This window comes from Dipodomys spectabilis, unplaced genomic scaffold, assembly GCF_019054845.1.
Source record: "Dipodomys spectabilis isolate Male_0828 unplaced genomic scaffold, ASM1905484v1 ptg000098l, whole genome shotgun sequence".
In the NCBI taxonomy this organism is placed as follows: domain Eukaryota; kingdom Metazoa; phylum Chordata; class Mammalia; order Rodentia; family Heteromyidae; genus Dipodomys; species Dipodomys spectabilis.
The window spans coordinates 6,272,389-6,405,798 of record NW_024870775.1 but is presented as its reverse complement, the minus strand read 5'-3'; the positions used below and the strand labels follow the sequence as shown (position 1 = coordinate 6,405,798).

At 52.0% G+C, this 133,410-nt stretch overlaps 5 protein-coding genes across 6 annotated transcripts; 3 read left to right on the top strand and 2 right to left on the bottom strand.

Annotated features, from left to right (window-relative positions):
• Positions 1–1,812: 1,812 nt before the first annotated feature.
• Gigyf1 (GRB10 interacting GYF protein 1) lies at positions 1,813–14,898 on the bottom strand. 2 transcript variants are annotated; one of them, XM_042686638.1, is made up of 26 exons: positions 14,762–14,897; positions 10,044–10,281; positions 9,386–9,526; positions 9,048–9,148; positions 8,808–8,943; positions 8,634–8,729; positions 8,442–8,553; positions 8,238–8,346; positions 7,962–8,002; positions 7,645–7,815; positions 7,223–7,470; positions 7,012–7,120; positions 5,103–5,240; positions 4,906–4,997; positions 4,604–4,775; positions 4,327–4,493; positions 4,119–4,219; positions 3,924–4,040; positions 3,735–3,835; positions 3,566–3,648; positions 3,341–3,481; positions 3,030–3,254; positions 2,673–2,863; positions 2,254–2,584; positions 2,057–2,186; positions 1,813–1,962 (listed from the first exon to the last, which is right to left on the bottom strand). In XM_042686638.1, the coding sequence occupies exons 4-26, from the start codon at positions 9,080–9,082 to the stop codon at positions 1,910–1,912; spliced, it is 3,099 nt and encodes a 1,032-aa protein (XP_042542572.1). In that variant the 5' UTR covers positions 9,083–9,148; positions 9,386–9,526; positions 10,044–10,281; positions 14,762–14,897; the 3' UTR covers positions 1,813–1,909. The 2 variants fall into 2 exon arrangements, with proteins under 2 accessions (XP_042542572.1, XP_042542573.1); XM_042686639.1 differs by lacking the exon at positions 1,813–1,962 and having other exon boundaries at positions 2,116–2,189; positions 14,762–14,898.
• Positions 14,899–21,482: 6,584 nt separating this feature from the next.
• Positions 21,483–22,575, top strand: Pop7 (POP7 homolog, ribonuclease P/MRP subunit). The gene is made up of 2 exons (XM_042686698.1): positions 21,483–21,737; positions 21,906–22,575. Exon 2 carries the CDS (start codon positions 21,914–21,916, stop codon positions 22,334–22,336), a length of 423 nt encoding a protein of 140 aa, XP_042542632.1. The 5' UTR covers positions 21,483–21,737; positions 21,906–21,913; the 3' UTR covers positions 22,337–22,575.
• Positions 22,576–39,126: 16,551 nt separating this feature from the next.
• Positions 39,127–41,883, top strand: Epo (erythropoietin). The gene is made up of 5 exons (XM_042686722.1): positions 39,127–39,139; positions 39,680–39,822; positions 40,296–40,382; positions 41,086–41,265; positions 41,728–41,883. Exons 1-5 carry the CDS (start codon positions 39,127–39,129, stop codon positions 41,881–41,883), a joined length of 579 nt encoding a protein of 192 aa, XP_042542656.1.
• Positions 41,884–54,429: 12,546 nt separating this feature from the next.
• Positions 54,430–99,812, top strand: Zan (zonadhesin). Its single transcript, XM_042686721.1, is given in 45 exon segments — positions 54,430–54,520; positions 55,809–55,955; positions 56,116–56,387; positions 56,682–56,769; positions 57,521–57,673; positions 60,298–60,462; positions 61,001–61,092; positions 61,210–61,288; positions 61,383–61,526; positions 62,928–63,199; positions 64,045–64,129; positions 66,942–67,676; positions 68,903–69,087; positions 70,865–71,006; positions 71,274–71,393; positions 72,911–73,035; positions 73,507–73,652; positions 73,856–73,999; positions 74,389–74,511; positions 74,605–74,774; positions 76,280–76,482; positions 77,348–77,489; positions 78,611–78,858; positions 80,134–80,314; positions 80,559–80,670; positions 81,535–81,629; positions 82,021–82,197; positions 84,231–84,436; positions 84,750–84,894; positions 86,209–86,459; positions 86,523–86,687; positions 87,377–87,501; positions 88,399–88,706; positions 89,328–89,539; positions 91,566–91,707; positions 92,293–92,537; positions 93,921–94,050; positions 94,208–94,379; positions 94,493–94,666; positions 95,557–95,696; positions 96,141–96,340; positions 96,445–96,583; positions 97,101–97,241; positions 99,413–99,536; positions 99,647–99,812. Coding segments are annotated over 45 exon segments (7,821 nt in total).
• A 2,124-nt stretch (positions 99,813–101,936) lies between these two features.
• Positions 101,937–124,364, bottom strand: Ephb4 (EPH receptor B4). The gene is made up of 17 exons (XM_042686830.1): positions 124,097–124,364; positions 121,389–121,459; positions 120,228–120,515; positions 118,862–119,258; positions 116,555–116,710; positions 116,114–116,446; positions 114,656–114,780; positions 114,152–114,317; positions 112,793–112,895; positions 112,297–112,361; positions 112,079–112,192; positions 111,723–111,970; positions 107,003–107,218; positions 106,597–106,746; positions 105,289–105,482; positions 104,922–105,077; positions 101,937–102,884 (listed from the first exon to the last, which is right to left on the bottom strand). The coding sequence occupies exons 1-17, from the start codon at positions 124,146–124,148 to the stop codon at positions 102,755–102,757; spliced, it is 2,964 nt and encodes a 987-aa protein (XP_042542764.1). The 5' UTR covers positions 124,149–124,364; the 3' UTR covers positions 101,937–102,754.
• Positions 124,365–133,410: the final 9,046 nt, after the last annotated feature.

The following is a 133,410-nucleotide window of genomic DNA, read 5'->3' as shown; positions in this document are numbered from 1 at the left end:
CCCCCTATACTTCCTCACGGGGGGGTTAAGGCCTCTCCAGGCTCATGGGCCCCCCAAGTTCAAAGTCTCTCTAGCTGGGGGAAAGGGCCAGGAAGAGACGGGAAGTTCCTCCCTCCCCTGCATTGGCTGCGGCAGGGGCAGGGTGGTTACATTCAGTCACAACAGGCATCTCCCCCACCCCGCTCATGCCACCACACTGGCAAGAGGGGAGGAAGAGCTGGGGGCCAGCAGCAGCAAGACCTTTCCCCCGGCCCATCACCCCCTTATTGCTTTAGAGAGAACATTGTCTTTTCCCAGTCGCTAACACTGTCGAAACAGGAGGAGCAGGTGGACGCCTTCCACCTGGGAGCCAGCTTTACCCCCAACACTGACCCAGTTGCCACTTTGGTGCCAAAAACAAATCAAAAAAATGAACAAAACTCAAAGCCATCTCTCCAGGGACAATGGGGAAAAAAACTAGGGCCCCTCCCCTCCCCTCCCCGGGGCAGGAGGAAATACATTCATGGAGGCGGCAGTGGCGGCTTTGCGCTAATACTGCACTCTAGCAATGAGGTCGATGGAGAAGCTCAATGAGAAACCCAAGGTGGGGGGAGGACTTTAAAAAAAAAACAACCGAGAATGGATGGAGCCCAGCACAGGCAGGGGACAGCGTGAGGCAGGGCAGACAAGGCGCCTCTCTCCATTCCTCCCTGCTAAAAACCGAGGGGAGAGAGGGCCACCTCCCCAATTTGGTCAGCAGAGGGGTCAGACACGGGGCCCAGAGGGTCCACACCCCACAGGCTGGCTGCAGACTGTGGGAGTCCCTTCGGATAGCCCCCTGCACTGCAGTCCTCAGCCCCTAGCCACCCATTTCCGGCCTTCAACACCTTCCTACCTCCCAGGAGCAAGGACTTGGCGAGACACAGCGCCCCCTAGCTCCTGAAGGAACAGCCCACTCCTCAGAGGGGCTGGGGCAGGGCTTGAGGGCCAGAAGATACATTCATGTGGCAAGGCAGGGAGCTGGGGCTCTCAGTGTCACCCAGGCTGTCCCCCGAAATGGCAGCAGTGTGTATGTGGGGGGGAGGGGTGTCCCTCAGCAGGCCTGAGTCTTTCCGCCTGACAGAAGGCTGGCACCGAAAGGCCCTTTCGTCTCCCCGTCAGCGGGCGCAGAATGGCAGCTGGGGGCAGGGGGCTGGAAGCAGCTTGTCCGATTTGTGCAACTTTCCCCCAAAGCAGCGACGCCAAGGGGCAACTTTGGCCCCCGTTCCGGACACCTCTGCACAGTCACAGCAACGGGAGGGGGGCTGTTCACAGCGGGTCGGCAGGCAGGGCTCCGAGGGGCCGTGCTGTGCAAACTGCTGGCCCCAGCTTCCAGTTACCCCAGTGGCCCACGTTCAGGGGCAGGAGGGTAAGTGCAGCCTCGGGGCTGGGCAGGACAGGTCCGGGAGCCTGTGTCCCCACAGCCCCAGTAACAGTGTGTTTTCTCTTTCAGCCTTTTTTTTTTCTCATTATTTTTCATCTTTTCTTAAAAAAAAAAACAAACAAACAAAAACGAAACGACTGCTGTGGGCCTTCCACGGTGTAGCACTCTCCCCGAGCGGGAGGGTGCTAGAGTCTAGTTCTTAAAGGATACTTGTCTCTCCTAATGTTTTCTTCAGTCACTTAAAAAAAAGAAAAGGAAATCTCCTTCCCCCCAATCCGTAAAGTGCCTCGTGGTGGGTGAGTTAAGGTGCATCGTGTGGTTTGTAACAAGTGCTGGGGACCCTGCCCCTGCTTCCTCCTCTGCTCCCAACAGGGAGCCTGCAGGCTGGGGACCCAAGGATCCACGCTGCTGCTGCTGCTGCCGCCGCTGCTGTTGCTGCTGCTGCCGCCGCCACCACCGCTACCACCCTCGGCCTTCACCCAGGCAGGGGCTGGTGGGACTGGCTGGTCAGTAGTCATCCACGCTCTCGATCTCACCAGAAGGGCCATGCAGGGCGTAGCCTGCAGGAGGGGAGAAGCATGTTCCAGCTCCCCCAGAGCCTATGTAGCCTGCGTGGGAAGCCCAGCTCCGCTCCTGCCCAGCCTCATGACTCACCCAAGATGCTGGGGTCCGAGTGCAGCATCAGTGCCCGCCTCTTGGCCTTGCTGCCCTCCCCAGGGCCGAGTTTGGTGCTGTGGTTGGCCTGAAAGGCTGTCTGCAGGGAGGCGCTGCTCAGCCATGCTTCCTAAGAGAGGAGAGTGCATCAAGAGGGCCCAGGGCCCTTTTCCCCTCCTCTGGGCGCCAGACCTCACCTGCTGCTGTTGCTGCTGCCGCTGCTGGCTGGCTTTCTGCTTGGCTCTCCGCTCCAGGAATTGTTTGGCAAATTCTTTGGCTTCCAGCGTGTCCCCCAGGCAGGAACGGATATAATCGTGGACATCATAGGGGGATTCTACTTCCTTGAGGATGGCCACAGCCATGGGCACGTCCAGGCTGCCCGCAGCACTCAGGGTGTGCAACATCTGCTCACACCACTGGGTGAAGCCGTCCTGGGGCCTGGGGATCCCCTGCAGCAGCTTCAGCAGCTTCTCCTCGTCCTCTGTCTTTTTGCGGACAGGCCTACCCGACAAGTGGCTGTAGGAGTCACTGAGGGTGGCACAGGAGCCAGAGATAAGCGGGAGTGCTCCGCACTCCCCCATTCCCCCGCCCTACAACCCCGCAGGCAGGCACCCACCCAAGAGATGGGCTGCTCCGGCTGTTCTTCAGGCCCAGGCTGCGGGCCAGGTTCCCGCTGCTCTTCAGAGTGTCCTCCCAGAGCCCCAGCCCGCTACCGCTGCTGCCCCCACTCTTGTCAGGCCCGCCCCACAGTGGTCCGGACTCAGATACCCACTGGTTCAGGGGGTTTGTACCCAGGCCCCCAAGTTGCTGTAAAAGGTGGGAGAGTGAGTCAGAGGGCTCCAACAAAAGACCCAAAAGAGCCAGGTAAGGCATAGAGAGGAAGGGAGCCAGACGAGCATGCAGTGTTGGCTTAGGGGCAATCCAGAAGTTTCCCAGGAGTTCCCCAGGGCCAGGGGAGTCGTGTCCAGCTTACCACTCGGTGGTTGGAGGCCTGGGCCCGCAGTGACTCACGGGCCATGGGCTGTTTGTGCAGCTGCCGCTCACCCTCCAGCTGAAGCTCCAGCAGCGTCTTCATGGACAGGCCCTGCTTGGACAGGCTGGCCCAGGGCGGAGGTGGGGAGCCGGGCGCTGCAGGCACAGGGGCCGTTGCCGCCTGTTGCTGCTGCAGCAGCTTCAACAGCAGCTCCTGCTGCCGCACCTGGGCCAAGAGACAGTGAGTGAGGGGGGCTGCTGGTCCCTGGTGTGGGCCTAACTCCAGGAGAGCGAGAGAGCGGGGACACCAGCCTGCTTGCGCCGGAAGAGCTCTTCCTCCTCCTGCCTCCGCTTCTGCTCCTCCTGCTGCTGCTGGCGCCGCTTCTCCTCTCGCCGCTTGCGCTCCTCCTCCTCCCGCTTGGCCCTGAGCTCCGCTTCTCTGCGTTCCTGGAACTGCAAGCGCCAGGGGCTTGGCGCCAGGCCCCACTGCCTGCACCCAGCCCCCTGCCCGTGCCGGGGCCCTGGCCTCACACTTACTTTATGCTGCAGCTGGAGTTGTTCTAGAATTGGACCCTGAGTCGAAGAGTTAATTGGTATGTCCCAAAGACTGGTCTCACCACCTGTGTGCGGCAGAGGCAGCTGCAGAGGGCACTGAGGCCTGCAGCTCTCACCCTGTGTGGGGAGGGGGTGGGGGGGGTCCACTCACCCGAGGGTGATGAGACTGAGGTATGTAAATCCCAGAGGGGGCCGGAATCTGGCACCGACAAGGAGCGGCTCATGGTCGGGAGTAGGTTCTGGTCTCCACCTCTGAGGAGCAAAGGCTGACTCAGGCCACTGCAGCCTGGACCCTTCACTTCTCATCTCCACCCCCTCCCCCTAGAGACCACCCGCAGACCTGGGGGATTTGAGAGCCTGGAGCTGCTGCAGGAAGGCGGTGAGCTGCTGCTGCTGCGGCGGCGTCAGGTCTCCCATAGCTGCCTTTTCTCGAGGTGCACACTGTGGGAGCTGGCGGCTGTGGGCACAGGGGGCATGGGCAGCACCTGCACTACCTTACCACCAGCCCTGTACCCGAGGCCTGTAGCCTGCATACCTGCCGACAAGCTGAAGCAAGTGCTGGTGCTGCAGCTGCTGGTACAAGGTGGCCGCAGCCAGCTCCTGCTGCTTCTTCAGCCGTTCCTGGTCCATGCTCCCCTGGGCAGACACGAGCGCCCATGTGAGCATGCCCAGCACCCAGACGGCAAGAGGGTCAGGTCCGCTGCCACCCGCATCCCCTTGCAACCTACAGGGCCCTAGCTCACCAGCAGTGGGGGTGGCGAGGGGCCAGGGCCAAAGGGCACACGGCCCCACATCTTGATCACCTCTCCCAGAGGCTGAAAACCCTCGTCACAGCCCCGCTTCACTAGCAAGGACATGGAGAAGTAGCCAGCCTGGAACCACTCTGCCATCTCCTGGGTTGTGAAGGGGCCTGAACCAAGGCAGTAAGGGATAGAAGAAAAAAAAAACCACTGGGATCAAAGGGCCCACCACAGTCATCTGAACAGGCCCAGACCCAGTGGCCCTGGCCTCCATGGCTACCTTGGATCTCCCCCTGGGGGTCCTTGTAGAACCACTTGCGGGCAGCGCCGTGGCTGAGGGGCAGGGCAGGGGCGGCCGTGCAGTGGCGCAGGCCCTGGGTCTGCATGGCGGCTGTGAACTGCTCCTCCTCTAGGGAGCTGTCCTGCAGCGAGGCCACCAGCTTCTCCGCCTCCTGAAAGAGAGGTTCAGCTGCCTCTCAACCCCACCAGCATCAGGCCGGGGTCAAGAGAACAGAGTGCCAAGTATGGAACCTGGGGCAGGGTCAGACAGACAGGGGTGCCCTGTACCCTGAAGGAGCCCACCTGCTGCAGGTGCTTCAAGCCTTCCTCATCCTCCAGGTCTCCTGGTGGCCCAGGGGGTGAGCCCACCCCAGGACTCAGAGGAACATCATTTCCTAGGAGTGAAGACACATGAGCAGGGAGGCAAGGACAGGGCCCCTCTCACCCAAGGAGGGAGCATACAACACCACAGCAGCCACACACATGCACGACCCGTCTACCTTCACTGGCAGGGAGCTCTTTATCTACAGTTTCGTCCCCAGCTCCATTTGCTGCCCAGAGGGGGCCAAGGGTGGGCAGTGGAGATGAAGAGCTAGACTTCTCCTCTGGAGGAGGCAAAGGGGTCAACTCCTTCCCACCTGGAAGAGAAGGGTAATTTCCAAAACTCAAAACTGAAGAGGAGGAGGCTGGGCATAGTAGCTCATGCCTATAATCCTAGGTACTTAAGAGATGAAAAATAAGAGGCTCATGGTTTCATGGTTCAAGGCTACCCCAGTGTGTGTGTGTGGTGGTGGTGGTGGTGGTGGGTGATTAGTAAGAGCCTATCTCAACCAACAAGCCAGTCATGGCAGGTGATGCCTGTGATACACAGGAGGTGTAGATGGGAAGATGAAGATCCAAAGCTGGCTTAGGTACAAAAGTAAAATGCATAGTGAGTGAGGGCCTACTTGAAAAATGAACTCTGGGCTGGAGGCATGATTCAAGTGGTAGAGAACTTTCCCAGCAAGCACAAGGACCAGAGTTTAAACCTTAGTACTGCATATGAAAACAAACCAATAGTGCTTGGAATGTGGCTTAGTGGTAGAGTGCTTGCCCTGCATGCACAAAGCCCTGGGTTTGATTCCTCAGTACCACATAAGCAGAAAAAGACAGAAGGGGCGCTATGGCTCAAGTGGTAGAGTTCTTTTTTTTTTTTGGTCAGCCGTGTGGCCTGAACTCTGGGCCTGAGTGCTGTCCCTCAGCTCTTCAGCTCAAGGCTAGCACTCTACCACTTGAGCGACAGCTCAAGTGGTAGAGTTCTAAGCCTTGAGCACAGACTGGTTCAGGGACAGTGCCCAGGCCCTGAATTCAAGCCCCAGGACTGAAAAACAACAACAACAACAACAGCTAAGCACCTAACCCTAGCTAAAATCTGAGGATGGCTCACAGCCAGCTTGAGAAGAAAAGTTCCAAAGTGTTCTATCTACAATTACTAGTAGAAAAACTAGAGCAAGCACAAGTAGCTCAAATCTATAATCCTAACTACTCTGGAAGCTGAGATCTAGGAACTGTAGTTCAAAGTGAGATCTAGGAACTGTAGTTCAAAGTCAGCCCTGGCAGAAAAAGTCCATGAGACTCTTTTCTCCTATTAACAGTAAAAAGCTAGACATGGAGCTGTGGCTCAAGTGGTGGAGTGGCACTCATGAGTAAAAAAAGCCAAGCAAAAAGAGCACAAGGCGCAGACCTCCCCAAAGCTGCCACCTGAGTGCTAGCAGTGCATATTTTTTTTTTTTTTTTGGGGGGGGGGGAGGTCCCAGGGCTTGAACTCAGGGCCTGGACATTGTTCATGAACTTTTTTTTTTTTGCCAGTCCTAGGGCTTGATGAACTCAAGGCCTGGGCACTGTCTCTAAGCCTCTTTTTGCTCAAGGCTCTATCACACGAGCCACAGTGCCACTTCTGGCCTTTTCTGTTTATGTGGTGGTACTGCGGAATCGAACCCAGAGTTTCATGCATGCTAGGCAAGCACTCTACCACTAAGCCACATTCCCAGGCCTGTATCTACCCTTTTAACTGTAGCTCAAGCAATGAAGCTGAAAACTGAGTGACGCTGGCTCTCCCCCATGACGGCCCCATGCTGTGGGACATCAGTGGGTCTTGCAACATCACACAGAGCTATGTGCAGGCCAGGGGAGTGCCACCCAGGCTTCAGAGCAAGGGGGTTTCAAAGGTCATACTGATCAAGCTGGCTTCTCACCTGCTGCTCTGCTCTGCTGCTCTAGGTTCCTCCCCTCATCTAACCATGTGCTCCGCGCCATGTTTCTAAGCAGCCAAAACTTACAGGTAGGTGGGCAGCCAATACAAGCCCAGCGACACAACCCAGGGCCTCCTAGCCCCAGACTAAGGCTCTTGGGCTGGCTGTGCAGCCTTACCTGCCTCAGGTACCTCTCCATCCAGCCCTTCCGAAGGCTCTTCCTCCTCCTCCTCCAAGCCCTGGAAGTCAAGCTCCTGCTCCTCAGGAATGGACTCCTTGGGGCCCTTCTGTGTGGGAAGAGGTGGACAGCTCATGGTGGGAGGGGAACAGGGAACCCAGACGGGCTCCCACCGACCTCTGTCCAGCTCTCCCTGGGACTGCACAGATACCTTGAGAGACAGGAAGGCCCCAGAGGCATCGAAGGTGCCCATCTCCTCGTCCTCATCATCCAGGCACCACTCCGGGAGCCCATCCTTGTCATCATCAAAGCCATCAGGCCCTCGGCACCTCCGGAGGTGAGAGCTGCCTCCCCCACCCCGCCCGTCCTCTTCACCACACCCTCCTCTCTCCCCTCGCAAATCAAAATCAAACTTGCGCCGCCCATGTTCCCGCCAGCCAGCAGAGCGAGGGCCACCATCTAGAGGCAAAGTTGGGGAGGGAAAATCAGCTTCCTGTCCAGCCAGAAGCTCCCCAAGAACCACCCAGGACTTCTCTCACTCAGGCCCACCCCAGGAGCCTTCTGCCCTCTTCTTCTTATAATGGGGGGCCCATACATAGGATACTTTCTGAACCCCATTCAGCCCAATCTCACCAGGGCTGGAGGAGCGCCAGCGATCTCCATCTCTCCGGGGTCCTGCCCCAAGTCTCCAGCTGCCTTCTTCTTCCTCCTCTTGCTCTTCTCGAAGTGAACGCCAGTTCTCGCTATCCGAGCGAGCGTGCTCCTTCCTCAAGCCAGTCCCTCCCTCTTCAAAGCCAGATCGAGCTGGGGGTTGGGGGGAAGATGGACCAGATTCTTACAATGGAACCTGAGATTATGACAGAAGCCTGCTCCACGCTCCTCCTGTTTCTACCTAGGGCCACCCACCCCAGACATCCCCCCTCCAACTACCACCCTCATAGCTCTCATACCTCCATCCCTCCGTGCTGACTTCTCAAAGCGTCTCTCACCTCTGTAGGAGAAATGCATTGTTCAGACACAGGCCTCCTCCCTACTACCCTTCAGAACTGTGACCGAGGGACAGGCGGGGTAGGGGTAAAGGGTCCCAATGGGGTATACCGATCATGGGAACTCTAAGACAATCACAAGAAAATGGGCAGGCAGGGCCCAGGAAATGGCCAGGGCTTAAAGGAGGTCTCTGGTCATCTTGCACTGACCAACCTGTGCCACCTCCTTCCAAGCCCCACCTGTCATCCCAGCTCTGGCTTCGTTGGATCTCCCTGGGGTTCCGTCCAAAGGCCCCTTCACCTTCTTCAATGCTTCTTTGGTAAAAGCAACTGTCACCACGGCCACGGCCTGGAAAAGGTAGGATGCCTGGACGTGACACCTGCCAGTGTCATATCTCCCCCTTGACACCACAGGCCCAACAGTGCCCACTCCCAGTCCTCTACCTCGGCTCCGTGTACTGCCCCTGCCGCGGGGGGTGGTGGCCAGGGGGGGCCCGGACCCTTTCCCCATCAGCCTCAGCACGGCCACGCTGTTCACTGACAGGGAGAAGTTTCTCTGAGGAGGGAGCCAGGGATGGGAGTGAGGACCCCAACTTCCTGGCCTCAGCCCCCACCTCCAGTCCCTGCCTGCCCCACCTGCTCCTCCTCAGTCAGAGGCTCCAGGGCAAGGGGCTGCAGTGGCTCCTCCTGTAACACGGCAGAAAACTCCTTGTCCTGCAGCTCCTCGGGGACCTGTGGGGCAGAGGACACATGCTCAGGGCCTCTGGCTGCATAGGCATCCTCCCCAGCCCGCCCTGTGCCCCCACACACCTTGTTCTCTTTCACATAGAGAGCCAGCATCTCCTCACGTCCGTAGCGGTAGTCGGCCAGCTTGTACTTGTACTTGGGCATTGCAGGGGATGGGGGTGGGGAGGCTACACTGCCGCCACGGGAAAGGGCCCTCAGCCTAACAGAGGCAGGAGAAGAAAGGAGGGAGGGAGGGAGGGAGACCAGTTGAGGGGCTCTGCTCTTCACCTTAGCTCCTCCAGCCCAGCCAGTGCACCAACTCACCACTCAGGCCCGAAGTTGAGTGTCTCTGCAGCCATTATGGTACTAGGGGTTCTTCCCAGAGGCTGGGGTGAGGAGAGGGGAGCCCTCGACTGTCCCAACACCTGTGGACACAGGAGCAGAGGCTGACACGGCCTCTGCAGACTGGCCATCGTCCTAATCCCCCACCTCAGTGGACACTGTCACAGGGCTCATTGAGGCCAGCCACAAGGCCTCTCATACCACGGGGTAGCCGAAGCTGAGCCAAGGTAGGCAAGGGATCTGGCAGACAGAGAGGAGAAGCAGGCAAGCTCAAGCCCCTTCTCCTCCACAGGGTGCCGCTCACCTGCAGCCAGCCTCACCTGGGGCCTCACCCGGGAAGAGCGAGGGCCAGAGTCTCTTCAGGCAGGTGCTGCTGCTGGGGTAAACCTAGGGCCCAGGACACTGGCTACTGGTCCAGCCTCAGCAGCGCTGGGGAGGAACCTTCACATCTGGGGAAGATCCTTGGGGAGAAGAAGGGGGCAGTTAATCCCCGCCACTGTCCTGCACAGCCGGACAGGTCTAGAGCACTCACACCAGACACATTAGGCCAGATCTCAGGTCACCATCCTCCCAACCAAGGAAAGAGACAGGGCACATAGAATCTGGTCAGGAGGCCAACGGAGGCAGGCATGGACCTTCCTGGCATAGAAAAAGTGCTGGAGCTACCAGAGAGAAAAGGTCAGTTCTGAGGATTAGGCATAAGTCTGGGATATTTACCTAAATGACTTTCCTCAAGTAAAAACACCAGAGCCAGGCATGGTAACACACATCTGTAATTTAAGTGCTTAGGCGGCCAAAGCGGGAGAACTGTGAGCTTGAGGCCTGCCCGGGCTACACAGCAAGAACTTGTCTTAAAAACAAGCAAATCAGGGCTGGCTGGCTGCTTGGACAGCACATCCAAGGACTAGGACTGGGGAAGAAGCCAGTGAAAAATAGCAGACAGACACTCTCCCAGAAAGCATCGGAAAGCTCGCTCACCAGAAAGTAGAAAGCAAGTCAGTTGCTGGGGCCTAAAGAGGTGGTGGCAATGGCGATGGCAGTGATGGGGTCCTCTAAGGAACAAGGGAGGAGATTCTTGGGAGGAGGCTCATTCAGGTGGGAAGGACAGGAGCACAGGAGAAAGGGACAGTGTCCAGGTACTCAGGTGTCCGTCAAGGGCTGGGGGGGAGGCTGGAGCAGCACCTCTGCAGTGCCGTCCACGCCAAGACGCCTGAGTCTGGAAGGAAGGAAGAAGAGGTTTCCACCAGGGCTTAGGAAAGATGCTCTCACCTGCAACATTAGCAAATCCTGACAGGCAATGGAGCCACACCGGGGCACTAGGGTAAGGGCACCTCATCTACAAGATACTGGGGATACTCAACTGTACAGAGCACACAGCACGAGGTGCCAATGGGAAACTCACTGCTCCCTTCCCACTGCATTCACCAAGGCCTCCATGGCCACAGAACAGGGCTCATGTTCTTAAAGTAAACCTGGGATCTGACCAGTGAAGGGTGTGATGTCACAACACACACCCCAAACTACCTCTAAAGGATGCTATTTACAGAGGCAGCAAGGTGAGGTAGGGACGGGAGGTGATGCATAGGTCAAAGACAAGGAAAAACTTCTGGAAATGGAAAATAGCTGAAGCAATACATTTTATGACCATAATTTCTAAGGGATCAGAGTGGTGGGAGCACATATCTGTAATCCCAGCTACTGAGAAGACAAAAGTTCAGAAGGATCTTGGTTCCAGGCCAATCCAGGTAAAAAGTTAGCAAGGTCTCCATCCCCATCAACAAGCTAGTATGGTGATCCATGCCTGAAAGTCCAGCTTTGAGGTGAATATAGGAGGATCATAATCTAAGGCTAGCCCTGGGGAAAATCCCAAGACCCTGTTGAAAAAACAACTGAAGCAAAAAAAGGGGTGATTGCAAGCACCAGGCTCTGAGTGCAAACTCAGTGGAGCTCTGGACTCCATACACCCTCAACAGACATGCTCACAGGAGGAAGGTATTTGGGGAGAAGCACTTCATACCTCAACTCTTCCCACCCTAAACACTGCAAAGGCCCTTTCTTCCATTACAAGACTTTGTGACAGCCGTTTAGGTCTCCTCTGCTCACTTGGTGGGACATACTAGACCTGCAGGCATGGGAGGCTGCTTGGGTGAAAGGGGTGGGAATGGAAGGGGTGACACTCCCTCCTCTCCCTCAACGAGGAAGAAACAAGCAGAGGAGCAGGGACATGGCAGAGGCAGGGGATAGGCACCAGGAGAGAAGGCAGAAAAGCCCAGGCTCCCCTCTTCTTGGGGAGACAACATGAAATAAAGTTCTGGACTCAGCCACAGATGTTCTGGGGACAGGAGCTAGGGGTCGCCTAGCCTCTTCCTCAGACTGAAGGGACCAGGCAAGCCCTGTTGACAGGGGTGCCCTGGTCCACATACCACTTCAAAGCCAGGAGCTGTTAAAAGGGAGAGGTGATCCTGTTCCCAAGGGGCATTTTGACAATAGCTGTTTACAACTGGGCAGAGAACTGCCACTGGTAGATGTCCATAGCACCAAGACCAAGATCCATCCTTTCTCCACAAGCCCATGTAACACAAACCCTCTTCAGCATTTATCAGAGAGCAAGAGAAACCAACACACACTTCTTTTCCAATTACACCATCCCAGGAGAGTCTGCTGTCCTGCCAGAGGGAAATCCCTGAGAAAACAGATTAAAAACCAAAAACTCACAACCCACAATAGCAATGGTCTGACGTTCATGCATCAAGTACCCTCAAGGCCTGGCATTTGGTCACCCTGCAATGAAGACAAGCCAGGACTAAGGATGGTGTCCTTTCCTCTCACCTCCTGTCTGCCAGGGCCACCCAGCTTGTCTCCTAGCTCTGCCTCAGCTTGGCCCCCTCACCTCTGCCCCCCTCCCCTTGCACCAGAACTATTAAAAGACTGCCCCCTGCCGGAGACAAGGGGAGCAGGAATAGCTGGTCCAGCAAGGTCCCAAATGGCTTGAGGGATAATCATAAGGGACAGGGAGCCTGTTAGCTGGATTCAGAAACTGTCTGAAGGGAAACATATAAAATAAGTGGTCCAACACTAAGTTCAGAGCATGAATTCCTGACTCTACACCCCTAAAATTGGTCCCCATCTGGAGCAATGTTAACAGAGGCAGAGTCCAAAATGACCCAAGATTTGGGACAAGTGCGGAGAGGTGATTTGACCCTGTCCCAGTATGGAAAGACAGGAGGATTGTGAGGCTTGATCAGAAGAGCTATAGGCATGCCAGGTGCCAGTGGTTCATGGTTGTAATCCTACCTACTCAGGAGGCTGAGATCTAAGGATTGCTCTTTGAAGCCAGCCCGGGCAGGAAAGTCCCTGAGACTCTTTAATTCCAATCAACTGCCACAAAAGCCAGACGTGGAGCTGTTGCTCAAAGTGGTAGAGTGTTAGTCTTGAGCACAAAAAAGCTCAGGGACAGCCGGGCACCGGTGGCTCACGCCTGTAATCCTAACTACTCAGGAGACTGAGATCTGAGGATCATGGTTCAAAGCCAGCCCAGACAAGGAAAGCCCATGAGACGCTTATCTCCAATAAACCACCAAAAAACCAAAAGTAGTGCTGTAGCTCAAGTGGTAGAGCTCTCACCTTGAGCTTAAGAGCACAGGGACAGCGCCCAGGCCCAGAGTTCAAGCCCCACGACCGACCAAAAAAAAAAAAAAAAAAAAAAAAGCTCAGGGGCAATACCCAGGATTCCTTCACACACACACACACCCCAGTTCAAGCCCTACAACACCAAAAAAAAAAAAAAAAAAAGCTGCAGGTTCTGAGGTTCCCCCAACATCTCCTCCCCCCTGCACTGCCTCGAGGACGAACACCACCCACCTCTTGGTGACTGTGGACTAGTCCAGTCTTCAAAGCACTTTCAGACTTTATTTCATTTGATCCCTTGCACTCATGTACCCAGCCTGGGCTCTAGTGAAGGAAAACTAGAAAGGCAGACTGAAGCTCCCCACAAGAGTCCCTGTGCCAACACTAAGCCTGGAGAAGATTCTGTATGAATTAGAAGACCCCTATTTTAACTTAAGACTTGTTCAGTCTTTCACGTAGTTGCCTCTTCTCTAAAGTGGGAGCTACCATCCCAAACTCCAACCAGAGTCCATGCAAGAACAAACAGGGGGATCCTAGTGCATCAAATGACAATACAAATGTGTCCCCAGGCTGACAAAAGCAGTCCAGCAATCGAGCACACAAACCACCTGACTGTAATTACCATCTGGGACCCACCAGACTCAGACTCTGCTAGGCAATGACAGAAAAACCAAATCCAGAGCAGCCTGGAGCCCTTCCCAACAAGAGGACCAAGACCGAATTCCTACACTATAGAAAGTAAAATGTGGAACCATGCTGGGGTGCTGGTGGCTCATACCTAAATCCTTACTACTCAGAAAGCTAAGGATTTCAGTTTGAAACCAGTCTGTGCACAAAAGTCCAAGAGACTCTTACCAATAAGCACCAAAAAGCCAAGAAGTGGAGTTGTGGGTCAAGTGATAGCGCACCAGCCTTTGACTGAAAAATCTAAAGGACAGCACCCGGGTCTTGAGTTCAGGCCCCAGTACCTGTAGCTATGTGTGCACGCATATGCAAACACGCAAACACACACACACACACACACACACACACACACACACGCACGGTAGAACTATGGATATCCTGGAGTTGCATAGTTGCATTAGATGGAGAGGTAGGTAAGGTGGGTGGCTGAGGCCCAACTCTACAAATTGTAATCATTTTACTGGGTTCAGGTAGGGGTTGGGGAGGTGGAGCTGAATGGAAGCTGGCATAAGGAGGCTGTGTGGTGGTGTACGAAAAGCAAGAAGTGAACTTGAGACTGGCCTGCGTGGAAAGAACCAGCCAAGAAGAATTTATTTAGCGTCTCCCAGTGCTGGGCACTGGGAAGAAACAGATGTGGAAGTTGACTGGGAACTCTAGTAAGGACTTGGTGAAAGAAGAAAGGTAAATACAGCTCTCTTTCAAGTTTCTTGCAAAATAACATTACAGAAACGCAATGAAGTGTACGGGGGGCCAGGGGTGCATCAGGGGGCCGGAGGTGGGAAGGGCCTGGGGCATGCTGACAGACGGGGCAACAGCCCGTGTAAGGCAAGTGTTTCGCGCAGCTGGACAACCGGCAGAGGAGGGGAAAAGAAGGGGGGACCTCCCCCCCCCCCATGACCAAGCACTAAGGTGATCGCGTGTAAGGCAGGAGACGCAGATGCACAGTCCAGGCGGGGTGCACGGGGACCCAGGGGCAGCTTCCATGTTGGTCCAAGAGCTGGTGCGATTTGCAAGGCCCAACTCGTTCCGCTTCGGACGCGGCGGCACGTTGAGGGGGGGGGGGACCCCATTGGGGGTCCTGGGGGGGAGGAGCGCGCGGGGCGCGCACGCACGGCGCGAGGGGGGACCCCAGCCCCGAAGCGTGCGGGGCGGGGAGGGCGCCGGGGTCGAGGGTGCCCGGCGGGCGTGGAAGGGACCCCCCCCCAAAGGGGCGACCGTTGGGGCTCGGGGGTGGAGGGCGCGGGCCGGAGGACGGCGCGCCCTTCAGGGGGCGCCAGGTGCGCGGGGCGGGGGCGCCGGGGCCGCGAGGCCCGGCCGGCGGGGAGGCGGGGGCCGCGCCGCGGGGCCGGGCCCGCTCCGGGGCGGGGTGCGGGGGCAGCGCTTACCGCGGGGGGGACGGCGCGAGGGTCCGGTCCCGGGCGTTGGTGGTGGTGGCTGTGGTGGCGGTGGCAGCGGCGAGCGGCGCGCGGCGGGCCAGGAGAGAGGAGGGAGAGGAGGAGGAGGAGGAGGAGGAGGAGGAGGAGGAGGAGGAAGGCGAGGAGGAGGAGGAGGAGGAGGGGGAGCGGCGGCGGCGGCGGCGGCGGCGGCGGCGGCGGCGGGGGGAGGGGAGGGGGCGCTGGCGCTCCCGCGGCGGCCGCTCCTCTGTGTTTGTGTTTGTAGCAAGATGGCTGCCCGCCTTGTACCACGTGACGCGGACGCGGGGCCGCCCCCTCCAACGCCGCCGCCGCCGCCGCGCTCCGGCCGCACGCCCGGCCAGGCGCGTGCCCGAGAGGCTCGGCCTCCCCGCCCCGCCCCCTCCAGCCGGCACCACGTGACCTCGGCGGACACGTGACGCCCCGCGCCCTAGCGGTGTCCGGGACTTCCAGGGGAGGCGTGGAGGGAGCCGGGGCGGGGGAGGAGGGGGGGGGAGGACCTGCGCGCGCCGGCCGCGGCCCTGGCCGAGCTCCCCGCGGGCCCTGCCCGCCAGCCCGCCGCCTCCCGGGAGTCCGCCCAGGTTGCCGGAGACAAAACTTCCCAACTGGAAACCGAGCGCCATGAGCTCACTCCCAACTGGGCTGAGGAGGCTGCGATCCCGGCTCGGAGCCAGCCCGGGAAGTAAAAGTCTAGGAGACCCTTGTCTCCGGTGAACCAGCCAAAAGCCGTAAGTGGAGCTGTGGTTCAAGGGGTTAGAGCCTCAGCCTCGAGAGGAAAAACGGACAGAGCAAGGCCTTGAGGTCAGGCTCCAATAATTGCACACACAGAGAAAAATGCATCGGAGACTAGGGTGTAACTGCAGCTTCCGCTGCTGGCCTAGGACCAGTGAGACCCTGAATTCAACTCCCAGCACCACTTAAGTCAGTAAAATTGAAGTTTTAGTCACATAACACTTCTAGAATAGTCTATAAGCTCATGACAGCTTCTTTTCCTGACTCAAAAGCTTTTGTTGCTCACGCCTGTAATCGTAGCTACTCAGGAGGCTGAGACCTGAGGATCGAGGTTCAAAGCCAGCCCGGGCAGGAAAGGCTATTAGACCCTTTATCTCTAACCACCAGAAAACCAGAAGTGGTGCTGTGGTTCAAGTGGTAGAGCACTGGCCTTGAGCTGAAGAACTCAGGGATAGCTCCCAGGCCCAGAGTTCAAGCCCCCCTACTGACAAAGGGGAAAAAAAGCTATTTATTTTGGGGGGTTTACTGGGGTTCTTAGTTCATTTAACTTTTTTTTCCAGTGGTACTGGAGTTTGAACTCAGATTTTTTTGCCCTTGGTAGCCTGGTGCTCTACCACTTGAGCCACATCTCTAGTCCAGCTGCTTTTGCTGGTTCGTTGGAGTCTTGCAGACTTTTCTGCATTCCCCCAATACCCCCCTCCCCCAGCGTTAAATCTCCCCATCCTCCAGGTCTCAATCTCCAGAGTAGCTAGTATTACAGGGGTGATTCTAGTGTCCTGTTCCCCACCCCTTTTTTTTTTAATCTTTTACTGGTTTTGTGGTTAAAACTCTGGCCTTGCACTACCACTTGAGCCACACCCTCAGTTTCTCTCCCCCCCCCCCCCCCACTTTAATGTCAGGTTCTGCTAGTTGTTTTTTAAGTCAAGAGATAAGACTATCTTAAACTCAATTGTTCAGTAATGAGCCTTTATCAAATAACTAAGTGTCAAAACTTATGTATTTGCATAACTAAGTTTTTATGGCTGGGGTGTAGCTTACTGAAGTGGTTGAGTGCTTGCCAAACAAGCCCCAGGCCATAACTTCAAACTCCAGAATTCTTTTTTTTTTGGGGGGGGGGTCCAGTCGTGGGGCCTGAACTCTGGGCCTGGGCGCTGTCCCTCAGCTCTTCAGCTCAAGGCTATCGCTATACCTCTTGAGCCACAACACCACTTCCGGCCTTTTTCTTTTTGCTTATGTGGTGCTGAGGAATCAAACCCAGGGCCTCATGCATGCAAGGCAAGCACTCTACCACTGAGCCACCTTCCCAGCCCCCAAACTCCAGAATTTTAAGAAAGAAAAGTTTGACAAATTTTTTTTTTTTTAATGCCATGTCGTGGGGCTTGAATTCTGGGCCTGGGCGCTGTCCCTCAGCTATTCAGCTCAAGACTAGCGCTCTACTACTGGAGCTACAGGGCCACTTCCAGTTTATTGGTGGTTTATTAGAGATAAGAGTCTCATGGAAGCCGGGCGCTGGTGGCTCACGCCTGTAATCCTAGCTACTTAGGAGGCTGAGATCTGAGGATCATGGTTCAAAGCCAGCCCTGGCAGGAGAGACTGTGAGACTCCTATCTCCAATAAACCACCAGAAAACTGCAAGTGGCACTGTAGCTCAAGTGGTAGAGCGCTCGCCTTGAACTGAAGAGCTGAAGGACAGCGCCCAGGCCCAGAGTTCAATCCCCACAACCGACAAAAAAAAAAAAAAAAAAAGAGTCTCATGGACTTTCTTGCTCAGGCTGGCTTTGAACCTCAATCCTCAGATCTCAACCTCCTGAGTAGCTAGCATTACAGGTGTGAGCCACCAGCGCCTGGCTGCAAAACATCTTCATAAGATGCTTTAGACACATTTTACTCACAATCTAACTTGCTGAATTGTACAACTACTTAAATTTAAAAATAAATAAAACATCCTTGTGGTCATGGCTCACACCTGTAATCTTAACTACTCAGGAGGCTGAGATCTAAGGATCAAGGTTCAAAGCCAGCATGGGCAGGAAAGTCCGTGAGACTCTTATCTCCAGTTAACCACCAGAAAACCAGAAGTGGCGCTGTGGCTCAAGTGGAAGAGCACTTGCCTTGAGCTGAAGAGGTCAGGGACAGCACTCAGGCCCAGAGTTCAAGTCCCACAACTAACAAAAAAATCACTGAAAAACTGGTAGAGGAGCTGTGGTTCAAGCAGTGGAGCACAGTCCTATCCATGAGCAAAAAAATCTCAGGGATAGCATCCAGGCCCTGAGTTCAAGCTCCAGGACCTACACCAAAAAACCCCAAACAACAAAAAGTTCTTTACCTATAAACATACACACATACACACTCTCAGTAGTGAAAATTCATAATCTGTGTGTTGTTAATAATCAGACATTAAAATTAATTACATTCCACTAGCAGTGTCACCAATGAGCAATGAACAAGTCAGATATAACCTACCTAGTAGGATTTGGTCTAGCTGGGACAAAATGCACCTGCCTTGCAGGAGGCAGTGTTGCTTGGGGTTTGCTCACATCTAAGCCTCCTGATTAGCTATGATTACAGGCCTAAGCCACCAACACCTGGCTCATCTTCATGTCTTATGGTTCCAGATTTTAGATTCATATCTACCATACGCTTGTATTATTCAGCTTCAGTTCTTGTTCTACTTAAAGTGTTATTTCAAACCAGGAGCCAGTGGCTCACACCCGTAATCCTAGCTACTCAGGAGGCTGAGATCTGAGGATCACTGTTCAAAGCCAGCCCAGACAGGAAAGTCCATGAGATTCTTCTCTCTACTAACCTACCAGAAAGTATTGCTATGGTTCAAGTGTTAGAGTGCTCACCATGAGCTGAAGAGCTGATATACAACACCCAGGCTGAGAGTTCAAGCCCCACGACCTACAACAACAACGACAAAAAATCATCATGAGCCAGGTAACTATGCTAACATCTATAAGTCTAGCTATTCAAGAGGCTGAGATCTGAGGATCAATAGTTTGCAGCCAGCCAGGGTGGGAAAGTCTGTGAGACTCTTATCTCCAATTAATCTCCAAAAAGCATCTCGTTGGAAGTATAGTTGTGGCTTAAGTGGTAGTGCACTATCCTAGAGCAAAAAAGCTTCAGGATAGTGCCAAGGGTCTGAGTTCAAGCCCAGGACTGGCTAGCCCAGCACTTGTGGCTTACACCTGTAATTCTAGCTACACAAGAGGCTGACAGATCTGAGGATTGAGAGTTGAGACCAGCTTACCAGCTCAGGTAGTCTAGAAGTGTCTAGAAGTATCTATACTTTTTTTTTTTTTTTGGTTATAGGGCCTGAGCGCTGTCCCTTAGCTCTTCAGCTCAAGACAAGCGCTCTACCACTTGAGCTACAGCGCCACTTCCGGTTTTCTGGTGGTTTATTGGAGATAAGAGTTTCACGGACTTTCATGCCCGGGGTGGCTTTGAACTGTGATCCTCAGATCTCAGCCTCCTGAGTAGCTAGGATTACAGGTGTGAGCTACAGGCGCCCAGCTATCTAGAAGTATCTAGAAGACACTTATCTCCAATTAACCAGCAAAAAGCCAGAGTGGAGCAGTGGCTCAAGTGGTAGAGTGCCAGCCAGTTTTAAGTGAAAAAGCCAAGGATGGTGCTTAGGCCCTGAGTTCAAGCCCTAGTATTGGCACAAAAGGAAAATAAGTTTATTGTGCTTGTGTTTCTGGGCTGTGTACTTTACCTGTCTCTGCCAATAATATACTTTTTTTTTCTTTTGTCAGTCATGGGGCTTGAATTCAGGGCCTGGGTACTGTACCTGAGCTCTTTCACTTAAGGCTAGCTTCCAGTTTTCTGGTGGTTAATAGGAGATAGTGTCACAGACTTTCCTGCCTGGGCTAGCTTTGAACTGAAATCCTCAGATCTCAGCCTCCTGAGTAACTAGGATTATAGGTGTGAGCACCACCAGAACCTGGCTCCAATAAAGCCCTTTTGGGGGGCTGTACTGGGATTTCATCACAAAGGCCCAAGATTACTTAGTTAGCTGGCTATCACTTGATCTGTACTTCTAGCCTTATTTATTTTTTTTTACTTATTAATTTTTTGTCAGTCGTGGGGCTTGAATTCTGGGCCTGGACACTGTCCCTGAGCTTTTTTGCTCAAGGCAAGCGCTCTACCACGAGCCACAGCACCACTTCCAGTTTTCTGGTATATAATTGAAGATTAAGAGTCTCAGACACTTTCCTGCTCTGGCTGGTTTTGAACTGCAAATCTTCAGATCTCAGCCTCCTGAGTAGCTAGGATTACAGGCGTGAGCCACCAGCACCCAGCTTACCCTTACTTTTTTGCTAGTTATTTTGGAGATGGAGGCTCAGACTTTTCTACATGGGCTGGTTTTGAAACTGGATCCTTCAGATCTCCAGTTTCCAGAGTCGCTGGGATTATAGAAATAAACCAGTGATACTCATTTTATACTTTGCCGATTTTTATATTTTGATGGTCCTGTGGTCAAGCACTCAGTCACTTGAGCCACTTTTCAAACCTATTTTGTTTTTAGGGTTTTTTTTGGGTCGTTGGTGGGGCTTGAACTCTGGGCCTGGGTGCTGTCCAACTCTTCAGCTCAAGGAGAACACTGTACGCTTGAGCCACAGTGCCACTTCCGGTTTTCTAGTGGTTTATTGGAGATAAGAGTCTCTCAGACTTCCCTGCCTGGGCTGGCTTTGCACCGTGGTCTTCAGATCTCAGCCTCCTGAGTAGCTAGGATTACAGGTGTGAGCCACCAGCACCTAGCTCTTTTAGGTTATTTTTTAGATAGGATATCTTAATTTTGCTGTGGCTGACTTCAGACTGGAATTTCACATCTCTTATCTCTCTCTCTCCTGTAGCCAATATTAGTGAACCAATGCATCTGGGCCCTAATTATTACATATATAGTTCCCCCACACACACACCTCCAGTGTATGGATACTGGGGCTTCTACTCAGGATTTCTCACTTTGAGGCTGGTGCTCTATCACTTGAGCCATACCTCCACTTCATACATTTAAAAGTCAGGTAGTTGCCCTAAAACCGACAACTATTTTAAAATCGTTTTAGCTTTTGCCTTTCCATAATAAATTTGAGGATGAATTTGTGCATACTTTTCCAAAAGAATCCCCTTAAGCCTGTGGACCGATACCCCTATTATGTCGAATTGTTCCATCTCATCTCAAAAGAACCCCCCCTAAAAAAGAACCCCCAAAGTTGTCAATAAGAATCTGAAGTGAAGGAAGAGGAAACTAAAGGATGAAGGCGGTGCTGAGAGTGAAGTTCTATTTCCAACCTTTGGTCAAGTTAGACATTCACAGCTCCGTGGCAGGATGGGAGTGTTAAGATGGAATGCATGTGCCACTCCGGGTCCCAAAGGCCAATACAACGGCCCCTTGCGAGTGAGGCCTCAGCCTTCCCCGCAGGGGACACATGTCCCTGGTCCAGGGGTTGTCCCGGGGGTGGGTTCCCCTGAACTAAGTGCCTCTTAGAGTACTCCTTAGTCCTAGGTGGGGATCTGGCCTTCATCTGGATGGTCCCACTCAGTTCTTGGGCTACTGCAATCTTGGGCTGGAAGTCAGCCCTGTCCAGGCAGCTGCAGTAGGCTCAGAGATCTGACCTCCTTTTAAGGGTCCCCAGCACGATCGCTATATCACCCTACTCCACTTCCACAGTCCTCCAAGTCCCCTCAAAATTAGCTTCCCGCCTGGTCCCTCCCTTCCGCAACCGTTCCCGCGCTGAGCTTGGATTGGCCCAGCTGCATAGGCCCCTCCCTCCAACGACCACGCCCATTCCGCTTCATTCATCCACGCCCACATCACTTAGCCCCGCCCTCCTTGCCATGTAGCCACACCCCCTAGAGGCGTGCACGTGTCGATCACGTCACCGCCGGAACCCTCGCGGCGCTAACTTCGCCTTGGCTTGCGCAAATCTCGCGAGCACCTAAGAAAGCGACGGACGAACGGAAGCCCGGAAGGCGATAGCCGGACCGCGGTGGCCTGAATGCGCTGCGCAGCGGCCGGGCGCGCGTGCGCACTGCGCTGCCGGGGTTGCAGCCGTGGTCCGGGGGGTGCCTGCGGCGGAACCCCTCTTCTCCCCACCTTCGAGGCCCGGCCGAGGACCGCAGCCTTCGCTTGGGCGGCTCGGCCCCGGCCGTGAGGGGCCTGGCGGAGACGGCTGCGTGCGCACGGAGCCCAGGCACGGCGCACCGGAGAGGGTGGGTGCTGGGTAGCCGGGGAAAGGGGCGGTGGAGGGACAGGGAGGGGCGAATGAGCGAGAGCTGGGGGTGAGGAAGGAGGACGATGGCGGCGGGGGTGGGAGGGAGCCCAGAGGAGGCCCAGCCGCCAGGCTGCCCCCTTGAGTCTCGTCCCTTTTCGGTGCCAGGCCCCACGGCATGGCGGAAAACCGAGAGCCCCGCGGGCCCGCGGAGGCCGAGCTGGACCCGGTGGAATACACCCTGAGGAAACGCCTTCCTCACCGCCTGCCCCGTCGGCCCAACGACATATACGTCAACATGAAGACTGACTTTAAGGCCCAGCTGGCCCGCTGTCAGAAACTGCTGGACGGAGGGGCGCGGGGCCCGAACGCGTGCACGGAAATCTACATCCACGGGCTGGGCCTGGCCATCAACCGTGCCATCAACATCGCCCTGCAGCTGCAGGCCGGCAGCTTCGGGTCCTTGCAGGTGGCCGCCAATACCTCCACCGTGGAACTCGTGGATGAGCTGGAACCGGAGTCTGATGCGCGAGAGCCGCTGACCCGGATCCGCAACAACTCGGCTATCCACATCCGGGTCTTCAGGGTCACACCCAAGTGATGCAGGCCAAACTGGGTCCCCTTCTCCACCGACTCCCCTCAAGACTAAGCCAGGCCCCCCGTGGTGCACTTGCGGGATGGCAGTTCTTATTCTGGGTTCTGGCCTGGAGGTGCCCTCCCCCCCCTCACATCCATGTAAGAAAAGCCCATAGGACTCTGGATTGAGGACAGAGAAATTGCCTCTTCTTGGTCCCCAGGGGAGGATGTTCCTCCTGCTATACAATAAAAAATACCGCCCCCACCACCTCTCCCTGTGTAATTCTGTGTCTACCTGACTAGGGAGAGTAGGAAACAAAACAAGGTTTTTTGGCTGTTTTTATTCTGTCCCATTCCTGGGGCTTGAACTCTGGGCCTGGGCGCTGTCACTAAGCTTTTTTTTTTTTTCCCCTCAAGGCTAGCACTCTTACCACTGGAGCCACAGCGCCACTTCTAGCTTTTTCTGAGCAGTTTATTGAAGATGAGTCTCTAGGACCTTCTTGCCAAAGCTAGTTTCCAGCTGTGATAATCAGATCTCCTTCTCCCGAGTAGCTAGGATTACAGGTGTGAGTCACTGGGTACCCTGCTTGTTTGGGTTTTGTTGTTATTGTTTTGTTCTGGGACTTGAACTCAGAGCCTGGGCGCTGTCCCTGAGTGTTTTTGTTCAAGGCTAATGCTCTACACTTTGAGCCACTGTCCTACTTCTGGTTTTCAGGGGGTTAGTTAGAGATAAGAGTCTCATTGAGGGCTGGGAAGGTGGCTCAGTGGTAGAGTGCTTGCCTTGCATGCATGAGGCCCTGGGTTGGATTCCTCAGCACTACATAAGCAAAAAAGAAAAAAGCCAGAAGTGGCGCTGTGGCTCAAGTGATAGAGCACTAGCCTTGAGCAGAAGAGCTAAAGGACAACGCTCAGGCCCAGAGTTCAGGCCCCACAACGGACACACACATACACACAAAATTCATGTTCAGCCTGGGGCAGCAGCTCAAGCCTGTAATAGCTATTCTGGTGGCAGAGAGCAAGAGGATCTCAGTTCTAAGCCAGACTGAGCAAAAAGTTAGCAAGACCCCCCCTCCTGGACCTCCCCCCCCCAAATCTCACACCCAAGCCAGGTGTGGCTCATCTGTTTGCTGCTATGCATGAGGCAGTAGGTTGGAGTATCTAGGCCTGAGGCTGGCCCCAGGCAAAAAACATGGGACCAAGTGGAGTGCTGGTGGCTTACACCTATAATCCTAGCTACTTCCAGGGCTGAGAGCTGAGATCACAGATTGAAGCCATCCAGAGAAGGAAAGTTTGTGACTTATCTCCAATTAAGCACCAAAAAAACAAAACAAAAACCAACCTGGAAGTGGAGCTGTGGCACAAGTGGTAGAGTGCTAGTTTGGGGCAATAAAGCTCTGGGTCAGTGTCCAAGTCCTGAGTTTAAGACCTAGAACCAGCACACACACACACAAAATACATGAAAACTTGTGTGCAAAATAACAAAGTTAAAATGGGCACAACAGTGCACCTAGCAAGTGGGAGGTCCAGTGTTCAAACCCTAGTTTATATTATTTATATAAAATATATAAAGTGGTGCTATGGCTCAAAGTGGTAGAGCAACTAGCCTTGAGCAAAAAGAGCTTCAGGACAGCACCTAGGCCCTGAGTTCAAGCCCTACAACCAACAATAAATAAAATGTAAAGTAGAAAATGATATGTATGGGCTGGGAAGGTGGCTCTGGTAGAGTGCATGCCTTGCATGCATGAGGAATGGTCCTCAGCACTACATAAGCAGAAAAAGCTGGAAATGGCACTGTGGCTCAAGTGGTAGAGCGCTCGCCTTGAGCAGAAGAGCTGAGGGAGCGCGCCCAGGCCCAGAGTTCAGACCCCACAACTGACAAAAAGGAAAAAAAAAAGTATATGTATATAGTTTTCATAAACTGTACCCTTGCCTGCTAAGTGAGGTGAGCTGAGATCACTGGACCCTCTCAATGTGCCAGTTCCTCTCTGAGGGTTTCCAGGCAGAGGAAAGGTGAGAGGTTTCTTTTTTAATTTTTTTTTGTCGGTCGTGGGGCTTGAACTCGGCCTGGGTGCCGTCCCTCAGCTCTTCAGCTCAAGGTGAACATGCTACCACATGAGCCACCCCGCCACTTCACTTTTTTTTTTTTTCAGTTGTGGGGCTTGAACTCTGGGCCTGAGCACTGTCCCTCAGCTCTTCAGCTCAAGGCAAGCACTCTACCATCTGAGCCAAAGTGCCACTTCCACTCTTCTGGTGGTTATTGGAGATAAGAGTCTCACGGACATTTCCTGCACAGGCTGGCTTTGAACTGTGATCCTGAGATCTCAGCCTCCTGAGTAGCTAGGATTAACAGGCATCAGCCACCGGCGCCTGACTGCGAGTTCTTTTTCCTTTTTCTTTTCCCTTTTCTTCTTTCTTTCAATACTGAGGCTTGAACTGAAGGCCTGAGCTCTGTCCCTTAGCTTTCTCAGCTCAAGGCTTGTTAGTTCTTTACCATTTGAGTCACAGCTCCACTTCTGGCCTTTTTTTCTGGTTAATTGGAGAGTTTCACAGACTTTCCTGTCAGGGCTGGCTTTGAATCTTAATCTTCAGATCTCAGACTCCTAAGTAGGATTACAGGCATGAGTCACCAACTGTTGACTTTTTTAAAAAAACCTGTTAAGTAGTATAAAGAGGTTACAGGTTGAATACAATGCTTTTTGTTTTTTAATACAATGCTTTTTTTTTTTGTCGGTTGTGGAGCCTGAACTCTGGTTCTGGGCACTGTCCCTCAGCTCTTCAGCTGAAGGCTAGTGCTCTATCACTTAAGCCACAGCACCACTTCTGGATTTTCCTGCTTATGTGCTGCTGAGGAATCAAACTCAGCCTCATGCATGCAAGGCAAGCACTCTACCATTGAGCCACTCTACCACCTTCCCAGCCCTACAGTGCTTCGTAATGAATGTTGCCCCTTCGTTCTCTCCCATATTTCCTGCCTGTCTCTACCCTCAAGTTACATAGTTTTTCAGGGTTTTTGTTTTGTTTTTCAATTGGTCATGAGGCTTGAATTTAGGACCTGGGCACTGTCCCTGAGCATTTTCACTCAAGGCTAGTGTTCTAACACTTTGAGCCACAGCTCTACTTCCAGTTTTCTGGTTGTTAATTGGAGATAAGAGTCTCATGGACTTTCTTGCGCAGGCTGCTTTGAACCAGTATCCTCAGATCTCAGCCTCCTCAGTAGCTAGGATTGCAAGTGTGAGCCACTGGCACCCAGCACATAGTTCATTTTTTACATAATAAACATTGAATATAATGATTACATTTATTCACCCTTCCATTTCTGTGCCCCCCTTGCCCACCCCCCCAAAACATGCTTCCACTTCCTGATACTCATTTGTCTGTGCCAGTCAGAGCACTGTCCTGAGCTTTTTCACTCAAGACTAGTGCTCTACAACTTGAGCCATAACTCCATTTCCAGCTACTGTGGTGGTAAATTAGAGATGCAGAGTGTAAGCATTACGCCCACCTTTGGTCCTCAGCTCCATCCAGACCTGAACTCCTCCCAGCTCTGGAGTTCTCGCCATACAGCGGGCCCTTCCCTCTCTCCACCCAGACCCACCTGAGCTCCTACCTACCTCACTTTCTACCCCCACACCCTCCTGCTACCTGGATAGTGAAGGGTGCCATGTGCTCCCTCTCCCAGGGAAATATGACTCCTCTAATAAACCTTCTGATAATCTCTCCTGTGCATGCCTGCCTCTGCATGGTCCCCTGGGATGGATGTGAAGGATCCTTTCAAAGAGTCACACAGTTGTTCTTGCTTCTCTGGCTTTGAACCTCAATCCTCACATCTCAGCCTCCTCAGTAGCTAAGATTACAGGCATGAGCACTGGTGCCCAGCTCCTGGTATTAGTTTTGATAAATAGTACTTTAATTGTTTAGAGGCGTTACACCTTTGGATTCCTACACTAAGTCTGCCCTCCTTTAGTCAGTTTGTATGTAAATACGCTGAGACCTGTATATATTATCATTCCTGGTTGGGATTTAGATCTAGCTCCCACATATGAGAGGAAAATGTGCCATTTCTCTATCCGAGCCTGGCTTATTTCATTTAACATAATTAATTCTAGGTCCACCCATGTCCCTGCAAATGACATAAGCTTACTCTTTATAATGGAGGAGTAAAATGCCATTGTAATAGGTACCATTTTTTTTAAAGTTTGATATTTTAATAAGTTTTTTAATAAGATTTTTAATAAGTTTTCCATTGTGAAAACACTGTACAGAGGGGTTATAATCACATGAGCAAGGTAATGAGTGACCACATTTCCCACCAAGCATTGTTGCCTCCTCCTTTGTTTTTCCCCTCCCATCCCTTCCCTCCCATCTCCACAACTACATTCCCCTCCCATTCCCCCTCCCCCCCAGGTACCACTTTTTTTAACCCACTCATCTATTGTAGGGCATCTTAGGCTGTTCCATAACTTAGCTGTTGTGAATAGTGCAGCAATAAACATGGATGTGCAAGTGTCTTTTTGGTATCCTGACTTAATGTTCTGGGTAGTTGTCCAAGAGTGGTATGGCTGGGTCATAGTGTAATTCTAATTTTTTTTTTCCAGTCATGGGGCCTGAACTCAGGGCCTAGGCTCTGTTCCTGAGCCTGTGTTCAAGGCTAGCCCTGTAACACTTGAGCCACAAGGCCACTTCTGCCTTTTTCTGAGTAGTTTATTGGTGTCTCAGCCTTTCCTGCCTGGGCTGGCTTTGAAGTGCCATCCTCAGATCTCAGCCTCCTGAGTAGTTAGGAATACAGATGTGAGCCACTGGTGCCCGGCTTTAAGATTAATTTTTTTGAGAAATTTCCATGCCATCTTTCAGAGTAGTTGTACTAGTTTACATTCCCACCAACAGTGCAGTGGAGTCCCTAAAAAAAAAAAAAAAAACCTTCCTAACTTATTTATTTTTTGCCAGTCCTGGGGCTTGGACTCAGAACCTGGGTGCTGTCCCTGAGCTGCTTTTGCTCAAGGTTAGCACTCTACCACTTGAGCCACAGCACCACTTCTGGCCTTTTCTGTTTATAAGTGGTACTGAGGAATTGAACCCAGGGCTTCAAGCATACTAGGCAAGCACTGTACCACTAAGCCATATTCCCAGCCTCAGTTCTGAGCTTTTTTATTGCTCGAGTCTATGTTCTACCGCATGAGCCACAGTTCCATTTCCAGCTATTTTGGTAGTTAATTGAAGATAAAAGTCTCACAGAGTTTTCTGCCCTGGCGTGTTTGAACCATAATCCTCACATCTCAGCCTCCTGAGTAGCTAGGATTGCTGGTATGAGCTAATGGCACCATTGATTTTAAAGGTCTTGTAGAATTCAGCTGTGAATCCATTGGGACCTGGACTTTCCCCTGTGGGGAGAGTCTTTATTACTTCTTTGATTTTATTGCTTGTTATGGATCAGTATAAGTGGTTCATACCATCCAGGTTGAACTGAGGCAGCTCATATGTCTTTAGGAATTTATCCATTCTACTAGATTTTCCATCTTCTTTGTGTATAGGTTGTTTTTTTTGTTTGTTTGTTTTTGTTTTGTTTTTTAGTAAGTAATGGGGCTTGAACTCTGGGCCTGGGAGCTGTCCCTGAGCTCTTTAGCTCAAAGCTAGCACTCTACCACTTGAGCCACAGTGCCACTTCTGGTTTTCTGGTGGTTAATTGGAGATAAGAGTTTCATGGATTTTCCTGCTCAGGCTGGCTTCTGAGTAGCTAGGATTACAGGTGTGAGCTACCAGTGCCCACCTTATATATAGGTTTTGAAAGTAATCCCTTATAATCTTTTGGATAATCTTGAATGTTTTGTTTTGATCTTTCGGTTTCCATCTCTAAATTTGTTGATTTGGGTCTCTTCTCTCCATTTTTTTTTCAAATAAGCTTTTTGTCAATCTTAATTTTTTTCAGAGAACCAGCTTTTTGTTTGATTGATTCTATGTATAGTGGGTTGTTTTTGTTTTTGTTTTGGTCTTTAATTCATTGATTTCTGATTTCCCTGATCTTTACTATCTGTCTATGTCTAGTACTTTGGGTATATGGTTTGCTGCTGTTTTTCTAGAAGCTTTAGTTTCATTGTGAGGTTATTTACTTGAATGGTTTCTATTCTCTTTATGTAGACATTTAGAACTATGAATTTTCCTCTCAGTACTGCTTTTGCTGTATCTCAGAGGTACTGATATGATGTGTTTTCATTTTCATTGGATTATAGGAACTTTCTGACTTCCTCCTTTATTTCTTCAGTGACCAGATGTGTTGTTCATGTTTCATGTGTTTTCTTTCTGTAGTATCTTTTGCTATTGATATCTAGTTTAATTCCATTGGGATCAGATAGGATACAGGGAGCTATATCAATTTTAAAAATATTTGCTTAGGCTTGTTGAATTTCCTGGTATATGATTACTTGTGGAGTTTCCATGGGCTGCTGAGCAGAATGTGAATTGTGTGGTTGGGTGAATACTCTGTAGCTGTCTATTTAATTCATTTGAGTTATGATGTCATTTATTTCAGAGGCTTCTTTAGTTGTCTTTTATTTGGCTGACCTGTCCTTTGGTGAGAGTGGGGTGTTAAAAGAATCCCACTGGGGCTGGAAGGTGGCTCAGTGGTAGAGCGCATACCTTGCATGCATGAGGTCCTGGGTTCGATTCCTCAGCACTACATAAGCAGGAAAAGCCAGTCCCAGAGTTCAGGCCCCATAACTGGCAAAAAAAAAAAAAAGAATTCCACTATTATTGCAATGGAGTCTATCAATTTTTGTAAGTTTAAGAATGTTTATGGAAGCCGGGCGCCGGTGGCTCATGCTACTACTAGTACATCCTAGCTACTCAGGAGGCTAAGATCTGAGGATCACAGTTCAAAGCTAGCCTTGGGCAGGAAAGGCTGTGGGACTCTTATCTCCAGTTAACCTCCAGAAAACTGGAAGTGGCACTGTGGCTCAAGTGGTAGAGCACCCACCTTGAACTGAAGAGCTGAGGAACAGTACCCAGGCCCAGAGTTCAAGCCCCATGACCAACAACAACAACAAAAAAAAAGAATTCAACTTCTAATTGGGTGAACATGCATGTGTATGTGTGTAAATGAGTAAGATGACAGGGAGATGGGGAGATGGAAAGGGCTGTCTTCCTAGTAGGATCAACTCCTCTACCTCCAAATTTCACTTTTGACCTGGGTATTGATGGATGAATAGGAGTTTGCTAGGGAGAAAAGAGGAAGGAGGACTATCTGACTGGGAGGATCATGAATAGACAGGAAGTGCCCTGGGATGAGAGGAACACAGGTAGCTAGAAAGCAAGAGGCACTGGAGAGACAAGGTGCTGATAAATCTGTGTATACCAGTCCCAGGGATTGAACTCAGGGTCTGGGTGCTGTCCTTTAGCTTTTTTTTTTTTTTTGTCGGTCGTGGGGCTTGAACTCTGGGCCTGGGCGCTGTCCCTCAGCTCTTCAGCTCAAGGCGAACACTCTACCACTTGAGCTACAGCGCCACTTCCGGTTTTCTGGTGGTTTATTGGAGATAAGAGTCTCACGGTCTCTCCTGCCCGGGCTGGCTTTGAACCGCAATCCTCAGATCTCAGCCTCCTGAGTAGCTAGGATTACAGGCGTGAGCCACCAGCGCCCGGCTTCCTTTAGCTTTTTTGCTCAGGGTTGGCATTCTGCCACTTGAACCACATCTTCACTTTCAGATCTTTTGTTAGTTACTTGGAGGTAAGGAATGGGCTGGGAAGGTGGCTCAGTGATAGAGTGCTTGTTTGCTTAGCATGCATGAAGCCCTGGGTTTAATTCCTCAGCACTACATAAACAGAAAAAGCTGGAAGTGGCACCGTGGCTCAGATGGTAAGTGCTAGCCTTGAGCTGAAGAGCTCAGGACCACCTCCCAGGCCTTGATTTCAAGCCTCATGGCTGGCAAAAAAAAAAAAAAAAGAGTCTTAGAAACTTTTCTGCCTGGGCTGGCTTTCAACCACAATCCTCAAATCTCAGCCTCCTGAGTAGCTGGATTACAGGTGTGAGCCACTGGTGCTGGGCTAGGGGTTGATATATCTTTTTATTTATTTATTTTTTTGGGTCCGGTCGTGGGGCCTGAACTCTGGGCCTGGGCACTGTCCCTCAGCTCTTCAGCTCAAGGCTAGCGCTCTACCACTTGAGCCACAGGGCTACTTCCAGCTTTTTTCTTTTTGCTTATGTGGTGCTGAGGAATCGAATCCAGGGCCTCATGCATGCAAGGCAAGTGTTCTACCCCTGAGCCACCTTCCCAGCCCCCCCCCTTTTTTTTTAATTGGCCATAGAGCTTGAACTCAGGGACTTGGTGTTGTCCCTGAGCTCTTTTGCTCAAAGCTAGTGTTCTACCACTTTGAGCCAGAGCTCCACTTCTGGTTTTCTGGGGGTTCATTGGAGATAAGAGTCTCATAGACTTTCCTGATGGTTTTGAACCACGATCCTCATCTCAACCTCCCTAATAGCTAGGATTACAGGCGTACGCCACTGGCACCCAGCTTGATATATCTTTAGAAATGCTCACCTCTATCAACCTTCACTTTGAGGTTCTGTTGCGCTGGGGGGGGGGGGGGGGGGGATGGCAGGGAGTTGGGTGGCCTATGTGTTTTTCTGCACGTATGTGTCATGTGTCTATGCTCCTGGCCTGCACCCAGCTGAGGCCGTGGCAGGCAGCCCTTCTGTGTTCGGTTTGTTTTGGCAGCTCCAATTCTAGCTTATTTGTTGTTTCTACTCCATGTCTACTTGCTGCTAGCCAGCAGGATTTCCCTCAGTGGCAACTGTGCAGAAATGGCCCTTATATGTTGCTACTGAAGGAACATAGGGTCTGGGGGTGCATCATTAGTGAGAGCGGGCAAAGTGGGGTGTGAGCCAGACTTCTGCCTCTTGGGGTCCAGGTGGGAGGAATCAGGCCAGGGAACCCTGTGTCCTCGTCTCTTTGGTAGGTACCTTAGCAGAGAGCCCAGCTCCAATGTCCTCACAGCCTAGCTAAATACAGAAGTGATAGAGGCAGAAGCTGTGTCCAGCAGGCATCAGTGGCTCATGCCTGTAATCCCAGCTACTCAGGAGGCTAAGACCTGAGGATAGGGGAGTGGGAATGTGGCTTAGTGGTAGAGTGCTTGCCTAACACACTTAAGCCCCTAGGTTCAATTCCTCAGTATCACATATACAGAAAAAGCCAGAAGTAGTGATGTGGTTCAAGTGGTAGAGTACTAGCCTTGAGCAAAAGAAACTCAGGGACAGTGCTCAGGCTCTGAGTTCAAGCTCCAGAACTGAAAAAAAAAAACTGAGGATGGTGATTCAAAGCCAGCCTGGGCAGGAAAGTCTGTGAGACTCTTATCTAAAATGAACCAGCAAGGGCTGGGAAGGTGGCTCAGTGGTAGAGCGCTTGCCTTGCATGCATGAGGCCCTGGGTTCGATTCCTCAGCACCACATAAGCAAAAAAGAAAAAAGCCGGAAGTGGTGCTGTGGCTCAAGTGGTAGAGCACTAGCCTTGAGCTGAAGAGCTAAGGGACAGTGCCCAGGCCCAGAGTTCAGGCCCAAGACCAGACAAAAAAAATAAATAAAATAAAATAAAATAAAATGAACCAGCAAAAAGCCAAAGTGGAGACATGGTTCAACTAGTAGAGTTCCAGCTGTGAGAGAAATTGTCAAGAGACAGTGCAAGCCTTGATATCACCACAGAAAAAGAAGAGGAGGATGAAAGAAAAAAAACCTATATCCAAACGCAGTACCTCCTCATGAGGTGCAAAGCCCTTCATGAGTGGGAAATTCCCTCCTATTTTAGAAACAAAATCACTAGTGCCAGATTTACATCCAGCTGTTCCTCTTGTAGAAGTGTATAGACCTAGCTTGGCCATCATAGCTTGGCTTTTCTAACATTTACTAGTGTTAGGCGCCAGTCTTGCCAGAACAATTATAAATTCTTATAAACTTATAAAGTCTAATAGAAAGCATGACTGATAGTTGATTTTTTTTTTTAAATGGGACAATGTCTTGTTATGAATGTAACCCAGGCTGGCTTCAAATTTGCAATCCTCCTGTCTTCACTTCCTGAGTCTGTGATTACAGGCATGCACCACCATACCAGACAAGACAGATAGATTGTGTGTGTGTGTGTGTGTGTGTGTGTGTGTGTGTGTGTGTGTGTGTGTGTGTGTGTGTGTGCTGGGGCTTAAACTCAAGGCCTGGGAGCTGTCCCTAGTTCAAGGCTAGTGCTCTACCACTTGAACGACAATGCCACTTCCAGCTTTTTCTCCAATTCTGAGGTAAGAGTCTCATGGAGGGGGAGGGCAGGGATAGTAGGAGAAAAACAAAGGAGGGGGTAACAATGCTTGACAATAAATGTACTCATTACCTTACTCATGTAACTGCAACCCCTCTGTATAGGATCTTTACAATGAAATGAAAGAAGGAAAGAAAGAAAGAGAAAGAGTCTCATGGACTTTTCTGCCTGGGCTGGGTTTGAATTGTGATCCTCAGATCTCAGCCTCCTGAGTAGCTGGGATTCCAGGCATGAGTCACCCACACCCAGCTCATGTGCTTTATTCTACAGGTTGGTGTTCATGGGCCTCATTACTGGGTTTATGCATATCATGGCCTCTGAGCTTCCCACACACCTGCCTGGATCCTGCCAGCTGTGCAGGGAGGACATCGTTGAGTATGCAAAGGGAATAAAGGATAGAAATGCATTTGAATAGGACATCCATCTCTGGCAGAGCGTATTACCTTGCATTCACCTGCACAAACACAGATGGCTTTCAGAACTGTTTGTCTTCATCTGAGATCACGTGGGAACTCATCCACTTTCGCCTTCTTCCACCCCAGGTAGCACCAGGTAAGGCAGTGACCCTACGGGGGTGCCAGGATCTCCTGTGACATGCCAAAGAAAAAAGAGGTGCTTTTCAAAATGTTTTGTTTTTTTGAGACAGGGTCTCAGTATGCAGCCCAATCTGGGTTAGAACTCTTCTTGATCCTCTTACTTCAACCTCCCATGTGCTGGGATTACAGGTATGCTCCACCATACTACCCATTCTGCTATTTTAAAAAAAATTTTTTATTGTCAGTCATGGGGCTTGAACTCTGGGCCTGGGCACTGTCCTAGAGCTCTTCAGCTCAAGGCAAGCACTTTATCACTTGAGCCACAACGCTACTTCTGGTTTTCTGGTGGTTAATTGGAGTCTCATAGACGTTCCTGCCCAGGCTGGCTTTGAACCGCAATCCTCAGATCTCAGCCTCCTGAGTAGCTAGGATGACAGGTGTGAGCCAACGGCTCATGAAGTCATGAGGCTTCAGCTCAGTGCCTGGGCATTGTCCCTGAGCTTTTTTGCTTAAGGCTAGGACTCTATCACTTTGAGTCACAGTGCCACTTCTGGTTTTCAGGTAGTTCATTGAAGATAAGAGTCTCTCACAGGCTTTCCTGCCTGGGCTGGCTTTGAACAGTGATCCTGATTTCAGTCTTCTGAGTAGGTAGGATAACAGCATGAGCCACCACGGCCTGGCTCACTTCACTATTTTGATGACCTTTTTTCAGTGTGTTGCATGCTCATGACAACTATATTACCAGAGATAAGGGACCATAAATCTGTCCCTAGCTCCCAAAAGGGAAGAGCAGCGGATGCTGAAGGAAGAGTCGAAGAATACGAAGGAAATACAAATGGGAAAGAAGTATAATATTCATAGTTAGTGTTTACTAGCCAGAGTCAGGTGCTGGGGGCTCACACCTGCAATTCCATCTACTCAGGAGGCTGAGATCTGAGGACTGTAGTTCAATGCTATCCTGGACACAAAAATCCATGAGACTCTTATCTCCAATGAAAGAGCAAAATGTCAGGCTGGAGGTGTGGCTCAGATGGTCACATGCCAGCTGTAAGCAATCTGGCACACACAAACAATTAAGTGTTTACGGGTAGTGTTGGAAAGAAATTTCCATCTTTTTGGGGGGGAGGAGTTGCTTAGGGCCTCATACTCTTGCTTGACTTTTTCACTCAAAGCTGGTACTTTATCGCTTGAGTCACAGCTCCACTTCTGGCTTTTTGCTTGTTAATTGGAAATAAGAGTCTCATTGACTTTCCTGCCCTGGCTGGCTTCAAACCTTGATCCTCTGATCTCAGCCTCCTGAGCAGCTGGGATGACAAGTGTGAGCCATGGGCACTTGGCCCCCCACCCCACTCCCACCCAGCCTCCCCATCCAGCTCCCTCCCCAGCACAGATCTTCTGGGCTGAACTCCCCATCTGAGAAGCCACTTTCAGAAAGGAGACAAGTTCTGGCTGGGGGACTCCAGAAAGACTTCATGGAGGAGGAAATACATGGGTTGGGGGAGATAGGGAGGGTGAGCCAGCTGGAAGGGCATCTAACTGAGGATGGGTGGAGGGAGGATCAGGCAGGAGTAAGCTGGGAGAATGGCCATCCTGGAGGGGGCACATGGAAGGTCTCAGTTCTGAAGCCAGCTTCTCCCAGGGGGCCCTGACAGAGGACGCATCTGAAGGGCTGCGTTCGTTGTACAATGACTGCAAGTGTCCGGGATGGGGTCAGCTCCATGCCAGAGGCAGGTGAGGGGAGACACTGGCGATCCCCAGGGAGCCCCCGAGTCTCCTCTCCCTCCCACCAATGCCAGATGAATGGAGCCTGCTGGGCAGAATTCAGAGCATGTGAGCTTAAATCAGGCTGCACCCCAGGTCTGCAGCATTAGAACTGTGGGGTGGCCCGGGAGCCTCCATCCCACCCCATCCAAGCTGTAATCTAAAGACCCCAGGGGATTAGCTTCCCCATCCAGGAGACTCCAGTACTCAGACTGGGAATCCTGGCCATCTCTCTTTCCCCTCTGCTGGGCAGGGGACTGAGGTTCTCCAACAGCCTCAGAGAGGTGGGGGAGGGTGGACCCACTGCTCAAAAGGCTCCTCCCCCAGCTCAATCTGTGTCCTCCCCGACCTCATCTGCCCCTGTCCCCTCCACTCCCCCCCACTAGGTCAAAACAGTGACGCAGGAGTCAGGGGCCCTGGACAGTACAGCCAGGGGAGTGGGCAGGTCAGCACGCACGTGCAGAAAAGCGTGGACTGTGGACGTGTGGACATGTGTGTGTCCCACAGCCGGCCCCTGAGAAGAGAGCAGAGCCTGGCCCTGGATGCCCTGGATGCCGAGTCAGGGGAACAGGCTCAGGGAAGGCCTGGCCCAAGCAGGGTCAGGGGGAAGCGAAAAACCAGGGAGTGAGGTCAGAGGGTCAGGCCTGGATTGCTTCCAGATTCTGTCCCCCACCTCTGGTGCACTCTTTCCGCTCTCCACACTCTTCCTGGCTCATCTGTCCTCCCTCTACCCCTTACAGCTCTCTCTTCAGCACCTGGAATGGTCAGGGCAGCCTCCTGGGCCTTCTTTCCTTATTAGTTCTATTGTCTTATTCTGTTTTGGTTCTGTGCTGATCCTGGAGCTTCAACTCAGAGTCTGGGCCCTGTGCCTGAGCTTTTGTGCTATGGCTAGTGCTCTACTACTTGAGCCACAGCTTTACTTCAGGTTTTTTTTGGTATTTAACTGGAGATAAAGAGTCTCATGGATTTTCCTATCTGAGCTGGCTTTGAACCATCCTCCTCAGATCTCAGTCTCCAGAGTAGCTGAACTACAGGCATGAGCTACCAGCGCTTGGTTCCTTAGTTCTTTTGTTGGTGGTGGTGGTCATCATGGGGCTTGAACTCTGGGCCTGGGAGCTGTCCCTGAGCTCTTCAGCACAAGGCAAGCGCTCTACCACTTGAGCCACAACGCCACTTCTGGTTTTCTTGTGTTAATGGGAGATAAGAGTCTCACAGACTTTCTTGCCCCATCTGGCTTTGAACCTCAATCCTCAGATTGCAGCCTCCTGAGTAGCTAGGATTACAGGTGTGAGCCACGGCACCCAGCTTCCTTAGATTTTTTTGTATTTATTTTGTATCAGTCATGAGGCACAGACTCAGGGCCTGTGCACTGTCTCTGAGCTTGTTTGTTCAAGGCTACTGCTCTACCACTGAAGAGCTACAGCTCCACTTCCAGTTTTCTGGTGGTTCATTAGAGATAAGAGTCTCATGGACTTTCCTGCCCAGGCTGGCTTTGAATCATGACCCTCAGATCTCAGCCTCCTGAGTAGCTAGGATGACAGGCACCAGTCCCCAGCTGCTTTTGAGTTCTTAATGTCATTTGAGACCTGCCACCTGCTTTCCATTCCTTGGTTTCTGCAGTGTTGGGAATTGAATCCAGGGCCTCACACATGCTAGAGTGTTCCACCACTGAGTCACACTCCCCAGCGCTTTCATTGGTGTGTTCATTGTCTGTCTTCCTGTTAGAATTCAGGGCAAGCAGGGTCAGCATCTTTCTTTGTGTCATTCACATCGTGATTCTTAGGTCCCTGGCCAAATATGTACTCCTTCCCCTTCCCACTCCCTTTCCCTCTCTTAATCTCTTCCTCTCAGCCCCAGTCCATAGGGTCTCACCATGCAGCCAAGCTGGGACTTGAATTTATCATACAGCTGGCCTCAAAGTTGTGATCCTCCGGCCTTCTGCATCCAGAGCACTGGGATTACAGGCAGGTACCGCCAAGCCTGACTTTCCACGAACATTTTTTAAATGAATGAAGAAAAAAATGAACAAGTGAATTTTTATCCAAAGTCTTTAAAGTGGAATTCAAGAACTTTCACAAACTGATTCTGCCTCCCCCCCACCCCCAGCATTCTGGCCTAACCTTTCCACTCCCTTCTCCCCTGCCCCTCAAATCAACCAGTGTTCCTCCCCCACCCCTTATTTCTCTTCCCAGGGAGGCCCACTACTCTTCAAGACTGAGCTCAAGGTCACCTCTGCTACTCAATCTACCTTCCCCTCCTCCAAGGACTTGAGTTTTCGGCATAGATATGCATGCTTCAGGGTGTGTGTGTGTGTGTGTGTGTGTGTGTGTGTGTGTGTGTGTGTGTGTGTGTGTGTGTGTGTGTGTGTGTGTGTGTGTGTGTGTGTGTGTGTGTGTGTGTGTCCTGGGACTTGAACTCAGGGCTAGGGCACTGTCCCCAAGCTTTTTGGCTCAAGGCCAAGTGTTTTACCACTGAGCCACAGCTCCATTTCTGGCTTTTTGGTGATTAATTGGAGATAAGAGTCACCTTGACATTTCTGTCCAGGTTGGCTTCAAACTGTGATCCTCAGATCTCAGAGTCCTGATTAGCTGGGATGACAGGCGTGAGCCACCACCATCATACTTTGCTATGCTTCAGTCTTTCCATAGGGCCCCGTGTACCCAGCACTTGCTCCACACAACTGTTGGAAGAGTAGGGGCCAGAAGTCAATATCTTTGTTGTTGTTGTTGGTCGTGGGGCTTGAACTCTGGGCCTGGGCACTGTCCCTCAGCTTTTTAGCTCAAGGTGAGCACTCTACCGCTTGAGCCACAGCACCACTTCTCATTTTCTAGTGGTTTATTGGAGATAAGAGTCTCTCAGACTTTCCTACCCGGGCTGGCTTTGAATCACGATCCTCAGATATCAGCCTCCTGAGTAGCTAGGATTACAGGCCTGAGCCACCAGCGCCCGGTGTCAGTATCTTTTTGTCCTGTGGTTTACAGAGTTACCTGTCACCTCACTTGTCTCCAGCAGGTGCTGGAGGGGTGGAGTTCCGTGTAAAGCACTTTCCCTGCTTGCATGAGGCCCTGGCTTCCACCTCCAGCACTACAAAAAATTAATAACAGCAACAACCACAAAGCCCCACAAAAATCCACAAAATGAGCACTTAACGCAGGCATAAGATATCTCTAATATCCAGCCAAGCACTGATGGCTCCTCACTAGCTACTCAGGAGGCTGAGATCTGAGGATCTTAGTTCAAAGCCAGCTAGGACAGGAAAGCCACTGTGCAACTCTTACCTGCAATTGAACAGCAAAAAGGTGGATGTGGAGTTGTGCTTTAAATGGTAGAGTGCCAGCCTTGATTGAAAAAGGCAAAGGATAGCACCAGGCCCTGAGTTCAAGTCCCAGGACTGGCACAAATAAGAACAACAAAAATGCCTCTGATGTCAAAGTTCATGCATCTCCTCAATGGGGGACTCTGTACCCAGCATTCTGGAAGTTACCTTTCTACCTTTTCAGGTTCCTAGAAAGTAAGGTAAAGGGGTTTAGGCTGCGACCATCCAGTTTTCTAACAGGGATACCAATGGCTTTGACCACGAGTTCTGGGATTGCAGGAGGAAACTTACCCAGATGTTTCCAGACTCTAGACCCCAAGAAAGCCACGGCTCACAGCTCTGTCCAAGACTGGGCCACCTTCCCCCCCCCAGGGAACGAGGTATGTATGGGGGGGGTGCAGTCTGCCCCTAGCATTCTACCCCATCTGGCTTTGTGCACACCTCAGTTTCACACTGGACTCCACACACTTTGCGGGTGGGGGACTCCCCCCACCCCAACCCCGCAGCCTCTAGCAGCCGTGATCCCGCCCTAGAGAGCTCCAGGCCTCCTGCCCCCTGCTCTGACCCCGGGTGGCTCCCACCCCCCTGGCGACCCCTCACGCACACAGCCTCACCCCCACCCCCACCCGCGCACGCACACAGACTGATAACAGCCCCGACCCCCGGCGGGAGCCACAGTGTCCCCAGCCCAACCCCGGGGACAACTCATTACATCCCGCTGTCCTCCCGGACCCTGGCCAGGGCCACCGAGAGCTCTGACGCTCCTCCAAGCCCCGGCTCAGCCACCCCCCACTCCTGGACAGTGATCCCCCTCTTCTGAGTCCTTGGAGTGATCCTATCCCCACCATACTTCCAAGGATGAGGGCTCCTGGAGGAGCCCCTAGTCGCTGAGGGTCCCCAGCTGCTGCCAGGCTCGGAGATGGGGGTCTGTGGTGAGTAAATCTTGTTTGAAGAAGGATTTAGCTCTGGGGACAATTGGCCAGGAGGTGGCTGGGTTCAAGGACCTGTGACTGGCCAAGGATCAGGGAAGGGAGAGGGGGGTGGGGCAGCGTCCACGTGCCAAGCAGACTTTGGGGACCTCTCTTCTTCCTTTGAGTGGTAAGCTAAGGCCAATGTTCGGGGGGATGGGTGGGAGGGAGAGGTGCTGCGTGGCGAGGTGGAGAGAAAGTTGCTAAGAGAAAAACTTACCTGATGCCACACAAGGGGGAAAATCTCTGCCGCACAGGGATTGAAGTTTGGCCGGAGGAGTGGATGCCGGCCACTGGGGGGTGGGGTGTGCACGCGCAGCCCGATTGAATGAAAGAGGAGATGGGGGCTGAGCCTGAACACACCCAGCCTTGAGATCGGCAGGCAGGCAGGCAGGCACAAGCCAGGGACAGAGGCCCCGAGGATGAGCTGAGCGCCAGGAGCAAACTCCAAACCCAGCCCCTCTTTTTCTCCGGGACTCACATTTGGCCTGGCTTCTTTTTCAGAAAATCCTGTGCTGTCTGTCCTGCTGTCTTTGCTGCTGCTTCCTCTGGGCCTCCTAATCCTGGCGGCTCCCCAGCGCCTCATCTGTGATCGCCGCGTGGTGGAGAGGTATATTCTGGAGGCCAAGGAGGCAGAGAATGTCACGGTGAGCCCCTCTACCCTGCCCCCACGGCACACTTCATATAGATCCTAGCACTTGGGTCAGGGTTGGGGTGTGAGCCAGACGCTCCTTATTTGCTCCATAAGAAAAATAAACTGAGCCAGGCGCCAGTGGCTCACATCTGTAATCCTAGCTAATTAAGAGGCTGAGGTCTGAAGATCATAGTTTGAAACCAGCCACGGCAGAAAAGTCAGGAAGATTCTTATCTTCAATTAACCACCCAAAGCTGCAACTAGAGCTGTGACTCAAGTGGTAGAGCACCAGTTTTAAGAGGAAAAAAAAAAGCTAAGGGACAGTGCCCAGACCCTGAGTTCAAGTCCCAGTACCAGCATGAAAAAAAAAAAAAGGATACCCCCTCCCCGCCCTGCAAAACATTCCTAGGGTACAGGGAAGGGGTAAAGTTAATGCATCCTGAAGCCTGGGAGCTAGGCTTACCCCTGAAGCGCTGTGCATTCTAGATGGCTTCTGTAGAAGACTGTGGCCCGATCGAGAACATCACTGTCCCTGACACCAAAGTCAACTTCTATATCTGGAAGAGGATGGAAGTGAGTCCATTTTACTCCCTTTCTTGTGTGTGTGTATGATTTCTGATAGGTTGGAAGAGAAAACAATGGGGGGGGGGATAGAATAGCACAGAGATATATAAAGTGTGTTCACAGGCTGGGAATGTGGTTTAGTAGCTTGCCTAGCATGCATGAAGCCCTGGGTTTGATTCCTCAATACCACATACTCAGAAAAAGAGGGAAGCGGCGCTGTAGCTCAAGTGGTAGAGTGCTAGCCTTGAGCAAAAGCAGCTCGGGGATAGTGCCCAGGCTCTGAATTCAAGCCCCAGGACTGGCAAAATAAAAAATAAAGTGTGCTCACAGGTGTCAGTGGCTCATGCCTGTCACCCTTGCTACTCAGGAGGCTGGGATTTGAGGATCACAGTTTGAAACCAGCCCCAGGCAGGAAAGTCATTAAATTCTTATCTCCAATGAGCTACCAAAAAGTTGGAAATGAAGCTGTGACTCAAGAGGTAGAACATTGGCCTTGAGTCAAAAAAGCTAAGAGGGAGTGCCCAAGCACTAAGTTCAAGCCCCAGGACTGGAACACACAAAAAAGGGCATTCCTTCATTCATTTATTCATTCAGCAGACCTTATTCAGCATGCCTTCTGTTTGAGCAGATTGGGGCATGGGGCTGTTGAGATGGAGGAGGAAGGAAGGAGGGTGAATCAAACTAGCTGACTCTACCAGTTTGCTTCATCTAGGTTGGACAGCAGGCTGTAGAAGTCTGGCAAGGCCTGGCCTTGCTCTCGGATGCCATCCTGCGTAGCCAGGCTCTGCTGATCAATTCTTCCCAGCCATTGGAGACCCTGAAGCTGCATGTGGACAAGGCTGTTAGTGGCCTACGCAGCCTCACCTCCCTGCTCCGGGCACTGGGAGCCCAGGTGAGTAGAGGTGGATGTGCCCTGTCTGTTAAGATGGGAGAGCTGACCAGGTGCTGGTGGCTTATACCTGAAACCCTAGCTATTCAGGAGGCTGCTATCTGAGGATCATGACTCAAGGCTGCTGGGGCAGGAAAGTTCGTGAGACTCTTTATCTCTAGTCAAAAAGCAAAAAAGCTGGAAATTGAGCTGTGGCCCAAGTGGTAGAGCATCAACATTGAGTGAAAAAACCAAGCAAGAGCTCAAGTCTTTGAGTTCAAACCCCAATACTGGCACACAAAAAAATAAAAAAAAGGTGGAAGAAAGGATCCTAGATGAGGACTCTCGGGGCTCTCCTTGCCCTCCTTATTAGATCCCTGACTTCCAAGGCACCACTTGACCACAACTCCAGCCTTCCCTGATCATTTCCATCCGGGTCCTGCGCACATCCGGGTCCTGAACTTCCGGTCCTTTCTTTCCTGGCAGAAGGAAGCCATCTTGCCCTCAGACGGCCCCTCGCCTGCCCCACGCCGGACGTTCACCGTGGATACTTTCTGCAAACTCTTCCGAATCTACTCCAATTTCCTCCGGGGAAAGCTGAAGCTGTACACGGGGGAGGCCTGCAGGCTCGGGGACAGGTGACGCGAGGCCCCGCTCGCCAGCCCGCTCGCCCCGCCGCCGTACCCGAGCCCCAGCCCCCGGCGGGGCCGGCACCGCCGGGCTGCTGCCCTGGCCTCAGGACACTCCAGTGCCAGCGGTCGCACGTCGCTCAGAGACCCCGGGAGCTGTCCCCACATGCGCGGCTCTGAGGTCTGAAGATGGCCCAAGGGGCTAGCCTGCGACCCCAGCCGTAGGAAGTCAGAGACCAGCTCCAAACTCAGGGGCCGAGCTACGCCAGGGCCACACGGGCACCCTGGGGGGACAGGGACTCCAGGACACGAGTTGGGGGGGGGACAACCCTACCAAGCAGAGTCAAGACTCCCCTGCAGGATTTAGGGGGGGTGGGCAAGATCAATTCTCCAGATCTCATGGGACTCCTGTGACAGCCAGTGCCCCCCCCTCCATGGGGGATGCTGAGCCAAGGAGATATCCTGGCTCTCCCCGGGGGGGAAGGGGGAGAGGGCCTACGGTTGTGTGTATGTGTGTGTGAGTGAGTGTGTGTGTGTGTATTTTTAAAATCTCACTGGCAAGAGCTGAAACCACTAATATGGCTTCTCTGATTATTTGTTTTTCCTGGGAACCCCCACTTCCCCCCTTCTCCCCACCCCCACCCCTGTCCTCATCCTGTTAGTGAGGCGTCAGATCTGGGAAAGCAAAGGTACCAAAGGTGGAGGGGGTTGGGCCCTACGTGCTGCCTCACATGGCCTGTCTCACCTTTTGACCCCAGTGGGCCTGAAACCACAGACTCTGCCCACGCTGGTCAATACGGAGGCTCCATTCAAGGCTGTCTCTCAAGGGACAGCTGCCAGCCAGCCAGAACAAACCCATTGTGAGCAGAGATCTAGCTAACCAGGAGGAACCGGGTGCCATGGCTTACACTGTAATCCCAGCTACTCAGAAAGCTGAGATCTGAGAATCCTAGTTAGAAGCCAAGCCCCAGGAAGACAAATCTGAGACTCTTATTTCCAATTAACCAGTAAAAAGTCAGAGGTGGAGCTGTGGCTCAAGTGATAGAGCATCAGCCTTGAGTAGAAAAGCTCAGGAACGACGCTCAGGCCCTAAGTTCAAGCTTGAGGACCAGCACCACCTCCCCCCCCCAAAAAAAATATCCAGGAGAAAGAGCTGATGGCAGCACCAGCCTTGACTATTACACCTTAATTGTTTCCCATCATTAATGGCCTGTTTAGATCATGCCACATCACTCTCCTCTGAATCCAGCACCCTCTGCTCTATCCTCAGACTATGTGGGATATCCTGTATCTCCTCTAATGCTGGGTGGCTCCCTGGGTTTCTTCTTAGTAAAGCTTTACCTAGAAAGGCCCACCAAGGGAGACCTATGCAGCCAGCAAAGATGCCAGAAAAGTTGGGCGGGGGGGGACAGTTGGGAATGTGGCTTAGTGGTAGAGTGCTTGCCTAGCATGCATGAAACCCTGGGTTCAATTCCTCCATTCCACATAAACAGAAAAAGCTAGAAGTGGCGCTGTGGCTCAAGTGGTAGAGTGCTAGCTTTGAACACAGGCTCAGGGACAGAGCCCAGACCCTGAGTTCAAGGCCCAGGACTGTCAGAGAGAGAGGGCAGGGGTGGGAGGGGTGGAGTAGGGAGAGATTGGGAGAGGGTAAGGGAGAGGGAGAGAGGAGATAGAAAAGTGTCCATCTATAGTAGCCCATCTTTCTACTCAAAAACAAACTGTAGCCCCGTGCCAGGCTCTTATGCCTGTTATCCTAGCTACCAAGGATGCTAAGATCTGAGGATCTGGGTTCAAAGGCAGCATTGAAAAGATAGTCTGTGAGACCCTTATCTCCAGTTAGCCAGTAAAAAAGTCAGAAGGGAGCTGTAGCTTAAGTGGTAGAGCACCAGGCTCACATGAAAAAGCTTAGAGACAGTGCCCAAGCCCCTGAGTTCAAGCCTCAGGACACTCTCTCTCTGTCTCTGTCTCTGTCTCTCTCTCTCTCACACACACACACACACACACACACACACATACACACAGAAGCCAGCCTGCACCCTGACACAAAGGTTTTGTATTTTGCAATCTACAGCAGGTTGGAGAGAGAGGCTGGAGGTGTATGCATGTTATGTGTACAGTTCAAAAAAACTTTGTGGCCAACCTAAGTCCTGGGCTACAGCGCCCTCGTCAGGTGCCATTGGGAACCGTTCCACACCTCTATGAACAATAGATGGGTTTTGCACGTGACTTAGGATTCTTCAGTGGGATGAATTAGCAAAGGAGCTCTCTCTAATAGGTGTGTTCTATTTTTGCCCTTTTTTTTCAGTTCTCAGTTTGTTTTCTCATTTGAACCATGCCTCTAGCCTGTTTTATGTTTGTTTGTTGGTTAATTGGAGATGGAGTCTTTGGGGACTTTTCTGCTGGGCTGGCTTTGAACCTTAATCTTCTGGATCTCAGCCTCTGGAGTAGCTAGGATTTCAAACCTGAGCCACCAGAAGAAGCTAACTCTACCCAACTCTTAAAAGTACTGAGAGGGGGCTGGGAAGGTGGCTCAGTAGAGCGCTTACCTGGCATGCATGAGGCTCTGGGTTTGATTCCTCAGCACCACATAAGCAAAAATTAAAAAAAAACCCGGAAGTGGCTCTGTGGCTCAAGTGGTAGAGCGCTAGCCTTGAGCTGAAGAGCTGAGGGACAGTGACCAGGCCCAGAATTCAGGCGCCCCCACGACCGGACCAAATAAACAAAGTACTGAGAGGAAGCTGGGTGCCAGTGGCTCATGCCTGTAATCCTAGCTACTCAGGAGGCTGAGATTTGAGGATCACAGTTCAAAGCCAGGCTGGGCAGGAAAGTCCATGAGACTCATCTCCAATAAACCACTAGAAAACTGAAAGTGGCGTTGTGGCCCAGGCATCAGAGTGCTTAACTTGAGCTGAAGAGCACAGGGATGGCGCCCAGGCCCAGAGTTCCAAGCCCCATGACTGACCAAAAAAAAAAAAAAGTACTGAGAGGAGAGATGAGGAACAGAGGCCAAGCTCCATAACACCAGGGTCTATCTTCGGGACTCAACAGGAGAGTGGGGGTAGAGAGACCAATTGGTTACAGTCAGTAAGGCATTAGACTGGAGCATCTTTCATTCCCACTCTTGTCTTGGCTCCCACTTCCCCCTGGAGAGGCAGAGATGCCTGCTGCCCTCCCACCCATTGCAGCCTCACACATCCATCTCTACCTGCATCCTCTCTAGCCCAAATCTGTTCTGGATCTTGGACATCAGGATGGCCTCATGCACCCTCAGGGTCCCAGTTCCTAGGCACCATACCATGTACTCATCTCCCTGCAGTGGACCATCACTGCTGGACTTGAGTTAGTTCAATGGAACCTTGTAGACATGGCCATCTAACTCAACACAATGATAAGAATTCAAGAAAGCAAGGCTGCCAGGCGACAGTCGCTTATGCTTGAATCTTACTCAGGAGGCTGAGATCTGATGATCACAAGTTGAAGCTATCCCTGGGAAGGAAAGTCCATGAGATTCTTTATCACCAATTAAATACCTAAAAGCTGGAATTGGAGCTGTGGCTCACATGGCAGAGTGCTACCCAGATCCTGACTGGAACACACCAAAAAGGGGAGGATGAGGAAGAGGAGGAAGAGAAGGAGGAAAACAAGGCTAATTCTACTGAAATTCCTTCATAGATCATCAGCAACAGAAAAAAAAAAAAACCCACAACAACCCAGAATTACACATTCCTAATTTAGGGGAGTTGTTCCTAAATGTCTCTACATTCCCTTCCTTAATAATCAAGTTTTGAAAATTGTGTTGGAAGGCTGAGGCAGAAGGGAGACTGACAAACAGGCAGGCAGACATACAGGAGGGAAGGAAGGAAGGAAGGGAGGAGGGAAAGAGGGAGGGAGGAGGGAAAGAGGGAGGGAGAAGGAAGAGAGGGAGGGAAGGGAGGAAAAGAGAAGGGAAGAGGGAGGAAGGGAGGAGAAGGAAAGTGAGAGAAGGGAGGGAAGGGAGGAAGGGAAGAAAGAAAAAAGGGCTGGGAATGTGACTTAGTGGTAGAGTGCTTGCCTAGCCTGCATGAAGCCCTGGGTTTGATTCCACATAAAAAGAAAAAGCCAGGAGTGGTGCTGTGACTCAAGTGGTAGAGTGCTAGCCTTGAGCAAAAGAAGCTCAGGGACAATGCCCAGGCCCTGAGTTGAAGCAAAAGAAGAAGAAGGAGGAGGTGGAGGAGGAGGAGAGAAAAATAAAAAAAAAAAAGAGCTGGGCACCAGTGGTTCACACCTGTAATCTTAGCTACTCAGGAGGCTGAGATCTGAGAATTGAGGTTCAAAGACAGACCAGGCTGTCTTTTTTTTTTTTTTTTTTAAATTAAGTTTTATGTTGTGAGACTACTGTACAGAGGAGGGGTTACAGTTACATGAGCAAGGTAATGAGTACATTTCTTTTTTTTTTTTTTTTTTGTCGGTCATGGGGCTTGAACTCTGGGCCTGAGCACTGTCCCTCAACTCTTCAGCTCAAGGCTAGTGCTCTACCACTTGAGTTACAGCGCCACTTTCTGGTGGTTTATTGGAGATAAGAGTTTCATGGACTTTCCTGCCAGGCTGGCTTTGAACCGAGATCCTCAGCCTTCTGAGTAGCTAGAATTATGGGCGTGAGCCACCGGCACTTGGCTTGAGTACATTTCTTAGCCAGCATTGTTGCCTCCTCCTTTGTTTTTCCCCTACCATCCCTTCCCTCCCACTTCCTTAGCAACACTCCCCAAGACCTTTTCTTTTCTTTTCTTTTCTTTTCTTTTTACGGTTATGGGACCTGAAGTCTGGGCTTGGGCGCTGTCCCCCAGCTCTTTAGCTCAAGGCTAGCTCTCTACCACTTGAACCATAGTGCCACTTCCAGCTTTTTTCTGCTTATGTGGTGCTGAGGAATCAAACCCAGGGTCTCATGCATGTGAGGCAAGCGCTCTACCACTGAGCCAACTTCCCAGCCCCTATTAAGGCCTCCCTGAGACTCATCTCCAATAAGCCACCAAAACACCAGAAGTGGCACTGTGGCTCAAGTGGTAGAGCACTCGCCTGGAGCTGAGGAGCTCAGGGACAGTGCCCAGTGTTCAAGCCCCACAACTGCCAAAAATAAAAGAAAAAAAGAAGAAAGGAAGGAGGAGGACAGGGGTGAGAGAAAGACAAAAAGAAAGGTGAGAGAAAAGGAAGGAGGGAGAAAAGGAGGGAAAGGGGGAAAGAAGGGAAGAAGGATGAAAGAAGGAAGAAAGGAAGGGGGAGGGAAGGAGGAAGGAAATTACATGGTGCTCACACAGATTTCTAGCTTTTAAAATGCTCAAGCCCAGAGAGGTCAGCAGGATTTCCAAGGGCACACAGGAACTCAGCACTGGCCTTTTGCTCTCTGTGGCAATTTCTGGGGTTCCTTTCCATCTCAGGGTCTCTTGAGTTGTGTTTCCTGCTGCTGCCCAGCTCATCAAATTTGGCAGTCTTTGGAGCCTTGCCCATTTCTGGTTCCTCAAATGCAGGACTTGGCAGGTCCTCCTCCCATCTTCCTGTCTTGCCTGGAGCCCCCACCCCCAACTTCCAGGCACTCGGCTGGACTTGGTGGGGCCAAAGGAGGTCAGCAAAAGCAGCATCAGAGGCCTATTGCCCAGTCCAGAGGGGCTGTGGGTCAGTGACTACCCGCTGTCTCCCCTGGTTTAACCATTTCCTGCCACTGGCCGTGTCTGTCCTCATTCGCAATGGACTCTGGGCCTTCTGTGAACAGGGCATGGGAGCTGGTGGAGAGCTTCGCATTGTTGTTATGTTCACTCTCTCCCCGACCACCCCCCCCCCCCCCCGCCCCCTGGCCCTGGGCTCTAAGGAGGCCATTGGACCCCTGCATCCTGGGGGTACTTCAGAGCCTGGTGCTTCCTCCTCCTGGGGAGGGGTGTGTGTGAAAGGGTTTAAAACACTTAAAAAAAAACAAAACACTACTGGAGTTTGCGGGGTAGGAGGGGAGCAGTACTGGTTTGATCTTAGGGCCTTGACTTTGCTAGGCAGGTTCTCTACCACGTGAGCCACACACACACACACCGCTCTCCCCCTCCCCCCTAGCCCTGTTGTCTTTGGTTATTTTTGAGAAGGGGATCTTGTGTGTGTTTGTTTGTTTTGCCTAGATCAGCCTGGATCATGACCCTTCTTGTTATGCTTTCTCAGTTAGATGGGGCAACAGCTGGGCACCACAATGCCTGGTTTATTGGTTGAGATGGTGTCTTTGTGAACCTTTTGCCTGGGTTGGCCTTGCCCTGCAGTCCTCCCAATCTCCTAGAAGCCAGAAGTCACCTAGAACTAGGTGACTGTCTTCTTCTAGAGGCACCTGTCAAGTAAAAGTTAGGATGAATGGAAAATAGAATTTGTGTTTCCATTTAGGATTTGGGCAGAGTTAGGGTTAAATTGAGGGTTGGGGCCCCATTTAGTTTTCCGGTTAGGGTTATAGAAAGGGTTAGGGTCACTGAGATCTGTCATCCTAGCTACTCAAGGAGGCTGAGATCTGAAGATCACGATTCAAACTATCCTGGGCAGCAAAGTCCGTGAGACTCTTACCTCCAATTAACTAGAAAACCGGAAGTGGAGCTGTAGCTCAAAGTGGTAGAGCACCAGCCTTGAGTAAAACAGCTCAAAGATGCTGGGAGCTGGTGGCTCATGCCTATAATCCTAGCTACTCAGGAGGCTGAGATCTGAGGATCGCAGTTCAAAGCCAGCCTGGGCAGGAAAGTCTGTGAAACTCTTAACTCCTATAAAAAACAAAACAAAACAAAACCACCAGGAAACCGGAAGTGGCACTGTAGCTCAAGTGGTAGAGCACTAGCTTTGAGCTGAAGAGTTGAGGGACAGCGCTCAGGCCCAGAGTTCGAGCCCCAAAACCGACAAAAAAAAAAAAAAAAGGCTGGGAAGGTGGCTCAGTGGTAGAGTGATTGCCTTGCATGCATGAGGTCTTGGGTTCGATCTCTCAGCACCATATAAGCAGAAAAAGCCAGAAGTGGGGCTGTGGCTCAAGTGGTAGAGCGCTAGCCTTGAGCTGAAGAGTGCAGGGACAGTGCCCAGGCCCAGAGTTCAGGCCCCATGACCGACAAGAAAAAAAATAAAAAGAGCCCAAGGACAAGTGCTCAAGCCCTTAGTTCAAGCCCTATGACCAATAACAGCAACAAAAAAAATTGCATAAAAAATGAAAAAAAAAAAGGGGTTAAGATTAGAGTTAAGATTAGGGCTAGGGTTAAGTAGAGTTAGGGTAAAATGAAAACAGATTTTAGGTTGGAGGTGTGGCTCCAGGTGGTAGAGCATCAGCCAATGAGCAAAAACATCAGATCAAGAGTTCAAATCCTAGGGGCTGGGAAGGTGGCTCAGTGGTAGAGCGCTTGCCTTGCATGCATGAGGCCTTGGGTTCGATTCCTCAGTACCACATAAACAAAAAAAAAAGAAAAAAAGCTGGAAGTGGTGCTGTGGCTCAAGTGGTAGAGCGCTAGCCTTGAGCTGAAGAGCTGAGGGACAGCGCACAGGCCCAGAGTTCAGGCCCCACGACCGGACCCCCCCCCCCTCCAAAAAAAAAAAAAAAAAAAGAGTTCAAATCCTGGTCTTGGACAAAAAAAAGTTACAAGGCAATTATAGTTAGGATGAATGCAACTGAGAATATGTGTATTACTTCTTAGTTCAGGTATAGTTAGGGCTAGGGTTAGAGTTAGGAGAATGCCTGGCCGCATCATCACTTTTTTCTAAGCTGTGGGCCATGCATCCAGTAACAGATTGGATTTCAGGCTGCATCTTATTGGTTGAGGTGAGGTTTTCTTCCTGTCCTTCCTTCCTTGTTTCCCTTTCCCCCCTCTTCTCTCAATCCCCCCTCCTCCCTCTGGCTCTTCCTCCTTTCCTTCTTCTGTGTTTCCTTTGTTTTAGAAGCAGGGTCTTGCTATGTAGCCGAGGCTCATCTTGGACTATTGCTCTTCAGGCCTCAGCCTATGCAATGCTGGAATTACAGGCATGTGCCACCATGCTAATTGTTACAGGAAATTTTTGACTCACTCGTGGCTCCATGAATGGTTGTTGTCTGTGTGCAGGGCATCCCAGCTCTGGCCAGCAGCTATGGGATTCATACTCTACCTGGCCAGCATGCTGCAGAGCTCATTCTTTTTTCTTCTTTCTTTCTTTCTTTTTTTTTTTTTTGGTCTGTCATGAGGCTTGAATTCTGGGCTTGGGTGCTATCCCTCAGCTCTTCAGCTCAAGACTAGCACTCTACCACTTGAGCCACAGTGCCACTTCTGGTTTTCTAGTGGTTTATTGGAGATAAGAGTCTCACAGAGTTTCCTGCCCAGGCTGGCTTTGAACCATGATCCTCAGATCTCAGCCTCCTGAGTAGCTAGGATTACAGGCTTGAGCCACTCAGCTGCAGAGCTCATTCTTAAAATGAAGGTGTGATCAAGTCACTCGATTGCTTACAACTCTTCAGTGGTTCAGCTGGACGTGATGGTGCACCCCTGTAATCCCAGCACTTAGGCTGAGGCAGGAAGATCTGGTTCAAGGCTAGCCTGTACAACGTGGCAAGACTCTGTCTCAAAAAATATGTTTTTTCCTCTTAATAGCTCCTCAAACATACAGCATTCAGGTACAGTCCTGATTTTAAGCACACCATACACACATATACACACACACAAAATATTATATAGTAAAAGCATAAACCCTTCCATAAACATTTATTACCAAGTATTATGTATCATCGATAAGGATATCTTACTCATACAGAGGGCAGAGCTGTGGGTCTGTTTACAGGAGCCTCCTGTATGTTATCCTAAGACGTTAGGAGGGCCAGGTGCTGGTGATTACACCTGTAATCCTAGCTACTCAGGAGGCTAAGATCAGAGGATTGAAGTTCGAAGCCAGCTGGGGCAAAAAAGAGACTTTTTGTATGTTATGTGTGTGGTTGTGGGGCTTGAACTCAGGACCTGGACATTGTCTCTGAGCCTCTTTGTCCTCAAGGCTAGTGCTCTACCCCTTGAGCTCCATCCACTTCAGGCTTTTTTTGGGGGGGCGGGGGAGAGGGAAGTTATTAGAGGTAAGAGTTTCATGGACTTTTCTGCCAAAGCTGACTTCAAACCAAGATCCTCGGATCTCAGCCATCTTAAAGCTAGGATGACAGGTGTGAGCTGCTGGTGCTCTGGTCTTCTTCTGTTCTTTGCCAGTCATTTCCAGTCCGCCCTTCACTCCATCCTCCATGTCTTTACTACTGTTGCTAGTTGTAGAATTTTTAGGTTTGAAATGATTTGCTGTTGGAATTCTGCACACAATATTCCGATGTCTTTTAGAACCCATGGTTGCTACTGGAAAGCCCTGATGTCTTCTGATCCTTGATCCTTTCTGGGTGACCTGAACTACTGATCCCTGATCCTTACTACATCACTTCATCTGCTGATCCCTGATCCTTACTGTGTGACCTTGTCTACTGAACTTTAGTATGTGACCTGTTCCTCTCTATCAGAATGTGTTTGGGAGGTTTTTCTTCACTCCTGAAAGCAGAAAATTTTATGACACATCTTCCATTTTTTTGATTTGGGTATTTTCTATTCTACAGACTTGAGTATTTCAGATCTGGGGTATTTACCTGTGTGTCTTTTTCTTTTCTAAAATTTCCCTTCTTTCTCTCTTTTTGAACTCTTCCTTCCTTCCTTCCTTCCTTCCTTCCTTCCTTCCTTCCTTCCTTCCTTCCTTCTCTTTCTTTCCTTTTTTTTTTTTTTTGCCAGTCCTGGGCCCTGAACTGAGAACCTGGGAACTGTCTTGGAGCTTTTTTTTTTTTGGATCCGGTCGTGGGGCCTGAACTCTGGGCCTGGGCACTGTCCCTCAGCTCTTCAGCTCAAGGCTAGCACTCTACCACTTGAGCCACAGCGCCACTTCCAGCTTTTTTATTTTTTCTGCTTATGTGGTGCTGAGGAATCGAACCTAGGGCCTTATGCATGCAAGGCAAGTGCTCTACCACTGAGCCACCTTCCCAGCCCTCTTGGAGCTTTTTTGCTCCAGGCTAGCACTCTGCTACTTGAGCCACAGCACCACTTCTGGCTTTTTCTGTTTATGTGGTACTGAGGAATTAAACCCAGGGCTTCATGCATGCTAGGCAAGCACTCAACCACTAAGCCATATTCCCGGCCCTGAACTATTTCTTTTTAATATTAGATTTCCTGGGTCGATCTTCCAAGTCTTTCTTCACTCTTAATATATTTCTCTTGATTTTTAATCATGAACTCATGTATTAGATGTTCAATTGAATTTTCTTCTGATTGTTTTTCATGACCTCTTCAAAAGGATGCCAAGGACCGAGGCCCAGAGGTATAGAAGAGAGGCCCAGATTCTGTCCTGTCCCCTCTCCCTGCACCCAGGGGTCACCTCTGAGGTCCCCTCATGGAGTATGCAGTTTGGACTCTGGTGCTAATAATGGGGGCCACCTGGATTCACATGTCTGTCCTGTCCTGGTAAGCAGGGACCTTTGTTGGGGAGGGGGAGATGGAACAGGGGCAGTTGGGTGGACAAAGCAGGCAGGCCAAAGACAAAGACAGCATGCTGGGGTGGCAGGCAGGCAGCCCAGTGGGATGGAGATAGGTTGACCCACAAACTACAAATTTGGGGGGAGTTGGAATTAAGAAGAAATAAGGGGGGGTGTAATTAAGAAGAAATAGGAGGGCTGGGAAGGTGGCTCAGTGGTAGAGTGCTTGCCTTGCATGCCTGAGGCCTTGGGTTCGATTCCTCAGCACCACATAAGCAGAAAAAGCCAGAAGCGGCGATATAGCTCAAGTGGTAGAGCGCTAGCTTTGAGCTGAAGAGCTGAGGGACAGCGCCCAGGCCCAGAGTTCAGGACCCATGACCAGACCCCCAAAAAAAGAAGAAGAAGAAGAAATAGGAGGTAGGGAGTTGGGGAGCCAGATGATGATGGATGACAGAGAAATTAGGCCCTCTGAAAACAGAAAAAAACAAAGTAGGCACAGATTTTGGGTAGCAGCAGCAAGAAATGATGGAAACTAGGTGCCCCTTGCTCACATCTATAATCCTGGCTACTCAGGAGGCTGAGATCTGAGGATCAAGCTTTGAAGCCAGCCTGGGCAGGAAAGTCTGTGAGACTCTTTTTTTTTTTTTTTAATGCCAGTCCTGGGGCTTGAACTCAGGGCCTGAGCGCTGTCCCTGAGCTGCTATTGCTCAAGGCTGGTGCTCTACTACTTGAGCTACAGCGCCACTTCCAGCTTTTTCTGTGTATGTGGTGCTGAGGAATCGAACCCAAGGCTTCATGCATGCGAGGCAAGCACTCTACCACTGAGCCACCTTCCTAGCCCTAGTCTGTGAGACTCCTATCTCCCATAAACCAGCAAGAAGCTGGAGGGGGAGCTGGGGCTCAAGTGGTAGAGCACCAGCCTTGAGTGAAAAACAAAACAAAAACAAGTAAGAACACAAGACCCTGAGCTCAAGCCCCACGACAGGCGCCAAAGCAAGCAAGAAAGTTAGTTCCTGGAGCTTGGGAGGAGGATTTGACCAAGGACTTGAAGAAAATGAAAGGCCTTAGCCTGGCACTGGTGGCTCACGCCTGTAATCCTGGCTACTCAGGAGGCTGAGATCTGAGGATCACCATTCAAAGCCAGTCGGGGAAAGAAAGTCCGTGAGACTCTTATCTCCAATTAACCACCAGAAAACTGGAAGTGGCACTGTGGCTCAAGCGGTAGAGCGTTAGCCTTGAGCTGAAGAGCTGAGGGACAGCACCCAATCCCAGAGTTCAAGCCCCACGACCGACCAAAAAAAGAAGAAGAAGAAAAGAAAATGAAAGGCCATGTTCTTGGCCCAACATGCCTAGGGAGGGGGGACAGGTCTCTGAGGGTGATAGGTGGGCAGGGGTGGCCCCTAGGGGTCACCCCTGGCTTCTATATTGAGTTGGGTATAGGTGAAGAAACCCCATCTCATCACCCACCGGGCACCTGGGATCCATTCAGCCCCTACATCGGCAATAGTGAAAAACTCCTCCTCCTGTCCTCCTCCCCTGCACAAAGAGACGCCCCCGGGGGAGAATGGAGATGCTACGGAGGAATTCTCATATGGGGCATGACCTCTGCCCAGTTCATCTGCGCACAACCGCTGCGTAGATGTAGAATGGGAGAGGCTGGAGGAGGAACATTTTTTAGGAGACTGGCTGAAGAGGCTGTGGGTGACTTTCCTTGAAATCCTTTTTTTTTTTTTAAATCGTGAGGCTTGAACTCAGAGCCTGGGCACTATCCCCAAGCTCTTTTGCTTAAGACTAGCACTCTACCACTTTAAGTCATGGTGTCACTTCTGGGTTTCTGGTGGCTCATTGGAGATTCGAATCTCTCGGACTTGCCTGCCCAGGTTGGCTTTGAATGGTGATCCTCAGATCTCAGCCTCCTGAGTAGCTACGATTGCAGGCATGAGCCACTGGAGCCCAGCTTTTTTTTTTTTTTTTTTTTTTAAATCTTAAAGAAGACAGGTCAATGTAGGGAGAGAGGAAGAAGCATCTAAAAATCAGCTCTCAGAATACACACTATCTTAGAGTCTTATAATTCTTGATTTAATGACAAAGGCGGCATTTTTGCTTTCTCCAACACCAAGGACACAGAACCCTCTGGACTGGGAGGTGTTTGTTCGTCGCTCTGTGGACAACTGTAAGTTGGGCCTCCTCTCCCTTCTTAGGACCCAGGATCTGGCAATGAAAGCCAATCCTCAGCCCAGGGGTGGCCATCTTAGGTGTCCTTAGGACATGGCAGTGATGTGACACGGAATACTGGTGCTCAGAGCAGAGTGGTGGGGACATAAGGCAAGTCCAGCCCTGAAGAGGAGATTTCTCTACTTAGGCCAGTCACTGATGGATGGCCTGTAATCCTAGCTACTTGGGAGGTTCAGATTGGGAGGATCTTGGTTCCAAGCACAAAAATTCATGAGAATCCATCTCAAGGGTAGGAAGCTAGGTGCTCTGGCACATGCCTGCCATCTTAGCTGCCTCAGGGAGCCTTAACTAGACAGAGTGCAGTCCAGTCTTGTGTTTGAGCAGGAAGTAAGATCCCATCTCAGCCTGTGCAAATAAAAAGCTAGAGGCATGACTCATTTGTAGAGGGCCTGTATAGCAGGGACAAGGTCCTGAGTTCAAAGCCCAGAACCGATAAAAAGGAAGGAAGGACAGAAGGTAAGAGGAGGAGGAGGAGGGAGGGAGGGAGGAAGGGAGGGAGGGAGGGAGGGAAGCTCTACATTCAAATAAACTAACAACAATCAGGAGTGGTATTACATACCTATAACCCCAGCCTTCGGAGGCAGAGGCAGGAGGATCTTGGATTTAAGGCCAGCCTGGATTACATAGCAGGACCCTGTCTCACAAAACACAAAACAAAAATAAAACAACAATAAAAATAATACAGCAAAACAGTTCACGGCCCTTGACCCTGCCATTCTGCCCACCCTCTTCCCAGCCCTGAGTGTTTCCTAAAGTACTGTCTCCCAGACCTCTGATCCCATCCCAAACGGCAGTGTTGCCTCCCTCTAAGCTCAGTGACCCTCCTCACCTCATTTCCCAGGGTGGCTCTGTGGTCTGGCCATACCCTCCTTTGCCCTTTCCCTCTGCCCTAAGGCCTCACTGGCTCCTTTCCTTTTCTTTTTTTCCCCCTCCTTCCCTCCCTCCCTCCTTCCCTTTTTCCTTCCTTCCTTCCTTCCTTCCTTCCTTCCTTCCTTCCTTCCTTCCTTCCTTCCTTCCTTCCCTCTCTCTCCTTCCTTTCTTTCTCTTTTTCTTTCTTTCTTTCTTTCTTTCTTTCTTTCTTTCTTTCTTTCTTTCTTTCTTTCTTTCTTTCTTTCTTTCTTTCTTTCCTTCCTTTTTCTTCCTGCTCTCTCTCCCTCTCCCTCCCTCCTCTCCTTCCCTCCTTCTCTCCTTCCCTCCTTCTCTCTTCTCCCTCTCTCTCTCTCTAGCTATTATCACTAAGTGTGATTTTGAAGATGACAGCAAACCCCTCTGTGACTGGTCCCAAGTGTCTGCAGATGACGGGGACTGGATTCGAACCAGCGGGCCCTCCCCGACTGGCATCTCTGGGCCCCCCGGCGGGTACCCCACTGGAGGTGAGGGGCCTCTGGGAACTCCTGAGAGCGGATGGCAGGCAGTGGGCAGGAGGAGGACGGAAGCAGACACTGGGCTTAGAGCAGGGTGGGCTGGGGTGATGTTTGGGCACAGCCCTTGGGGACAGCAGGACCTCAGCATCGTTGGCTCTGCCTCCTCCAGAGGGCTACTACCTGCACATGGATTCTAGAACCTTCCGGACGGGTGGAGTGGCCCGCCTGCGTAGCCCGGATATTTGGGAGCATGGCCCGCTCTGCCTGTATTTCGCCTACCACATGTTTGGCTTGTCCTGGGGTGCCCAGCTCAGACTCCTCCTGCTCATGGGGACACAGGACAACCGCCCCAAGGTGCTCTGGAAACACGTGAACACCCAGAGCCCCTCCTGGATGCCCACCACTGTCACACTGCCCGCTGAGTTGATCCTGCCAAGCCGGGTGAGGCCTGGGGCACACTTAGGGGCCCCACGGGGAGGCTGGGAGTGGGGGTGGGTGCTGGGCTGGGAAAAGAAGGGGACCTGGTGGGGGGCAGGCCATCCGAGGAAAAAGGGGCAGGAGGATGGGGGATGAGGCTCCAGTAGCAGAGCACTTGTGTAGTGAGGGGAAAGTCCTGAGTTCAAACCCCAGCACTGCTCCTCAGAAAAATACAGGGGGAAAAAAAAAGAGGGAGTCAGGGAGCCAGGCCAAGTGGCTCACAAGGCTCGGGGTCTCTGTGTGCCCCCCATCCTACAGCTGATATTCGAGGGAATGAGGGGCAATACCCCCTTCCTGGACATCTCCCTGGACGCCCTGTCCATCCATCGAGGTACCTGCAATCGGGGTGAGTCTTGTCTCCCTCCCCCCCCCCCCCCCGTCAGTTTCTCTCTGATCCCTGGCAAATTTCCCCTGTGGGGTGCCTCAGAACCCAGGGTCTGACCCTGAAAGTAGCCATGCATCAAGAGGGGTCCTCCTTCAATACAGAGTTGTGACCCAGCTGGACATAGTAGTTCATGCCTGTAATCCTAGCTGCTCAGGAGGCTGAGGATTGAGGTTTGAAGGCAGCCCAGATGGGAAAGTCTGTAAGAGCCTGATCACTAGTTAACCAGCAAAAATCTGGGAGTGGGACTATGGCTCAAGTGGTAGCGTGCTGTCCATGCAATAGTTTAGAGATGAGGAAATTGAGATTGAGCAAACTAATTGAGAATTGTCTCCAATTAACCAGCCAAGAGGCTGGGCTGGAGGTGTGGCTTAAGTGGTAAAATGCCAGGTGTGAGCAAGAATGCCAAGGGGAGAGCAAGAGCAGGAAGTCCCCAGTTTGAGTTCAAGCCTTAGTGTGCACTAAGCTCCCTCCTTCTTCTTAATTTTTGTGCCACTATTGGGGCTTGAATTCAGGGCCTGGACACCATCCCTGGCACTCTACCACTTGAGCCACAGCTCCACTTCCATCCTTTTACTGGTTAATTGGAGAGAAGAGTCTCATGGACTTTCCTGCTCAAGATGGCTTCATGATCCTCAGATCTCAGCTTCCTGAGTAGTGGGATTACAGGCATGAATCATGGTGTGTGGCTAGCCCTTCCTCTCTTCTCTCTCAGTATGCATGATGAAAATGTGCACTTTTGACACTCTCAATGATCTCTGTGGTTGGAGCTGGATCCCCACTCCCACGGGGGCCAAGTGGGTTCAGAAGAATGGGTCATCAGGAAAGACAGGTGTGGGACCTGAAGATGACTTCTCTAGTCCTGGCCGTGAGTACTGAGCCTGCGTTGTCCTGTGACTTTCTAGGCTCCAATGACCTCCACACTTTGTAATACCTGCCTTGGGCCTAGCTAGGGGAGTTCTAGCAGCCTCAAGCTTCAGTTCAGCTTTGATGGCAGTACCACCAGCTTCCTTCACTGCTGGCTCCTGATCACCTTACCCTGGGACCCTTCACTATTCCTTCCTTCCTTCCTTCCTTCCTTCCTCCCTCCCTCCCTTCCTTCCTTCCTTCCTTCCCTACTGAGCACCTATAATGTGGTAGGCTGTATCTTGTGCACTCTTGAACCAATACACACCACAGACAAAGGGGAGGTGAAGAGATAGTTTCCCAAACAAAGAAATAAATTACAGCTGGGTGCTGGTGGCTCATGCCTGTAATCCTAGCTACTCAGGAGATCTGATATTTGAGGATTGAGGTTCAAAGCCTGACCAGGAAGAACAATCCAGGTGACTCTTATCTCCAATTAACTGTCAAAATGCAAAAAGTGGTGCTGGGACTCAAATAATAAAATGCCAGCCTCAAGTGGAAAATCTAAAGAACAGGCCCAGGCCCTGAGTTCAAGCCCCAGAGCTGGTACAAACAAACAACTACAAAACAAACAAAAGCCCACCCTGAATTACACAGTTAGGAGAAGGTGAACATTGCTATGGGGAAATTAAGGGAAGGACTGTGGATTTTAAATAGAGTGGCTAGGGCTGGGAAGTTGGCTCAGTGGTAGAGTGCTTGCCTTGCATGCATGAGGTCCTGGGTTCGGTTCCTCAGCACCACATAAGCAGAAAAAAAAAACTGGAAGTGGTGCTGTGGCTCAAGTGGTAGAGTGCTAGCCTGGAGCTAAAGAGCTGAGGGACAGCGCCCAGGCCCAGAGTTCAGGCCCCACGACTGGACCCCCCCCCCCCAAAAAAAATAAATAGAGTGGCCAGGGTAGATTTCCCCTTAGGCCACACAAACCTGAAAGAGTTGATGGAATAAAGCACAAAAAAATATTGGGAATAGGGCAGAATGTTCCAGAAAGAGGGGCCAGCTGTGCAAAGGTGAGAGAGGTTTCAGGTTCAACAAAGACTGTGATGTCAGTATCTTCACAGGGCTGGGACCCAGAGCTTAAATGCCACTGTCAGGACTGTCATTTTTATTCTCTAGCAAGGATTTGGGTCACATTTACAACGTAATCTGCCTGATTTTATTTAAGTAATTAAATTTTGGGGGTGCTGATAACAGAATCCAGGGCCTCAATGTAGCCCAGGCTGGCCTGGAATCCGCCTAATCAGTGCTGAGATTACAGCAAGCACGCCTGATTCCTTAAAAAAATATGTTTTATTTTGTTTTTTGTCAGTCGTGGGGCCTGAACTCTGGGCCTGGGCGCTGTCCCTCAGCTCTTCAGCTCCAGGCTAGCGCTCTACCACTTGAGCCACAGCGCCACTTCCGGCTTTTTTTTCTTTTTGCGTATGTGGTGCTGAGGAATCGAACCCAGGGCCTCATGCATGCAAAGCAAGCGCTCTACCACTGAGCCACCTTCCCAGTCCCGTCTGATTATTATTTTTAATCTATTAATTCTTTTTAATTTCTCATAAATCGCCCCAGGAGAAAACAAGAGGAAGAGAAATGCCACCATTTTCCCATTTCCTTTCCTTCCACTTGCCTTTTCATTTCCGGCTCTCCCGCTCCCGCCACTTCCCTCCCTAACAGATTCCCTGCATCCCCAGTCAAACCCATACGCCTCAGCCAGCACGGCGGCGGGCGTGTGCGTGCACGCGTCCGTCCGGACCACACGCATGCGTGCGCGTTCCTGACAAGTCAGCAGCCTCCTTCCTTTCCCACCTAGTTACTAATTCCGTCACTGAGCAAGGTGCAAGCTAATTGGCTGTTTGGTTGGCGTCGGGGATGCGCGGGTACGCGGCTCTTTCTCCTCACGAATTTGTGTAACTAGGACAATGTCCAGTAAGTCGAAGGGGGAAAAAAAAAAAAAAAGCCGAGCTTGGCGCCAGTGCTCACGTCTAGCCACTCAGGAGGCTGAGATCTGAGGATCACGGTTCGAAGCCAGGAAAGTCTGTGAGACTTTTATTTTTGGTTGTGGGGCCTGAACTCTGGGCCTGGGCGCTGTCCCTCAGCTCTTCAGCTCAAGGCTAGTGGCCTACTACTTGAGCCACAGCGCCACTTTTTTTTCTTTTTCTGTTTATGTGGTGCTGAGGAATCAAACCCAGGGCCTCATGCATGCAAGGCAAGCGCTCTACCACTGAGCCACCTTCCCAGCCCTCTGTAAGACTATCTCCAGTTAGCCACCAAGAAGCTGTAAGTGGAGCTGTGGCTCAAGTGGTAGAGCACGAGCCTTGAGTGAAAAACAAAAAACTGAGAGTGCCCAGGCCCTGAGTTCAAGCCCCAGGACTGGCACAAAGAAGAAAAGAAAGAAGCTATGTTTAGGGAAGACTCAACCTTGTGAGGACAAGGTTCTGTCCTTGGCTCCCACCAGATCCTCGCCCATGCCCTTGGGTGGGCTGCAGGCTGCGACCAGGGGCAAAGTGAGGCCCTACCTCGGCCCTCCTGCCTCAAGGCAGCAGTTGGGGCTGAAACCCCCCTCGCTTGCAGCCACCAACCCTGACTGGCTTTTTCCTTCCACAGATGGCTTCTATATGCTCCTGGACCCCAAAAACGCAAAGCCTGGGCAGAAATCTGTTCTCCTCAGCCCCCTGAGTCAGTCTGATGGCTGCCTGACCCTTTCCTTCAATTACATCCTGTGGGGACATTCTCTTGACGCAGCTCTTCTCGTCTATGCCTCCCTGTTAGGTTAGAAGAGAGGGTTCCCCCTCTGTTTGTAGTGCCTGGACTGCATCTCCAAAGGGATGGGTACTTCAATGTCTGGGGAAATCTGGGGGGGGGGGGGGAGGGTGAATGTGAGATCATTCCATTAAGTGGATACAGGGAGGGCAGTGGATTCGGGGCAAGTAAAGTACCTTGGTCAGGTGCTAGCGGCTTGGCTCAATGCCTGTCATCCTTGCTATTCAGGAGGAGGCTGATATCTGGAGGATCTTAGGTTAAAGCCAGCCTGGACAGAAAGACCTCAACACTCTATATCTCCAATAAAAAGCTGGAGGTGGAGTTGTGGCTCCAGTGATAGAGTGCTAACCTTGAGTAAAAAAGCTTAAGGACAGTGCCCAGGCCCTAAATTCAAACCTCAGTACCAGCGCACGTGTGCATACACCAGGAGTAGGAAAGACAGAGATTGCTTGAAGTTGAGAGATACTGGTCAGTGGTTCCCTTGACAACTGATTCGTCAATTCTCAGCCCCCTGAGGCTCACATGTCTGGTATTTTGTCCATCCTAGGCAGTATCCGGAAACACACGATCTTCTCAGGACAACCAGGACCCACCTGGAAGCCTGTGTCTGTCAACTACACAGGGCAGGGACAGATTCAGGTATCGAAGAATTACAGAGTAAGGGGTAAAGGTCAGGTCATCCCCATGTGCGCATGAGTTGAGGATGGGAGGGGGCAGGCTTTCCACCCACCCAGCCCTCCCCTCACTTCTCTCTAGTTCACCGTGGTGGGCGTCTTTGGAATCATCCCAGAGCCGGCGGTCGCCGTGGATGCCATAAGCATTGCTCCCTGTGGGGGTGAGTGGGAGTTGGGCCCTTCCCCAGAATGGGAGTGGGGGAAATAGGAAGCATAGCTCAAGTTCCTCACACCCCTCTCTCTTGAACCTGCTAGAGAGCGTCCCTCACTGTGACTTTGAAGACAGTGCCCATCCGTTCTGCGACTGGAGCCATGTATTCAGTGATGGTGGACACTGGGCCTGGGGAAGCAAAAACCTCCCCACCATTGTGGGAGGCTCCAAAGATTCCACATATGGAGGTAAGGAGCTTTTTCTTTACCTTTTTTGTACCAGTCCTGGGGCTTGAACTCAGGGCCTGGGCACTGTCCTTGAGCTTCTTTGATCAAGGCTAGTGCTCTACCACTGGAGCCACAGCTCCACTTCTGGTTTTTGGTAGCTCATTGGAGAGAAGAGTCTCATGGACTTTCCTGCTTGAGCTGGCTTCGAACCGTGATGACCCTCAGATCTCAGGCTCCTGAGTAGCTGGTGTTGTAGGCATCAGCTGCCAGTTCCAGGTGAGGATGCCTCAAGCCAGTGAGCCGCTGCCTTTGCTCTCAGCTAGGCCTGGCTCTGGCCATGGCTGGAGGAAGCTCAGCTCCATATTTATAGGGGTCCTTGCATGGGCCCGAGCTGAGGACAGGGCAGGCTCAATTGAGAATCTTCTAGGTTGTAGGATAACTATGATCCCCAAGAAAATGCACAGTTCCCATTTGAGTAAGCCCAAGGCTTCACAAGACTGTCTTACCAGGTGCTGGTGGCTCAAACTTAAAATCCTAGCTACTCAAGAGGCTCAGGTTAGCCTGGGCAGAAAAGTCCATGACACTCCATCTCCAAAATAACTATAAAAAAATGTAGGGCTGGAGCCATGATTCAAGTGATAGAGTACCAGCCAAGAAAGCCCTGCGTTTAAACCCCAGTATTGCAAAACAAAACAAAACAAAACACACACACACACACACACACACACACACACACACACACACACACAACCCCAAAACCCTGTAGGCTTAGCTCTGTGGTAGAGCAATCCCCAAGTATGCATAAGGCTCTGAGTTCAGTCCTTAGCACTGCAAACAATTAAAAAAAATGAAAATAAAAACAAAACCACCAGCCACAACTGATGATTTCTGGGTATTTCTGACTGGGTGGCAGATTTGATATTTTACTGTCTTTCCTGACTTCTTTAGTAAGAAGTCCAAAATGACCAAAGAAAAATGTAATAATGTGGGCTTTTCATGTCTACTTGGAAAGTCAAACATCAGCTGGGTGCCAGTGGCTCATGCCTGTAATCTTAGCTACTAAGGAGGCTGAGATCTGAGGATCATGGTTCAAAGCCAGCACGGACAGGAAAATCCATGAGACTCTTATTTCCAATTAATGACCAGAACACTGGAAGTGAAGGTATGGCTCAAGTGGTAGAGTGTCAGTCTTGAGGACAAAAGCTCAGGGACAGCACCCAGGCCCTGAGTTCAAGCCCAGGATTGAAAAAAAGAAAAAGAGAAAAAAAAAAAGAAAGAAAAAGAAAAGAAAAGCCAGACATGACCACAGCAGCATGTCCTGTATATATGTGTGTGTGTGTGTGTGTGTGTGTGTGTGTGTGTTTTGTATGTGTATGTTTGTTTCAGGGTGTCTCACCTTGCTGGTTCCCCTCTTTTATCCAGGAGAACACTACATTTACTTTGAGGCAGACAAGTTCTCCCGGGCAGGGCAGTCCGTCCGGCTGGGGAGCCGACCCTTCTGCGCTCCAGGGGACATCTGTGTGGAGTTTGCCTACCACATGAATGGCCTTGGAAAAGGTTCCATGCTTAAGCTGCTGTTGGGGAGTCCTGCAGGTAGTTCCCCCATTACTCTGTGGCACCGTGTTGGGGCTCAGGGCCCTGGATGGCTGAACAGCTCTGTCACTGTTCCCTCGGGATATCAACAGCCCATGCAGGTAAGATGGTGACTGGACCCTGTATATGTCTACATAGGGCATAGAGAAGGGATCCAGGGCTTCTAGCCATTGCGGTGCATACCTATAATCCCCACTCCTTAGGAGGTAGAGATAGGATTGCAGCTTGAAGCCAGCCTGAGCAAAAGCATTAACAAAGGCCATATCTCAAAACCAAGGCAGATGTGGTGTCATACCATATGACCATAACCTGGCTAACTGAGAAGTGGAGGTAGGAGGATCTCAGTCCAAAATTGACTTGGAGCTGGGCACTGGTGGCTCATGCCTAAAATCCTACCTACTCAGGAGGCTGAGATCTGAGGATCATGGTTCAAAGCCAGCCTGGGCAGGAAAGTCTGTGAAACTCTTATATATGATTAATCAAAAAAAACAGAAATGGAGCTGTGCCTCAAGTGGTAGAGTGCTAACTTTGAGCACAAAAGCTCAGGAACAGTGCCTACACCCTAAATTCAAGCCCCTGGATATCACACACACACACACACATATATATAAATAACATAGATAAATTCTGGCCAAAAATGCACATACAAGACTGTATATTTGAAACACAGTAGAAAAGCAGCATAGCTCAGTGGGTAGAACAATTGCTTAGCAAGAGTCAGGCCCTGAGTTCAATCCTCAATATGACGAAAAAGAATGTGGATGTGGAGGTGTGTCCAATGCTGGGTTCTGTAAAGGTAGCAGAGAGGAGGTAGATTTAGGGTTCAGGTGGCATAGGCTGTTCAGGCTATTGGGGCACAGGTGGCAGGTTGGCAGGGAATGTGCCCAGACAGAGGTACTGAGTTGCCAGCATTTCCTTCCTTCTTTTCCTCTTTCCTTTCATTCAGCTGTTTTTTGAGGCAACCCGGGGTAGCAACTCTGCCTTCCTCGTTGCCGTGCGTTTTATTAAGATCAGCCACAGACTCTGTGGAGGTAAGATGGCCACTCAAGGCCTTTTCCATGACCCACATTCACTGCAAGGCCACTGTGCCCAACATGGGTTCTGGGGTTCTGTTACCTCTATCTTTCCTGGAACATGAGTTCCTGGGACTCCATTCACAACCTGAAAATGCATGACCCACTGTCTTGCTTGTATTTGAGCTTCCTGAACCCAACGTAGTATTGCATACACAGGTGAGGACCTCTGTTGAATGTTTAAGGGAGTAAAGATTAGAGATCAGAGGTGACTTTGAGCCCACTTATTCCAGTTAGGGGTAGTAAAAGAAGGCTGTGTATGATTGCAACTGAACTCCAAGCTTTTGTTTTGTTTTGTTTTTCTCAGTGGTCACTACCACAGCACCACCCACATTGACAATGGTTTCTACCGGACCTATAGTTCCGCCACATGAGCCTTCTACAACGATGATTCCCTCAGGAGAACCCACTGTCCCGGCAGAAGAGCCAGTTGTCTTGACAGAAAAGCCCACTTTCTCCACTGAAAAACCCACTCTCCCCATTGAGAAACCCTTAGTGTCCACAGAAAATCCCACCATTTCCACAGAAGGAGCCATGGTCCCAGCTCAAATGACTACCATATCCCCAGCTGAAGCAGCGCCAGCCCCAGCTGAAGTGACCACGGAGGCAGCCACATTTCCAGTCGAATCAACCACAGAACCAGCCACAGTTCCAGTGGGATCGACCACACAACCAGCCTTGTTTCCAGCTGGATTCACCCCAGAAACAGCAGCCACATTTCCAGCTGGATCAGCCACAGAACCAGTCAAGTTTCCAGCTGGGTCAACCATGGAAGCAGCAATTTTTCTGACTGGATCAACCATGGAAGCAGCAGCCACATTTCCAGCTGGATCGACCATGGAACCAGCCATGTTTCCAGCTGGGCCTACCATAGCAGCAGAAGCCACGGTTCCAGCTGAATCAACCACAGAAACAGTCGTGTTTCCAACTGGATCAACAATGGAAGCAGCAGCCACATTTCCAGGTGGATCAACCACAGAAATAGTCATGTTTCCAGCTGGGCCTACCATGGTATCAGAAGCCACATTTCCAGGAGAATCAACCTTGGAAACAACCACATTTCCGGCTGGATTGACCACTGGACCAGCCATGTTTCCAGCTGGGCCTACTGTGGTAGAAACAGCCACATTTTCAGGGGGATCCTCCCCAGAAGCAGCCACATTTCCAGGTGGACCAACCACAGAACCAGCCATGTTTCCAGCTGGGCCTACTGTGGTAGAAACAGCCACATTTCCAGGGGGATCCTCCCCAGAAGCAGCCACATTTTCAGGTGGACCAACCACAGAACCAGCCATGTTTCCAGCTGGGCCTACCGTGGTAGCAGAAGCCACATTTCCAGGGGGATCAACCTTGGAAACAACCACATTTCCAGCTGGATTGACCACCGAACCAGCCATGTTCCCAGCTGGGCCTGCCGTGGTAGCAGAAGCCACATTTCCAGGGGGATCAACCTTGGAAACAACCACATTTCCAGCTGGATTGACCACTGGACCAGCCATGTTTCCAGCTGGGCCTACTGTGGTAGAAACAGCCACATTTCCAGGGGGATCCTCCCCAGAAGCAGCCACATTTCCAGGTAGACCAACCACAGAACCTGCCATGTTTCCAACTGGGCCTACTGTGGTAGCAGAAGCCACGTTTCCAGGGGGATCAACCTTAGAAACAACCACATTTCCAGCTGGATTGACCACCGAACCAGCCATGTTCCCAGCTGGGCCTACTGTGGTAGCAGAAGCCACATTTCCAGGAGGATCCACCCCAGAAGCAGCCACATTTCCAGGTGGACCAACCACAGAACCTGCCATGTTTCCAACTGGGCCTACCGTAGTACCAGAAGCCACATTTCCAGGCGGATCAACCTTGGAAACAACCACATTTCCAGCTGGACTGACCACCGAACCAGCCATGTTTCCAGCTGGGCCTACTGTGGTAGCAGAAGCCACATTTCCAGGAGGATCCACCCCAGAAGCAGCAACATTTCCAGGTGGACCGACCACAGCACCAGCCATGTTTCCAACTGGGCCTACCGTGGTAGTAGAAGCCACATTTCCAGGGGGGTCCTCCCCAGAAGCAGCCACATTTCCAGGTGGACCAACCACAGAACCTGCCATGTTTCCAGCTGGGCCAACTGTGGTAGCAGAAGCCACGTTTCCAGGTGGATCAACCTTGGAAACAACCACATTTCCAGCTGGATTGACCACTGGACCAGCCATGTTTCCAGCTGGGCCTACTGTGGTAGAAACAGCCACATTTCCAGGTGGATTCTCCCCAGAAGCAGCCACATTTCCAGGTGGATCAACCAAAGAACCAGCCATATTTCCAGCTGGGCCTACCGTAGTAGTAGAAGCCACATTTCCAGGAGGGTCCTCCCCAGAAGCAGCCACATTTCCAGGTGGACCAACCACAGAACCTGCCATGTTTCCAGCTGGGCCTACCGTGGTAGAAACCACGTATCCAGGGGGATCCTCCCCAGAAGCAGCCACAATTCCAGCTGGATCACCCATGGAAACAGCTTCTGTTTCAGTTCAATTGACCACTGAGCAAGTCCCAGCCCCAGTCCCAGCTGAAGTAGCCTCAGAAGCAACCAACATCCTGTTCGAAACGACCACAACCACAGGAACTGTCACGATCCTACTTGGAGCAACCACTGTAACAAGCACATTTCCAACACAAACAGTCACAGAGGCTGCCACGGTCCCAATGGGAGTGACCACTGGAATGACCACAGTCCCAATGGGAGCAACCACTGAAATGACTATGGTCCCAACAGAAGCAACCACTGAAACAACTACATTTCCAACACAAGCAGTCACAGAATCTACCACAGTCCCACCTGAAGTGCCCATGGTCCCAGTGGAAGCGGCCACTGAAAAACCTGCTGTCCTTACAGAGAAACCCACCCTCCCAACCCTAACACCCACGGTCCCCACAGAACAGCCCACGGTCCCCCCAGAAAAACCCACTGTACCCCCAGAAAAGCCCATGATCCCCACAGAAAAGCCTATGATCCCCACAGAAAATCCCATGGTCCCTCCAGAAAAGCCCATGATCCCCACAGAAAAGCCCATGGTCCCCACAGAAAAGCCCATGATCCCCACAGAACAGCCCATGGTCCCCACAGAAAAGCCCATGATCCCCACAGAAAAGCCCATGATCCCCGCAGAAAAGCCCATGATCCCCGCAGAAAAGCCCATGATCCCCACAGAACAGCCCATGGTCCCCACGGAAAAGCCCATGGTCCCCACAGAAAAGCCTACGGTTCCCACAGAAAAGCCCACAATCCCCACAGAAAAGCCTATGGTCCCTACCGAAAAGCCCACAGCCCCCTCTCAAAAGCCCACGATCCCCACCAAAAAGCCCACAGTCCCCACTCAAAAGCCCACGATCTCCACCAAAAAGCCCACAGTCCCTACTCAAAAGGCTACTCTCCCCACTCAGTCAACAGTATGGGCCTCAGGAACCAGCCAGGCCCCATCCACCACCAGAAATGCTACACTCACCACAGGTATGCAGGGTTGGGGCTCCAGTAGGGGGCACAGTAGGCAGGAGGAATTTGGGAAGAGGAATTTTCTTAGTAGAAATACTGCCCTGGATACAGAGATGAGTTAGTCCTGGGGAACTTTTTTTAATAAAAGAATAAAGACTGAGCCAGGCACTGGTGGCTCACGCCTGTCATCCTAACTACTTAGAAGGTTGAGCTCTAGAGAATCTCAGTTCAAAGCCAGCTCAGGCAGAAAAGTTTTGTCAGACCCTCTCTCTCTCTCCACGCTCTGTCTCTGTCTCTCTGTCTGTCTGTCTCTGTCTCTCTCTCTCTCTCTCACTCGCTCTCTTACTCTATCTCTTTCGCCAGTCCTAGTGCATGAACTCAGGGCTTGGGCTGTTCCTGAGCTTCTTTTGCACAAGGCTAACACTCTACCACTTGAGCCACAGCACCACTTCTGGCTTTCTCTGAGTAGTTTATTGGAGATAAGAGTCTCATGGACTTTCTTGCCCAAATTGGCTTCAAACCACAATCCTCAGATCTCAGCCTTCTGAGTACTCCTCCCCCTTCCTCCTCCTCCTCTTCTTCTGCCAGTACTCAAGGCCTTGCACTGTCCCTTTTCATTCAAGGCTGGCCCCTTACCAATTGAGCCACAGCACCACTTCTGGCTTTTTGCTAGTTAATTTAGAGATAAGAGTCTCAGGAACTTTTCTGCACAGGCTGGCTTCAAACCATGATCCTCAAATCTCAGCTGCCTGAGTAGCTAGGAAGGCAGGCGTGAGCCACTGGTGCCTGGTTTACATGATTTTCTCTTTGAGTAGTGTCTTTAAGGCCTCTCTGTGTTGTAATGAGAGCAGAGCTTGTGTCTTTTTTTTTTTTTTTTTTTTTGTCGGTCATGGGGCTTGAACTCTGGGCTTGGGCGCTGTCCCTCAGCTCTTCAGCTCAAGGTGTGCACTCTACCGCTTGAGCCACAATGCTACTTCCAGTTTTCTAGTGATTTGTTGGAGATAAGAGTCACAGACTTTCCTGCCTGGGCTGGCTTTGAACCATAATCCTCAGATCTCAGCCTCCTGAGTAGCTAGGATTATAGGTGTGAGCCACTGGCGCCTGGCTTAGAGCTTGTTCCTTGAGGCGGGATAAATACAGGCCTTCTTTAGAGAAGAATTTGATTTCAGGGGTGGTGGAGGGATGGGGAGGCTTTGAGGACCAGCTGTGGATTAAAGCCTTGACAGTGGCTCTTTTCTTCTCAGTGAGTTGCCCTCCAAATGCCCACTATGAACCCTGTATGTGCCCTGCATCCTGTGAGAACCCCAAACCCACTTGTGAGCCACACTGCTCACCAGGCTGTATCTGCAATCAAGGCTTTTTGTTTAGCCAGAACAACTGCATCAGTGCCTTGTCCTGTCATTGTTTCTACAGTAACAGATACTATCAGGTAAGGTTGCAGGATGCTGGGCTCCAGGAGGGAGGTTGATGGAGGCACTCCTGGGTCCCAATGGCAGCTGCTTGTCCCAAAGACTCAGCTTAAAGCCCTATGAAAGAAGGACCAACAGGTCCTTCAACATGTGAGGTTTGTTTGGTTTCAGTAGTACTGGAGCTTGAACTCAGGGCCTGTCTTGCTAGGCAAGTACTCTACCTCTTGGGCTGGCTTTGATGAAGATCCTCAGATCTCAGCCTCCTGAGTAGCTGAGATTACAGGTGTGAGCCATTAACACTGGGCTTGGATTGTTGTGGCTAGGATGACAGGCCACTAGCTTCCAGCTTTTTTTTTTTTTCTTCGCCATTCCTGGGGCTTGAACTCAGGGCCTGAGCATTGTCTTTGAGCTTTTTTTTTGTTGTTGTTGTTGTAGGGCTTGAACTCGGGCTTGAGTGCTGTCCCTCAAGGCTAGTGCTCTACCACTTGAGCCACAGTGCCACTTCTGGTTTTCTGGTGGTTTATTGGAGATAAGAGTCTCACAGACTTTTGTGCCCATGCTAGCTTTGAACCACCATCCTCATATCTCAGCCTCCTGAGTAGCTAGGATTACAGGTGTGAGCCACTAGCACCTGGCTTGTCTCTGAGCTTTGAGGGGGGTGGAGGGGAAGGGGAGAGTGGGAGAGAATTGAGGCAGAGAGAGGAGTGTTAAGGAAGCAAGGTGCTGGTAGCTCACACAAGTAATCCTAGCTACTCAAGAGGCTGAGATCTGAGGATCACGGTTCAAAGTCAGCCCAGGCAGGAAAGTCCATGATACTAATCTCCAATGAACCACCAGCAAACCAGAAGTGGAGCTGTGGCTCAAAGTGGTAGAGCCCCAGCCTTGAGCAAAAGAGCTCAGGGACAGCACCCAGGTCCTGAATTCAAGCCCTATGAGGGACAAAAAATTAAGTCTCATGGACTTTCTTGCCTGGGCTGGCTTTGAATTGCAATCCTGGGATCTCAGCCTCCTGAGTAACTAGAATTACAGGCATGAGTCACCGGTGCCCAGCAATAGATACTCATTTCATGTTTCTGAAAAGCACAAGGAAGCTGGTCATTGGTGGCTTCTAGTATCCTACCATCTGGAGAGGACTGAGGTTAGAGTTCAATCCAGGCAGAAAAATTCAGGAGACCTTTTTAATTGAGAGCAGAATGCAGTGGTACCTGCACACATCCAGGCAAAGTTCAATACTCCAGTCAGGTGTCTAACCTCTGTCATCCTAATTACTCAGGAGGTTGAGATGTAAGGATCATAGTTTGAAGCCAGCCCAATTAGGAAAGTCTGGGAAACACTTATCTCCAAGTAAGCATCAAAAAGCTGGAGGTGAAGGTGAAGATGAAGATGAAGAGGTAGAGCGCCCAGGTTTTAAGTTCAAGCCCCAGGACTGGCACGAAAGAAAGAGAGGGGGGGAGGGACAGAGGGAAGAAAGGAAGAAAGGAAAGAAGGAAAGAAAGCAAAAGCAAACCCGCAAAATTAAAATAACCCAGAGTTATGGATGTCAGGAGATCCTCACATGTTCTGAGAAAGTTACACTTAAGCTGAATTCTGCTGAATGATTTGGAACTCTGGAGATGAAGAATATTTCAGCATGGTAAACCAGCCTGTGCAAACAGCCCCGGGTAGTGGAGATATCAGGGGGAGGATTGTGGGGGGAGGGGGGAGCTTGAGCAAGTTCAAGTCTATGCCTGGTCAAGGAGGAAAAAGAGGAAGGGCCCAAGAGTGATGGCTTTGTGACTCCGGGTCCCTTGCCTCCAGCCTGGAGAAGAGTGGTTCAACTCTAACTGCTCAGAGCGCTGCCGTTGCTCATCTGGGGGCCAGATAGAGTGCCAGAAAGCTCAGTGCAAGGCTAACATGGTGTGTGAGCTGAGGGACCACAAGCATGGATGTTACCCTTTCGGTGAGTGCTGTCAGCCAGGGTGGACCCATCAGGGGAAGGGGGAGGAATGGGGCCAGGGAACTGGGCGTGTCTCCTAGGGGCCGAGCAATGGAACTGGGCGTGTCTCCCTGGGTGGCGCCAGAGAGCCAGGTGCGTTTCCAGAAGTGGGGGTGGGGGACCAGGACTACTGGGGGAGGAAGCTGGACGTGCCTCCCTGGGAGGCACAGAGCTGGGATGTAGGAAGGTTAGCAAAGCAGCTTATCTAGTCTCCATTTGTCTCCTGGGCAGGATCTGCCACTTGTGTGGTCTATGGAGCTCTTCATTATGTTACCTTTGATGAAAGGCACATTGGCTTCACTGGCAGGTGCACCTACATCTTGACACAAAGTTGTCACAACAAGACAACAGGTGGGACCTTGGGAAGGCCTGAGGCCAGAGGTGCCAGGCATGGTTGGCATGGCGGGTCTACAGGGCAGGGCTGGGATAAAAAGCCATATTGAAGCAAGCTCTTCTGCATTGCAAGGAGTAGGGCATGCAACCCATGGGTCCGCCCCTCTCAAACGGAGATTATGGGGGGAAAGGGCATTCGAGATGAGCACTATTGAGAGTCCCCTGGCATAATGATAATCATGGAAAAAGAGGCCTCAGAAGATGCAGCCTCCCAGAGGGAGTTCCTTTCCACTGGGTAGGGAAGACCTGTTCTGAGAGGCAGGCTCTTCTGGAGAAGGGCAAATGTGCCCTCCAGAATAAGCAAACAGCATGTGTAAGCTGGGCACTGGTGCTCACACCTGTAATCCTCCCTACTCAGGAGGCTGAGATCTGAGGATTGTGGTTCAAACCCAGCCCAGTCCAGAAAGCCCATGAAACTCTTTATTTTTTAATTTTTATTATTTTTAATTTTAATTTTTTTTTGTCAGTTGTGGGGCTTAAACTCGGCCTGAGTGCTGTTCCTGAGCTCTTCAGCTCAAGACTAGCACTCTACCACTGGAGCCACAATGCCACTTCTGGTTTTCTGGTGGTTAATTGGAAACAAGTCTCATGGGCTTTCCCGTTCAGGCTGGCTTTGAGTCACGATCCTCAGATCTCAGTCTCCTGAATAGTTAGGATTACTGGTGTGAGCCAGTGGTGCCCAGCTCCATGAAACTTTTTTTTTGGGGGGGGGGGGGTCCGGTTGTGGGGCCTGAACTCTGGGCCTGGGCGCTGTCCCTCAGCTCTTCACTCAAGGCTAGTGCTCTACCACTTGAGCCACAACACCACTCCCAGCTTTTTTCTTTTTGCTTATGTGGTGCTGAGGAATCGAACCCAGGGCCTCATGCATGCAAGGCAAGCACTCTACCACTGAGCCACCTTCCCAGCCCTCCATGAAATTCTTTTTTTTTTTTTTTGGGGTCCGGTCGTGGAGCCTGAACTCTGGGCCTGGTTGCTGTCCCTCAGCTCTTCAGCTCAAGGCTAGCGCTCTACCACTTGAGCCACAGCGCCACTTCCGGCTTTTTTCTTTTTGCTTATGTGGTGCTGAGGAATCGAACCCAGGGCCTCGAGCATGCAAGGCAAGCGCTCTACCACTGAGCCACCTTCCCAGCCCTCCATGAAACTCTTATCTTCAATTAACTACCAAAAATGCTGAAAGTGGAGTTGTGCCTTACCTGGTAGAATGCTAACCTTGAGCAAAGAAGCTGAGGGACAGCATCCAGACCGCTCCAAACAGGAGCCCAGCATGTGTAAATGACCTGTGGTAGGAATGTCAGGTGGATGGAGGTAAATAAGTTTAGATCTGGACTTGAGAAGAAGGACATGTCCCCTGAGTGAAGTAGAGGGCGACAAAACCCAACTAATGGAGCTGTGGAACTGTGTATATAGCTCTCAGCTCCTAAATCCTGGTTAAATGAACCCCAGGGCTCTGTTCTTCCCTCTCTCCCCCCACTCAGAACCATTCTTCAGGGTGACAGCTGAGAATGAGAAGCGAGCCTTGGAAGGTGTGTCTTGCCTGAGTAAAGTCTACGTGGCCTTATCAGCGACCTCCATTACCCTGCTCAAGGGCAGACGCATACTGGTGAGCCCCGGGCCCACCTATCTGCTATGACCACTAGGCCTGACTGTGTATGGCTCACTTCTGGCCAGTGCCACCAGGGACAGCTTTCAATTAACAATGATGGCTAAACATCTGTAGATCACACCTTTAAGCCTAGTATTCCAGTGGCTGAAATCTGAGGATCGCTGTTTGAAGCCAGCCTGGACAGGAAAGTCTGTTAGACTCTTCTCTCCAATAAACCACCAAAAATCTAGAAGTAGAGCTGTGGCTTAAGTGGTAGAGCACCAGCCTTGAGCACAAAAGCTCAGGAATAGGGTCCAGGCCCTTGAGTTCAAGCCCAGGACTGGCAGACACTAAAAAAAGATGACAAAGCTCTGAAGGCCACACAGGTCACACCTTCCAGCCATGGGGGTGGGAGGGGAGTCTTAGGGTCCTCTGTGATCCTCCCCCTCCCCCCCCCAAGGTCAGTCTCTTGTCTCCTTCCTCTGCCAGGTTGGGGATGAGCATGTGGACCTCCCAGTAATGCTTTCTAATGACACCTACATGAGTCTGAGCGGTCGGTTCATCGTACTTCAGACGCCATTTGGTTTGACTGTGCGGTGGGACGGCGACCAGCAGCTGTTTGTGACAGTGACCAGGTAAAAAAACATTGCCATTTCAAAACCTCCCTGTTTACAGGGAGACAGGAGGAAATGGGGTAACAGCAGGGAGTATACACCCAGCCTTGGGAAGATGCTAGAAAGACTGGTCCACAAGCACCACTTGTGGCTACTTGTAGGCCCCACAGCTGTCTGACCCCTTGCCTGTGGTCCCCGCTTCTCCCCACTGTCCTGCCCCATAGTACCCATGCAGGCCACCTCTGTGGTTTATGTGGAAACTACGATGGAGAAAGCGGTAATGACTACCTGAAGCCCGATGGCAGCCAGGCCCAGGATGCAGAGGAGCTGGGCCACAGCTGGCAGGTGGCCCACAACGAAAGCAAGGAGTGAGTGAGGGACCCCCCCCCCCCCCCGCAAACTGGGGACCAACTAGAGCCAGGCATGGTGGTGCACATCTGTAATCCCAGCACTCAGGAGGCTAAGACAGAAGGACCAAATGAGACCTGGGCAGGCAAGTCTATGATACTCTTATCTCCAGTTAACCAGCAAAAACTCAGAAGCGGAGCTGTGGTTCAGGTTGTAGAGTTGTCAGCCTTGAGTAGAAAAAGCTAAGGAACAGCACTCAGGCCCTGAGTTCAAGAACCAGTACTGCTGCCTTAAAAAAAAAAGGACTGACTCCACTTTCCCTTTTCCCTCTTCCTCTCTGGAGACTCCAACTTTTCTTAGTCTTTCTAACTGCTCACCTGGAAGCAAAACATGGCCATTAGTGCTTGAGCTAGGTCTCTCCTAGGTGCGAGAAGAGAAATGAAACTGTCGCCGTTTGTGCCCCTGAGGTGCTCACCACCCTATCAGGACCGGCTTTCTGTGGCCAGCTCACCCTGCCCGATGGAATCTTTGAGTATGGAGGTGGAGAGGGCAAGGGCGCAGGGGGTTGCTGGGTGCCCAGAGGTTTGGCCACTCCGACCCTCTAACCCCCCCACCCCCTCCCCAGGACATGCCTGAACCGTCTGAAGGCTACTTCCTTCTTTGACAACTGTGTGTCAGACATGTGTAGTTTCCAAGGAGTCCAAACCATGCTCTGCGCTCACATATCCACGTTGACGGCCATCTGCCAGAGCGCCGGCCTGCCCGTCCGGCCCTGGAGGGAATCCAGCTTCTGCCGTGAGTTGTGCCCACAGGCAGGGTGGAGCCTGGGTGCCCACAGACTTGGGGTGCAACCTGGTTGAACCTCACAGGTCCACACCAGGACAGGGACACGGGCAGAGGCAAAAAGACCAATCACAGTCATTTTAAGGGCTGAGCACCCAGCCCCGTAGTGGGACCCTTGCCCACCATGAAGTAGAGCGTCATTCCTAGCATGGCAAGAAAAAAGAAAATCATAGTCCTGTGAAAACTCCAAAGGGGCAGGAGTGGCGATTCATACCTGTAATCCAAGCTACCTGGAAGGTAGAGATAGGAAAATCAAGGTTGGGGGCAAAAATATCAAATATATACACGTATATATCTATGTATATGTATATGCATGTATTTATGGAGACATATGCTCATATATTGTATATGTATATAGATGTGTGTTATATATTATATATGTGTATATATGTATATATGTTACACAAATATTTCTGAATCCCTTATCTCAACAGAGAAGCCAGGCATGATGGTACAGCTGTAATCTCATTTTCTCAGGAACCATAAGTAGGAGGATCCATGGTCCAAGGCCATAGAACGCTATCTGAATGCATAGAACACTATCTGAAAAATAACAAAAGCAAGAAGGGCTGGGGGCATGGCTCAAGGTGTAGAGCACCTGTCTAGCAAACACAAGGCTTTGAGTTCAGTCCTCCCAGTACCCCCCCAAAAGAGCCTAGAGTTGGGGGCATCAGTAGAGAGGATGAACCAGGGGGGATCATGAGTTGGTTTGAGGCCAGCCTGAACTACAGAGGGAAACTCAGAGACACTGGGAGGGAGAAAGAGAGAACACTCAGCTACCGTAGGAATTTTTGGGGTTATGTGTGTGTCAGTTTGGGGACTTGAACTCAGGGTCTGGGCACTTTTTTTCACTCAAGACTGGTGACACTCTTCCATTTGAGCCACAGCACCACTTTGGGCTTTTTGGTGGTTAATTCGAGGTAAGAGTCTCATGGACTTTTCCTGCCTGGGCTGGCTTTGAACTATGATCCCCAAGTCTCAGCCTCCTGAGTAGCTGGGATGACAGGCATGAGCTCACTCCTGCTTGCCTAGCCCCCCACTTCCTGCTTCATCACAGGTATATGTGGGGTATATCCACAGTGGCATGGGTGAATCTCTTCTTGTGTGGCTCAGTCTGCTTCTGTGGAGACATCTGGGCAGTTTCTTGGCACAGGAAGCTGGCTTAGCTTCTAGAAGCTGTGCCCTGCAGGGCACTGGGGTCGGCTAGTCTTCTGTCCAGCTTCTCAAAGCTTCTCAAGACTAGCCAGAGTCTCACAAGGCCTGGAGCCTTGTGGACAAAGGTGGTTCCCTTTTCTACCCTAATTCTTTTTTGTTGTTCATGCGTAGGTTTTGGTGGGACTAAGCTTTGAACTCAAGGCCTCTTGCTTGCTAAGCAGTCCCACTCCTACTTGAGCCATTCCTCTAGTCTTCCCCTTGTCTCGGCTGTCTCCTTCTTACCCACACTTCTCCCTCTACAGCCCTGGCCTGCCCCCCCAATAGCAGGTACTCCCTGTGTGCCAAGCCATGCCCAGAGACCTGCCAGGCAAAGTTAACGCAGAAGCCCTGCCCATACCCGTGTGTGGAGGCCTGCGAGTGCAACCCCGGCTTCATCCTCAGCGGCTCCCAGTGTGTCCACCGGAACCAGTGCGGGTGCCTCACCCCATCAGGGCGGTACTTGAAGGTGAGCAGTTGGGATGAGCCTTTTCGGCCCTTCCTGTTACCAGAATGGATTGACTCCCTTCTAGGTCCTTCCACAGAGCCCAGAGCAAGAGACAGGAGATAAGAGACCAGGGAAAACCAGGGAATTTAGAGTTTCCATTAGGGAAAGTAGTTTGATTTCTCTCCCCTCCTTTCTCCTTCTTTCCTCCCCTCTCCCCTGCCCTCTGGCTTTCTGGTGGTTAGACTCCCATGGAGTACTACCCTGTCCCAGCTTTGAACTTCAATCCTCCGCTTCCAGCTTTCTGAGTAGCTAGGATTACAGGCCTGATCCCCAATCTGATGCCTCTTGCTGCCTTCTTTGTCTAGTCCTCACTTGAGGTTTGAGAATGGCCCTAGGGCCAACAAAGGACTGAGACACACAGGTAGCCTTCCATTTCTGAAGCCTCCCTCCCATGCTGGGCCCTGAATACTTGATATTTGCTGGAGCTAGGACCTTGCGCATGCTAAGCAAGCACCCTAAGGTTGAGGACCCTGTCTCTGTGGGAGCCTACCTGCCTGTCTTCCTTCCTTCCTTCCTTCCCTGCTTCTCTCTCTCTCTCTCTCTCTCTCTCTCTCTCTCTCTCTCTCTCTCTCTCTCAGATTTTTGAGGCAGTGTCTCTCTTTATAGTCTAAGCTGGTCTGGAACTTGCAACCTTGCACCTCAGCCTCCCAAGCACTGGGATCACAGGCATGCACTACTATGCCCAGCTCAGTGCCAGTTTTTTTTTTTTCTTCCCTGCAGCAAAGCATGGAGCTTCAGGTAGTCCTCTGAGTCAGCCAGCCATGGGAATTGCAGTGGGATTTGGGGAGCAAACCTGGGACCCACTGTTCTCTCTTCCTTCCACCAGCTTGGGGATGTGTGGTACAAGCCGAACTGCAAAGAGATCTGCGTATGTGGCAGCAACCACAAAATTCGCTGCCATGCCTGGAATTGTACTGCCCAGGAGACCTGCAGATGGAAAGACGGCAGCTACGGCTGCCATGCCTTAAGTGAGCAGTCAGACAGGGCGGGAGCAGAGGAAGGCCAGATGTAGCTTCCCCAGAGAGCCAAGGCCCAGCCACCATTAGTCAGCAGTTACTTGAGATAGAGCAACTTAAAGAAAAGGGGAGGGGCATTCTATTATTCACTTTAGTTTCTTTTATTTCAGGGAAATTGAGCTCAGGTAGGCGCTCTACCACTTGAGCCATGCTCCTAGCCCCCTTTTCCATTGGTATTTTCAAAGGAGAGTCTCACTTTCTGCCAGGGCTGGCCTAAGCTAGTGATCCTCCTACTTGGGCTTCCTCCTTCAGGCCCGGGTGGCTGAAGATAACAGGCACTCACCACTACACCCAGTCATTGAAAGACATGGAGTCTGGGGAACTTTTTTTTTTTTTTTTGGCGGTCATGGGGCTTAAACTCTGAGCCTGGGTGCTGTCCCTTAGCTCTTCAGGTCAAGGCAGGTGCTCTACCACTTGAGCTACAGCGCCACTTCAGGCTTTTTCTCTTTATGTGGTGCTGAGGAATTGAACCAGGGCCACATGCATTCAAGGCAAGTGTTCTACCACTGACCCACCTTTTCTAGGGAACTTCTGTACCTGGCCTTGTGAACCTTGATTCCACCCCCTGCTTTATGTCCACCTCCCAGGTAGCTGGGATTACAGATAGCCACGGCCTGGCTAGGAAAGGTTAATTTTAGCTCCTAGCTTTGGAGTTTGCAGTCCATGGAGTTGTCCTGGTCCTGTAGGAAAGCTGTACATTATGGCTGGGGAATGTTATGGCCACACCCCAGGGACCTAAAGACCTCGCATTAAATCCCGTCCCTTAATATTTCCACCACCTCCCAATAGTACCACACTGGGATGAAGGCTCTGGACCTTTGGTGGAACATTCCATATCTAAAGGCTAGAGGCTGTTAGATAATTACCTGGGCAGGAGAAGCATCATCAAGGGCTCTGAGAATGAGTCAGGGAGACCCATCCCCTTCCTCTATATCTGTGAGCCAGACACACTTCCTAGAACACCAAGTTCAAGGATGGACCATGGGTACCAGCCCAATAGAAGCCTACCAAGATTGCATGGGGCTGCCAGGGCAAGGAGACTTGGACACCTGTCTTCCCCTTCCCCTCCCCAGGTGCAGGCATCTGCCTTGTCTCTGGTGACCCTCATTACCTGACCTTCGATGGAGCCCTTCACCACTTCACAGGCACCTGTAATTATGTCCTGTCCAAGACCTGCTGGCCAGGCTTCCAGGACAACTACTTTGTGGTGAGCGCCTCCAATGAGAACCGTGGCGGGAGCCTAGAGGCATCATACATCAAAGCTGTGCACTTGGTGGTCTTCGACCTCAGGATCTCACTGTTCAAAGGCTACAGGGTCACGGTGTGTGCGCCTCCACCTCTCAGACCCCACACCAACCAGCCTGCCTGCCTACCTGCCAGGCACCTGCCTCCTTCCCTCCCTCCCTCCACTCCTTCCTTCCTTCCTTCCTTCCTTCCTTCCTTCCTTCCTTCCTCCCTCCCTCCCTCCCTCCCTCCCTCCCTCCCTCCCTCCCTTCCTTCCTTCCTTCTTTCCTTCCTTCCTTATTTTTTCCTCCTTCCTTCCTTATTTTCCTTCTTTATCCCTCTTTCCTTCCCTCCTCTCTCTCTTTCTTTCTTTCATTCTCTCTCCTTCCTTCCTTCCTTCCTTCCTTCCTTTCCTTCCTTCCTTCCTTTCCTTCCTTCCTTCCTCCCTTCCTTTCCTTCCTTCCTTTCCTTCCTTCCTTCCTTCCTTCCTTCCTTCCTTCCTCCCTCCCTCCCTCCCTCCCTTCCTCCCTCCCTTCCTTCCTTCCTTCCTTCCTTTCCTTCTTTCTTTCTCTCCTTCCTTCCTTCCTTCCTTCCTTCCTTCCTTCCTTTCTTTCTTTCTTTCTTTCTTTCTTTCTTTCTTTCTTTCTTTCTTTCTTTCTTTCTTTCTTTCTTTCTTTCTTTCTTTCTTTCTTTCCCTAGGGCTTGAACTCAGGCTTTGGCACTGTCCCTGAGGTTATTTTTTTTTTTTGGTTGGTTTTGGGGCTTGAAGTCTGAGCCTGGGTGCTGTCTCTCAGCTCTTCAGCTCAAGGCAAGCACTCTACCACTTTGAGCCACTGCACCACTTCCAGTTTTCTAAGTGGTTTATTGGAGATAAGAGCCTCACGGACTTTCCTGCCTAGGCTGGCTTTGAACCACTGATTCTCAGATCTCAGCCTCCTGAGTAGCTAGGATTACAGGTGTGAGCCACCAGTGCCCCAGCTTTGTCCGAGTTTTTTGTGCTCAAAACTAGGGCTGCAAGTCACCGGTAGAGTGCTTGCCTTGAACTGAAGAGCAGAGGGACAACACCCAGGCCCAGAGTTCAAGCCCCACGACCTACAAAAAAAAAGCGGGGGGCTAGTACTCTACCACTTGAGCCAGAGCTCTGGGTCCAGCTTTTTGGTGGTTCATTGGAGATAAGCATCTCAAGGACCTTCCAGCCCACTCTGGCTTTGAACCAAGGTCCTCAGTTCTCAGCCCCCTGAATAGCTAGGATGACAGGCATGAGCCACCAGCCTCCATCCTTCCAACCTCTCCTCCTCCTGGCAAGCCACCCGTGGTCCCTCTCCAGATGTCGCCCCATGCCCAGTTCCTGACTATCCAACTTCCTATGCAGGTGGAGGGCCGCCAGGTGGCCCTGCCTGTGTGGCTCTTTCAGGACCGGGTGACCATTCGGTTCAGCGGCTCCTTCATCCTGTTCTACACTGACTTCGGGCTGCAGGTCCGCTACGACGGGAACCACCTGGTTATGGTGTCCGTGCCCTCCTCCTATGCAGGCCGGCTGTGTGGGATGTGCGGTGAGCTCCCAGGGCACCCTGGGGGGCCCTCCTGGCTCCATGAGGAGCCCCAAGGACTTATTTCTCTGCTGATGACTGGGATTGAGGATATATACTGGACATGAAGCATAGAGTGAGAGAGGGCAGAGGAGAAGGAAGGGGGGATCATGGGAACAGACCTGGTCTAATGGGGCAGAGGTGGCCCCCCAATTGGCGTCTGTCCCCAGCCTCTCTTACATCTCTTGTCATTTCCCCACTCCCGTAGGAAACTACAACAACAATAGCTTGGATGACAACCTAAAGCCTGACAAAAGGCCAGCCAGCAACTCCTCTCAGCTAGGGGCTAGTTGGAGAATAGCGGAGTCCTCTGACCCCGGGTAAGCTGGGAATAGGGTGGAAAAATGCTTCAGGGAACAGCCTGCAAGTATCCCTCTGTTCAAAAATAGCATAAAACCCGCCAAATCTCTTCTTCATTCTCTCTAAGATGGGAATTCGTTCTTTCTTTCTTTCCTTCCTTCCTTCCTTGCTTCCTTCCTTCTTTCTTTTTTGTCAGCTGCGGGGCTTGAACTCTGGGCCTGGGTGCTGTCACTCAGCTCTTCAGCTCAAGGCTAGTGCTCTACCACTTGAGCCACAGCACCACTTCCAGTTTTCTGGTGGTTTATTGAAGATAGGAGTCTCATGGACTTTCCCGCCTGGGCTGGCTTTGAACACAATCCTCAGATCTCAGCCTCCTGATTAGCTAGGATTATAGGCGTGAGCCACCGGCTCCCAGCTAAGATGGAAATTTTTTTTTTTTGGGGGGGGGGGTCCAGTCGTGGGGCCTGAACTCTGGGCATAGCACAGCTCAAGGCTAGCGCTCTGCCACTTGAGCCACAGCATCACTTCCGGCTTTTTTTCTTTTTGCTTATGTGGTGCTGAGGAATCGAACCCAGGGTCTCATGCATGCAAGGCAAGTGCTCTACCACTGAGCCACCTTCCCAGCCCCAAGATGGGAGTTTTTGAAAAGTTGTCTCGATGTCTTTGGCAAGCCCACCTTGGGAAGTTCCTCCTGATAGCTAGCCTTATTCCTTCTGGCTGCATCTGCTAGCCTTTCTACTTTCTACTCAGGAGGTAGAGAGATCTGAGGATTGTAGCACCATTTCCTTTTCTTCCCTTGCTCCCTGGTTGGCTCTCCACACTTCTTCAGTGGGGGGACATGTCTCCTGCCCTGAGTTTCCATCCTTCCTTCTCTTCCTCCACAGCTGCTTTGTGACAGGTAGCAGCCCCGTCAACTGCCAAGACACCAGCACTTCCACCATCTGGAATAAGAACTGTGGCATCCTCCTAAACCCCATGGGTGAGACGCATCCCTGCGGGCCCTGTCCTCCCCTGCAGACAGCACACCAGAACACAAAGGTGCCAAGGGCTCACGCCTGTCATCCCAGCTACTCAGGAGGTTGAGATCTGAGGATCATGGTTCAAAGCCAAGCCAGGCAGGAAGGTCCATGAGACTGTCTCCAATGAATCTCCAAAAAGCCAGGAGTGGAGCTATGGCTCAAGTGGTAGAACACTAGCCTTGAGCAAAAAAAGCCAAGCATGAGTTCAAGGTCCTGAGTTCAAGCCCTGGTGCACGCGCACACACACACACACACACTCAGTCACTCACATGGGCCGCGTGCACAGGGGTTGGGAGGCCGCAGCTCACTTCCTGGGCTCACGCTTGTCTCCTCCACCTGTCTCACCCCCAGGGCCTTTCTCCAGCTGTCACCTGATGGTGTCTCCTCAGCCAAGCTTTGCCAGTTGTGTGCACAGCCAGTGTGAAAGCAAGGGCAATGCCCTGTCTCTGTGCCACTCCCTGCAGGCCTACGCCAGCCTGTGCGCCCAGGCTGGCCAGGCGGTGGCCTGGCGCAACAACACCTTCTGCCGTGAGTGACTTGACCTGCACCCGCACGTTCACACGGAACTGTCTTCCCTCCCCGCCCTGCTCCCTCCAGCCCCGCTCAGCTTTTTTTCTTTGTGCCCATCAACAACTTCAACCCGGGGCTAGGTATGTGGCTGAGTGGTAGAGTGCTTGCCTAGCATGCATATAGCCCTGGGTACCATTCCTCAGTACCACATAAGCAGACAAAAGCTGGAAGTGGCACTGTGGCTCAAGTGACAGAATGCTAGCTTTGAGCACAGAGAGGCTCAGGGATAAAGCCCATGCCCTGAGTTCAAGCCCCATGACCAACAAAACAAGCAGACAAAAACTTCATCCTTGCCGGGTAATAGTGGCTCATGTCTGTAACTCTAGCTACTCAGGAGGCTGAGATCTGAGGATCAAAGTTCAAAGCCACCCTGGGCAGGAAAGACTGTGAGACTCTGACCTCCAATAAACGACCAGAAAACCAGAATTGGCACTGTAGCTCAAGTGGTACAGCTGAAGAGCTGAGGGAGAGTGCCCAGGCCCAGAGTTCAAGCCCCACGACCGACCAAAAAACAAAACAAAACAAAAAAACTTCATCTTTGTTGGGCACCAGTAGTCACACCTATAACCCTAGCTCCTCAGGAGGCTGAAATCTGAGGGTTGTGTTTTGAAGCCAGCCCAGGCAGAAAAGTCTGAGATGAGAGTCTTATCTCCAATGAGCCATCAGAAAACCAGAAGTAGAGCAGTGGCTCAAAGTGGTAGAAAGCTAGCCTGGAGCAAAAGAACTCAAGGACAGCACCCAGGCCCTGAGTTCAAGCCCCATGACCAAAACCAAACCAAACCAAAACAACAACAAAATCCTTCAACCTTTATTGAGCTCCTGCTTCTTTTACCTGGGTCAGCACTGTTCTCTCTCCCTCTTTCCCAGAAATTGTTTATTTTTGCAATTATGGTAATATGTACATAATATAAAAATTACCATTTTAAGCCAAGTGTGGTGGTTTAAGACTATAGTGCCAGTTACTTAAGAGGGAGAGATTGGGAGCTAGAGGTTTGAGGCTAGCCAGGGTATAAAGTTTCAAGAGGAGCAGCAGAAAAAAAAAAAGGAAAAAAAAAGTTTAAGAAACTTCACCTCAACAAATGGCAGGGTGTGGTGGTGTGCACATCAACAAAGGGAAACACAAATAGGAGGATCACAGCCAGGGATAGCCAGCGTAATATGAGAGACTGCTTTGAAATAATCCAAGTTACAAAGGGAACTGGGAGTATGGCTCAAGTGGTAGAGCATCTCCCTAGCAAACACAAAGCCCTGAGTTCAACCACCCCCCAAAATAAAATGCCATCTGAATGTTATAGTGGTTGGTGGGGGGTGGGGGTCTTGAACTCAGGGACTGGGTACTGTCCCTGAGCACTTTTGCTCAAGGCTAGCACTCTACCACTTTGAGCCACAGTGCCACTTCTGGTTTTCTGATGGTTCATTAGAGATAAAGGTCTCGTGGACTTCCCTACCCTGGCTGGCTTCAAACCATAATCGTTAGACCTCAGCCTCCTGGGTAGCTGGGATTACAAGCATGAGCTTGTCCAGCTCATCTATGTTAGTTATTTTCCAGAGAAGTTCTCACTTCATCCAGCCTGGACTGTGATCTTTCTATTTGTGTTTTTCTTTATCACTGGGATGACAGGCGCACAGCACCAAACCCAGCCATGGGTGGGTATGGAGTCTCAGGACTTTTCCTTTTTCTTTCTTTCTTTCTTTTTTAATTCCAGCCTGGCTTGATCTCTGTCTCCCAAGTAGCTAGGATTATAGGTTTGAGCCACTGTACCAGCTGACAGCTTTCCTTTTTAAGACTGAATATTCATCCACTGTAGGGCTGATAGTGTTGATACAGCCTGTAATCACATCAACTTAGAAGGCAGAGGTGGAAGATCAAGGTCTGAGACCAGCCCTGGGAAAAATCTAGAATCCCTTGTGTGGACACATGGTAATCTGTCCGAAGTGGCCCTCAAGAACTCTCCTCCTAACTGTCTTCCTTCCACCTATGTCCTCCTCAGCTCTGAAGTGTCTACCAAACAGCAGCTACAAGCCCTGTGCCAACCCCTGCCCAGATGCCTGCCTCTCCCTGAACTCCCCAACATACTGCCCTGTGCTACCCTGTGTAGAGGGCTGCGAATGCCAGAGAGGACACATCCTGAGCGGACATTCCTGTGTACCTCCCAGCTACTGTGGCTGCAGGGACCCGGAGGGCTTCTACCATATGGTGAGTGCCCTGACCCCCTGCAGGCTGTGTCCTGCAACTTCCTGCTCACAAGTGACAGGGGATCTGGAGAGCTCAAGGAGGGCTCAGAGACTGAGAAAGGTAGGACTGGCTATGGAAGGCCAGGGTTGGCCAAGATGGGGTGAGGACCAAGGCCTGACACATTTAAGAGGCTGATGCTGGGAAGGGAAGCCCCCTCATCTCTAGCTTCTGAGTTCCTATTGGCTCTGCTGATCCCTGTGCCCAGGGGAGGGCTTCACCCATCTCCAGCTTCTGAGTTCCTATTGGTTGAGTTCTGCTGGTCCTGGGTCTGCAGGTGGGGGAGAGCTGGTACCCAGAGAAGACCTGCCGTGTTCTCTGCAACTGCTGGATCAGCAACAACATCACTTGCGGTCCTGCAGCCTGCGAGGCCAGCCAGATGTGCTCCTCTCAGGATGGCCTGTTCCACTGCCAGACCATAGGTAGGAGGGCTGCCCCACAGCTACCAAGAACAATCCTCCCAAGGCCTCCCAGCCTCTGCCTCTCACATTCCTCTGTAGCCCGCAGGTCCAGGTTGGCACACTGGTAATACCAAAGAAGTTTTGGCAGGATAGAGGGCCTCCTGCTGCCAGGGAGGGCATTGTGGAGTTTTTCCACTCTTGTAGTTATCTTTGACTGCTATATTAGAATGCCTGAGGCTAGATGACTTATAAAGCAAGCCCTGTACTACTTGAGCAATATCCCTTCTGGAAATGTATTTGTTCCCTACATCCTCCAATGGATCTGAGCATAGACCCCAGGGTATCAAGCATGCTAGGCAAGCCAATGTGCTATTAAGCTATATCCCCAATCCAGGAAAGTGTGTGTGTGTGTGTGTATGTGTGTATACACTTATTTATTTTTGTGCTGTTCCTGGGGCTTGAATTCAGGGCCTGTCTCTTAGCTTTTTTATTTTTTGCTTAATGCTGGCACTCTACCACTTGAGCCTATCTCTACTTCCAGCTTTTTGCTAGTTAATTGGAACTAAGAATCCCGTGGACCTTCCTGTCTACGCTGGCTTCAAACTGTGATCCTCAGATCTCAGCCTCCTGAGTAGCTAAGATTATAGGCGTGAGCCACCAATGCCAGGCTTGGAAATGTATTTCTTATAGTTCATGAGGCTGGGAGGTTCTAGGAGGAGAGGCTGCATGTGACAAGGGCCTTCTTGCTGGTCTCTGACATCACTGGGTGGGTTATAAAGATGCCCAAACTGGCTTTTTTTGTTACAGGCCCAGTCCCTTAATAACTGGTTATTCATCCCTGGGTAATCCATTAGTCCATTAATCTATTCATCTGTGAACCATAGATAAAGGTAGAACGCCCATGAGCCAATCACCTTTGAAATATAATTCACCCCTAATTTAAGGGATGGAGTCCTCACTGCCTGGATTCTGAAGGTGGAATAGCAGAGCCCCATTGTCCATCCCTCTTCCCGCATTGGTCAGAAACCCCCATGTGACATTATAAATGCTGTGCTAGCCAAATTGTACCTCATCCACTCCCAGGCCTTCCTGCAGCAGACCCTGGGAGGTTGATTCTTTTCCTGGTCCGGGGTCTCCTTACCTCTTGGATATCTCTGGCCACAAACTTAAGATCTTCCTGCCTCTCTGCCTCTTGAGTGCTGGGATTACAGGCATAAACCACCACACCCTGCTTTAAAGCAGAGAGAACCCAAGCCCGTTTTCCCCTAGGGACCCTATTCTTGCCAGAGCTAGTAAGACGATCCCCCAGGCACCTGTCTCTTCTCCTAGGCACAGGAGTGTGTCACGTCTCTGAGGATGTGAGGTATGTGAGCTTTGATGGCGTTGGTCAGCCCATATTTGGAACGTGCACACATATCCTGGTGAAAGTATGCGACCCCAGCTCGAAGTTGCCATTCTTTGAGATCAGTGCCAAGAGTGAGAGTCAAGAAGGCAAGCCCTTCCACATCTTCCGTGTCTACATAACTGTCTTCAGCTACCAAATCACCTTGCAAAAGGGACACTCAGTGATGGTGAGCCCCCCACGCGTGGCCCTACGGGGAGAGAACCCAGAGCCTTCCTCCTGCTTACTGCCCTGCTCTCCTCTTCAGGTCAATAATGAGCCAGTCACCCTTCCTACCAACTCCAAGATCCACGGGGTCAAAATCACTTCCAGCGGAGACTACACCCTGGTCAACATTAAGAATGGAGTACAGGTCAAATATGGTGGCGATCATTTCTTGGAGATCAAAGTCCCAGCAGCCTATCACAAAAAGGCAAGAAATGCCTGGCTCCGCCCCATCCCACCACGCCCAAGTGGTCTCTGCAGGAAGTGGGGCTGCTGAGTATGCTGTCACAAGGACACACCAACAAAAAATGCTCTTAGAGCTGGCTGTGGTGCTTCACGCCTGTAATCCCAGTTCTCAAGAGGTTGGGGCAAAAGGATCCTGAGTTTGAGGCCAGTTTGGGTTACTTAGTGAGGCTTTGCTGAGAGAGAGAAGAGGAGGGAAGGAGGGAGAAAGAGGGAGAGAGAGAAGGAAGGGAGAAAGGAAGGAAGGAGAGAGAGAAGGAAGGAGAGGGGGATGGGAGGGGAAAAGGAAGGAACGATGAAGGGAGGAAGGAAAGAAGTAAGAAGGGAAGGAAAGAAGAAGGGGCCAGGCACTGGTGGCTCATGCCTGTAATCCTAGCTACTCAGGAGGCTGAGATCTGAGGATTGTGGTTCAAAGCCAGCTCAAGCAGGAAAGTCCATGAGACTCTTATCTCCAATAAACTACTCAGAAAAAGCCAGAAGTGGTGCTGTGGATCAAATGGTAGAGCATTAGCCTTGAGCAACACAAAGAGGCTCAGGGACAGTGCCCAGGCCCTGAGTTCAAGCCCTAAGACCACCAAAAAAAAAAAAGCAAGAAGGGAAGGAAGGAAGGAGCTATTAGGCCTGTTAACTCTCAAAGTCCATCTGTCCACCTAGCTGTGTGGTGTGTGTGGGAACTTCAACGGCCAGAAAGATGACGACCTAATGATGCCCAATAATGAATTAGCTGAGGAAGCCCACGACTTCATGGACAGCTGGCAAAACCATGACATCGACCCAACGTAAAGAGCCCTGAATACTGACCCAGTGTGTGTGTGTGTGTGTGTGTGTGTGTGTATGTGTGTGTGTGTGTGTGTGTGTGTGTGTGTGTGTGTGTGTGTGTGTGTGTTAGTTTGGGGGCTTGAATTCAGGGTCTTGAGCTGTCTTTGAGCTTTTTTTGCTCAAGGCTGGAGCTCTACCACTTCAGCCACACTACCACTTCCAGATTTGGGGTGACTTAGTGGGAGTAAGCATCTCATGGACTTTCCTGCCCAGTGCGGCTTCGAACCGTGATTCTCAAATCTCAGCCTCCTGAGTAGCTAGGATTATAGAACTGAATCACAGACACCTAGCAACTGCCCTCTCCCGCCCTCTCCCGCCCCCCCCCCCCCCCCCGCCCCTTGCATGCTTGCTTGCTTGCTTACTTGCCAGTCCTGGGGTTTGAACTTAGGGCCTGGGAACTGTCCCTAAGCCTCTCTGTGCTCAAGGCTAGCATCCTATCATTTGAGCCACAGTGCCACTTCCAGCTTTTCTGTTTATGTGGTGCTGAGGAACCCAGGGCTTCATGCATGCTAGGCAAGCACTCTACCACTAAGCCACATTCCCAACCCAACGGTCCACTTCCCTCCTCCCCACCCCTGCCAGTCAGCCTCAGCTGGGAAGGGAAGACCACACGTTCCACTGTGTGTGAGGGTAGGGGGTAAGAGAGTTCTTTGCATCCCAGAGCTTCTGGAAAAATGTGAAAGCCTTCCCTTCTTAGAAACCTGAGAGGCGATCAAGGCTGTTTGGGAGGTCCCCCTGAGCTCAGACCAGCTTCCCCATGAAGCAAGGGGGGCTGGATCCTCCAGAGTTCTCTGTGGGTGGTAGGTGGACTGAGCAGTGGCCAATCCTACACTAATGCCCAACACCTCTTGTCTCAGTTGCCAGGCCCCGGAAGAGTTCATGCAAGTGGAAGTAGAGGAGACCATGCATGAGAAATGCCGGCCAGCCGACCTGGGCAAAGCCCGGCAAGCCTGCCAGGAGGCTCTGCAGACCCCAGCCTGGGCTGAGTGTGCCACGAGGGTGGATGTCAAGCCCTACATCTTGGGCTGCATAGACAAGCTCTGTGAGTTTGGGGGGCGCTCCAGTGGCCTCGTCCACACCCTCTGTGAAACCCTCCAGGGCTTCGAGTCTGCCTGCCGCAATGAGGGACTCAAGACTCCCATCTGGAGGAATAGCAGCTTCTGCCGTGAGTGTCCCCTGTGCGCACCCCAAATTCTGCCTCTCCCAAAGAGCTCCCTCATCCTCCGCCAGGCCCCTGTCACCACTGCCCCTCCCGTCAGGACAGCGCCCTGCAGGCTGATTGTTTTGTGTGTGTGTGTGTGTGTGTGTGTGTGTGTGTGTGTGTGTGTGTGTGCGCGCGCGCGCGCATGCTCGCTCGCCAGTACTCGGATTTGAATTCAGAGCCAGGGTGTGCTGAGTTCTCAAAATTCCTTTTGATGCTCTACTACCTGAGCCACAACTCTACTTGTGGCTTTTTGGTGGTCAATTGGAGATAAAGGAGTCTCTCGGACTTTCCTGCCTAGGCTGGCTTCAAACTGCCATCCTCAGATCTCAGCCTCCTTAGTAGCTGGGATTCCTGGTGTGAGCCATCAGAGGCAGAGAGAGAGCCGTGCTTATTGCTCCTGTCCTTGGCCTGGCACACAGCGCACGCACAATCATTACTTGCCTAATGGATAATAAAGGAAGCCCCCAGCCCAAGACCTATTGATGGCTCCTCTCCCACCCTCCACCCCCTGCAGTCTGGTTTCTACAGCTCCTGCCTTCTCTTGCCTCTCCACTCACCCCCCATCTCTTGTCCATCCCACAGCTCTGGAATGCCCAGTTAACAGCCGATACTCTAACTGCCTTCCGTCCTGCACACCATCCTGCCGGGAGCTGGATTGTGAGAGCGCAGGGGTCAGAGTCCCCCTCACCTGCACGGAGGGGTGCATCTGCCAGACAGACTATGTGCTGAACGAGGGCCAGTGTGTGCCCAAGAGCTCCTGTGACTGCAGAACTGCCGAGGGGGCGGTCATCGCCGTGAGTGGGCACACAGGCCAGATTAGGGAGGGGAGGCTTTAAACATGGCATTTCCTTCTGTCCTTGCTGGGCCTGGGATTTGCTTGGCACTACAGTTGCTCCTGGGTAGATTGGAAAGAGCAGAGCCTGGGTGTAGGATGACCTCTGGGGCCTCAGTTACCTCATCTGTAAAATGGGTCTGGTACAATGGCAAGAACATTGCTTTTGAGGCACCAAGATCCAAAGGGCAGCCAGGCACTGGTGGCTCACGTCTGTGATCTCAGCTACTCAGGAGGCTGAGATCTAAGGATCACATGTTAAAGCCAGCCTGGGCAGGAAAGTCCAGGAGACTATTATCTCCAATTAACCAGCAAAAAGCCAGAAGTAGAGCTGTGGCTCAAGTGATAGAGTGCCACTCTGAGTGAAAAAGCCAAGTGAGAGGGCAGATCCTTGAGTTCAAGCCCCAGCACACAGACACAGACACACACACACACACACACACACACACACACACAGATACACAGACACATTCTTTCTGAACTGTTTTTGGCTGGAGTCAATTATATTAGACTCTAGGTGTCTATGGGGTAATGAGTTCTAGGACCTTCCAAAGATACCAAAATCCGTACTTTTCAAGCCTCATAGTAGTTGCATAAAAATTTTTTTATTTTTGGGTCCGGTAGTGGGGCCTGAACTCTGGGCCTAGGCGCTGTCCCTCAGCTCTTCAGCTCAAGGCTAGTGCTCTACCACTTGAGCCACAACGCCACTTCCGGCTTTTTTTCTTTTTGCTTATGTGGTGCTGAGGAATCGAACCCAGGGCCTCATGCATGCAAGGCAAGCACTCTACCACTGAGCCACCTTCCCAGCCCAAATTTTTGCATTCTCAAAGCAGGGTTTTTTGCCTGTAATCCTAACTATTCAGGAAGCTGAAATCTGAAGATTCTGATTTGAAGCTAGCCCATGTAGGAAAGTCTATGAGATTTTCATCTTCAGTTAACCAGCAAAAAGCAGGAAGTGGAGCTGTGGCTCAAGTAGCAGTGCCAGCCTTAAGTGGAAAAAAATTGTTTTTTGTTTTTGCCAGTCCTGGGGCTTGAACTCAGGGCGTGGGCACTGTCCCTGAGCTTCTTTTGCTCAAGGCTAGCAATCTACCACTTGAGCCATAGCACCACTTCCGGCTTTTTTTTTTCTGCTTATGTGGTGCTGAGGAATCAAACCCAGGGCCTCATGCATACAAGGCAAGCGCTCTACCACTGAGCCACTTTCTCGGCCCCACTTCCAGCTTTTTCTGTTTATGTGGTGCTGAGGAATTAAACTCAGGGCTTTGTGTATGCTAGACAAGAATTCTACCACTAAGCCACATTCCTAGACCCTGAGCGAAAAAATTTAAGAATAGTGTCCAGGCCCTAAGTTCACTTCCCAGGAGTGGCACACACACACAAAAAAAGCATTTACAGTTTTTCTTATATGGTTTAAATTATCTCTGTTTAATACAATGTAAATCTCATGCAAATAGTTGATCTGCTGTATTGTTTAGGAAACAATGACAAGAAAGAATTACTTATGTAATTCCTTCTGCTAGACATGAAACCCAAAATCTTCTGCATGCTAGGCAAGCACTCTGCCTTCAGCTCCAGATGCCATTAGTTGTATGTTTATACTGGGACTTGATTAAGGGCCTAGCTACTGTCCCATAGCTTTCTCTGCTCAAGACTGACACTCTACTGCTTGAGCTCTACTTCTGGATTGTTGGTGTTTCATTGGAAACAAGAGTCTCCTGGACTTTTCTGCCCAGGCTAGCTTTGAGCCATGATCCTCAGATCTCAGCCTCTTTAGTAGCAAGGATGACAGGTATGAGTCACCAGTGGTGCCTGGCTAATCTTTTTTTTTTTTCATGATTGTGGTTGACTCACTTAGTGTGAAACCACAAACAACTGGAGGCATCTGTAAACACTTTAGATAGGGGTGAGGGCTGAGAGAGTCTTGGCCTTTCCCTCCTCACTCTCCTCTTCCCTCCCCCCCCCCCCCCCCCCCCCCGTGGTTTCTGCAGGTGAACAAAACTTGGATCTCTAGTGGCTGTACCCAGAAGTGCATGTGTTCGGAAGGGAGGGTTCAGTGCCGTTCCTTCCAGTGCCCCTATGGGTCCCACTGCCAGCATGGGGAAAACGACAACAGTTTCTGTGCTGCTGACAGTAAGGGAGCTGTGGGGCCCAGCACATGGAGGTGGAGTGGGAAACTAAGATCTGGGAAACTTGGCTTCACATTGGGGTTTTTGCCACCACTGACCATGTGCTAGTTACTAATCCTTTCTAGAAGAGGCTGAATGGATTTTCTCTGTGTGTGTGTGTGTGTGTGTGTGTGTGTGTGTGTGTGTGTGTGTGTGTGTGTGTGTGTGTGTGTGTGTGTGTGTGTGTGTGTGTGTGTGTTGGTACCTGGGCTTGAACTCAGGGCATTGTCATTTAGCTTTTTCACTCAAGGCTGGCACTCTACCCCTTGAGCCATAGCTCCACTTTTTGGCTTTTTGCTGGCTTATTGGAGCTTTGAACTGTGATCCTCAGCTCTCAGCCACCTGCGTAGCTAGGATTACAGGTGTGAGCCATTGGCATATGATCATATGATCCAGATTAAGGTTTTAATGGGGGTAGGGGAGGAGAGAAAGAAAGCTGAAGCGCTCCAAGGCTGGTGGGCCTCACTGGAAGGCCACAGCGGGAGTCGTGGTCAGGGGAAGGATTCTGAGGGCTCAGCGCTGGGCACTGAGTGTTTGCTTTTCTTTGCAGAGTCGGATCAGTGCACAATCTTAGGAGACCCCTATTACCGCACGTTTGACCGCTTCGGGTACCATTTCCCAGGCCAAATGACCTATATCCTCGTAAAGACAGTGGAAAGCCTGCCCGAGGGCTTAGAGAGCCTGCTTGTGGAGGGGCGGAACAAGCTGACGAAGTCCTCCAGTCCCACCCTCTACGAAGTGATCATTATGGTCTATGGCTATAAAGTCCAACTCCAAACAAACCTGGAGCTTGTGGTTCGTAAGAGGGTCTGGGAAGAGAGCTGGGCCATGGAGTCACGTGGAGCCTGTGGGGCCAGGGCAGGCAGGCATCGTCATGGAAAGGGGGCCACAGGGGGTGGGCTGGAGAAGGGCAGTGGGGTTGAGCGAGAGGCAAAGGAAAGACAAGGGATAAAAGGGACATTTTGAATGGTATGTGAGAGGTTTAGTAAATCATTTTGTTATTGTTGCAGTTATTTTGCCCATATTGAGGCAATTGGCTTTTGTTGTTGTTGTTGTCGGTCGTGGGCCTTGAACTCTGGGCCTGGGCGCTGTCCCTCAGCTCTTTAGCTCAAGGCGAGCGCTCTACCCACTTGAGCTATAGCGCCACTTCCGGTTTTCTAGTGGCTTATTGGAGATAAGAGTCTCACGGACTTTCCTGCCCGGGCTGGCTTTGAACCCTGATCCTCAGATCTCAGCCTCCTGAGTAGCTAGGATGACAGGTGTGAGCCACCGGCACCCAGCTGGCTTTTTTTTTTTTTTTTTTTTTTGGGTCCGGTCGTGGGGCCTGAACTCTGGGCCTGGGCGCTGTCCCTCAGCTCTTCAGCTCAAGGCTAGTGCTCTACCACTTGAGACACAGCGCCACTTCCGGCTTTTTTCTTTTTGCTTATGTGGTGCTGAGGAATCGAACCCAGGGCCTCTGGCATGCAAGGCAAGCACTTTACCACTGAGCCACCTCCCAGCCCCTGGCTTTTTTTTTAAAGTTGATGCTCTATCATTTGAGCCACACCTCCACTTCCAACTTTTGCTGCTTAATTGCAGAGAAGAGTCTCATGAACTTTTCTGCCCTGGCTGGCTTTGAACCCTAGTCCTCAGATCTCAGCCTCTCAAGTAGCTAAGATAACAGGCATGAGCCACCAGCACCTAGAGTGCAGATCCTTGATCTCTGTGGGTCTCTAGTTTGGAGGAGGAAGCAGTTTGAACACAACTAATAACTCGGGGCTGGCAGGCATCTCTGCTTTGCCTGAGCTGTATAATACACAGATAGCGGTTATATTTTGTCTATAGTTGGTCAAAACCACATGCAAGCTGGGTACCAGTGGCTCACACCTGTCATCCTAGCAACTCAAGAGGCTGAGATCTGAGGATCCAGGTTTGCAGCCAGCCCAGGCAGACAAATCCAAGAGACTCTTCTCTAACCAGTGGGAACTCAAAAGTAGAGGTGTGGCTCAAGTAATACAGCACCAGCCTTGAGCAGGAATGCCAAGTGAGAGAGCCAGGCCCTGAGTTCAAGCCACATGCAATAAATCAGCAAATAAGGCAGGCCTACTGTCCAGATAAAGCCAGCATGGGCAGGATCAGCAGAGAATCAGCTTGATCCAGCACATCCTGCATGCACTTCCAGTCTCCCCTATATTCCAGGTCAACGATCAGAAGATGAGCATCCCCTACACGCCCACTGAGGAGCTGGAGGTCACCCTGCGAGGTACTCGGCTTTTTCTGATCACTGCATTTCAGCTGATCGTTAGCTACGATGGCAAGAACCTCGCAGGTAACCTCGCAAACGGGGAAAGTAGAGAACAGAAGGCACCTGTCTGCGTGGGGGAAGGAAAAGCCCAGCACAAACAGCCCAAGCTATGGGGGAGGGAGAGGGGTGTCCTGCCAGGAAATGGGGGTTCACTTCAGGGGGTGTGCTGGCTCCTCTGCAGTGATCAACCTGCCTAGCACCTACCAGGGGCTGGTGCGTGGCCTGTGTGGGAACTACGACAGAGACAAGACAAACGACTTCATGCTACCCAGCGGCCGGGTCACCCAGAATATCCACGTGTTCGTCAGCAGCTGGACCGTGAATCCCCAGGACTCCCTCCTCCGCTTCCCAAGGTGAGGGCTGGGGTGCGGGGGACATGAGCAGAGCTCCAGGCACACACAGACCTTGCTTCATGTCCTTGTGTCACTTGCATAGACACAGCTGGCCATGGGCTTCTCTTCTCCAGGGCCTTACCAGAGCAAGAAGAGGGAGAGGAGAAAGACGTACCTGCCATCCAGTCACAGTGCAGCCCAGAACAGCTGACTTTAATCCATGCTAGCCAGGCCTGTCGGGTATTGGTGGACCCCCAGGGTCCTTTTGCCACCTGTCACCAGATTATAGATCCAGAACCCTTCCAGGAGTGAGTTGAGGACTCAGGACTTGCAAAATCCATCCAGATAACCTACTCTGACCTTCCTTCCTTCCTTCCTTCCTTCCTTCCTTCCTTCCTTCCTTCCTTCCTTCCTTCTTTCCTTCCTTCCTTCCTCCCTCCCTCCCTCCCTTCCTTCCTTCCTTCTTTCCTTCCTGCCTTCCTGCCTTGCTTCCTTTCCCTCCCTTCCTCCCTCCCTCTTTTCTTTCTTCTCTTTCTTTCTCTTTCTCTTTCTCCCTTCCTGCCTGCCTTCCTTCCTGCCTGCCTTCCTGCCTTCTTTCTTGCCTTCCTGCCTTCCTGCCTTGCTTCCTTTCCCTCCCTTCCTCTCTCCCTCCTTTCTTTCCTTTTCTCCTTCTTTCTTTCTCTTTCTCCCTTCCTTCCTTCCTTCCTTCCTTCCTTCCTTCCTTCCTTCCTTCCTTCCTTCCTTCCTTGCTTTCTTGCTTTCTTTCTGTCCTTCTGTCTTTCTTTCTTTTTGGTTGGTCATGGGGCTTGAACTCAGTGCCTACTCGCTGTCCCTGAGCTTTTTTGCTTACCACTTGAACCACAACACCACTTCCAGTTTTCTGGTGTTTTATTGGAGATAAGTCTCACAGACTTTTCCTGCCCGGGCTGGCTTTGAACCATGATCCTCAGATCTCAGCCACCTGAGTAGCTAGGATGACACACCTGAGCCACCAGCGCCAGCTTCTACCCTGACCTTTCTAAGGATTCCACTCTGCACCCCTCCAGCTCTTCTCTGTGGCTCATTTCCTGGTGACCCTTCCTCAGCCCTATCTCGTGTCTTTCTGTGTGAATACCAAGCCCTTTTCTGCACAGCTGGGTCTCTTTGTCTCCCCCATGCTGACAGCCTCCTCTTCCCCACTCCCCCTTCCAATCCCCAGGCACTGTGTGTTTGATCTGTGTGCTGGTCAGGACCCCCAAGAACAAGAGGAGCTGCGCTGCCGGGCCCTCAGTGGGTATGCCATCATTTGTCAGGAGGCAGGTGCCAGCCTGGCCAGCTGGCGGAACCATACCCGCTGTGGTAAGACACTGCCCCTGCCCGGCAGCCGGCCCATCCCTCTGCCATTCCACCTGGCTCAGTGCTGTTCCCACTACTACTCTCCCCTTGGACTTCCTGTCTTGTTTCTTTCCCCCATCCTTCAGTGCACACTAACTTCAAGGTAGCACATGTTTCTAACCTGATCCCTTCTCTGCCCTGCTCTGGGAACCCCCTCCCTCCAGTTACCCCAGCTCTATTCCCACCCCTGAATACCTTACCCCCTGCCCATCAATTTAGTTCCTTCCACTCCATCTCAGGTCCCAGATACAAATCCAACAGAGCCAGGTCACTTGTTTTGGCTCCCATTCCCCCAGGTAGTGTGCTCTGTGGGGTGACTTTGTACCCCTTCTTCCAGCTTTGGGCCCTGTTGCTTGTTTGTGCTGGGCCTTAACCCCACCTGCTCCTGACTGTGCCTCTGTCCCTCAGCCATGGTGTGCCCGGCCAACACGGTGTACAAGAGCTGCATGACGCCCTGCCTGGCATCCTGTGCCAACCCGGCGGCCGCCAGGGGCTGTGAGGGTCCCTGCTTAGAAGGCTGTGCCAGCCTCCCCGGCCACATCTACAGTGGCACCAGGAGCCTCCCCAAGGCCCACTGCGGCTGCACTGCCGCTGGCATCTATTACCAGGTCTGGGAGGCCGGGGGGAGACCTGGGAGCCCATGTGCAGACCTTGCTAATTTGGGGGTGAAGCCAGTGCTAGTCCTTCCTGCCCTTCCCCCCCCCCCTTGCAGCTGGGTGACAGCTTTGTGACAGAGGACTGTGCCCAGCATTGTACCTGTGCCAGCTCGGGGCTCCTGCTGTGTGAGCCCTTTGGCTGCAGCGCTGGGGAGATCTGCACATTGGCCAACTTCACCCGAGGCTGCTTCCGAGGTGAGCCCTTGGCCCTGCTCTGTGCCAAAACCATGGATCACCCTCTTGCCGGATGCTAGACTAGTGCTCATGCTTATAATTCCAGCAACTCAGGAGGCTGAAATTTGAGGATCACTGTTTAAAGCCAGCCTGGGAACGAAAGTCTGTGAGACTCTTCTTTCCCATAAGAACCACTGAAACACCAAAGAATAGATAGAGCCGTGGCTCAAGCAGTAGAGCACCAACCTTGAGTGAAAATGCTAAAACACAGTGCCCAGGCCCAGAGTGTGAGCCCCAGTACTGGCCCCCGCCCAGAATCACAATAAAGGATTGTTGTTCCCTAAACATTTGAGCCCTTAATGTCCTCTGAGGGCCCGCACCCCTGGCACTGGATCCCCCTCTTACAGGCACAGCAGGTGGGAATCCAGTGGTCCACAATTTCTCAGAGCCCAGGCTAGCCCTCTGAGAGCCTAGACTGCAGGCCACCCTGCCCTGTCAGCGGCGGTCCCAGGACCCCTCACACCCTCTGTCCCTGCAGAAAGCCTGTGTCTGCGGAACCCGTGCCACAACGATGGACGCTGTCGCGAGCAGGGAGCCAGCTTCACCTGCGAGTGTGACCCCGGCTACGGGGGGCGCCTCTGCACGGAGCCCTGGGACATCCTGGTCCCCCAAAAGCCAGGTGACAGCCACGTCCCGGACTTGTCCCCCGCTGGCGACTGCCACAGGATTAGCCTGTGTATAATATTACACACACACACGACAGTACCGCGTATAGGTAGTTATTACATGTGATGGATAGACCACAGACAGGAATACTAATGTATGTATTCTGTATATATTATATGATATTTTTAAATTATATATATATATATATGCTTACATATTTACATTCTTTTATTTTTTTTTGGCCAGCCTGGAGCTTGAACTCTGGGCCTGGCCTCTGTCCCTGCTATCTTTTGCACAAGGCTAGCACTCTACCACTTGAGCCACAGCACCACTTCCAGCTTTTCCTGTGTATGTGGTACTGAGGAATCAAACCTATGCGAGGCAAGCACAATATCTCTAAGGCACATTCCTAGCCCTAGATTTATATTCTTTTAAATATATATTGTGCATGTTATATAATTTTAATGAAAATATTGCATAATTATATAATATATAGGTCATGATTATGATTAAAATAATATATAATAGATTTATCTAGCTAGGCGCCAGTGGCTCACACCTGTAATCCTAGCTACTCAGGTGGCTGAGATCTGAAGATCACGGTTCAAAGCCAGCCCAGGCAGGAAAGTCCATGAAACTCTTATCTCCAATAAACCACCAGAAAAACCGGAAGTTGCGCTGTAGCTCAGATGGTAGAGCACTAGCCTTGAGCTAAAGAGCTGAGGGACAGTGCCCAGGCCCAGAGTTCAAGCCCCACAACTGACAAAAAATAAATAAATAAAATAAAAATAAATAGATTTATCTATTAGTATATAGTATATATTTATATATTATCTATTTGCATTTATTGTATATTATGTTATATTTATATTATATATTTATATGTTGGTACATAACATATACAGTAATAGTATATATAGTAATAGTATATATTATATATACTATACATAGTATATAATAATAGTACATATATTTATATACTATATTATAAACAATATCTAATATATATTAGTATATAATACGTATTCATATATATTTATTTTGTGTTTTCATTTTTGTTTTGGTCGGTCGTGGGGCTTCAACTCTGGGCTTGGGCACTGTCCCTGTGCTCTTCAGCTCAAGGTGAGCGCTCTAACACTTGAGCCACAGCGCCACTTCTGGTTTTCTAGTGATTTATTGGACTTTTCTGCCCGGGTTGGCTTTGAACCATGATCCTCAGATCTCAGCCTCCTGAGTAGCTAGGATTACAGGCGTGAGCCACCAGTGGCCGGCTCATATATATTTGTATCAGTATATATTATATATAATAGACATAGCATATAGTAGATATTAACATATGTTAAGTATTAAGTGATGGATATAATGCACAACACATTAACATATCATAATATAATGGGATATATAGTATGAGATCTATATCACAGATACGTGCATACTATATGTAGCATGTAGTATTAAATATACTTCATGTTACATATAATTAGGTGAACTATGTCACATAATTACAATTATTTAAATCTTATTTGTATTATAATTCCATTATACAAGGTAATGCTACCTTGTACAATTACTGTATAATTATGTTATCCAACATAATTATAATGTATATTGTCACACACAATGGAGAGCATGTCACAATATGTCCTTAGGATAGCAGGACAGAGGTCTTTAATTAGCCACTTTCTGTGCCATACTCTAGAATGTTCTCTCTGAGCCCTGGCTCCCCTCCCTGCCTGTCACTCTGTGCCCCGTTATCCCCTTCCCCATCCCCCAGTGTGTAGGGCTCATGTGTAGCCTGCTCCAACGGTGGGGAGGGTAGTGTATTTCACACATACACCCCGGACTCCCCGCTAGAGATTGGGGCTCAGTAGACACAGTGTGGGGCTAGCATCTGCCTTCCCAGCAGCCAGCTTGTGCAGACTGACCAACCAGGTTTCTGGCTTGCTCCTTGAGAAATGCTGACTGTAAGATACCGGGGACTCTAGCGGCCAGCTGGCCAAATGTCCCCTGGAGTTGAGACTGGAAACAGCTTTCTGGGGTGAGGAACAGCTCTAGGAGTGACAGCCTTCTGGGCACAGAACCAGCCACAGCCAGATGTTTAGGGGATGAGGTCCCTCATGTGGCAGCCAAGGACCCCATCTTACCTTTCCTGGTTCATAGGCCTCTCTCTCTTCCCGTTTCCAGAACCATCCAGCTTTGTGGCCGTCCTGCTGGGGATGCTGGTGCCTGTGGTGGTCATTCTGCCGGTCCTGGTGGCAGTGGCCACCAGGGAGTGTGTCCACAGGATGAGGCGGCAGCCGTGGAGGAGGTGGGTCCCGAATGGGGGGGCTGAGGAAGGGAGGTGGGGTGGGTAGGGGTGGGCAGAGGCCTAGAGCACACGGAGGTGGTGGTGTTCTTCTGTGTGTGTTCCTTTACCAGGGAGAAACCGCGGAGCCCAGAAGGCTGGCTGGTGGACCGAGGTGAGAACTGCTCCCTGGGGCCCTGGGCTTGCATGGGCACGGAGTGCAGTTCCCAGCCAACAGACTTTCTGGCTTTCTCCTCAGGGAATGTTCCAGAGCCTGCCTTCAAAGCTATGCCCTTCTGAGTGCCCCTCCTCTAGGAGATAAAATGATTGCTTTTTCTATGGGAATGTCTTTATGATTTACGGGGAGGAGGAAACAGGGCTGAGTACTGGGTAAAATATTCCAGGGGGTAGGAGGAGCCTGGGTGTCAAGAGGGGAGGGGAGGGTCCCTTCGAAGAAGCCATCTGTGGGTGGCCCATTGAGCCAAAGGAGAGGAAGAGGGGAGGGAAGGAAGGAGGGACAGTGGGATGGAGCCCCAGGTCTCTGGTTCTGGGATTCAGGAGGAAAAATCTTCACTTGCCATCTTTCCGTGGGGATGTGGGATGAAAAGTCATTCTGAACAAGTTTTGTTTACTTTTTTTGTATGCCAGTATTGGGGCTCGAACTCAGGCCAGGGCACACACTCAAATTTTTTGCTCAAGGCTGGTGCTCTACCGCATGAGGCACAAGCCCCACTTCCCCTTTTATTGGTGGTTCATTGGAGATGTCTCATGGACTTTCCTGCCCTGGCTGGTTTCAAACTTTCAATCCCCTGATCTCAGCCATCTGAATAGCTAGGATTTCAGGCGTAAGCCACTGATGCCTAGCTGTGATCTTTGGGGGTAGGATCTTGCTTGCTCCCCAGGTTCACTCAGGCTTCAATCCTTCTACCTGTTCTTCCTTCTTGCTCACGGGAGCTAACAGTCAGTGGTCGAAATGGAATCTTTGAAACTTTTATGCCCAGGCTGGCCTTGAACCATGAATCCCTATCCACTCCCTAGTAGCCTGGATTACAGGCTTGAGCCACCGAGACCAGACTCATCACCGCCCAGGTCAACTGACCCACTCAGCCTAAGCCAGGACCTCTCTTGGGGGATGGGGGGGAGCTTGCCTGGGCAGGAGGGAGCAGTGGAGGGGGGTGAGGAGGGCAGGGAGGGTTGGGATCTAGAACAGGCATGACACAGGGTCCTTGGAATGCATTCACTCTTGCTTATCCTCTGACCGCCCCCCCCCCAGCCCCTCACCTGGAGAAAGCCAGACTCAGATGCATGGGGAAAGGACTTAGGATAGGAGCCACGTCCCCACCAGGCTCCCAAGGTTGTACTCTCTGGGTCCGGTGCTAGCCTAGTCTACATCTCCGCCTGTCTTCCAGCTCCTTTGACTTTCTATCTTCTCAGAGCCAGCTCTGGAAGGTCAGCCTATCTATCCTGGCGCCTCCCCCAGGGAGACCCCCTTCTCCCTCCACTGCAGTGAGCCCCTTCTACTTCAGCTCAAGGACACAAAACACGGGCATCCTGTCCCTTTAGATGGAGGTAGGAACTCAGGGCCAGGTAAGATCCCCGCCTTGGGGTCCACTGCAATGACCACCAGATGGCAACAGGGGGCAATAGAGAGGCAGAAGTAGAAAAGGCTTCCCCAGGCTGGTCGGTCCAGACCTGACCCTGCAGGTGTCCCAGTGGAAAGGGAAAGCCAGCCTGAAAGAAGGAAACAGAAAATACGAAGGAAAAGTGGGGCGGGGGGAGGGGGGGGGGAGGGAATGATCCCAGCCTCCTCTTCCTGTCTATGGGAAGTTGGGGGCAGACACCCTTCACTCCCATGGGTCCCCTCCCCACCCCAGGAGGCCTGAGAACCTGCCTGGGCAGCCTCTTGAATGGGGGAATTGTCCTCCAACCAGCCTGCCATGGGGCATGCTCACGTGGGAGCCCCTCCAGCCCCCTCCCCCACAGCCAGTGCCAGCTCTCCCATGAAACCAGGCTAATGTCAACATCTGGCCCACATCTGTCTCCATCTGACTGGACCCCTACTCACAACCCCCCCCCCACCCCCAATTAGGTTTTTTCCTCCTTTTCATGGGGTGGCAGGGCAGGGCTTGAGCTTAAAGCCTGTCCCCTTCACAGTACCCGTTAGGGCAAAGGAACCAAGGACGGGGGAGGGGCAGCCCCACCCCGGAGGTGCCCGGGGCTCTTGGCAAAGGCCAGCAGGAGCTGTTAGCAGCTGCTGTGAATGAGTCACCTCCTAAGGCCCCCACCCCAAACACACCCTGGGGGCCAGGGATGGGCATCCAGCCCCCCACAGGCCCTGAGCCATTGGACCCTCCAGACTCAGACCCTCTGCTTGGCAGAAATCTAGTCCAGAGCTGGGATGCGTCCCATTTCCTTTTATTTATAACAAAAGAAGTTTTTTTAAATATAATTTAAGAGTCCCTCCAAGCATTGCTCTGTCTCAGGTTGCCTTCCCACCCCCCCGTTCTTGCTGCACTCTTTTGTGGACACAGCTTGGGGAGGGGGGGGTCCTTGGGGGACCCAGGCATTGTTCTGGAAACAGACACATGGGTGGGTCCCTGTTCCACACTTGGGCAAAGAAGGAGACAGCAACACAGGTGCCCCCAACACAAACAGACATGAGGACAAGGACGGCAGAAAGAGAAAAAAAAAAGGGGGGCGAAGGAAAAATAAGACCAAAAACAAAACAAAACAAATATATATCTATCTATATATATATAAAATTCAGAACCTTCAATATGAAGGCAGCAGATGGGGGAGGGGCATTTACAAGGGAAATGATTGCATTGGGTGGCAGGGGCATCAAAACCCAGTGATGGATGACTCACTGAGCCTCAACACCCTCTCCTGCCTCCTGGGACCGCGCCACAGGTGAGCTGGCAGGCTGGCCACCCTCTCTTTGGTCTGCAGGGGGGCATGATCAAGGTGTGTGGGGGGGGGAGCACCCTCTGGAGAGGCTGGGAGATACTGGGCGTCTCCTCACACCCTCTGTTCATGCCCACTCTTGGGTCTGGGGTTCCCGCCTGGAATGGGCTTCTCTGCTTTCCATGGCACAAACCCCAAATCCTGTCTCTCCCCAATTGCCAACTCCCCACCCCCACGGGTTCAAAGTGCAATCCACGGGGCGCAGGGCTGAGGGTCTCTGTGCGTGCCCCTGACTGTGCCCCAGGAAAAAAGGAGCGACTGCGGCGTCCTCAGGGAGGTCAGTACTGGGGGGCTGCTCCTTCTGGCCCGCTGGGGGCTCCAGGCTTGGCTTGGGACTTCATGTGCTGGACGCTGGCCAAGATTTTCTTCTGGTGTCCTGCCAGAGTGACCCCGATTCGGAGCAGGTCCCTGCGAAAGAGCAGAGTGCTCCGTAAGCCATAGGCTCCTGGGGCTGCCAGTTTTATTCATTTTGGTCGGTTGTGGGGCTGGAACTATGGGCCTGGACACTATCCCTCAGCTCTTCAGCTCAAGGTTAGTGCTCTACCACTTAAGCCACAGCGCCACTTTCAGTTTTCTGGTGCTTTATTGGTGATAGGAGTCTCAAGACTTTCCTGCCGGGGCTGGCTTTGAACATGATCCTCAGATCTCAGCCTCCTAAGCAGTTAGGATTACAGGCATGAGCCACCAGTTCTATTTTTTGTCAGTACTGAAGCCTGAACTCAGGGCTTAGCACTGTCTCTTAGCTATTTTGTTCAAGACTGGCACTCTACCACTTGAGCCACACCTCCACTTCCAGCTAATATTTAGTGGTTAAGTGGAGACAAGAATCTCATGAACAAGCCAGGTACCAGGGGCTCACGCCTGTAATCCTAGCTACTCAGGAGGCTGAGATCTGAGGATCTTGGTTCAAAGCCAGCCCAGGCAGGAAAGTCCCTGAGACTCTTATCTCCAATTAACCACCAAAAAAACAGAAGTGGCGCTGTGGCTCAAGTGGGAGAGCACTGAAGAGCACAGGGACAGCACCCAGGCCCAGAGTTCAAGCCCCACAACCAACCAACCAAAAAAAAAAAAAAACCTCACGAACATTCCTGTCCAGGGTGGCTTTGAACCTGGATCCTGATCTCAGCCTCCCTGAATAGCTAGGCTTATAGATGTGAGCGCCACCAGCACCTCGCTAGGCTTGCCAATCTTGCTCAGTTCCAGACTACAATTGAATCAATCAGGAAGGCAAGTGGGATAGAGAAGGAATGATGTCAGTAGTCTTTGGGCAGTTTCTGGAGGATTTTGATGGGCAGGCCCTATGGGGGGGGGTGGAGCTCTGAGAGCTGCCTTCCCCTGTCCCCCCCCCAAGAGGCGAGGCAGCAGGAAGTGGGATAGAGGAAGGAAAAAGCACAAAATAATGTGGAAGGAGAAAGGAAAAGTAGGAAAGAGACAGGGGATGGGGTGGAGAGGAAGGGGAGTTCCCTGGAGTACACACAGGACGGGTCCCCCTGCCAAGAATCCCCTGCGTATAGATTTGTATCCCTTATGCTATTACTCAAACCTGGGGCAAGCAGAGGCCTTGGGAGACATGGAAAAGGCAGGAAAGAACGGTTACATGGGAGGTGATGGATCATAAAACCACTTAACACTGAAGCTAGGAAGGATCTCCAAAACTCAGGCCCAGCCTCTCCTTTTATGGGTGGGAAAACAGGACGGGAGTGGACACGTTAATGTGAGCACGCCAGGCCTGGAATGTAGATAGATGTACAAAGATAGATACAGACAAAGGGCACAGAAGGGGGGGTCACCCGAGCTGCAAAGGCCCCGGGAGCAGAGGTGGGCACTGCCATCTAGAAGGGGCCCTTGGATTCTTCACTCCAACAGCGGTTTTTATTTTCTGTATGCATACTAGGGCTTGAACTCAGGGCTTCACCCACTTGCTTGGCTTTTTTTGTTTTTGTTTTTTTGGTCGGTCGTGGGGCTTGAACTCTGGGCTTGGGCGCTGTCCTTGGGCTCTACTGCTTGAGCCACAGCGGCACTTGCGGTTTTCTAGTGGTTTCTTGGAGATAAGAGTCTCATGGACTTTCCTGCCCTGGCTGGCTTTGAACCGAGATACTCAGATCTCAGCCTGAGTAGCTAGGATTATAGACATGAGCCAACGGTGCCCAGCTGGCTTTTTTGTGCTCAAGGCCATACTACCACTTTGGACATTTTGCTTGTTAACTAGAGATGAATTGGATTTGGCCTCAAATTGCGATCCTCAGATCTCAGCTTCCTAAGTACCTAGGATTACAGGTGTGAGCCACCAGCCCCTCTCCAGCATCTGTTATTGCTTGGGAGGCTGCTCCTAGGTATGGTAATAGAGTAACTTCCTGCCACACTGCCTCATCGAGGTAATAGTTGACCTGGGAGGTTGACACCCCCAAAACCCCTTCTCACTCTCACTGCTGCTACTGTACTTACTCAGCAGAAATCTGGCTGACAAGCTCAAAGGAGCCGAATCCAGCTGCTACAAAGCTTTCTTCATATCTTCCCATCTTGATGGCTCGGAGCCACTCACCCACAGACCCAAAGGCGGAATAGTGAGGCTGTCGCTGGTCCAGGAGGGGGTGTGAGGCCCTACGGGGTGGGGGAAGGATGCTGAGTCCCAGGCCCAGTCAGGGGGCCGACAGCCTTGCAAAGACATATGCTCTCATCTACTTCCAGAGAGACTGGGAGCCTTCTTGGCCAGTGGGGGTGGATGTGCGTGTAGCCGGGGAGGGGAGGGGAGGAGATCTGGGTGGAGAGCAAGGAAGAGGGAGAGAAGGGGCTTGGTCTCTGGGACCCTCACCCGCCATTCTCCCGGGCCACGATTTTGAGGCTGGCAGGGTTGCGGATCATCTTGTCGAGGGCGCTGACCACCTGGGGGAAGCGTGGTCGGGCATTCCGGTCTTTCTGCCAGCAGTCCAGCATGAGCTGGTGGAGGGAGGTGGGGCAGTCCGGGGGCGGGGGCAGCCGGTAGTCCTGCTCAATGGCGTTGATCACCTGGAACCACAGGCAAGAGCCAGATGAGGCTATGAAGGGGCAGGGGGGATGGGAAGCTAAAGGGTCCCACGCTGATAGTGGGATGGGGGAGTCACAGCGCCCCAGAATCACAGATCTCAACAGAGTCCTTTCTGTGCTGATACTGGGGCTTGAACTCAGGGCCTGGGTGCAGTTCCTGAACTTTTGTGTTCAAGGCTAGTGCTTGGCCAATGCAACCACAGCTCCACTTCCAGCTTCTGTTGGTTAGTTGGAGAGATCAGTCTCATAGAACTCTCCTGCTTAGGCTGGCTTTGAACTGCAATCCTCAGATCACTGCCTCCTGAGTAGCTAGGATTACAGGTGTGAACTGCTGTGCCTGGCTTGGGAGTCCTTTTAATTGTGCCAAAGGCTAGATACCCCAGGCACAGTCTGGAATGTAACATCCTGTGACCTCCATCCTCCATCCCCTTCCATCTTAACTACGCTGTATCAGATGCTCTCATGTGAGGATGGCCTCTGCTTTTCAGCAAGGGACCAGAGGCTCACACTTGTGATCCTAGCTACTCAGAGGGGATGAGATCTGAGAACCCTAGTTCCAAGAAGCCAAGCAGAGGCAAAAAGTCCATGAGGCTCTTAATGTCCAATACACCAGCACAAAGCTGGAAATGGAAGTATGGCTCAAGTTAGCAGTGCACCAGCTTTGAGTGAAAAAGCCAAAAGCAATACAGAGGTCCTGAATTCAGGCCTCAGTACTGGCACACACACATGCGTGCACACACACACACACACACACACACACACACACACACACACACTTTTTTTTTTTTTTTTGCCAGTCTTGGGGCTTGAACTCAGAGCCTGGGCACTGTCCCTGAGCTGCTTCTGCTCAAGGCTAGCACTCTACCACTTGAGCCACAGCAACACTTCCAGCTTTTTGTGTGTATGTGGTACTGAGGAATCAAACCCAGGGCATGCTAGGCAAGCAGTCTCCCACTAAGCCACATTCCCAGCCCATGATCCCCCCCTTCTTCATGACATGCTTGACCAGACCAAGGACCTGGGAAGTGCCCACCCCCCCACCCTGTACTGCAGGTAAGAGAAGCCCCCAGGAAACACAGGGCCGGGACACACTTACATCCTGATTGCTCATGTCCCAATATGGCCGCTCCCCAAAAGACATCACTTCCCACATCACAATCCCGTAGCTCCAGGCATCACTGGCGGATGTGAACTTCCGGAAGGCGATGGCCTCGGGGGCTGTCCATCGGATAGGGATCTTTCCTCCCTGCGTGGAGAGGAGAGGGGGAAATGGACCCCAACACTGTAGCCCTCGCTGGAGACTTTGGCCTTTTCTCCCTAACTGGTGTTTCCTTTCTTTCTGGGACTTGAGCTCTCCCTTCCCCAACTCTTGTTCTTTTCCAACATGCCGGCAGTCGGGTTTCAATCAGCCTGAACCTGTTTCTTCTCCCTGGGCCAGGCTTCCTGGTCACCCCTCAGCCTCCTTCCCTCCTCCACCTGCTTTGCATGGGGCCCAGCCTCACCAGAGAGCTGGTATAGGTGGGATCGGAAGAGTTCTCCTCCAGGAACCGTGAGAGTCCGAAGTCAGACACCTTGCAGACCAGGTTGCTATTGACCAGGATGTTCCGGGCCGCCAGGTCTCGGTGGACATAGCTCATCTCGGCCAGGTAGCGCATGCCCGAGGCGATGCCCCGAAGCATGCCCACCAGCTGGATGACCGTGAACTGCCCGTCGTTCAGCTGCAGAGGACAGGGAGAAGGACCCGCTCGGGACTGACCACCCACTCACCGTGGCCCTGCCCATGCTTGTGTGGGAGTATGTGCGCATGTACAATGCTTTCCAGTACTAAGACTTGAACTCAGGGCCTCAATGGTTTGCGGTTTTGCTGTGCCTGTCCTGGGGCTTGAACTCAGGACCTGGGTGTTGTTCCTGAGCCTCTTTGTGATCAAGGCTAGCACTCTTACCACTTGAGCCACAGCACTGCTTTCCTGCAGATAAAAGTCTGGTTTTACTGGAGATAAAAGTCTCATGGACTTTTCTGCCTGAGCTGGCTTTAAACTCGAGCCTCAGATCTCAGCCTCCTGGGTAAGCTAGGATTACAGGTGTGAGCCACCACTGTGCCTGGCTTTGTTCCTGAGCTCTTTTGCTCAAAGCTAGTGCTCTACCACTTTGGATCTACACATCCATCTCTGGCTTTTTGGTACATAATTGGAGATAAAAGTCTCCACTTGAGCCACAGCTCTACAGAAGGGAGACAGGAAGGAAGGAAGGAGGGAGGGAGGGAGGGAGGGAGGGAGGGAAAGGAGGAAGGAAGAAAGGAAGAAAGGAAGAGAGGAAAAGAGGAAGGCAGAAAGGAAGGAAGGGAGGGGAAAGGGAGAGAGAGAAGAAGGAAAAGGAAGGAAGGAAGGAAGGAGGAAGAAAGGAAGGAAGGAAGGAAGGAAGGAAGGAAGGAAGGAAGGAAGGAAGGAAGGAAGGATGGATCTGAACTATTAACTCACTCATTCACTCACCACTCTTGGAGCAACTGTGTTTAATTTTGGAAAACAACAATGGGAAACTGAGGGGGACAGTACCAAAGCTGCCAGCTACAGCTCAACCTTGACATCGCCAGACTTTGCTCTCCTAGCTATGCCAGGCAGGCCACACGAACTCCTGATCACATCTTCCAGGTTCGTCCAGGACACTGGGGTCCAAACACCCGGTTCCATCTTGGCTTGCCATGGCCAGCTGTGGAACCCTCAGGTGGCTAATGGGTAGCTGGAGACCCCATGGCCGCCTCTGGTTCCTCCCTGTCAGCAATCCTGGCCCTGTTTTCAAAACATGTCCCCAACGCCTGCACCCACTTTCTCTGTGGCTCCCTAGCATCCAGCCAGACATCAAGACATCATCTTTAGTCTCATGCTCTTGCCAAAATCCCTCCCCCAAATCCACCACCATAGCCAGGCTCAGTGGCTATAATCCCAGCTACTTGGGAAGCTGAGCCCAGGCATAAAAGGTTAAGAGACTATATCTCACCCAATGGCTGGGTGCAGTGGCTGAGCAAAGCAGGAAAAGTATAAAATAGGAAGATTGCAGACTAGGCTAGTTGGGCATAAAGTAAGACTCTCAATTTAACAACACAAACAGGGCTGGCTCAAGTGGTGGAATGTTAGCCTCCCAAGTGTGAGGTCCTGAGTTCAAAACTCAGTCATGCCAAAGAAATAATAAAACCTACCACCTATTATGCTTGGTTTTTTAATTAGTTCTGGTACTGGGGATGGAACCCAGGGAATCACACATGAACTCCAGCTCTCCTGTTGCTTTTTTTTTTTTTTTTTGCCAGTCATGGGGCCTGAACGCTGGGCCTGGGCGCTGTATCTCAGCTCTTCAGCTCAACGCTAGCGCTCTACCACTTGAGCCACAGCGCCACTTCAGGCTTCTTTCTTTTTTGCTTATGTGGTGCTGAGGAATCGAACTCAGGGCCTCATGCATGCAAGGCAAGCGCTCTACCACTGAGCCACCTTCCCAGCCCAATGAGTACATTCCTTATCAAGCATTGTAGCCTCCTCCTTAGTTTCCCCTTCCTATCCCTCCCCTTGTCCCCCCCACAATCATCCTCCTCCCCCACCCACCAAAGTTGTAAAGTTCATTTTCGACATAACGACTTGTACATCTCATTGTTGCAATGGGTCCACCTGTATCCCTATTTCAACAATTTGTTTTTTCCCTTCCCCTCCACAAATTATACCAACATCAAATACAGTGAAAGCAGGGGTTATACCGTGGGGGAGGGACATACAAAGCAACAAAGAAATAATCTTATGTGTTAGAAACAATCGTATGAAAGAAAAAAAACATTTGAATACATATCTTAGGGTTTATTTCCCTAACATTATCTTATCTGACCTTTTCTGCTTGACTCAGACATATATTAATTATTGCAAATAAGGGAAACCATGGGACCTATGTTTCTTTGGGCCTGGCTTACTTCACTTAATATAATTTTTTCCAAGTCTTTCCATTTCTTAATAAGTGGGGCAATGTCATTCTTTCTGATGGAGGCATAGAATTCCATTGTGTATCTATTTCTTTTTAAGCTAGGGTCTTGGTGACTTTTTTCTGTCTAGTCTCAACCTCCCCAAGTAGCTGGGATTCTAGATGGCCGCCACTATATGCAGCTGGCCTGTTTTCCTCTAGTTCTATCTACTCCCCATCCCATGGCTGGTTCTTCCTCATCTATACATCCTCCTCCTCTCCCTGCACCAGGACCTTTGCATGGCCACAATACAGTCACAATACAGACTGGTGGGTCCACAGGGAGGGGTCAGGCTGTCCTCTGGGGTTGATGGTGGAAGCCAGAATGGGTCTCTCCTGAGGGAACCACATAAACTCCCCAGCACCCCCATATACCCTGTCAAGCTCTTCACACACACCTGACCCTACTTCTCAGAGTACCAAGAAGAGCGTAGATGACAGCAAACACAGAACAGTGGAGCTGAGCCACACGTCTAGACGGCAGGAGCCATCTAAGACACAAGGGTCCACTTTTCACCACAGCAATGTCACAAGAACTCTCCAGGATTTAACCCGGGCATCTGTGGCTCATGGGTGGCTGCCATCCCAGCTACTCGGGAGGCTGAGAGCTGAGGCGCAAGGTTCAAAGCCAGCCTCAGCAGGAAAGTGTGGGAGACTCTTACCTCCAATTAACCAGGAAGAAGCCCAAAGTGGAGCTGTAGTTCAAGTAGCAGAGTGCCAGCCTTGAGTGATAAAGCTAAAGAACAGCCCCCCAGACCCTGAGTTCAAGCCAGTACCAATACAAAAAAAAAAGTCCATTTGTTGCCAGGCGCCTGTCATCCTAGCTACTCTGGAGGCTGAGATCTGAGGATCACAGTTCAAAGCCAGTCTGTGCAGGTAAGTCCGTGAGACTCTTATCTCCAATTAACCAACAAAAAAACCCAGAAGTGGTGCTGTGGCTCAAGTGGTAGGGTGCTCACCTTGAACTGAAGAGCTCAGGGACAGCGCCCAGGCCCCAAGTTCAAGCCCCACAACTGATAAAAGGGGGGGGGGGGCTGGGAAGGTGGCTCAGTGGTAGAGCGCTTGCCTTGCATGCATGAGGCCCTGGGTTCGATTCCTCAGCACCACATAAGCAAAAAGAAAAAAGCCAGAAGTGGCACTATGGCTCAAGTCGTAGAGCGCTAGCCTTGAGCTGAAGAGCTGAGGGACAGCGACCAGGCCCAGAGTTCAGGCCCACAACTGGACACCCCCCCCCCCAAAAAAAAAGTCCATTTGTGCTGGATGAAGGAAGAGCTATTGGTCTGAGTCCCCACATCACACAGATGCACAAGTCTACTTATTTTGTTAATTTCCATGAGACTAAAATTAAAATTAAAATCAAATATGCCCAGGGGCCAGTGGCTCATGCCTGTAAATCCTAGATACTCAGGAAGCTGAGATCACAAGGATCAAGGTTCAGAGCCAGCCTAAGCAGAGAAGTCCTCCAGACTATCTAATTAACCAGTAAAAAGTAAAGTTATCAGTGTGGTTTGAGCGGTAGAGCACCAGTTGTGAACAAGCAAGCTAAGCAAATGTGAGGATCCTGAGTTCAAACTCTGTAGGTGGTGGGGGAGGGTTGGGAGGGAAGAAAGAAAGGAAAGAAAAACAAATAAAGCTGTTTACTAAAGCTCTATTTCCTGGGTCCCTGAACTGGCAAGAGAGCCAGCTGGCCCCACAGAGAGGTCAAAGGAAAGTTTTATGTCAGAACCTTTCTCAAAGAAAACAAAATAAGAGTGGGAAGCCCAGAGTTACCAAGAGGAGAAGGCTGGTACAGGTGTAAACCTTAATCTGTCCATTTTTTTTTTCCTTTGCCAGTCCTAGGGCTTGAGCTCAAAGCCTGTCCTGTCCTTAAGCTTCTTTTTGCTCAAGGCTAGCACTCTACCACTTGAGTCACAGTGCCACTTCTGGCTTTTTCTGATTAGTTTACTGGAGATAAGAGAGACTTTTCTGCCTGGGCTGGCTTTGAACTGTGATCCTCAGATCTCAGCCTCCTGAGTAGCTAGGATGACAGGTGTGAGCCACCAGTGCTTGGCTTTTTCTTCCTTTTTGAGATTTGGTCTCACTATGTAGTCCAGGCTGGCCTGGAATTCAGGCTCCTCGGGCCCCAGCCTGCGGCGGCACGCTGGGATTACAGGTGTGCACTGCCAGGCCCGGCGGGACACACCTGCTGTGGAGTGTGGCTGGACTCAGACCCCGGTGGGATAAACTCACCCGCAGGAAGGAGTCCAGGGCTCCATTCTCCATGAACTCCGTGAGGATCATGACGGGCACGCTGTTGGTTACCACTCCTTCCAGGCGGATAATGTTGGGGTGCTCAAACTGGCCCATGATGGAGGCCTCGCTCAGGAACTCGCGACGCTGGCGCTCTGTGTAGCCACCCTTGAGGGTCTTGATTGCTACGCAGCTCTCCTTCTTTCCCGGGGCCTTCAGCCGCCCCCGGCACACCTCTCCAAACTCGCCTGCCCACAGAAAGATCCAGTCGAGGGTGGCTCTCCACTGCCCCAGGGTGCCCTGACTCCCAGCCTGCTGCATTCCTAGGTGCCCCCTCCCCCATCACCCAGCCTCACCTGCACCGATCACCTCCTCAATCTTGACGTAGGACACGTCGATCTCTTTGGCAAATTCCCTCACTGCCTCATTAGGGTCTTCGTAAGTGAAGGGGTCAATGTAGACCTTCGTACCTAAGGAGTCACCAGGGCCCTCATGAGCTGTGAAGAAACTTCTGGACTCCGGGTGTCCAGCCTCCACCCTGCTTCCCCATTTCCTTTAGGGTCCACCTGCCTACCATGCCCGATGAGATACTGTCCGTGCTTGTCTGAGTACTCCACCTCCCTCTCACTGCTGTGCTTTCTGCAGCCAGGGGGAAAGAAGCAAAAGAGGTTAGTAAACCCAGGGGTGGATCAGGGGGCTCACACCTGTCCTCCTAGCTACTCAGGAGGCTGAGATCTGAGGATCGCAGTTCAAAGCCAGCCTTGGGCGGGAAAATCTGTGAGACTCTTACTTTCAATTAACTACCAAAAGGCTGCAAGTAGGGCTGTGGCTCACGTGGTAGAGCACCAGCTTTGAGCAACAAAGCACACAGACAAAGCCCAGGCCCTGAGTTCAAGTTCTAAGACTGGCATACACAGATACACAAAAAGTAAACTGAGTCAAGCATCTCTAACTAGAGAAGAGGACGGTGGAAATGAAAACAGGGCAGTATGTGGACAATAGGGCTTTTCTCACAAGGCCGTCCGCATAGGGCCTCCAGGGGCCCGAGGGCTCCCCAAGTCCTTCCTTACCTGAGGCAGAGCACGGCGATCACCACCACCACCACCACCAGCACCACGCCCACGACCGCCGTGCCCACAATGAGGGCCAGCTGCTCGCGCCAGTTCTCACTCTCTGCAGGAGAAGATGCCACTGGTCAGCTGACCTTACAGCCCCTGCAGCCCGGGCCCTAACATTGGGAAATGGACTGAGTTCCTGAATACAGGCCCCGCCCACGGTGACAGGTGGCAGGAAGTGCACGTGGGTTCCAGACTGCTCTGGACTCCCCCAGCACTTTAATCTCAATGCTGCTGAACTTAGTCTCCTGTGCCAGGTACCCGTGGCTCACACCTGTCAACCTCACTACTCAGAAGGCTGAGATCTGAGGATCTGGTTTTGAAGCTAGCCCAGGCAGACAAATCAAGGAGACACTAATCTTTATTAGCAAAAAGCTAGAAGTGGAGGTGTGGCTCATGCGCTTTAAGCAAAAGGTCTGGAGTTCAATCTCCAGTACCACTAATACACACAAAGGATCCAGAATGAAAAGAATTCATTCACAGACGAATGAATGAAGAAAGAACATGTGCTAGAGTCATACAACAGATAATTACTTGTCTATAAAAAGGAATGAAGCACTGGAACAGGCTAGAACATGAACCTTGCAGACTTTATGCTCAGGGGGGGAAAATTCCACTTCTGGCCAGACGCTGACAGCTTATACTTATAATCCTAGCTACTTAGCAGGCTGTGATCCACAGCATGGAAGTTCAAAGCCAACTTAGGCAGAGAATTCAAGACTTCATCTCCAGTGAAGCAGCAAAAAAGCAGACTGAGCTGGGCACCGGTGGCTCACACCAGCAATCCTAGAGGCTGAGATTTGAGGATTGAGGCTCAGAGGCAACCTGGGCAGGAAAATCTGTGAGACTTTTTTATCTTGTCTGTCTTGGGTCTTGAACTCAGGGCCTGGATGCTGTCCCTGAACTTTTTTGCTCAAGGCTTGTGCTCTATCATTTTGAGCCACAGCTCCACTTCCAGTGTTCAGTTGAAGATGAGAGTCTTAGGGACTTTCCTGTCCAGGCTGGCTTCAAACTACAATCCTCAGATCTCAGCCTCCTGAGTAGCTAGGAGTATAGGTGTGAGCCACCAGCGCCCGGCTCTGTGAGACTTTCATCACGAATTAGCCATCAAAAAGCCCTAAGTGAAGCTGTGGCTCAAGTGGTAGAGCACCAACCTTGAGCAAAACTTGGTCAGGGACCAGCACCCAAACCTTGAGTTCAAGCCCCAGTACTGCCATCCCCTCGATAAAAGGAGAATGAGAATATGACTTTTGGGGTGCCTCACAGAAGCAGAGGTAAGGCCCCCCACCTTGCTCACCCACTGCCCACACATACCATCCAGCTGTGTCTGACTGTGGTGCTCGAGGCCAAAGGGGCCGTAGCCGGCTTCAGAGCGTGCCCGCACCTGGACCAGGTAGCTGGCTCCCCGCTTCAGCCCCCGGAGCTCCGCTCGGTTCTCTGATGTCTTCAGGAACCGCACACTGCTAGGCCCCTCCGCACCCTGTCCCAGAATAAAAAGAGGATCACTGTAAGCCAGAACCCCCTCGCCCCACACCTTGGTTTCTTGCTGCTCTTCCTGTCTCCCCCAGCCCCCCACACCGCTCCCTTGACACTGGGGGTCTCTGTGAGCTCACGTGGGTGGATATTGCATTCCTTACCACATTGGATTGCTTTATAATTATTTTACAAATGATAGCAAGGCTCAGAGAGGCTAAAGGACTGGCTCAAGGTCACACAGCGCACACATGGCCCACCTGAAATTCAAGTTCAGGTCACATGTCTGCAGTTCAGAGCCTAGGCCTCTCCCACCACCACTACTAAGTCAGGGCCTGGCCTCACCTTCTCATGGTACTTGACTTCATAATCCAACACAGCCCCGCTGGGTGCTCGGGGAACAGCCCACGAAAGGCTCAAGCTGCTGGGTGATGACCGGGTCACACGAATGTCAGATACTGCAGGTGGCACTGTAAGAAAGACATGCAGGAACTTGCCGCTCTGTCTAGTCTTCACTTTCCCCACCTCTTTTATTTTTTATTTTTTGGTTGGACCAGGGCTTGAAATCAGGGCCTTCCACTTGCTCCTGAAGCTTGACCACTTGAGCCACACTCCCAACCTAGCTTTTGACTGGTTAACTGTGAGATGGAGTATCACAGACTTTTCTGCCTGGGCTGGCTTTGAACTGTGATCCTCCATATCACAGCCTCCTCAGTAGCTAGGATGATAGGCATGAATCATCTGCGGCCCAACATCTTGGGACTCTGCCCCTAAGGCCATCCTGTCCTTTAACCAACACACTTATGTCTGTTTCTTGGCCCTCCACTCTTTCTGTGGATGGACTCCACTTCCCAGTGCTCGCCTTTTTCCTTCAAATTCTCAGTCTATCCAGACCAGAGGCTCCTTTTTTTTTTTTTTGGTCGGTCATGGGGCTTGAACTCTGGGCCTGGGCGCTGTCCCTCAGCTCTTCAGCTCAAGGCGAGCGCTCTACCGCTTGAGCTACAGCACCACTTCCGGTTTTCCAGTGGTTTATTGGAGATAAGAGTCTCACGGTCTCTCCTGCCCGGGCTAGCTGTGAACCGCGGTCCTCAGATCTCAGCCTCCTGAGTAGCTAGGATTACAGGGGTGAGCCACTGGCTCTTTTGTTTGCTCCCTTTGTAAGGGTTCACTCTGGGAAAGTGAGGCAGACTCCTCCCTTCTCTTGGCTACATCTCTGCCCAAGACCTATATCACCTAGGTAAACGGTAGTCACCTTCCCCTCCTCTGTCACATCCTGGACCCCCCCCCCCCCACGCCTCCCATCCGACCCTGGAAGGGTCCCAGGCACCTAGTGGTGCCAAACCTTCTTTACTTGACCACACGTTAAGGCTGGGCAAGACAGCCCCCCAGCCCAGGCCCCACGACCATGTGCTTCTCCACCATGGGGGGGCGGGGGGCGGAGCAGCTAGGCAATACAATAAACTTCTCTTCACGTGGTGTTCTCTGTATCAGCTACCTAATTCAACCTATCTAATTTACCTAACACCCTCTACCTCTTGGTGGATTGAGGATTGAACTCAGTAACTTGGGCTTTGCTAGGCAGCTAGTTGGGCCACGCCCCTACTGTTGGAGCTAGCCAATGGCCTATCACCAGAGCCACGCCCCCACCACCTTGGCCACGCCCCCGATGCCTTAGTCACACCCTCAGGGGTGGGGCCAAGGCCAGGATTACAGGAGCCCCGCCCCAGAACCAGCCGCAGAACTCCTCTACTGCTCCTTCTAAGGACACCCCCAGCCCCGCCTCGCCCCCACCCCCAGCCTCACCCTCGCGGTCCGTGGTGACATTGACGGCCTCAAATGGCACAGGCCCTGAGGCTAAGGAAGACACGCCGTTCAGGGCGGAGACCTCGAAGGTGTAGGTGAAATCGGGGCGCAGCCCTCGAACTGCCACCCAGGGCTCCTGGAGGTTCCGGGGGCCGGGGTCGAAGGTCAGGTCTCCCCCGCAGGGCAGGCAGGAGCCCCCAGGGCGGCACTCGTGGCAGCGCAGGGCGTAGGTGAGGTCGTCCCGGCCCCCCGACTCCAGGGGCGCGCTCCACTCCAGGCGCAGGTGGGAGCCGTTCAGGTGCGGGACCACGCTCCGGGGCGCCGAGGGCGGGGCTGCGGGAAGCGGGGGTCAGCCCGAGGGTGGGGGGCTCGGGAGGGTGAGGGCTGTGCGGGGTCCACCCCGGGAACCCCCGCTCCCAGGCTCTGGGCGCTGCCACTCACTGGTGCAGGGGGCGCTGCGCTCGTCTGCGCGGGTCCGGTAGTAGCCATTCCGGCACTGGCAGAAGGGCGATCCGATGGTGTTCGTGTGGCTGTTGGCTGGGCACGGCTGGCAGGACCCCTCTCCTGACTGGGGCTTGAAGGTGCCCTGGCCACAGGCTGAGGGAGAGGATGGGTGAGAATGTGCACGCACACTCGGGCGTCCAAACCCCAAACCACAGAAGCTGGGCAGGGCGACATAGCTCACACCTGTAACCTCAGCCACTCAGGAGGCTGAGATCGGAGGACCTGAGATCAAAGCCATGAAGCCAGCCCTGGCAGAAAAACCCTCCAGCCTCTTAACTCCAATTAACCAGCAAAAATGGCCAGAAGTAGAGCTGTGGCTCAAATGGTAGAGAGCCAGCTTTGAGAGGAAAAACCCAAGTGAATTCGTGAGGCCCTGGGTTCAAGTCCCAGCCCCAACACACGCACGCACGCGCGTGCGCGCGCGCACACACACACACACACCATCCAGGTTGCATGCAGTGGTAAGATGAAACAGAGGCTGAGATCTGAGGATCACAGTTCAAATGGCATGGAAGGATCTGAGAAACATCTATGGGCAGCTGGTGCCAGTGGTGCACACCTGTAATCCTAGCTACTCAGAAGGTCAATCTGAGGATTCACAGCCCAGAACAGAAGTCTTTGAAATTCTGTCTCCAAATTAACCAGCAACAAGTTGAGCTACAAATGTTACTTAAATGGTAGAGTGCCTGCCTAGCTAGCAAGCCAACCAATAACAGGCTCTGGGTCCAAATCTCAATACTGAAAAACAAAAACTAAGGGGGGGTGGGGAGAGAGGACAGACCCTTTAACCATGGAAGGTATTTTTTCTTTTGGTTGGTCGCGGGGCTTGAATTCTGGGCCCAGGTGCTGTCCCTGAGCTCTTCAGTTCAAAGCGAGCTCTCTACCACTTAAGCCACAACGCCACTTCTGGTTTTCTGGTGGTTTTTATTAGAGATGAGAGTCTCATGGACTTCCCTACTGGACTGGCTTTGAACTGCAATCCTCAGATCTCAGTAGCTACAGACATGAGCCACCAGCACCCCAGGGGTATTTTCTATCTGACTTTCACAGTCTAATGAAGCACCCACACTTCTGATTAGAATAATAATTTTAAATGTATACCACAAAGTATGTAGGCTTCCCAACAAAATCAAATAAATATCAACACAATTGTAAGTGTTAAAAAGAAATCTATACACTGATAATATAGCACCATGTGTGTCCCTGTAAACAGGGGCAGATACAAGCTGGGCAGAGTGGTACACTCCTATAGTCCCAGCATTCCAGAGGCTGAGAAGCCAGCTTGGGCTACGTGGTGAGACCCTGTCTGGAACAATTCAAAACCACATGATTTCAGAAGGCAACAACAAAAATATACAAGCTGGGTGGCAGTGGCTCATGCCTGTAATTCTAGCTACTCAGGAGGCTGAGATCTGAGGATCATGGTTCAAAGCCAGGAAAGTCTGTGAGACTCTTATCTCCAATAAACCACTCAGAAAAGCAGAAGTGGTGCTGTGGCTCAAGTAGATAGAGTGCTCACTTTGAGCTGAAGAGCTGAGGGACAGCGCCCAGGCCCAGAGTTCAATCCCCACGACAAAAAAAAAAAAAAGTACACACACACACACACACACACTAGGAAATGAAGTTTTTTTTCCTCCTTCTTTGCTGTTTTTTTTTTCTGTCTTGTGTGTTTATCTGTCTTTGGGAGGGTAAGTAAGAGGCACAGAAATGAGGAACAGAGTGAACCAACGCAGCCGTGGTACTCACTGGACACTGTTGAAAATGAACTATATAACTTGTGGGTGGGGATGGGAGGGAAAAACTGGGAGAGAGCAAGGGAAGGGTGACATTGTCCAAAAAGAAATGTACTCCTTACCTGACTCACATAACTGTGACCCCTCTGTATATCACCTTTATAATAGCAATAAAAAAGAAATACACCCCCCACACACATACACACCCCACACACAAAATACAGTGGCAAATCTCATCAACTCTGATAGTATTTAAGTCATAATGAAGCCAGGCACCGGTGGCTCATGCCTGTCATCCTAGCCACTCAGGAGGCTGAGATGTGAGGATCACAGTTCAAAGCCAGCCCAAGTAGGAAAGTCTGGAAGACTCATCTTCCACTTACCACTAAAAAGCAAGAAGTGGAGCTGTGGCTGTAATGGGAGAGCAGCAGTTTTGATAGAAAAACCTCAGGCCCTGAGTTTGAGTCCCGCCACCGGCACGAAACCAAAGGAAAAGAAATTAAGCCCTCACCTCTGCATTTTTTGTTCCCCTCAGTGGCCTCGAACCCAGGCACACACCAGCAGCCGGTGACGGGCTGCTCTGCCCACTGGCCATCTTCCCGGCAGTAGAGGCTGGGGCTGGGACCAGGTGCGGGGCGTGCATTGGCCACGCAGCTGCCCGCCACGGGCACCACCAGCTCGCGGGGCACAGTTTCTGGGAAGCGGGTGAGGTTCATGGTCTTCTCGGAGCACTTCTTGTAGAAGAGGTGGAGGGACAGCAGCGCCATGCAGGCGCCCTGGTCCTGGAAGGCCAGGTAGAAGCCGGCCTTGCTGAGCGGCCCGAGCCGCAGCGTCTTCACGTTCACCTTGCCGGTGGCCTCGGCCCCTGGGCGCTTCCGAGTCAGGTGCTCAGCAGCCACTGTGTCCACCTGGCAGGAGACGGGGAGAGGGCGACTCACTGGCCCTGTCCGCTTCTCTCAGGAGCAGTGGATTTTCTTTGTCCCAACTCCCCCTCTAGCAGGCTCCCTTCATTTGTTCCAGAACTTTCCACTGCATTTTACCCCCAATAACTTTCCTGCAACCTCCAAAGCTGTCCAATTAATCCTTACTGAGCACCTCCAGTACATCATCCAGCCTTCGTTCTGCTCCCCTCCCAGCCCCCTGCTCTTCTCTACACCCAGAAAATGCCAGATCCTCTTCCCAGAGTGAAGGAGAAAGACAGGGATGAGTCACAGAGTCACAAAGATGCGGGGCTGGGAAGATGGCTCAGTGGTAGAGCGCTTGCCTTGCATGCCTGAGGCCCTGGGTTCGATTCCTCAGCACCACAGAAGCAAAAAGAAAAAAAAGCCAGAAGTGGCGCTGTGGCCCAAGTGGTAGAGCGCTAGCCTTGAGCTGAAGAGCTGAGGGACAGCGCCCAGGCCCAGAGTTCAGGCCCCACGACCGGACCCAAAAAACAAAGATGTGATAAACAAGCAAGACAAGTGCTGTAGCTCACGCCTGTAATCCCAACTATGCCGGAGGCTGAGATCGGAGGATTGAAGTTGGAAATTAGCTGAGCAGGAAAGTTGGTGACTCTTATCTCCACGTGAGCACCAAATAAAAAAATTAAAAACAACAACAACAACAAAAACCCAAAACACCGAAGTGGAGCTGTGGTTTAGAGTGCTAGAGCACCAGCCTTGAGCAAAAAGCTCACAAACAGTGCCCAGGCCCTGAGTTCAAGCCCTAGGACTGGAACCAAAAAAAGAAAGGTATCAGCCAGAGGGAGACAGGAAGACAGAGAAAAATGAGGACTCAGAAAAGTGGAATCAGCCAGGGTTACCCGGGCAGCATCTGGGAGGTGGAGCTGGAAGACAAGGCACCCACCCCGGAGCGCGTCCCTGATGGGTGCTGGGTACCTTGATGTAGGGGTTCTCCATCCAGGCTGGCGTGTGTGCTGTGGCCGTGTCTGCCTCACTCTCATAGTAGAAGACGGTGAAGGTCTCCTTGCAGGACCGACCGGCCCGGGGCAGGGACAGGCACTCAAGCATGGTGAAGCGCAGCGTGGCGTAGACATGCACGGCACCGCGCCGGGGTACCCAGCCCGTGCGCAGCCAGTGCGCCTGGCCAGGGGCACGCTGCATATCACACACCTCGTAGGTGCGCACACTGTGCTGCTCCTCGTCCAGGCCGCTGAGCTCTTCCCACTGCACCGAGAGAGGGGGGCAGAGTCACACAGGTTCTGTGGCTCTCAGGCCTGTCACCCTGGCTGAGAGCTGAGATGTTCAAAAGTCTACCCGGGTAGAAAAGTCCATGAGCCTCTTATCTCTAATTAAGCAGCAGAAAGTGGAGCTGTGGGCTGGGAAGGTGGCTTGGTGGTAGAGTGCTTGCCTAGTATCCACGAGGCCCTGGGTTCAATCCCTCAGTACCATATAAACAGAGAAAGCCAGAAGTGGTGCAAGTAGTAGAATGCTAGCCTTGAGCACAGAGAGGCTCAGGGACAATGTCCAGGCCCTGAGTGCAAGCCCAGGACTGGCAAAAAAAAAAAAAAAGGAGGGCTGGGAAGGTGGCTCAGCGGTAGAGCGCTTGCCTTTCATGCCTGAGGCCCTGGGTTCGATTCCTCAGCACCACATAAGCAAAAAGAAAAAAAAGCCAGAAGTGGCGCTGTGGCTCAAGTGGTAGAGCGCTAGCCTTGAGCTGAAGAGCTAAGGGACAGTGCCCAGGCCCAGAGTTCAGGCCCCATGACTGGACCCCCCCCCCACAAAAAAAAAAAAAGGAAAAGAAAAGTGGAGCTGTGGTTCAAGTGGTAGAGCACCAATCTAAAGTCAAAAGGCTAAGAGAGAACACCCAATTCCTGAGTTCAAGCCCCAGTACTGGTACAAATGAAAGGAAGGAAGGGAGGGAGAAAGGAAGGAAAGGAGGGAGGGAGGGAGAGAGAGAGAGAGAGAGAGAGGAAGGAAGGAAGGAAGGAAGGAGGAGGGGAGGGAACTTGAGGAGGGGAGGGAGTCTGAGGAGCGATTTGGGGATACCAGGTGCTCAGGACACCCCATCCAGAGACAAAGCAGCCCCCCCACTCTTACCTGCCCTTCCACCTGAGGGAATGTCACCCACTTCAGATCTGCAGTTTCCAGTTTTGTGTTTAGCAGAGTTTCTAAGAGACAAAGAGGTGAGTGAGCCTCAACCTTCCCTGCAGGCCCAGCTCCCCGGCTGCAAGCTGGAGTCAGGGGACTGGAAGGGAGGGAGGGTGAGCCCTGCCCTCGGCACCCCCTCTCCAGCAGGCCTCTTGTGTGGAGTGCCAGCCCCACCTTCAACAGCTGGCAGGTACTGGACTGCCTCAGGTCGCCCAGACCTGGGCCTTCTAGAGCGGCTGGGCCCTGGAGGAGGAGGGGAAGGAGGGAGGGAGGGGAGCAATCTGGGAGAAAAGAGCCCCATCCTTACCCCAACCTCTGCTGCCCCACCCCCACTCCTCCTCCTCCTGGTTGCCACCCCTTCCACACCAAAGGTTCCCGTCCTTCCCACCAGAGAGATGACGGGCACCTGAGGCACAGCCCCTCCCCCTGGGGTACTGCCAGCCTGGAAGGAGGAAATGCTGGAGGCCGGGACCAGGACGCTGGGGTTCCCGCCCTGCCCCAGCAGAGAGGCCCCACATCTGGATTCGGTTATGAGGAGGAACAGGGGAAGAGATTTTAGGAGAAGGCATAGGGGAAGTGTGAACACACCTGGCTGGGCTCTAGCATCTGGGGGGGGTGGGGGGGAGAGAAGGGAGAAGAGGGGGAAGAAGGGGGAGGGGGGGACCAGGATTCTGGCAGAAAGGGATTAGGAAAAATTGCAGGAATGCCCCTTGGCAGTGGCAGAGGCCCCCCTCCAGAGGCCAGGGCACCGTGGGGAGGGGCAGGAGGCAGAGACCTGCCTGGGAGGAGGCTGGTAAGGGACCCAGCTGCACACCTGGAATCCGCTCCTCCACCCCTACCCCTCTGGGGTGGCAGAGGAGAAGCTAAGCCCCCCCCCCCCCCCCCCCCCCCGTGGGTGTGGCAGCCTCTTCCTAGGGACCGGTGCACTGGGGGATTCGGTGCAGGAAAAAAACCTAGGGGGCCCACGGTGAGGCCCAGGGTTCCCCGTGGGTGAAGCAGCCGCCCAGCACTTTGGGACAGGATGCCTGGAGTGCTGGGAAGGGGGAGAATCGAGGCTGTGGTCTCCACCCTCCATTGTTCAAGCCTGGATGGCGTTTTCCTGTCTCCAATTTACAACAGTGTCCTCCACACTCGGGGCTGGGCATGGCCTCACTCTCTCTTCCTCCAGCCTCCACCATCCCTTTGATGCGGCCGTTCACAAGCCTCCCTCACCTCTTTCTCCCCAGCTCTGTCCCACTTCCATTTGCCTTTCTGTCACTACCTCTCCCCTCCTCCGATGTACGTCTTCCAGCGCCTTCTGGAGAGTTTTGGATAAACTGAACATTTCTAAGCCTCAGCCTTCCCATCGGGAAAATGGGAGGAGGTGAGAGCGGCTGGAGGTAAAAGAATCCATAAAGCTAAGGGAGGATTAGGGCTTGGAAAGCACACAAGAATGAGCAATTTCCTCTTTACACCTTTCTCTCCCCTCCTCCTCCCCAGTACACTTTGTCCCCCAGATTTTTCTGCCCCTAGGTTTCCTCTTCCCTTGGCCCCAGGCTCCCAAAACTCCCTCCAAATACTCGGCCTTTGATCCCTAGTCCAGAGCGGCTCTGCCCAGCCAGGGAGAGAAGTCTTCCAATTGCCTTTGATTTCTCCTGGTCAGCAGCAACTCCCCCCCCTTACACACACACCAAAGCCCACTCCCCAGAGACCCCTTTGAGTCTAAGCAGTGAAGAGAACTGGGGAGTCTGGGGGGTGGGGGGAACAGCTCATTGAAAGGAGATTAGGGACCGCAAAGCAGAGTGGTTGATTGGACTCTGGGCTGCTCCTCTGGGGCATGGCGACAGAAGAAAGACTCAGAGATCTTGGAAAACAGAAAGAAGAAAAAAGAAAGAAAGAAAAAAGGAAATATAGAAACTTGGGGTGACTAAGATATGGTAGTTGTGCAAAGTTAGGGGGTGACCCGAGGACATGGATGAACACTTTGTGCAGGTTTGTCAGGAGGGAGAAAAGTCACGGATGTGGGCTGAGCTGGGGTCTAGATGGCATTTTTAAAAAGTTGGGGTACAGCCTGGGGAAACCAGGGGAGAGGCTTGCCTGCAGAAGGGGAACTGGCCTGGGGAGCCTTTCGGGGCGTGTGTTGTGGGACTGCAGGCGGGGAGGGGCATTCCGAGGGGTGCAAACCCAGGTGGGGATGCTGGGGAATTCACGGGGGGGGGGGGGGGGGGCTCGGTGATCGGGCCTAGCACGAAGTTGTGCCCGGGCTGCAGCTGCAGGTCTGTCTGGAAGCGTCCTTCCCTCCTCCCGCTTAGCCCGAAGTGAGAAGTCGGACGGAAACTTTGGGGGGTCATCTTGGACCCCCGAGGTGGGGAAGGAAGGAAAGGCTGCCACGGGCGTCCGGCACGAGAGGTTGAGAATGTGGGGTGCAGGGGTACAGGAAAGTCCCGGGTCGGGGCCCGACTCCAGCTCTTTTCCCAAACAAAAGAAAACTCCACTCCCCGGCGGCCGCCTCTCCCCGCCCCCTCCGCCTCGCACTGTTGGTGCGCGGTGTTGGGGGGTCGGGGTGCGGGGAGACAGATAAAGAACAGGTCGGATCCTCCGCTCCCAGGCTCAACTCTTTTTTAGGGGGGGAGGAGAGGGAGTTCCAGGAACGGCGGGGTGCCGCCGGGGAAACTCACCTTCTAAAGCGGCAGCCAGCGAAGCCCAGCAGAGCAGCGCCCGCAGCTCCATGGCGCCTCCTCGATCGCGTTGGATCCGATCCGAGTTTGGGGGGCCCTAGCCCCCCCAGGTCTGACCCTCCCCTGGGCGGGTGGGCGCCGACGACGCACCGGGGCGTCTCCGTCGGGGCCCTCGGTCAGCGGCGGCCCATGCGGAGGCTCCGGGCACCGGGCGGCGGCGCCCAGGTGTGGCCCCGCGTCCCCGCCGCGCGCGCGGGAGGCCGTGTGCGGGGCGCCCCGGCCGTGGCGAGAGGCGCTGGGCGGGCGCGCGAGGGGTGTGGGGTGGGGGGGAGAGAGGGAAAGAGAGAGAGAGAGTTGCGGCTGGAGTTTGGGGGTCCCGCCCAGGCTGGCCGGGGTGGGCCGTCCGCTCGCGATCTTCCCCCTACTCTCTCTACAGCGGCTCAGCTCGCGCCGCCGGGCCGGGAGCGCTCCGCGCGGGCGAGGACGGTGGGAGCCGCGCCGGCCCGGACCCGGAGGGAGGGAGGGGGCGGCGCGGGGCCGGAGAGGGAGGGGCGCGCGGGGCGGGCGGGCCGGGGAGGGAGGGGCGCGGGGCGGAGTTGGGGCAAGCCCCCCCTTCCCTCCGCCCAGCCCTGTCCTGGCAGGGGTGGGAGGGGGGAGACTCGGAGAGAAGAGGGAGCGCGAGGCGAGCACGCTGATTGGCCCGCTCCCTGATGAATAATTCACGAGGGGGCGGGGCCGCGCCGCGGTGGGAGCGCGCGGCGAAGTTGGAGAAAGTTTGGCGCAGGGGGAGGGGCGCGGAGCCCCGGGCCCGCCCCGACCTGCGCGGACGCCGCGCGTCCGGCCCCGGAACGCGCGTGTCAGGCTAGTGGCCTGGGGAACCCCTCGGGACAGCCTCGGGTCCAGCGGGCACCCCGGAAGCAGGCAGAAACATCCGACCCCGCCGAGGGCCGCCCCGCTGCGCGTGGAAACGCGCCCTGCACGCACAAAGCCCGCTCCGACCCGGCCGCGCGGACTGGAGGCCCCGATCCCGGGAGCTGCCCACCACCCCCCCGAACTGCTTCTTGGGGTTGCACTTGGGGGCGGGGAGGGGGAGCGGGAGAACGGGGGGGGGTGGAGGACGCCCCGGGGTTTGGAGGGCTGCGCGGGCAGGAGCCCCGCGGCGCACGCCCGCACGGCGTCCCACGCTTGTGAGTGTTGTTGGGGGGCCTCCGGGGCGCTCGACCTGCCGTGGACAAATGAGCGCCGAGGGTGGGGCGCTGATTTGCGAGGAAAACCCTGGGAGCACGGGTAAATCCACGGTGGGCGTGCCCCGGAGGGGTGGCGGGCCGGAGCGATGCACACGTATCTGCACTCTCGCTTTCTTGACCCCCCCCTCCCCGTGTCGTCGCCTGTAACCGTGACCCGGGGGGCGGGGGCCGGGGCTGGGACGCTGTCTTTCCTGAGGCTGTTTCCTGTCTGGCTCCTGGGGGCCCTCGGGATGGCTGGGAGGGGCCTTCCTCCGGTGGCCACCCGCCCCATCCCCATCCATCAGTGTGCGGAGAGGGTTCTGGAAACTCACCCTCCCGCCCCTCCACCCCCTTCTACTAGGACCTACGTAGTGGTGGCAGGATGGGTGGCAGGGGGTGCCCCTGTGGGGTCCCCCTGCAGACTGGAAGGAAAGGCTGGGACTCAGAAGGTTAATTAAGGAGGCTCCTGTCTGAAGGAGCCGAGCTGTCAGGACAGGGGAAGGAGATGGTGCCAATACCATAATCCCGCTCGAGTGACCACAGGCCCCTGCGTGACCTCTTGTCCCCACGCACTTATCTTCCTGCCACCAGAGGTGCTCTCCACACCCCTGTCCTTCCTCGTGGCCCCGCCTCGAGCTTGCGCTGGGGTGGTGGGTCACGGAGGGCAGGAAACAGCCGGCTGGCTGGAGCCAGGCGGACCAGCCAGGGCTGGGAGTCCCCTCCTTCTTCCCCAACGAGGCCCTGTCTCCCCTTCTCTTACTCAGTGTCACTGTTTGGCAAGAGCAAAGCCCCAAATTCAAACCCCACTATTGCCAAAAAAAAAAAGAAAACAAAAAGAAATCTCTCTCTCTCCCCTAGGGTTCTGTCCTTGACTCTCATCAAGCTCAGGATTGCTTCAATTTTCTTTCCCACTTGGTGGAAGCTTGTCTCTCGAAGACAGGAGTTAGAAGTCAGACACACCTTGGTGCTTCACACCTATAATCCCAGGTATTCAGGAGACTGAAATCTGAGGATCACACTAGTTTGAAGCCAGCCTGGGCAGAATGGTCTTCTCGACTCTATCTCCAATTAACCAGCAAAAATACTGCACTGGAGGCATGACTCAAATGGCAGAGCACCAGCAGCCCCAGACCTGACTGTAGACACAGTGTAGACAAGCCTCAGTGTAGACACATATATACACAGAAGAGTCATCAGGCACTGGTGACTCATGCCTATAACCCTAGCTACTCAGGTGGAGATCTGAAGATGGATATTCAAAGAAAACCTGGGCAGGAAAAGTCCTTGAGATTCTTTTTTTTTTTTTTGGGTCCGGTCGTGGGGCCTAAACTCTGGGCCTGGGCGCTGTCCCTCAGCTCTTCAGCTCAAGGCTAGCACTCTACCACTTGAGCCACAATGCCACTTCCGGCTTTTTTCTTATGTGGTGCTGAGGAATCGAACCCAGGGCCTTGAGCGTGCAAGGTAAGTGCTCTACCACTGAGCCAACTTCCCAGCCAGTCCTTGAGATTCTTATCTCTAATTAACCACTAAAAAGTTGGATGTGGAGCTGTGGCTGAAGTGGTGTTAGCCTTGAGCAAATGAGCTCAGAGACAATTCCCAGGCCCTGAGTTCAAGTTCCAGGACCAGCACACACACACACACACACATACACACAGATTCATAAGCCCGAATGGTGGAGAGACATCCATACACAAGGAAATGTGCTGGGTCAAGGTAAGGCAGATGAGGTAGAGTACTGGTAGAGGCCAGATAGCTTCTTTCAAGATTTGTACTGAGATAGATCTCAATTTGTAGCCTCAGACCCCAATCCTCCGGCTTTACAGCCTCCTGAGTACTGGGATTATAGGTATGTACCACCATGCTTAGCTGATGACTTGTAAAACATTATTCCTGCCCCCCCCAAAAAAAAATGTTTGGTGAGAAAAATCCCATGATTTCCTCTTTCCATAGCGGAGGCACGTGAGATTTTTTACTCTAATGTTGGTCTATCTGTCCAGTGGGTCTGAGGTCATTTCCTCCACCCTCAGACCACCCAAACCACTTTCCAGGCAAGCTTAGCATCTGTTGAATTGCTTGGCCAAATATGCATTCATGTCACTGCCTGAATATTGTTCTGGAGACCCAAAATAATCTCTGGCCCTTTTTTCTTTTCTTTTCTTGCTGGTGCTGGGGCTTGAACTCTGGGCCTGGATGCCATCTTTTACTTTTTTTTCCCCTCAAGGCTGGGGTTCTACTACTTGAGCGACAGCTTCACTTCTGTTTTTTTTTAGTGGTTCATTCCAGCTAAGAGTTTCATAGAGATTTCTTGCCCAGGCTGGCTTTGAACCTCAATTCTCACATCTCAGTATACTGAGAAGTTTAGAATATAGGCATTAGCTACCTTACCCAGTATGAGACCATCTTTCCTGCAGGATTAGGGCACTTGGAGCACTTTGCTGTGCCTACATCTCAGATGTGAGGCTATCTGTCATCTTTGCTGTCTGCCCAGATGCATCTCAGGGACAGCAGGTTTTGTTTTGTTTTGTTTTTTGTCAGTCCTGGGGCTTCAATTTAGGGACTATGTGCTGTCCCTGAGCTTCTTTTGCTCAAAGCTAGTACTCTACCACTTAAGCCACAGTGCCACTGCCTGCCTTTTCTTTGTTATATTGAGGAATGGAACCCAGAGCTTCATGCCTGCTAGGCAAGCTCACTACCTACCACTAAGCCATATTCCCAGCCCTACCAGTTTTTTTTTTGTTTGTTTGTTTTTTTGGTCGGTCGTGGGGCTTGAACTCTGGGCCTGGGCGCTGTCCCTCAGCTCTTCAGCTCAAGGCAAGCACTCTACTGCTTGAGCCATAGCACCACTACCGGTTTTCTAGTGGTTAATTGGAGATAAGAGTCTCAGGGACTTTTCTGCTTGGGCTGGCTTTGAGCCATGATCCTCAGATCTCAGCCTCCTCAGTAGCTAGGATTACAGGTGTGAGCCACCAGCACCCGGATAGCAGTTCTATTTTGTTGTGACTGTTTTGAGTGTTTTGAGTAGTCTCTGAGTTAGGGCTTTTTCATATATGCATTAAATAACAGAAAACATATCTCCTCCTCCACTACAAATTGCTGGGATTCTCACTTCCTATTGCTGTTTCCCTGTCTCCTGGCTGACTGAAGCCTGTCAGGTCCAAAGTTCAAGTTTACTTCAAAGCTCACTTCAACTTCAGTGCCCCCCACCTGCCTGCCCCCATCTACTGTCAGTTAATGAATGTCATCCATTTAAACTGTTCTTTTTTTTTTTTTTTGTCGTGGGGCTTGAACTCTGGGCCTGGGCGCTGTCCCTCAGCTCTTCAGCTCAAGGCTAGCGCTCTACCACTTGAGCTACAGCGCCACTTCTGGTTTTCTGGTGGTTTATTGGAGATAGAGTCTCACAGCCTTTCCTGCTCGGGCTGGCTTTGAACCGAGATCCTCAGATCTCAGCCTCCTGAGTAGCCAGGATTACAGGCGTGAGCCACCAGCGCCCGGCTCATTTAAACTGTTCTTAAAGGAAACTGCCACTGCTGCCCAAAAGCACCTGGAAAGGCCTGGAATCTAGGCCCAGGCGTGGTGGTGGCGGTGGTGGTGGTGGTAGTGGTGGTGGTATGGGCGTGGAATCCCAGCATTCATAAGGCTGAGGCAGGAGGATTGTAAACTGGAGGCCAATTTGGGCTACATAGTTAAACTCAACTGAAGGAAAAGAAAAGACAGATGGACAGAAAAAGAAGGAAAGGGAGGGGAGGGAAGGGAAGAAAAGGGGAAAGGGAGGGAAGGAAAGGGAAGGGAGAAGTGAATTAGCTCTTATACAAAAAGCATTTGGGGGCTGGGAAGGTGGCTTAGTGGTAGAGTGCTTGCCTAGCATGCATAAAGCCCTGGGTTTGATTCCTCAGTACCACATACACAGAAAAAGTTGGAAGTAGTGCTGTGGTTCAAGTCGTAGAGTGTTAGCCTTGAGCAAAAGAAACTCAGGGACAGTGCTCAGACGCTGAGTTCAAGCCCTAGGACTGGCATAAATAAATAAATAAATAACTATTTGGTAGAAGAATTAATGTTACCAAAAATTAGTTACAAAGCTTAAAGATTTATTTATTTATTTTTGTCAGTGCTGAGCCACATTCAGGGCCTGGGTGCTGTCCCTGATTTTTTTTTTTTTTTTGTCGGTCCTGGGGCTTGAACTCTGGGCCTGGGTGCTGTCCCTCAGCTCTTCAGCTCAAGGCGAGCACTCTACCACTTGAGCTACAGCGCCACTTCCGGTTTTCTGGTGGTTTATTGGAGATAGGAGTCTCAGGGTCTCTCCTGCCCCGGCTGGCTTTGAACCGCGATCCTCAGATCTCAGCCTCCTGAGTAGCTAGGATTACAGGCGTGAGCCACCAGCGCCCGGCTTTCCCAGCTAGCACCAGTTAAGCCACGGCTCCATTTACAGTTTTTTTTTTTGTTTTTTTTTTTGCTGGTTACTTGGAGATAAGAGGCTCATGAGCTTTCCCGCTTAGGCTGGTTTTGTACCAGCCTGAGGAGGCTGAGATCTCTTCAGACTCCTGAGTAGTTAGGAGTACAGGTGTGCACTACCAGCATCTGACTCTCAAAGACAATTTTTTAAAATTTTTGTTTATTTATATTGGTTGTGGGGCTTGAACTTAGGGCCCGGGTGCTGTCCCTGATCTCTTTATGCTCAAGGGTAGTGCTTTACCACGTTAAGCCACAGCTCTACTTCTTGATTTCCTGGTGGTTCACAGATTTTCCTCTCAGGGTGGCTTGGAACGGTGAGCCTCAGATCTCAGCCTCCTGAGTCACTAGGATGACAGATATGAGCCACCAGTGCCAGGCCAAGGCTTTTTTTTTAAATTAGCATTCACTAGTTACACAAGGGAGAGTTTCATAGAGACATTTGCACATGGGTACAATGTATTTCAGTCAGTTTCTCCAGTGTTCACTATTACTCCCCGTTCCTAAAACCAATACAATTTCTCTTTCTTTTGTTAAATAAATGTTTCAATCCCATAAATTAGGCTATGAGTGCAGCTTCTTGATCAGTCAATTGTTTTCTATTTTCCTCTCTTGCCCCTACCCTCAATCGTGTGTGTGTGTGTGTGTGTGTGTGTGTGTGCGCACACGCGCATGCCAGTCCTGGGGCTTGAACCCAGAGTCTGGGCACTGTCCCCGAGTCTTCTTGTTCAAGGCTGGTGCTCTATCACTTGAGTCACAGCTCCACATCTGGCTTTTTGCTGGTTCTTTGGGGATAAGAGTTTCTTGGACTTTTTTTTTTTTAAAGCCTGTAATCCCAGTATTTGGGATGTGGAGGTAAGAAACCTTCAAGGTTGAGGCCAACCTAGACTTCATAGTGAGACCCTGACTAACACACAAAACCAAACCTGCAACCTGGTCACTAGTGTCTATAATCCCAGATAATCAGAACACTTGAGACCCAGAGGATTGAAATTCAAAGCTAGCCCCTGGCAGAAAAGCCCATCAGAAAAAATTATAGGTGCTGGGGTTTAAAGCCAGCCCGGCATGAAATCCTTGAGACCTGTGTCCCCAGTTTACCACCAAGAAAAGCCAGAAGTGGAGCTATGGCTCAGGTGGTAGAGTGCTAGCCTTAAGAATATAAACCCAGAAGCCGGGTGCTGGTGGCTCACGCCTGTAATCCTAGCTACTCAGGAGGCTGAGATCTGAGGATCGTAGTTCAAAGCCAGCCTGGGCAGGAGAGACTGTGAGACTCCTATCTCCAATAAACCACCAGAAAACCAGAAGTGGCGCTGTAGCTCAAGTGGTAGAGCGCTCGCCTTGAGCTGAAGAGCTGAAGGACAGCGCCCAGGTCCAGAGTTCAAGCCCCACGACCAACAAAAACAAAACAAAACAAAAAGAATATAAACCCAGGGGCTGGGAAGGCAGCTCAGGGGTAGAGGCTTGCCTTGCATGCATGAGGCCCTGGGTTCGATTCCTCAGCACCACATAAGCGGAAAAAGCCAGAAGTGGCACTGTGGCTCAAGTGGTAGAGAGCTAGCCTTCAGTTGAAGAGCTGAGGGACAGGCCCAGAGTTCAGGCCCCACGACCGGACCCCCCCCCCCCCCAAAAAAAAAAGTATATAAACTCAGGGACAACACCCAGGCCCTGAGTTTAAGCCTCAGCATCACCAGTGCCCAGCTTGGACCTGTCTGGAGATAGCCAGAGACTGTCTTTAAAAAACAAGAACAGGGCTGGGAAGGCGGCTCAGTGGTAGAGCGCTTGCCTTGCATGCCTGAGGCCCTGGGTCAGCACCACATAAGCAAAAAGAAAAAAGCCGGAAGTGGAGCTGTGGCTCAAGTAGTAGAGCGCTAGCCTTGAGCTGAAGAGCTAAGGGACAGCACCCAGGCCCAGAGTTCAGGCCCCAAGACCGGACCCAAAAAAAAATAAAAAATAAAAAACAAGAACAGCACAAGCTGGATGCCGGTGGCTCACAACTATAATCCTAGCTATTCAGAAGGCTCAGATCTCAGAATCACATTCAAAGCCAACACAAGCAGGAAAGTCTGTAAGACTTTTATCTCCAATTAACCGGCAAAAAGTTGGACATGGAGGCTGGCTCAAGTGGTAGACTAAAGGAGAGAGCCCAGGCCCTAAATTCAAGTCCCAGTACCAGCACAGACACACAAAATAGACCCATCAGCCACTTCTTCCTCTCTTACTCAAGGGGTGCAGGCTAGGAAGATGGGCAAGGCCTCTGAGCCTTGGAGTACTTTTGTTGAGCCAGGCCTATCTTCCATTGGCCATGGAAGAGCTGTGATTTCCTCCACAGACTTCCGAAGAGATTTTTGCACCCTGCCCCCAGTCGTAGCACTGAGGAGAGGAGGACTGGGGAATCCGGGTATAATAACCGGCAGCCGAGAAAATCATGCAGGAATGGGAAGGGGAGCCTTGGTGAAGGTGGAGTTGGAGAGGAAAGAAGGGCAGGGGTGGCAGAGAGGTCCCTGAGAATAGAGAAATCGAGAAGGGAGAAGAGGGACACTAAGGGGCTGGGGGTCCCCCCAACTATAAGGCAGAGGAGGGACGGGAAGCGGAGAAAGGTAGGGGTGGGAGGATGGGAGTGGGGTGTTGGGAGCCTCCATTGTCCCTGGAGGGGGAAGTCTTTTGTTTCCTCTCTTCCCCTGGCCGCCTGACAGGATATGAGCTGAAGCCCCCAGCCATGCCAGTGCCCCCCCCCCAACACTGCGCGTGGCCTTATTCTTACTATTGTCTCTGTAGGTAATGGGGGCTGGGCGGGGGGGGGGGGGAGGAATGTCAGGACACTGACTCTGGGTGGAATTGTAAGAAGGACTATTTGTGGCCATAGGCCACAGACCAGACTACCAGAGCATGGCAGGGAATGGAAACCTCTGGGCTGGTTACTGGAGTTTGGCAGAGAAAAGATCAGTACTTTGGGAGGAGCAGGAAGCCAGATTTGGGTGGGGCCAGCTCTGAAGGTAGCAGGTTGGGCCAGGGGGTGGCAGGCCGGGTGCCCAGAGGGGCTGACACAGGGCCTCAGGTGGCCTTCCCAGCCCCCACTATTTCCCCCATGGGCCTCCCCCCATTCCCCAAAGTTGACCTCACCCCACCAGGGAAGCGCGATCTGGCACCAGCAAACCCACGTGTCGCACTTGAGTTTCTAATTCCCTGAGTGCCACGTCCCCCCCCCCCACCGCCCCCACCAGGATCCAGGGGTCCCGGACTCCCACCCGCCCGGCCGGCTGCTGCCTCAGGGACCCTTTCCCTCCATCAGTTCTTCCTGCAGGAAGGGCGCCCGGCTCGGCCTGGCTTCTCTTCCCGAGCCTTTTGTTTGCTAGGTTTGCAGGAAATCGGCGGGGCGGCGGCCAGGGCCCATCTGCCCCAGGGGCCTGGCGGAGAAGGGAGGGGACGGGCTCGGTCCTGGGGAGCAGAGGGCGGGAGCGGTCGGCCGACCCGGGCTGGGGGTCAGGGGATCCCTAGAAGCAGAGGCTGGATTGACACCCCGAGGTCACCCAACAGGTTTGCAAGGCGTCGGGACCCAGGATGCCATCCTGTCGCCGGGAAGCTGGGTCCCAAGCAGCGGGGGGCGGGGGTCCGATCAGGCTGTCTGCGAGGTATGGGGGGTTT

Excerpts from the sequence above, each read along its gene's own strand:
- Gigyf1 (XM_042686638.1), bottom strand. The coding sequence starts at position 9,082 with ATGGCTGCAGAGACACTCAACTTCGGGCCTGAGTG. Across the intron at positions 7,121-7,222 it reads GGGCCTTCCTGTCTCTCAAG|AAGGGCCCCAAGGAGTCCAT; the intron begins GTATCTGTGCAG and ends CTTCCCACACAG. Across the intron at positions 2,864-3,029 it reads AGGCCTCCAACCACCGAGTG|CAACTTGGGGGCCTGGGTAC; the intron begins GTAAGCTGGACA and ends CACCTTTTACAG.
- Pop7 (XM_042686698.1), top strand. The coding sequence starts at position 21,914 with ATGGCGGAAAACCGAGAGCCCCGCGGGCCCGCGGAGGCCGAGCTGGAC.
- Epo (XM_042686722.1), top strand. Across the intron at positions 40,383-41,085 it reads ATATCTGGAAGAGGATGGAA|GTTGGACAGCAGGCTGTAGA; the intron begins GTGAGTCCATTT and ends TGCTTCATCTAG. Across the intron at positions 41,266-41,727 it reads TCCGGGCACTGGGAGCCCAG|AAGGAAGCCATCTTGCCCTC; the intron begins GTGAGTAGAGGT and ends CTTTCCTGGCAG.
- Ephb4 (XM_042686830.1), bottom strand. The coding sequence starts at position 124,148 with ATGGAGCTGCGGGCGCTGCTCTGCTGGGCTTCGCTGGCTGCCGCTTTA. Across the intron at positions 116,711-118,861 it reads GGGGAACAAAAAATGCAGAG|CCTGTGGCCAGGGCACCTTC; the intron begins GTGAGGGCTTAA and ends CCTCTCCCTCAG. Across the intron at positions 114,318-114,655 it reads AAGTCAAGTACCATGAGAAG|GGTGCGGAGGGGCCTAGCAG; the intron begins GTGAGGCCAGGC and ends ATTCTGGGACAG.